General features: G+C 47.9%; 3 protein-coding genes across 13 annotated transcripts; 1 reads left to right on the top strand and 2 right to left on the bottom strand.

Moving 5' to 3' along the window:
* Positions 1-1,112: 1,112 nt before the first annotated feature.
* ZNF300 (zinc finger protein 300) lies at positions 1,113-36,578 on the bottom strand. Of its 6 annotated transcripts, XM_081136926.1 has the most exons (6): positions 10,882-10,994; positions 9,455-9,498; positions 8,841-8,871; positions 4,640-4,766; positions 4,305-4,400; positions 1,113-3,166 (listed from the first exon to the last, which is right to left on the bottom strand). In XM_081136926.1, exons 4-6 carry the CDS (start codon positions 4,671-4,673, stop codon positions 1,608-1,610), a joined length of 1,689 nt encoding a protein of 562 aa, XP_080993052.1. In that variant the 5' UTR covers positions 4,674-4,766; positions 8,841-8,871; positions 9,455-9,498; positions 10,882-10,994; the 3' UTR covers positions 1,113-1,607. The 6 variants fall into 6 exon arrangements, with proteins under 6 accessions (XP_080993052.1, XP_080993053.1, XP_080993049.1 ...); XM_081136927.1 differs by lacking the exons at positions 8,841-8,871; positions 10,882-10,994 and adding an exon at positions 36,330-36,578 and having other exon boundaries at positions 1,113-2,602; XM_081136923.1 differs by lacking the exons at positions 8,841-8,871; positions 10,882-10,994 and adding an exon at positions 36,330-36,578.
* A 6,317-nt stretch (positions 36,579-42,895) lies between these two features.
* GPX3 (glutathione peroxidase 3) lies at positions 42,896-51,099 on the top strand. The gene is made up of 5 exons (XM_081136840.1): positions 42,896-43,320; positions 47,704-47,857; positions 48,992-49,109; positions 49,557-49,656; positions 50,039-51,099. The coding sequence occupies exons 1-5, from the start codon at positions 43,234-43,236 to the stop codon at positions 50,258-50,260; spliced, it is 681 nt and encodes a 226-aa protein (XP_080992966.1). The 5' UTR covers positions 42,896-43,233; the 3' UTR covers positions 50,261-51,099.
* A 535-nt stretch (positions 51,100-51,634) lies between these two features.
* Positions 51,635-101,114, bottom strand: TNIP1 (TNFAIP3 interacting protein 1). 6 transcript variants are annotated; one of them, XM_081136835.1, is made up of 18 exons: positions 101,039-101,114; positions 79,190-79,361; positions 77,842-77,994; positions 76,494-76,579; positions 74,988-75,071; positions 72,990-73,181; positions 69,169-69,263; positions 67,254-67,374; positions 63,731-63,820; positions 61,877-61,942; positions 61,607-61,738; positions 59,139-59,267; positions 57,046-57,174; positions 55,835-55,960; positions 55,242-55,307; positions 54,588-54,779; positions 53,017-53,104; positions 51,635-52,408 (listed from the first exon to the last, which is right to left on the bottom strand). In XM_081136835.1, exons 2-18 carry the CDS (start codon positions 79,323-79,325, stop codon positions 52,374-52,376), a joined length of 1,920 nt encoding a protein of 639 aa, XP_080992961.1. In that variant the 5' UTR covers positions 79,326-79,361; positions 101,039-101,114; the 3' UTR covers positions 51,635-52,373. The 6 variants fall into 6 exon arrangements, with proteins under 6 accessions (XP_080992961.1, XP_080992963.1, XP_080992960.1 ...); XM_081136837.1 differs by having other exon boundaries at positions 51,635-52,334; positions 101,039-101,113; XM_081136834.1 differs by lacking the exon at positions 101,039-101,114 and adding an exon at positions 93,536-93,711.
* Between the last annotated feature and the right edge of the window lie 7,603 nt (positions 101,115-108,717).

Raw genomic sequence — 108,717 nt, forward strand, 5'->3', positions numbered from 1 at the left:
GTACTCAACCCCTGAATTGTGCCTCTAGGCCTTTTTTCCCAGGTCTGAAAGGTCAGTTTTATCTGATGTTAGTGTCCTCGGCTTACTTTTCATAATGAGACAGATACTGGTCCACACAAGTTCCCACATCCCTGACAGGTGTTCTCACCTAGAGGAGCTCTGTCTTTTCACAGTAGACAGTTCTCCCCTGCAGACGTTCTCAACTAGAGGAGCCCTGTCTTTTCACTTGGTTCCCTTCATCCATGCAAGAAGGGAACCAAGTGAGCAGAAAATGTGAAGGAACCAAGTGGGAACAAGGGGAACATGGGTCAACTATGCTTATCCATACAGACACTCTCATCCTTTCCAGGTATGCTTTCCTGCAGGGAACCTCCAGCACAAGTCCTCCTCTAAAGCTGCTCATGAACAAACAGGTAAAGCCACAGGAAGAAGGGCAGGAAATCATTTAGGGATACCAAATTCTCAGATCTACAGCAGACATGATCTCTCACCCCAACAGTTTTCCTCTGTAAGTACCCTTGGTTCTCAAGGAGAATGGCTGAGGCTGCAGGGCAGGGGCCCAATAGGAACTGAAGAGACGTTAGACAGGGTCCTTATGTGCGATCACCACAGCTTATGTAAGTGTATATAAAACATAATAAACGTATAATAAAATGTCACTTTAACATACCAATAATCAAGGTCACCAGGACCAAAGACAGCAAAATGAACCAGTCACAGGAACAAGATATCACAAGTGAGAGTGTCTGGAGTGCAAGTTCAGATGTGTCTTTTAACCATTAATTAGTCTTAGCTCCCTGTTGCAGCAGATAGAGAGTAAAGTTTAAAAAGGACTAATAGTAACTAAAAAATGTACTCCATGTTGCACTTTTATTTATCAGTAAGAAAAAATATTCAGATGGGTGATGCAGGCTTGCCTGAAGTCACACAATCTGTGAATAGTTGAGCCAGGACTTAAACCCAAGACCTTCTGGTTCTGTACCAAAGTTTTCCCACCATTCCAAATTCCCACTGAGGGAGAGAAAAAGGGAAGCCCTGGTCAAGAAGCATCAATGTCAAGGTCCAGGACACTCACAGAGATACAGATCAACCTATATGCTTGAAACGGGAAAACACATAAACATCACTTTTATTGAACTTGATTAACCCATCTTTCCATCTTTGTACAAGAATTTTACATGTATCTTTAGGGGTCATGCTAAGCCCCTCCTTATAATGCAATTTCTAGGGCTGCTTTTTTTTTTTTTTTTTACTCAAGCTTTCTTCATGTCCTTCATAGGGTTTGGCTGTATGGACAAAATTATGATAGGCTAAAATTAGCAATTTCACAGTGTCTGGTTATTGTTATGTGGTGTAATAAGGAAAATGTAATTTGACATTCTGTATACATAATTTCTTCTACTGACCATTTAGTTCATAAGTTTAAAAACTTTACATGCCATGTTGATTGAATTTCCCATCATCTTTACTGAAAGAATTAGGTATCATCACACTAAAGACATGAATTCTCTTGTAAAATTTTATGTATGTCTTCCACAAACTGAACAAATTGCTCAGGGTTCTAGTATCTATTAAGGCTTGAAATAATACAGAAGGCTTTTCTGTGTTCACTTCATTATGGTTTTACCACTGTTATGAATTCTCTGGTGCACAGTGAGTTGTGACTTCTGGATGAAGGCTTTTCCACATGTAGCACACCGATAGGGTCTTTCCCCAGTATGAATTCTCTGATGTAAAACAAGGTCTGACTTCTGGGAAAAGGCCTTTCCACATTCAGCACATATGTAAGGTTTCTCTCCTGTATGAATTCGCTGATGTCCTGGGAGGTGGGACTTCTGAGAGAAAGCTTTCCCACATTCAGTACATATATAAGGTTTTTCTCCTGTGTGAATTCTCTGATGTCCAATGAGATGTGATTTCTGACAGAAGGCCTTTCCACATTCACTGCATTTATAGGGTTTCTCTCCAGTGTGTGTTCTCTGATGTATGATGAGCTGTGACTTCCGGGAGAAGGTCTTCCCACATTCAGTACATTCATAAGGTTTCTCCCCAGTATGAATTAACTGATGTGTGTTGAGTTCTGTCTTCCTGCTGAAGGCTTCCACACATTGAGCACATTTATAGGGTTTCTCTCCAGTGTGAATTCTTTTATGTATAATGAGGTGGGACTTCTCACAGAAGGCTTTCCCACATTCAGTACACTCATATGGCTTCTCTCCAGTATGAGTTCTATGATGTATAATCAGTTGTGACTTTTGGGAGAAGGCCTTACCACACTCTCTACATTCATAAGGTTTTTCTCCAGTGTGAATTCTCTGATGTATAATGAGGGGTGATTTCTGGGAGAAGGCTTTCCCACAGTCACTACATTCATATGGTTTTTCCCCAGTATGAACTCTCTGATGTATAATGAGAGATGACTTTTGAGAGAAGGCTTTTCCACATTCAGAACACTCATAAGGTTTCTCCCCAGTATGAGTTCTCTGATGTACAATGAGATGAAACTTCTCACTGAAGGCTTTCCCACATGCACCACAATCATATGGTTTCTTTCCAGTATGAATTCGTTGGTGTACAATAAGCTGTAACTTCTTAGCAAAGTCTTTTCCACATGTAATACATACACAGGTTTTCTCTTTAGTTTCAACATTCTTATAATGAATAAGGGATTGTTTATTGCTGAAAATGTTTCTACACTGATTATCATCACCAGGTATTACTCCATTTTGAATTTTCTCAAGATTAGAATTAAACATATCATGACTAGATGATTTTCCACATCCAAAACTTTCATCAGGGTTTTTTCTTAAACTAGTCTTATTATCACTAGGTAGGTCAATATTAGATTTCATGTACTTTTTAACTGCATCATAGTTAGGGGGTGTTTGTCTTAAAGTATCTGGCTCTATAAACTCTCGAAACATTTTCCCCAGTGCACTATACTTATGGCCTGACTCCACAGTCACTGTTTTGTTATTGATAACTGTTACTTGACTGAAAAGTCTGTCTTGGTTTTCTGGACATCTCTGCAGTTGGCCATCACCTTGACATACTTTTAAAATAGAGTACAATGAACCATCCTTTGTGACTCCTTTCAGTGTCTTATTATGGAAGGAAAAAGACCCAAAAATGTATGATTGGGGATTGTCAAGGTTACTCTTCCTGTCTAAAGAAAAGAAAGATAAATAAAACAATAATAACAGAACACAGAGGAGTGAAACAAATAATTGATCTAACATAGTTGATGAGCTCTGAAAACAGGGATGGAGACAGGCCATCCTGTAAGACAGTACAGCATATAGTATGATCAGGTGAATAAACAGACAAGGATGTCAAAGAGAAATATTCATGGAAAAGCTAGACTTGAAGGAGACAGAAAAGTGTCTGGGTTATCACTCTAATCTTGGATTACTATTCTAGAATCTTCCCATTTACCCTGCTTTCTAAAAGAAAACACTTTTCACCTTTTTAATTCATTTATTTTATAAACCATTTGCTATATACATACTTAACTACTATTGTCCTGCAACTACCATCCAAAGAAAGAAGGTCTCTCTGGTACTCCGACTACTTTAACTCTCCTCTGTCTACGTTCCTAATTAACAACTAACACAAACAATAGAAAAATCCAAGATCCTGTTATAAATTCAATATCAGATTCACATCAAGAACCCAAGCTTGAATTCCTCATAAATATCTTTCCCACATTCAGTACATTTACCTTCTATATGTACCAAATAAAACTAGCAAAGTTCACCCAGAAGAGCCAGATTTCCCTAACTCATCTACTCCCTCACCACCACCACCACCACCACCCTCCAACAGTTTGCCTTCACTCTCCTCCTTTGACATCATCGATACTTACCATTTTTCAAAGCAGCTACTGCTGCATACTCTGAAAAATGCCTTCTCAAATTGTTGCATCTCTTTAGACTCTACTTTTCTCTGAACTTTTAAAAACAGTACCTATATTTGATATTTAATTTTGTACAGCCATGCACCTGCAAGTCTTACCTTCTGAAGCATAACCTATGTGCCTTCTATTGCGTAGTAAGCCTTTTCATAAAAGGCATTTATAATGTATATGAAAGAGTGGGGATCATAAGAAATAGCTCCCCCTATAAAGACTCACAATTATTTAATTGATTATTAGTTGAATGCCTACTAAATTCTCAGCACAGAAGCAAAGAATAAGAGATTTCACTAAGGATAGAAGCATAAGCCTCAGGCCCAATCAGTTAAACAAAGCAAAACAAACTAACTGAAATTTCACTTCCTTTGTCTCCCATCTGCCTGATTTTTACCTGGATAAATCCAATTTGATATATCTCTCTTAATGATCCATGGATCTTCTCCTTGTTCCAACTTGGAGATGACATCTGGTTTGGAAACTGGGTGCCCTATTAAATTGAAATTACAGAGAAATTGGGATACAGTACACTGAAGGAAAAAGAGCAGGTACAGTTCAAGTCTAAAATGAAGCAGTCCAGTTAGCCCTCAGCAGAGTAATGACCTCCATTTGGGAAGGTATGATGATCACAAAAGTCATTATAAATGTCAGGAACCACCTAACCACAGCAACTGATAAGGAAAGGTATTTGATTGTACAGTTCTGAGTTACACAGAAAGCCATCCTTACCCATTGAGACCAGGTGGTTGTAGTTCTCCAGCATCACATCCCTGTACAGGGTCCTCTGAGCAGGGTCCAGGTGCTGCCACTCCTCCTGAGTGAAATCCACAGCCACATCCTTGAATGATACTAACCCCTGTAACAGTATATTCCTGTTCAATCTGAAGTGATCATTCTTATATCTACTATAGCATGCACTAGTATACCTATACTTGGTTTTGTATCATGACATTTGGGAGAAACAATGTACTATCCTGTCATTAGCAGGAAGGGCCAGACAGATCAGGGAAACAGAAGAGGTAAATCATAAAATGTCTACCTAATACAAATGGTAATTTAAGACACGATAAGGGCAGCATTCAAATAACTGGGAGGAAAATGGATTATTTAATGAATAGTACTAAAAAAACTGGATAGTCAACAGGAAAGAATGCTGACTCCATGTGTTATAGGTAAAATTGTATCCCCTGAAAACTCATACGTTGAAATCCTAACCTCCCCAGTGCCTCAGGATATTACCTTATTTGGAAATAGGTCATTGCAGATGTAATTATATGAGATCATTAGGGAGGATACTAATCTGACTGATGTACATATCAACAGGAGAAATTTGGAGAAAGACAGACAGACATAGAGAGAAGATGATATGAAGAGACATGGGGAAAAGCTGGTCGTCAATAATCTAAGGACAGAGCCCTGGAGCAGATCTTCCTTCATTGCCCTTTGAAGGAGCCAATCCTCCTGACACCTTGAGCTTTGACTTCTAGCCTCCAGAACTGAGAGATAATAAATTTCTGTTGTTTAATCCACCCAGTTTGTGGTACTTGGTTATGGCAGCCCTAGCAAACTAATACACCATATCTTATGTCTTAGAAAACAGAAAAAACATATCCTAGGTGGAGTCAAAATTTAAACTATAAAAATACCCAAGGCCATAAAAGTAACAAAACAAAACATGAGAGAATTTTTATTAATAATATGGAGGAGAAAAGGCCTTTTTAGAGAATCAAAGAATGTCAGAGTTCCTGAAGATCATAATCTAATCCCCTCATTTTACAGAAAAATAATCTTAGCTTTTCAGAAATCTAACAGTTCTACTATATGCACTCAATAGCTAAAAGCATGATGAAATAGATCAATTGAAATAATAATACTGAAGAACAAACTTAAGAAATGTGCAGGAAATATTCATGAAAAACAAAAACCCCCACCAAATTATTGACATGGCATTAAAATAAGGGACTTGAGTAAGTGTAGAGTCAAAAGATGTTTCTGGAGGGAGAATTAACTATTTTAATTCTGTCATCATGTTCACAATAGTTGTCAACTAATAGAATCTGAAAGATCTGTATTATTGTAAAGCTATTTTTCAAGATGAAAACAAATTAAATAGCGTTTCAAATATCACAGTCCCCTGCTTTAAAAGCCTTCTTTGGACCCAGCCTTGAATATACAAATAGTGTCATCTCAATCTTACAGTTTCTCTCATCCCACAGCAAGTCCCATATTCAGACTATCCAGCTGCCAAGTATTTAGTTTATCCTCATAACAACTCTATTACTTTTCCCATTTTATGTGTGAGAATACTGAGGATTGCAGTGCTTAACTAAGTCCCTGCCAGAGGTTACACACTGACTGTATGATGGATTAACTGAGATTTAAAAGCCAGTGTTCTGATGCGACAGTTTGGGTTCTTGACCACTGCATCCTTGATACTGTAAACAAGACCATTTCTATTTTATGACTTTAATACCATCCTTAGTCAAAGTTTCCATGAAACACCCTCCACTTTAGTTTTCCTCAAATTCTCAGCCTTCCTAAAATCACTGTGCTCTTTCTGCTTTTGCAAATGCTGTTCCCCATCCTCACCCTACCTTCCCTCGCAGGCCCAGTTCAATACTCTTTTAATCCTATGCCCGATTTCCTCATAAAGCTAGACGCCCCCTCTCCTGCACCGCTCCTGCCCTCCCGTCCCTATGTCAGCGCTGGGTCCACACTGTTCACCTCACTCTTCTCCCTGCCAGGGAAGAACCACGCCTAAGCGTTCTTGAGGATTCCACAGTGCACACGGCATATACTGGGTACTCAAGGGATGCATGCTGCCCTGGCCGGGCGGCTCAGTTGATTGGAGCGACATCTTGTACACCAAAAGGTTGCGGGTTCCATTCCCCGTCAGGGCACATACCTCGGTTGTGAGTTCGATCCCCAGTCAGGCACATGGGGGAAGCAACCGATCAATGTTTCTCTCTCACATCAATGTTTCTCTCTCTCCCCCCCTTCCCTCCCCCCCCCCTAAAATGAATAAGCATGCCCTCAGGTGAGGATTAAAAAAAAACACAAACAAAAAACCATAAGGATTAAAAATAATGTTTGCTACAAAGGAATGAGTGAAGATTATATAGAATAAAATAAAGTTCATGTTAAGTTAAAAATATTTTTTGTGCCTTGGTCAATTATATTCTTTTGATCTGAAGAACAGCAACATGAAAAAGATGGTAAATATGGAATGTACAGGAAATCTATTCTGATGGGAAAATTAATAGATGTAATTCTAACATTCTGGTTTTGCCTTATTAATGATATTTGAAAACTTCAGTTAACTAAATATATATAAATCTTATTACTTTTGAGAAAAATATCACACTTAATCAGCGGGAAATAGTACTTTTGTCATCTGTAGAGAATTTTTACAGCATGGATGACTGGGAGAATGGGAGAGGTGGGGAGGTAAAAGCAAAATGTTAGAATTGCCAAGTTCAAAAAATGGTTTTCAGTAACACATTTACCTCAATATATGCAAAACATGATTTTAACATACAATCAATCCTTAAAAATTATTAGTGAGTTAAAATTGCATCTTCAAAATCCAGCATGATCCCAAGGTCAATACTCTTTTAATCCCACTCCCAACTTGGCTCTTATAGCGCATCTCAATTCAGACCAGCCAATTTCAAGTGCTCAGCAAGCACATGTGGCAGATGCCTCTGTATTGGGCACACTGCTCTAAAGTTACTGACGTCCAAGAAGAAAAAAAACATGGTGTTTTTTTAACTCAGTTGTTAAAACTCTATTATAAAATATGCATAAGGACTCCTAACACAAAAGCTGATTTCAGTCTTGACAATAATAATGATGATATAATAATAACAGCTAACACTTATGTATAAAACAAACCATCACCAGTTACCAGTTCTAAGCATAAGTTTTTTTTACTCAATTCTCACAACAACCCAATGAGGATTATAATCTCCATTTTACAGATGAGGAAACAATCCCAGTCAACCAGGCCACAAGGAAATAATATGCATATGCTAAAATAAGAAAGGAAGACTCTATGTACTGGCATGGGAAGCTACTAAGAATGTACACATGCCTGGCCAGGCGTGGCTCAGCGGCTGAACATCGGCCTAGAATCCAGGAACCCGCAGTTCGATTCCCGGTCAGGGCACATGTAGGAGGCAGCCGATCAATGACTCTCTCATCATTCATGTTTCTATCTCTCTCCCACTCCCTTCCTCTCTCTGAAATCAATAAAGATACATATATATATAAAAAGAATGTACACAAAAATCTTAGTTAAAAATCAAGTTGCAGAACAGAATGTTTCCTGTAACATTATTTTTCCAAAAGAAAGGCGGAAGAAAATAAGGGACATCCTCACATATTTGTACTTTCACATACACACACTTGCAGTTGTGTCATAAAAGTTTTGGAAGGTTAAAAACAAATGATTAACGCTGATAATCTCAGGAGGAGGGTAGTTTAAAGGGTAAAGGTCTCTTGGCTTTTAATTTTTATCTTTTTATACAGTTTAAAATTCCTGTACCATGTACACAGCAAATGTTGACAAGGGGGAAAATATAATAGAGACTGTTGAAAATGGAAGAGCAGAGAAGGAGCTGGCCTTGAGTTGGACATTAATCCTACAAATTCACAAAACCACAGGAAAGGATATGAAGCACTGGGGGCCCTTGCTCTCCACAGTTTTGACAGATAATTATAATTCAAGAACTGCCTTTTGAGAGGAACATTGTTTTTGGCAGATCGCTCAAAATGTTCCCATCCTATGTTATCTACATTTTACTGGCGGTTAAATTTGGATGGCAGGAAGCCTCTGCAATCGATTTGGTCCTTTAAAGCAGAGGCTGACAAACTTTTTCAGTAAAGTACATATTTCAGCGTTGTAGGCCATGTGGTCTCTTGTACTTACCCAGCTCTGCCATTGTAGCACGAACACAGACCTAGACAATACGTAAACAAAAGGCATGGCTATGCTGCCAACAAAACTCTGCTTATAAAAAGTTGGATTTGAAGAAAAAAAAAAGTTGGATTTGGCACACAGGCAATAGTTTGATGACCCTAGCTCAGAAAGATAAAGTTCAAGGAGTATGGCTCTGACACCGATACCTTCCTTCTAGAAGAGATCACTTTGTGATACAGCTACAAGACGTCTACCATTGTATTTACCATAGCAGTGTTGGTGAGAACACCGCAGCCCATCACCTAGACAAAGCCCAAAAAAGTAAGTTTTAGTCTTATATGGCAAGAAAACATTTCTTCCCATGGGAAATTCATCTGCTTTCTCTTTAGAGACTTGCAAATCATGTAACTGATGATGTCCGCAAGAAAGATCAGAAAAATTGGTACATCCATTTTCTAAAATGCTTTCAGGCCAGGTCACCTACATATTACCTAGCACCTCTTTCAGGTCTTTATTTTGGCTACCTTTTCCCTAATCCAAAGTTTAGCTCTTTTTACTTTTCTATTTAATTGCATGGGAAACCAAGGAGGAAATGTAAAAAATTAAAAAGAAAGGCAACTCACCTGGGACTTCATCATTTTCTGCTCTCTTCTAAAAGAACAGATACCTGAAAATGGAAAACTGGTGATCAGAAGGATGTTTTCACAGAGCAGACCCAACCTGAAGCTTCCATATTCACCAGTCTAGAAACAACTACCACCAGAAGTCGCGTGGATGACAGGCCAACCTGTGGGACAAGACTGTTTGGTCTTTACGGAATGCTCAGCAAGCACCGTGTGAAGGAAGTCCTCTTCTGACTATATACTATGACCACACAGAACTCAAAAGTTTTTTAACTGTATAGATGTAAAGACGTTACATGTTGATTTACTAACTTACTTTCCCCCTATGAACCAGCAATTATTTTTGTAAAATATTTTCTTAAGGGAATAAACATGGATAGATCTCCATAAAGATTTAGCTGTAGACGGAGTTCCCTGGCAATAAGAATGGTAATGACCAAATGGAAAACTAAAGAATGTATTCCTTTATTCCTGAGAAAAACTGGCAACTGAATTCCAGTACTCTATTATATCTTCCCTCAACTCAGCAAAGTCTCCTGCCAATTAATATTCATGGGCTTAAATGTTCATGTCAACATGTTTTCTGTCTAATATTTTCTTGCCTCAATACAGTCCAGTCCTGGTAAAGCTTCCTCAGTCCCAGGAGGAATCATGCCCACAGGACTGAACTGGTTCCGGGGAAGTGGGCGCTCCCAGGACAGGGAGACTTTATCAAAACAGATCTGGTAGGAAAACCAGGAGAAATAATCATACTCATCTCCGGGCATCCAGCAGGTGCTCAATAAATGTTTCTTGAATAAAATATAGAATGATTTCCATAAGCTTAGAAAGAAGTCGGTCGAAAACCACTTTTTACAGTAATCCTGTCCTTTACAATGGTCATTTCTGTGGGGAGCGCCAGATGGAGGCACAGTGATGGATTGAGAAGGGGGGTGACCTTGAAGAACTCAACAGTGGTCCACAACCTGTGCAAGTTTTAAAGGAGGTAAAACCCTTCCCAGTAAATCAGGGCTGATGACTACGGCGCCCTGATACCACCCCTACTCCCCCCGAGTCGCTGAACCCCTGGGCCTGCGATCGCTCGCCGCAGACTCCCCTCTGCCCATCACGTCACCGACCGCCACAGGGGCGCCCCGTCATTTGGTCCGCAGCCCCCCGACCCATCACCGACTCCCCAGAGTCCCCTAAACCCCCGGCCCCAGGCATCCCCACCCGTGTGTGCCCCTCGACGCACCATTTCTGATCCCACAGACAACCCCATCACCGGCACATCACTCCCCAACTGTTAACCTCATAGCTCACACCACCCTGGCTCCCAAACAAACCCAGCACCCGTCCCCCTCCTCCTGCGCTGTGACTTCTCACGCCTCCAACCGCCGACCCTCAGGACCCCTCCCTTATCACTGCCAACCCAAGACACGCCTCACCCCACGCATCTGCCGTCTGACCCGCGACTCGGTTATCCGGTCCCCAGGACGCCGGTCATCGCGGCTTAACCCGGGATGGCTGTCACAGCCACACTGACGAACTCTCTCTTCCTGCCCGAGCGAGCGGAGCGCGGGGCTTCCGAGCCTGCGCTGAGCGGTACGGGGCAGCTTTGCCCACTGAGCATCCTCGGCGGCTTTGTTCAGGAGGCAACGTGGCCGCCCCCACGCACTGTGCGTGACGGGAGCCGCCATGTTGAAGGCTCGCAGTTCCGTACGGGCAGAAATCCTCCTTCCGGCGGGGACTGGGCAGCGCCGCCGCCGCGGGGGGCGGGGCCGGAAGGAGGACTCTGCAAACCAGTGAGGCGCGGAGTTCGCACGAGGTTTTCCCGGAGCCTGGGGGAAGAAGGTTGGGTTTACGGCTTCTAGTAGAGGGCTTGCATTTAGTGAAGGAGGAAGGATTTGGAAGAGTATTTATTAGCACAAGTTGGTAAATGGTACAGCCCTAGACCAGGAGATTCTGCGTGCCGAGAGGGGTGAAAAGGTGGAATGGTACAGTCCCCTCCTGGGAGGTTCCACTGTGGGAAAGAGGGTGAAAGTGATGGAAGAGGGATGGGATGGGGTGGGGATGGGGGGGGAGATGGGGGGGTGGAAGGGGGGGGATGGAGATGGTGGGGGGGGTGGGGATGGAGGTGGGGGTGTGGTGGGGATGGAGGGGGTGGGGTGGGGTGGGGATGGAGGTGGGGGGTGGGGGTGGGGGGAGACGGAGAACCGGGATATGCGGTAATGGCAAACTTTGTGGTAAGAACGACTGTAAGGAATTCCCTAGGGAACACTACTGCAGTAGCAAGTTGCAGAGGCCGACTTAAGGAAAACAGACAAGGCAGAAGGAGAAAGAGGGATAAGTAGAGAATCAGGGACTAGGAAACAGCAGGGATAATGGCTGCAACACAGAGACAGAGAGACGAGGGCAAAAACGGGAGGCAGAGGACAGCAGTGGGAAGCTGAGGGAGGGCTGAGGAGGGTTAGAAGGAACTTTGCAGAGGTGGGAGTGTGCACGTGGCAAGATGGGGCACTGCAACAAGAAATGTTGCTGGCTGCTCAGATTCTGAGACTAGCCTGCTGGGGAGACTGTTCACAGGTACATATGCTTCAGTGTGTGTTTCAACCTGGGCACAAGCCAGAGTTTAGGGGCCTGTGGGGAGGAGAGAGGCCTGACTCATGTTTGGTCAAGACAAAGAAGAGGGTAAGAAATGGGCAGTTGTGATCACTCGCTCTAATTTAAACTTCCAGTTACATCAGGATTTATTGCATGTCCTGTACTTAAGACAGTAAAGCCAGGGCATTAGGCGCTAAGGGTACAGTAATGATTAATTCAGAATCCTCAAGGAGTGATGCCAGTCAAAAATAGATATGGGAAGGGGTCAGACTGTAGAGAGCCTTGTAGGAATTGTGAAAACTTTAGCTCTTAATTCTAAGGGTGATGAGAAGCTATCCTTATATAGTATCTCATTTAAAAAACAGTTGAAGCCCTAGCTGGTTTTGCTCAGTGGTTTTGCTTTGACCTGCAGACTGAAGGGTCCCAGGTTCGATTCTGGACAAGGGCATGTACCCGGGTTGCAGGTTGATCCCAGGCCTCCGTGGGGGCACGTGGGGGCGACAACCAATCCATGTGTCTCTTTCACATTGATGTTTCTCTCTCTTCCTCCCTCCCTCCCTTCTACTCTCTCAAAAAATCAATGGAAAAATATCCTCAGGTGAGGATTAACAAAATATAGAGTCAAGGTTAAACACTGCAGTACTATTTTTAATACCAAACATCTAACAGAGGTGTGGTTGTAATAAATTATGGTATACACACAAAGCAGTACTATTTAGCTGCAAGAGATACAGAAAGAAATACCTCTATATACTATATAAACTTCAGAATATAATGTTATGTGAAAAAAGCAAAGTGGGAAAAAAGAAAATAGTTTTTTACTTTTTTTTTTGAAATTTGAAAATGAATGAATATATACAGTCAGTTCTCATTATTCGTGGTAGTTATTATCTATAGAGCTGCTGCTAACACAGAATTAGTAAATACTGAAGCATTGCTTCTAGGGGAAAGGTGCAAACACACACTCATGTATACAAATATACACATACATACACATATATATGCATAATACATATATGTTGCAGATTATAATCTTAAATTACAACTTCATGAATTTTACTTTGTGTAATTAAGATTATAATCTTAAAATCAACCCATCCTGGTAGATTCTATTTTCTTTATTTTACAAAAAAGACAATGAGGTTCACAAGTATTACGTGACTTTCCTGAAGTCACTCCGCTAGCAGGTGCCAGAGTTGGAGTCAAACTCCACCCACTGTTCCCACAGCTGGAGTTTCTTGCACTACACTGCACTGCCCCTGCTGTCTCCATCCTCTGGCCATCTCTGTTTGAGAGCTGGGATAGAGGGAGAACATCCCCTTGTTCATCCTCAGCTGGGAACGTGTGCATGGGGCAACTCAAATATTTCACTGCTCTGTGCATGTCTGCTAATGACTGCAAAAGCACTGTGAGTATTGATTTTGGGGGATTACAAATAAATTTTAGCAAGTAAGTAATTTTGCAAATACAAAATCTGTGAATAATGAAGATCAGATGTATATTTACCTTAAAAATAAAACTCAAATAATGGAAGACCAAACCATCAAGTAAAATATCTATAAAGGGTGTGATTAATCATCTACATATTGAAATGTAACAACTTGCTCCCAAATTTAGTGGCTTAAAATAACACATTTATTGTCTCAGTTTCTGTGGGTCAGAAAGTCAGGACATGAATTATCTGGGTCCTCTGCTTCAGGGTCTCCCACAAATCTACCATCAAAGTATTAGCCCATGCTGGGATTTCACTGAAGGCTCCATTGGGGAAAGACCCAATTTCGAGCTCAATTACGTAACTATTGGCATAGTTCAATGCCTCTAGGATTGTTGGACTAAGGCATTCATGTCCTTCCTGGCTGTTGGACAGGAGCTACCCACAGGACCTTTCCATGCAGGACTGTCAAACTTGCAACTTGCTTATTTAATGAGGCAAGAAAAGAGTCTGTAAGCAAGATGGAAGTCACAATCTTTTATAATGTAATCACAGAAGTTACATTCCCTCAGTGTTGCCATATTCTAGTGGTTAGAAACTACTTACTCATGTGGAGCTTATTACCAAGAGGTAAGACTCATTGGTGGCCATTTTATTTATTTATTTATTTATTTATTTTTTATTTATTTATTTATTTATTTATTTATTTATTTATTTATTTATTTATAAAATATATCTTTCTTGATTTCAGAGAGAGGGAGAGGGAGAGAGAGGGAGAGAGAGAGAGAGAGAAACATCAATGATGAGAGAGTCGTCATTGATCGGCTGCCCCCCCGCACACTCCCAACTGGGGATGGAGCCCGCAACGCGGGCATGTGCCCTCACCGGGAATCAAACCCGGATCGCCTGGATCCCAGGTTGATGCTCAACCGTTGAGCCAGGCCCAGCCGGGCAGTGGCCATTTTAGGCACTTCCTACCACAGCTAAATATCCCTGCCCCAGTCATACTGAAATGTTACCAAAGTGGATAAACAATAAAAACAAAGTAAATTACAATATGACAAGAGTGCCATTAAAATATTGAAATAAAGCAAGGTGATTAATAACACGGAGGAGTATTGTGTTACACATGGAGATCTGCTAGTCTTAAAAGAGTCTGATCTAAACAGCCATCTAAGTACACAGAGTCATAATACAGTGATATTCTGCAGTGATAAGATATTATTTAATGACAAAGAAGAATATCTCCTCAAGGCTACCAGAAGAAAGAGAATAATAAAGATTAGAGCAGAGATAAACAAAACTGACAATAGAAATCAATAGAGTAAATTAATGAAACAAAGAGTTGGTTCTTTGAAAACATCAACAAAATTGGCACACCTTTAGCTAGTTGACTACGAAAAAAGAGAAACGTTTCAAGTAACTAAAATCAGAAATGACAGAGGAGATACTACAATTGGTTTTACAGAAAAAACACACACAAAAACAAGAGAGTACTGTGAACAACTGTACACCAACAAATTGGATAATCTAGATGAAATGAACAAATTCCTACAAACCCAAAACTTACCAAAACTGAGTCATGAAGAAATAGAAAATCTGAATAGACCTAGAACTCATGAGGAGATTGAATAAGTAATTACAAACCTCCCAACAAATAACCATGACTACAACTGCCTCTGGCAGTGTCTCTTCCACAACAGAGGTCAAGGAGAGACACAGATCATACTTCATTCCTGTTAGAGATGAAGAGGTTGAATTCCAAAGAAAAGCAAGTTCTAGATAAATAAGAGTCTAGAAGATCGAACGGGGTGCCACTGACTATCTTCAGGGAGCCCAAAAACAACAACCCAAAAACAAAAAACAGGAGGAAGAAGTCATTCTATCTGAATTAGAGAACTAGAAAATGAAGAAAAAGAGAAGAAAAGGAGTCAGAAACATCTAGAGATGAATAGAAACAAAAGTGCTCCAGAACATATGATGAGACTGATCGACGTACAGTCCAGACTCAACCTTGAGATCAACCACTCCACCATCCTCTTGAATTTCTACCGTGAGCGGTTCACTCTATGCTTCAAGTCAACTAAACAGCCAAACAGTCTTGTAGGTATAACTTCTGTTTACTCCAGAGTGTTAACAAAACAAGAAAAGAGGCAGAAAAAAAGAGAATAGGAAAAAGCAGAAGATAATCACAACCTAAAACAATCAAAGAATGATGGTGACCAAGAGAGCAAAGATCTACAGAAGTTTCATACTGGGAACGAGACAGTGATGAAAATGAACAAGAGCAACTATCATACAGGAGAGGAATCAAATCAGAAGGAAACTTAGACAGATTCCACGTCTAGGTGGGAAAACAGTTCCACATCAGCTAGTGATCAGTATGATGCCTTGCTGGGTCCCTCTGGATCACACGGTTACTTAGAATGAAGAAAACCATATAGTCACAGTCTAGAAAAGAGTGATTAAGCTGACTTTATAAAGCTTTATGAACAAATTCTAGCTGAAAATGAAAAACTGAAAATACAGCACATGATACAAATATGGAACTGACATTATAAAGCTTTATGAATGAATTGTAGCTGAAAATGAAAAACTGGAAACACAGCACTATACAAATACGGAACTGAGAGATCATAAATTACCATTGGAAATGGCCACCCAGAGATAAGAGATTTGCTGAGGGGTCACTACTGGAAATGGTAAAAAAAAGAATGAAGAGCTTTAGAAAGAAGAATACCTGAAGTGGAGGAGCTCAAATGTTACCGGACCTAAAAGGAGACAACCGGAAGCTAACAGATGAAAATGCAGCTTTCATCAGTGTTATAAGTAAACTTTCCAAATTAAGAAAAGCAGCAAATAATAAAATTGCACATATTAGTAACCCAACAGACCATCATTGACAGTCACTGGAAGCCTAGGTAGAATCCTTGGAGACTGCCATTTTCAGACATCCTGCCAAATGCCCACTTATCTAGGATTTTTGTTTCTTTTTTTTTCTTCTTCTTTTATCAATACCATTGTTTCATGTTAATGCAGCTGCTGAGAAGTTTTTGTTTTTTAATGACTGAGAAAACTTTTATAGCTCCAGTTTATGAAGGTGTTCAAAGCCAGATATACCTCAGGTATTTAACCAGTAAGCCATAGTTGTACATAAATATTTTTTGTTGACTTTAGAGAGAGAGGGAGAGACATCGATTTGTTGTTCCACTTATTTATGCATTCATTGGTTGATTTTTGTATGTGCTTGATCAGGGATCAACCTGCAACCTTGGCATTTTAGGACAATACTTTAACCAACTGATCTACTGGGTCAAGGCCTGTACATAAATATTTTTGCACCAACAAAAACTTTCAGCTCTCAAAGAAGAGTTATTCCACATTTTTTGATGTGCCATGGTTTCCAGTTTTTTATACTTAATTTTTTTGCTTTACATCTAAGTTTGGGCTAGTATTTTTTTCTTCTAACTCTTCATGTGTCAGGCTCTCTTCAATTTTCACAGCTGTCTCATTTACAGAAGAACAATTGCTCCTCTGAGATCAGTCATGTACTAGGCTAATGTATTGTCTCCCACCTGGAATTAAATTGCTTGGTGGAAATTAGCTTTCACTGCTCTATTTCTTATATGTATGGTTTAAAGTCCATTGAAATTAGATTATTTTTCATCCTATTTTCTGCCTTCATTAGTCACTTTTTTGGTTCTGTTTTTTATTACTGTAGTTTAAAATGTTAGATTTTGTAATCCTCACATTCATTTTAGCAGGTACTGAGAGATGCTGTAACATAATGTGTTGTTTTGATTTTTAGTTCACCACATAGCATGTTTTGCTATTTTCTTATTTCAGTATCTGTTCATGAAAAGTAGGCTACTCCAAAATTCTGTTAAAATCAAAACTTGTTAGCTAAAGATTTTAAAAGGTATACATTATGTGGAGCCATATCTTTACAAAAAGTTGTCTACTGTAAAGTGCTTTTACTTTTCAGTTTTCATTTGAAAGCATTCAACCATAATTAAAGTTTCATAATTGCATCATATATGTATATGTGCCTGAGTGCTAAAACTGTTATGCAGACACCATATTTAGCCACACAGGTCACTGCATATGACCTCTTCCTATCAGGGTGCTTATCTGAAGATTTTCATGGGAGAAGAGTTGGGTCCACAGCAAAGAACACAGTAGCATTTTGGAGATAGTAGGTGGTACTTTTACATCCGGACATCATATTTGCCTGTAAGATATCTCAGGTATGTCTTCCCCACTCCCTAAGGGTTTTATGAAGGCCACTTAATTCTCAGGGAAAAGTTGGTGCTTCAGGGAGAGGGTAAAGCAGAAGCTGTGGAGGTAGAACACAGGGTCTTTATGTGTAGACACAATAATTTATGTGTTTGCAAAATTAAATAAAATTAATTGAATTCTCCCTAACATCACTTGAGTTGGGCCACCAGATACAAGGGCAATGAAATGGACAGAAGCCACGATAGGAAATCTGGGAAATCAGAAGCAAAGTGTCTGGAATGCAAATCAGTTTTACATGTGTACACATTGGTGTTAGCAATCTACTGCAGGAGAATAGAAAGACAATAAGGGGGACAAATATTAGGCAAGAATATGCTCTCTGCTAGGATTTCACATACAGATGAGAGAGCAGACACTGAGGGTTAAAAAGGTTTCCCTAAAGTCACATAATCTGTGAGTAACACAATAAGGATTAAAATCCATGACCAGCCCTAGCTGGTTTTGCTCAGTGGTTAGAGTGTCAGTCCACTGACTGAAGGGTCCCGGGTTCAATTCTGGCAAAGGGCACGTACCTCAGTAGCAGGCTTGATCTCTGGCCCTGGTCGGGGCACGTGCAGAAGGCAACCAATTGATGTGTCTCTCTCACATTGATGTCCCTCTCTCTCCCTTCCACTCTCTCTGAAAAGCAATGGAAAAAATATCCTCAGTTGAGGATTTAAAAAACAAACAAACAAAAAACCATGACCATCTGACCTTAAAACCAGTATCTTTCCACCACAACATGGTCCTAGAGGTGCAAGGTAAAAGGGAGAAATGAGCAAAAACTGTCAATTCCAAGATCCTGGGCCCTCCACAGACACAGATCAACTTATATTCTTGAAAGAGAAAAACACAAAGACCATATTTATTGAACTTTATCAACCCATATTTCCTTCCTTCTACAAGAAGAATTTTACATATACACTTAGGAGTGACAGTCAAGTCCCCTCCCCCAAGAAGAGTCTCTATATCTGGCATTCTTTTAAACTCAATCTTTCTTCATATCCTCCATGGGGAATTACTGCCTGGCCATAATTATGCTAGGCTAACATTAACAATATTACCACGTCTGATTATTGTTGTATAGTATAATCAGGAACATGTAACTTCAAAATAGACTAGATATGTAATTTGTTCTGTTATACTATTCAGTTAGCAATCTTAAAAGTTTTACATGCCGTAGTGAAAATGCCCAATATTTATATAGTTAAGTTTTTTGTATTATCTTTGGTAAAATAAATAAATAAATAAATAAATAAATAAATAAATAAATAAATAAATAAATAAATAAAAATTAAATGCTGCATTAGGAACTTGCTATTACTTGTAAAATTTTATCAACAGAGATGTCCTCAAATTCATCAAACCTCTGGAGTTTGTGGTATTTATTAAGGTTGAGCTAACACTAAAGGCTCTTCTGTGCTCAGTCCATTCTTATGATTTTACCACTGTATGAATTCTCTGGTGCACAGTGAGTTGTGACTTCTGGATGAAGGCTTTCCCCCACACACAACACAATGACAGAATTTCTTCCCAGTATCAATTCTCTAATGTACAACAAGGTTAACCTCTGAAAAAGGCCTTTCCACATTCAGCACATATGTCAGGTTTCTCTCCTGTATGAATTCGCTGATGTCCTGGGAGGTGGGACTTCTGAGAGAAGGCTTTCCCACATTCAGTACATATATAAGGTTTTTCTCCTGTGTGAATTCCCTGATGTCCAAAGAGATGCAATTTCCGACAGGCCTTTCCACATTCACTGCATTTATAGGGTTTCTCTCCAGTATGTGCTCTCTGGTACATGATGAACTGTGACTTCCAGGAGAAAGTCTTCCCACATTCAGCACACTCATAAGGTTTCTCCCCAGTATGAATTATCTCATGTATAATGAGTTCTGACTTTTGCTGAAGGCTTTCACACATTGAGCATGTTTGTAGGTTTTCTCTCCAGTGTAAACTCTTTTATGTATAATGAGGTAGGACTTCTCATAGAAAGCTTTCCCACATTCAGTATACTCGTATGGCTTCTCTCCATTATGAGTTCTATCATGTATATTCAGTTGACTTTTGGGAGAAGGCCTTACCACACTCTCTACATTCATAAGGTTTTTCTCCAGTGTGAGTTCTCTGATGTATAATGAGAGTTGATTTCTGGGAGAAGGCTTTCCCACAGTCACTACATTCATATGGTTTTTTCCCCAATGTGAGCTCTCCAATGTATAATGAGGGGCTACTTTTGATAGAAGGCTTTTCTATATTCAGAACATTCACAAGGTTTCTCCCCAGTATGAGTTCTCTGATGTACAATGAGATGAAACTTCTCACTGAAGGCTATCCCACAGGTACTGCAACCATAAGGTTCTCTCCAGTATGCATTCTTTAATGTATAATGAGCTGTGACTTTTTAAGAGAAGATTTTCCACATTCAGTACATGCACAGGTCTTCTCCCTAGTTCCAACATTCACATATTGAATAAGAGATTGTTTGTTGCTGATAATCATTTCACACTGACCATCTTCGCAGCGTGTCACTTCGTTATGAATTTTTTTAAGCTTAGAATAGGAAGAACTAGGTGTTCTCCCACACCCAAGATTCTCATTAGTGTTTTTCTTGGATAGCCCCTACTACAACAGAATAGGTTTATATTAGGTTTCAAGCTCTTTTCAAATGAATCACATTTTACAGTCTCTGTCTTGAAGTACCTGGGTCTGTGCAGTCATAAAACATTTTTTCAAATGCGTTATATGTACGGCCCAACTCTTCAATAACTGTTTTGTTGTTGACTGTGACTTCCCTAATAAGTCTCTCTTGATTTTACTGCTCTCTCTCTAGTTGATCATTGCCTTGCCAGACCTTTAAAATGGAGTACAATGAATGATCCCTCATGACACTTTCCAGTGTCTCCTTATGGAAGGAAACATCTCCAAGTATATCCAATTGAGGGGTGTCAAGTCTAATCTCCCTGTCTGAAAAAAACAGAGATAAAATAAAACAGATATAAAGATTTAGTTAAGGATAAGTGGATGATTCAGGGTGGTCCATGAAGAAAGAGAACTGAGAGGTCAACAGGCCATTTTAAACACAATAAAACATGTAAGTTTGCCAGGTTTGTAATTAAAGATGGACTTTACTTCTGATAGTGGTGACATGAGATAGTCATAAAATTCCCCTCCTCAGAAAACAGGTATAAAATTTTGTAAAATGATTTTTTTAAACTACCAATTTAGGGCATTGGAAAACTACCAAAGGCAGTTCACGAGTTGAAAATTATTCACCAAAAACTTCTACTTCATTAGTTAAGAATGAGGAGCTGTGGCATTCTTTCCTAGGGTTTTCCTGTCTGCCATCCCTAGTTTATGGGGCATTGATAGATAATGCAAATCCACAGCATAGAGTTTAATACCGATAGTAACACAGCTGAAATTTTAACAAGGAGAATTTGAAAGCAAAATAATTATAGAAAGGTTGAGATAATAAACTCTCCATAATCTCTACCTAACTGCTAAAATACAAAGAGCCCAGCAATGACTGAATGTCTAGAGACTTGCAAATTTGCTATACTTTGAAAGCATTCTGACAGATGCATAACTCAGGTGGCAAAGAGTAGAAGCCATACTGGCTTCAGATGACTGATATAACTTCTGTCCAAATCCCTAACTCACTTCTATTTTGTGCAGGTGCAGGGGAGTCCCTTAGGGAGCTTGGATTTAAAAAACACACACAAAAAAACTAAGCAGTGACCTCAGTAATAGCACTCTATTGGAGAAATAGATGTCACAATTTGAGTCTAAGCAAGTTAAGTGTTTTATACCAAAAACAAAAATCCTCAGAAGGACCAGAAGAATTCAGAGACACTATATTATACATTACAGTGTCTACAATGCAGTTTTCAACCAAAAATTATAGACATATAAAGAAACAGGAAAATATAGCCCAAGGAACAAAGTCAATAGAAACTGACTTTAAGTGGGTATAAATGTTGAATTTAGCAAACAAAGTTCTCAAAGAAGGTATTATAAACATTACAAAATTAAGGGAAAAGATGATAAAAGTGAGTGAACAAATAGGCAATTTCAAAAGAAAAATAGTATGTGAAAGAATGAGTTGGACTATAAAGAGGCAGCAAGAGGAAATTTTGAGAGTGATGGAGCTTTTTTATATCATGATTGGGAGGTAATTAACCTACTTTATGTCTTTGTCAAAATTTAAAGAAAGAATAACATTTATTTTATATAAATTAAAAAAACAAAAGAACCGAATGAAAATTCTAAGGCTGAAATAAAAATTTGACCAGATGGGCTCATTAGTAGATTTGACAGAGAACAAAAAAATTAGAATAGTAAACTGGTAGCTATATCACTAGAAATTATCCAACCCAAAGAACAATACCAACAAAAAGATTATTTAAAAAAATAAAGAGAACCTCAGTGACCTGTGGAGCATTATTAGGCATTCCAGCATACGAGTAATAGGTGCGACAGAAAGAGGGGAAAGAAAGGGGCAAACAAATATTTGGAGAAATGTCTTTAAAATTACCAAATTTCATGAAAAACAATAATTTATTGTCATTAATTTACTGAACTCAGTAAACCTCAGGCAGGATGCCTAGACAGCTAGCCACATTACCTTGGGCATATTTCTTTTTTTCTTTTTTTTTAAAATATATCTTTATTGCTTTCAGAGAGAGGAAAGGAGAAGGAGAGAGAGAGACAGAAACATCAATGATGAGAGAGTCATTGATCGGCCGCGGCCCGCAACCCGGGCATGTGCCCTGACCGGGAATCGAACCCTGATCGCCTGGATCCTAGGTCGATGCTTAACCGCTGAGCCACGCCCGGCCAGGCCCCTTGGTATATTTCACAACACTGAAAGCACAAAGGATACAACGTTGGAAGCTGATCCAATCGTAGAAAAGAGTCCAGCAATTCACTAGGGCATAGGAAACAGGCTCACTCAGTATCATAAGTTATACAGTGATAAGAAGGTGATTACTGTTCAAGCTACTCAACACAGGGTTTTCAAAAAAGAAATAAAATACATTTCAGTGTTTAAAATTGCAGGGCAGTAAATCATTTTACTATCTTTTCATTTCTCTATACAGCTATAACCAGCAGTTAGATGGTGTTTAATGTTTTGACAAAAAAGGTTAAAGGTCACAATACAATTAGGGGTTAAGAGGCTACTTCCCAGGAACCTAGAAGAAAAGCCTGCCAAATCCTTTATTACACAATAGCAAATGCTGAATAGGGATTTCCTTTTGTTGTGACCCTTAAGCCACATGAAAACTATAACACCAGGAAAGGGGATTATCCAGTATTATTTTTCCCAAATAACCAGTTTCTCTAGAAGTATGGATACCTATCAGATAGGCGCTGATTAATGTGGCACTAGATCAGTTTGGAGGACTCACACCTTCATAATACTGAACTGTCCTGTGGAGGAAAGCTTTTTCAAGTTTTTCTTTTTAAATATTACTCAGATGAGTTAGCTATTGGTCTTCATATTTGCGTACTCTATATAAATTTGTGTGTGTGCTTAGGGAATATCTCACTTGGTCACAGAATACTAATTTAAAGCACTGTTAGCCTCATTTTGCGGGCATTTAAAATAAATCTCTAAGGTGTAGTTCCCCTTTTGTCAGAACGTGATCCTCGCGGGTCCACCCAGGGAAGTGGAAATGCCGACCCCAAGAAGTACGAAAGGCCTTGGGCTCAAACTCACATTCAACAGTGCAGTCCTCACGGCTTTAGTGAAACGTGATGCCACCGGCAGCAGGTCTGGTTGCTATCACTAGCCTTGTCGCCAAGTGCCTCTCTACAACTGCATCTTTTTTAAGGAGAGTTTTGGGAACTGTGGTGGGGAACACAGTGCTGGAACCTGCTGGAACTTGCCCGAGCAGCTCGTGTGCACCTGACCTCTGTCTGTGCCCCTGACCTTTGTCTGTGCCCCTGACCTTTCTCTGTGCCCCTGACCTCTGTCTGTGCCCCTGACCTTTCTCTGTGCCCCTGACCTCTGTCTGTGCCCCTGACCTTTCTCTGTGCCCCTGACCTCTGTCTGTGCCCCTGACCTTTCTCTGTGCCCCTGACCTCTGTCTGTGCCCCTGACCTCTGTCTGTGCCCCTGACCTTTCTCTGTGCCCCTGACCTTTCTCTGTGCCCCTGACCTCTGTCTGTGCCCCTGACCTCGGTCTGTGCCCCTGACCTCTGTCTGTGCCCCTGACCTTTCTCTGTGCCCCTGACCTCGGTCTGTGCCCCTGACCTTTCTCTGTGCCCCTGACCTCGGTCTGTGCCCCTGACCTCGGTCTGTGCCCCTGACCTTTCTCTGTGCCCCTGACCTCTGCACCTGCGGCACTGCAGCGCAGCATCCTGGGAGATGTAGGCTGCAGCCGGAGGGACCGGGCACCCTCTTTTGCGCAGGTGCGCTCTTCTTGCCCTCACAGCCCCCCCCACCCAGGCAGGGGTGAGTCCCAAGGGGCTAAGTCCCTCACTCGGCTGGCCTTAGTCACAACTGGAGGTGTGCTGAGCCGAGGAAGGGGGTGTGGGCAAACAACAGGGCTCAGCAGGCCTTTGGGGTAGGTGTGGCCCAGAGCGTGTCAAATGCTGCTGCGACCCTCGACCCTCCACAACCTGCCGTAGGCTGGGCGGACAGACAGGCGGCAGGGCCTAGGACTGGTTCCTGCCCCACACCCGCGCTGCAGGTGTCCACCCCGCACCCCGCAGCGCACCCAATGGGGACACTGAGGTGAGGAGTGCCTCTGGGGTTTGGAAAGAGAACCGAGCTTTACTGAAGGTCTGAAATGTTCCAGGTGACATGCTGTTTTCCATAGGTGACTGACTTTGACCCTTACAGCAACCTCATAAGTCAGTTTTTCAAACTATGGGCTGCAACCGGGTAGTGAGATGGATGGTGAAGTCTGTTCAGTGACTCAAGACGAGTATATTTATCTGCCGGTACTTTTCTTTAGTTGGTATACGATTTACATAGAATGATCTGCACATTCTTTAGAGAATAAAAGTCTAAAATTTGTTGTAACTGCTACCCCCATCAAAATACAGAACATTTTAGCCCTGCCGGCGTGGCTCAGTGGTTGAGCGTCAACCTATGAACCAGGAGGTCACAGTTCAGTTCCATGGTCAGGGCACATGCCCGAGTAAGGGGCTCAATCCCCAGTGGGGGCGTGCAGGAGGCAGCCGATCAATGATGACTCTCATCATTGATATTTCTATCTCTCTCCCCCTCTCCCTTCCTCTCTCTGAAATCAATAAAAGCATATTAAAATATATACAGAGAGAACATTTTAACCCTCTGGAAAGTTCTGCCTCTTTCCAATCAACCCCTCTCCACACCTGTCCCCAAATAACCAGTTTTCCAGTTTCTATCTCTATAGGTTAATTTTGCCATATCTGCAGTATCTCCTCTTGTATGCAAGCATTTCAAAATGTAAGTAAAATAGCATATTATATATCCCACGTGATAAGGATTCTTTATGAAAAATAGCATATTATATATCCCGTGTGATAAGGATTCTTTATGAAACTTATAGCAGCTATATGTATATTGAGCACCTATGAGCCAAACACTGTTCCTGGTGCTGGGGATACAACACTGAATCAAATAGACAAAAATCCCCACCTTCATGAAATTTTAGTCTTAGTAAGTAGAGATAATCAACAAACAATAAGCACAATAAATAATTATATAGTATATTAGAAGAAGATGTGCTGTACACAAAGAAAAGTAAATCAGGGTGAAGGAGAGTAGGGGAAGATTAAGTTTAAATCAGGTAGACAGGGAGTCCTCCTTGATGATATTTGGGCAAAGACTTGAAGAAATAGTAGAAGAGTGTGCTAAACAGAGGAAACAGCCAGCGTGCACGCACACACACACACACACACACACACACACACACTAGATTGTTTTGTAAAATACATTTGTTACATTAATTAAAAATAAAACAAAACAACGAAGCCACTGGTACAACATAGGTATCACTTCCAGTTTTACTGAGGCTTAGAAAGGTGATGTGACTTGCCCCAGGTCAAATAGACAGCAGGTAAATTCAAGCCAAAATGTTTGCACCCAAATCTCCTCGTTACATGTCTCCTAACATAAAATACACCAATTAACTTGAACTTGGAAGTTGTCACGCCCATCTTTACAACAAGAAGAAAAAAAATCTGAACAAACTGGAAATCAACAACTCTTTTTGAATCCTGTGGAGAATTGAGATCACAGGGCAAATTACTGCCCTAAAAACTATAGGGAAAGGCAGATACGGAGAAGTTCCTGGGAGCAGAAGCCCACCAGTGCAGCCAGCATTGGAAGGAACACTTACATTGTGATTGATTAATTGCTGGAGGCTTAGTGTGCACTAGCATGGGTTAAAAACTCTAGGGTTCGGTCTTAGGAGGGCCCTCACATTTTAATGAGTTTTAACTCCAGGAGCCCCACCAGGTTCTCACAGTGAAGATCAAAGAAAAGGTCCCTCTGCTTCTGGCAGCGGAGGCAGGAAAGTAAATGTTTTGAAATACACGCAGAGCATTCTGTTCTGTTAAAGAAAGGGCTTGCATCAAAAGAAACTATTTTACCAGAGCTGAACTGACGCAAGGCAAGGGAAATACTCAACTCCAGCCCCCTCTAGCCTTTGACATGGACTAAAGGAAATACCCAACTCCAGTCTCTTCCAAATTTCATGTCTCCCCTTGGATGTTGGAGAAGCTGAAGGCACTTACAGAGGTCACACCCCAGAAACACAGACTTACTGAAAGACGGAAACCTAACCATAGGATTCTAGAACGCTCCCTTCCCTCTACATTTTACCATCACATCAACCAACCTGTGTAACAGTGCGCTACAGTCAAAATAACTGCAAAGCTCAGATGCTACTTAAGCAGGAGTCTCTGGAGAAAACCAAAAATAACAGGAGACAAAAATGAGGACACTAGAGGAAATTTTAGTCTCTTACATCTACATCTACAACAAACAATAAACTCAGCCTAACACCTATCCAGGTAAACATAAAACTTCATAGGAAAGGTCTGTTTACCTAACTTCCTTTTGCCTAATATACCATGTCTAGCTTTCAATAAAAAATGACAAGGCATGTAACAGACGAGCAATATAAGCAGAGAGATGGAAACTCCGTGAAAGAAGCTAGGTAAAGCAACAATTAGAATACTATACTGTTGGGTTTTAACATATGTAGACATATATGACAATGATAGCACACAGGGGCACAGAGTGGAGCAAGTTTTTTATATATCATTGGAATTAAGTTAACATTAATCTGAAGGCGATTATGATAAATTAACATATTGTCTAAGCCCTAGAGCAACCACTGAGAAAATAGTAAGTGGTTTTAAAATCAACAGATACGCCTGGCCGGGCGTGGCTCAGTGGTTGAGCATCGACCTAGGATCCAGGCGATCAGGGTTCGATTCCCGGTCAGGGCACATGCCCGGGTTGCGGGCTCGATCAATGACTCTCTCATCATTGATGTTTTTATCTAGGTCTCTCCCTCTCCTTTCCTCTCTCTGAAATCAATAAAGATATATTTTAAAAAATAAAATAAAATAAAATCAACAGGCAGTCTGCTCTCAAGAATGAAGAGCATTAACTTCTCAGCCCTTGAGTGTGTGCTGCGCACAGTGACTCCCCCAAGGGATTTTACTGTCTATGAGGTGAACAGACAAACCCCGACGGAAGACCCAGCCCTCCAGCCCTGGGCCCTTTATTCTCCTTGGTTGCTGTTCCCACCTTCTTCCACCCAGGACTCTGCGTGGAGCAGGTCCAAGGAGCAGAGAAATAGCTGTTGAGGCTGCCTCTCAGCGAGGTCCGCGTCTCTCCGGCTGACTTCAACATTAGTTTAGTATGTACGTGCATGCACTGGACTAGAGCAGGAGATATTTCTTTCTTTTTTTTTTTAAATATCTTTTATTGATTTCAGAGAGAGGAAGGGGGAGGGAGAGAGAGAGAGAGAGAAACATCAATGATGAGAGAGTCACTGGTCGGCTGCAGCCCGCAACCCGAGCATGTGCCCTGACCGGGAATCGAACCCCAATCGCCTGGATCCTAGGTCGATGCTCAACCGCTGAGCCACGCCCGGCCGGGCAGAGCAGGAGATATTTCTTAAATATATGACTCCCTGACTCAGGTTGATTGGCCTGTCACAACAGGTAACCAATGGGGTTCTTATTTTACTACAATAAAAGGAGCTAAATGTTTCTAATAGCAATAATACGTGGTCATTGTTAAAAACTCACATATGACTGTAAAGAAGAAAGTGAAAAGCAACTGAATTTCACCTCCCAACATCAACACCATTAACCTTAGATGTTTACAAAAATGGAGCATGGTATATATGTTTATAACTAAGATTTCACTTAGCAGTACACCACAGGCATCTATTTCATTATATTCCAATGGCTCAATACTATTCCCTTGTGTGGCTGTACCATAATATGTTTAGCCAAGCTCCTATTTGGAGGCCTGGTTTGTTTTCAATTTTTCAGTTAAAAAAAAGAATAATGCTGAGATAAACCTCCAGTTCCTAGATTATTTATAATTGATTTTAATATGCGGTTTGAATTTTATCCACAAGGGGGAAGCAGGCTACTGTGAGAAGACAACCTAAGATTAAAAACCCCAAACTAGAAAGTTCTTCAGCATACATAAGCTCGCCCCGACCTTGCGAGGCGGATATTAGTATTTCCCCCTTGGCGTGGATAGAGGAGGCCGGGTGTGGGGAGAGTAAGCAAGGCGGGCAGATTCTCATCACCCACTGAGTGCCAAGGCGGAGCTCAAAGCTGGCTCTCCCCTTTTCACTGAGCCCCCAGAGTTGGCAGCAGTAAGGCCTCCTCCTTACGTTCAGTTCAGTCCTAGGAACTGTGCTGGGTCACTATTCAGAAATAAATAAGAGGATCCCTGGTCCTAAGGGGGGGAGGGGGCATTATCAAACGGGAGCACAGACGTATACATAAATAGCTGCACAACTAAATGCCCCCCAGAATACAGAGAGCCCAGGAAGGCAGGCAAGTCACTGTGACAGCGCGGCTGGGCACAGCTTGATAAAAGAGGCCGGACCACAGTACAGGCTAAGGCTTATTTCGCATTTTCTCCGTAAGAGGCAGACTCTCATTTAAAGCTCCCCGTGGGCTCAGAAGGTTAGCCCCTTTTCGCAGAGGATCCTGCAGCCCACATCCTTGATGTTTGTGCGGTAGGACCTGGAAGGGACGGTAGACCTTCAACGGGCAGAGCTCGGAGAAAGACTCGCAGAGAAGGAAACACAGGAACGAAATCCGGGGGGCAGGAAATACTGGCATGTTTGGGAATACAAGGGGATCAGTGTGCGTGGGGCGTGTAAGACGATGGATCTGAAGACAGTAAGAACTAGAGCCAGATTGGAGAAGTCTGTGAGGAGCAAGCCAAGGAGCTCCCACTATCTTTTATGTTGAGGCAGGGAACCAACCACTGACAATGCCATCACCTGACTTTATGGAGATTACTTGGGTGCATTGCAGAAGGGAACAGGACACTAGTCAGGGGTTGTTAAAATAATTCCGGCTAAAGATAAGAAGGAACGAGCGCCAAAAAAAACATTACTGAGATAAACCCACAAGATTTGACATCTCCTTATGTCCTGGGGAGAGAACTACGGTTAAGGTTTCCGTTCGGGGGCAATGGGAGAATGTGAGTGTACACCAAGGGGGCGGGGGGAGTGTGACGGTCACTTTTGTTATATGAGATGGAGGAACTGGAGGGACCTCTCGGTGGGGTTGTTCGGCGGGCAGCTAGAAGTAGGAAGCTGGTGATTTAGATGTCACCTGAGAATCAGAAGAAATGACCCGGGAGCCAGCCAGGGAGAGTCTATACCTGAGATTCAGCGGGGGGTGTTGGGACCGGGGGACCCGTTGGGAAGAGACTGCTCCAAGGCCTGGCTGCCGCCTGAGCTGCGAGCCGGACCCGGGCAGCGGGGAGACTGCTTCCTGCAGCCCCCCGGAGGCTGACCGTACCGAGGCCCGTTTGACATAAACCAGCCCCCCTCCCCTGCTTCCTGGTGCATGCTGGTTCCTGGAACAGGTCATTGTCCGATCTGGTCAAACATGTAAGATAACTCCCCACACCTGGCAGCATTCACGTGTTAGCACCCGTGAGTGTCCCCCCTTTCACTTTCTGCGTAACTCTTTGGCGCCTGTGCCAGCGGTGCGGGGGTCCATCTGCCTTGCAGCCGCCCCAGACATGTCTCCTACGTAAGGCCCCTCTATCGATGACCAGACTGAAGCCGGCAGCTTCTTTCTTCAGTCTTCCCTGCCCTCTGCTTACAGAGGTAGAGTTTCAGACCCAGGACCCTTTTCTGGGCCTGTAAGTACTTAAAATAATCTGTAATTCCACTGCCTGATTTCCATCCTAGAGAAATAAAGTCACAGGAAGGTGTACTAAGGCTAGTCACAGCAGCGCCGTTTGCAGCCGTGAAAGGCTGTGTGATGGGAGGCGTGAGCACATGAACCACAAAACACCCACATTGTGCCGTGATTAAAAATTAAGTCTAATACAAATACTAACAGGGACAGATCTCTAAAACATACAGTAGTGAGAAAAGCAAGTTGCAGCACAATTATAATGTGTAATGGTGCTTATGGAAAAAGAAGTCAAAAATGCTGCTCCCTCTGTATTTTAAATGGCGTGTGCGTGTTTGTGTGTGTGTGTGTGTAGAGAAAATTCTGGAAGAACAGGTATACTGCTAATTGTGCTAGAGAGGAGTTGCCACAAAAATGGAGAGCAGACGGGGTGAAATGGGATTTTAGCCTCAGTTGTCAAATTTTAATTTACAAGAAGGAGGTAACCATGTATTATTTGTGTGGGAAAAGCTCTCAAACTATTAAGAAATATCTAGATGCAATGGGAAGAAGAAAGAATGGAAGAGATGGGCACACACTCTGAGACTCTGGGTGGGGCGGTAACTGGGGACACTGGGAGAAGTGCCTGGCATTGCGAGGTGGAGGGGCAGCCAGGGCCCTCAAAACCCTGCGGACGCGGCCAGCCAGCTGGGTGAGCCCTGTGAGCGCTGTTAGTTTTTAACACCTTTCAATTACAGCCACAAACTCCTGTGTCCTGTAAAGGTCACCATGACCCACCACTTGCCTTGGAACGAGGCTGTTTGTTCTCGCCTGCGTTGTGAATGTCCTAGGACTTTTCATCCAGTGCTTGTGTCCACGTGGACCTGCCCTTCCCATCCCAGAAATTCCACAGTGGTTGTTCTTGGTGTTTTCATTCCAGTCCTTCAAGCTGCCTATGAAATCCACTCGCTCCCATTCCAGCCCCAGCAAATACCCACCGCATCGCTTGTCTCTCATTCAGAAATACTCCCAGTCCAGGTCACTTGTAAGAGGATTGCTGTGGGTGGCCTCTTGTGGACTTTCTCAGGGGACACTGGACTAGACGTAGCTAACACTGAGCGCAGAGAGGTGCCAGGCACTGTGCCAAACTTCATAGAAAGCATCTCATTTAAGCCTTCCAGCAACCCAGTAGGTCAATACTATTCTAGCCCTCACTGCACAGCTGAGACTTGGGTGTGTGGAGGTAAGATGGGATGGGCGAGTGTGTGGGTGTCTCACTACTCGAGTTTGTCCTAAGGGACTGAATGAAGGTGGGATGTAGGGACTGGGGAGGAGTGAGTGACTGGACTAGGGAACAACTTCTCAGGTGCTTTTCAGCCATGATTTCATCTCATTTCGCCACAGCGCTCTAATGGCGGGGGTCATTAGGGGAAATAATGAGATGAGTCAAGCTGTAATTCCCTTAAAGTGGCAACCATTGGGTCAAAGGCTTCTAGGCCCATTAACCTACTACGCAGCCCTGAACAAGTCCGCAAGGGGTAGACGCAGGATGTACGCTCTCTGTGGCCCCTTTGGGCCCAGCTCTTTAAGGGTCATCGAGTTCCTGGCAGCAGGTCCTCCCAGTCTGGAAACTCTTGGCCAGGCACCTCCTGCTCTCTCTCCATGCCCGCCCATCCCAGGAGATAAAGCTAAGTAGCAGAGGCGCCGGTCCCCTGCAGTTAACACACAGGCTGTTTATATCCTGGGGCAGTCACGGGTTAGGGGCAGACGGGCTGGGAGGTCACGCTCCTTCCCAATGTTGAGGTTGCTCATAAACATTTGCCCAGTGCGCCCTCTGGGATGGATGCAAGGTCAGCTCTGGGCCCATCAACCTTGCTGGGCAGAGCGCCAGGGCCTCCACACCTCGCCTCCCTCTCCTCCCTTGCCCCTCTGTGCTTCACCCCTCCTCCCTAATCCTGGCCCCTACCCTTTGCCTTCCTATTTCCCTGCTCCGGTCCTGCCCCCACCTCCATCCCCAGCACTCACATCCCCTCTTACTGTGCCTATCTGCATGTGCCTATCTGGATGTGAGAGGGGAGACCAGGCTTAGCTCTAAAGAGGGCTGACATGTGCTCGCTTCGGCAGCACATATACACACACAAAAAAGTAAGAGGGCTGACCACTGTGGTGCCAGCCAAGCCAGGGCAGCCTTGGCACTGACCCACAAGGCCACACCCTAGAACTCTCTGCTTTTGCCTCATAAGATCTAGGGGTGGAGGGAGAATGTAGAATGGGCGAGACCAGGATATTTTAACCTTTGGTTTATTTTTGCCTTCGATATGACTCATCCGGTGGCTTAATGGTCAGAGATCATTGCATAAATTGCTGTGTGATTTTGGGCAAGTCTCCTTCACTGTCTGGGCTTCAGTGCAGTGTGGGAAAGAAGTGAAGAGTGCAGGCCCTGGAGCCAGATTGTCTGAAATGGAAACCCATCTGCACCACTTAGCAGCTTGGGTTATTAACCTCCCTATGCCCCAGTTTCCTCAATTTTAAAATGGAATTTATATTATACACACTTTACAGAGTTGTTATGGGATTACATAGTTTGTTTAAAACACGTAGACTAGCCCGGCCGGGCGTGGCTCAGTGGTTGAGCATTGACCTAGGATCCAGACAATTGGGGTTCGATTCCCGGTCAGGGCACATACCCAGGTTGCGGTTTCGATCAATGACTCTCATCATTGATGTTTCTGTCTCTCCCTCTCCTTTCCTCTCCTTGAAATCAATAAAGATATATTTAAAAAATAAAAAAAAAACAAAAAACAAAAAACAAAAACCACGTAGACCAGAGCCTAACCCGTAGTAGGCACTTGCTCAGTGAATCTTAGCTATTACAGGTGCAGGGCAGGTTGAACAGAGGGTGTGTGCATGTGGGAGAGAAGGGTATTCTCTCAGGGTATTCTGAAGTCCTGAAATCTCACAGTCCTCCTCTTTGTTGGCCTCCGGATAAGAACAGCTCAGAATCTTGTACACAAAGTACTTGACTGTCCCAGGGAGGCCATAGGAAACTAGTCGAAGACTTTCCAAACCAGATGGAGCCCTTGGAGGCCATGTGATCCATGGTGCAGAAAGGGCAGGAGGACCAGAGTGATGACAGGACAAAGCCACGATGAGCTGTAGACTTGCAGATGGCTCTATGCAGAGCGTGAAGGGTTGGGAGGGGCAGTGGGACGGTAGGATGCTGAGGGCTCAGGCACAGGCTCTGGTCCTTCTAAGATGCTAAGTTTAGGCACCCACTCCAAGGCTAAGATACGTGGGGCCATCACTGACATCTTTAATAGTAATAAGGAGGACGGAATATATCCCAAGACTGCACCAAATGTTTTTATACATTCCACCTCAGTCCATACAAAATCCCCTTTCACGGATGAGGCAAGATGCCTTCCGCAGGGTGGAACAACCGGAAAGAGGCAGTGCTGGGATTCAAATGCAGGTTTTTCTGATGCCAAAGCCAGAGTTCTCATGTGACACACTTTGAATGCTTCCCAGTGCCAAACTTGGGGCCTGAGCCACAACGCAGAAAAGTAAGGACCTTCCATTTCTGTCCAGCTGAGCTGGCCAAGCAGATAACACAGTGGATGAGCCTGGGCTCCAGGTCATCTTCACCCTGGCCCACAAGCCCTGATGGCAGAGTAGCTCCTGTGAAGGAGGGTAGGTCCTTTCCTTCAGGGGCCCTGCCGTGATGCTCTCTAAACCCACCGTCAGGGGGAGAAGCAGTGGCTGTTTTTTGCCGGAGGCAGGGAAGGAGGGCTTAGAGCCTGGGCTTATGGGCCTAACTGGCCCAAACTTCAGCCAGGGCCTTCACTGACTTGGACGGGAGGATCGGGAACAAATGGAAAGTGGGAGAAGCAAGAAAGGGGGTAACCTGAAAAAGAACTTCCTCTCAAAACATGTAAAGTTGAAAGATGATATGAATTTGTCATTTTAATGTAGTGTAAGAGACACATGATATATATTATACAGTCTGCCTTCCCACATGTGCGGCAACCCATCTGTTATTTTCACTACAGTAAGCTCACTGCCCAACCCAGGACCTGACTATAGTCAGTGCTCAATAAACATATGAAAAGTGAATGAAAATATGGACGGAGAGAATGAAAGCTGGGTCAGAAAACCCGCATTTTAGTATTTAGCTCCGTGGCTCCCTATCACCCTTGGGCAAATCACTCTGACTCTATACACCTCCGTATCTGTAAAATAGATACCATGGTAGTTCCTACTTCAAAGGCTTTAAAATTATACAGTTCAGGGTGGGTAACTGTGGCTCAAACACTGAGTGTCAAGCTGACAATTGTTTTTCTTCAGAGCTCAACAGATTGCTGGGTTTAGCAATCTATTCAAAGAGCTGCGCCAAACCAGGGCCAGGGCCAGGCCAGAGTGTGGCTCTAGGAATGGCAATTAAACAGGAAAAGACTGCAAAGCTGCTTGGAGAAATACACCATCCAGGGGGCTACAATAAAGCAGGCATGAGAAAGAGATTCTTTCTCCCCAAGGGGTCCTTTAGCCTTGCCCACTCAGGGGATTGGTTAGCATTATCTGGAACGCAGATAGGCTTCAATCTGAAGAGGTTATAGGTCATCTAGTCCACATACCTCCCCCCTCCCCTTCTACAGGTAAGGAGATAATAGCCCAGTGAGGGGGTCGAAGGGCTGAGTGGCAAGGACCAGGTGTTCTAGTCTCAGCTCAGTGCTGTTCCCACCCTACCAGTTCAAGGGGAAGGCTATGCAAGGGTGGATTTTAAGAGAAACCAGTTAGGACAGGGAAAGAATGCCTCCACGGAGCAATTTCAAATGGGCTTAAAAAGGGCTTAAAGAAGAGGAGGAACAGAGGGAGGGAAAGGTTGAGAAGAATCTCTTACACCCATGTGGGTTATGTTTCAAAGCCATTTCATGTGGAATAGCCTGTTAAATGTGCGGATTTAAGGTGGAGCGTTACTGCTGGGGCATCAGAAAGGCCCTTTCAGCGTCCAGCTCTGCCATGTACGAGCCCTGGGACCTTGGGCAAATCCTCTCTGTGAGCTTGAAAATTATCATTGGAAGCGTGAGGATAACAGCACCCACCCTGCAGAGCTGGTCCTCAGGGACCCGTTGGGTAATGGATGTGGGGGGGTGCTAATTAAAACATAACAAAGCCAGAACTAGATCCCAAATGCCCCGTTACACTAGACGGGAAAAGATAAAGGGCAGGGCAGGCAGCTTTGGGAATGTCTGTCAGTGGAGTCCAAGGACCACATTTTTGAGTAAAAAGGAACTTGGTCATCTCTAAGGACCCTTCTGGCCTGAGAATAAAAGATGTTGGAGTTCAGCGGGAGGGCCAGGTTATTTATTTCCCATGGACCACAGGGCCCTCAGGTTATTTATTTCCCATGAGCCACAGTCCCCTTATGAAAAAGGAACTTTATGTCCAGAGCTCAGGCAGGCTTTCAGCCTTGGGGTCAGCTTGCCCAGACTCTCCTCCCTAGTCCATTTCTTAGCCTCACCCACATTTTACTACCTGAAAGCAAGAGATGGAACTTTCTGAGCCACACCCCCTCCCCTATGGAGGCTTGTCCCTAAATAAAGTCAAAGGACAAAGGAGGAATGAGATACACTCGAAGATCTATGTGCCTGCACTTCCTTTCTCTCGTTCATTCATTCTTTATAAAAAACCTATTTATTGACTAAACTGCCTTCTGCTAGGGGCTGGACTTACAACACAGAATAAAAGATACGGCCTTAGGCCTCATGCTGCTTATATCCCAGTTGGGAGGAGAATGGGGTAGACTATAAATAGGTACATAAATAAATGAATGAGATTATTTAGAATTGTGAAAAGTAATGAAAGGATAACAAAAACAAAACAAGGTGGTGGGGCTCTTGTTCTGTCCACTGTCCTCGAGGTAAAGTCCAAGGCCATCTGACCTGATAACTGCTCCAGCCTTATCTCTGGTCACTTTTTACCATCAGCCACAAAGAACATGGAGGGATGAAAGTTGGAAAGGGCCAAGCAGCCTTTGGTCACACAGCTCCTTCCACCCCAAACACTCTTTCCCTCTTTCTCTACAGCTTTCCTGTCTCTCACACAGCTGACTCCTTGTGCTCCTTCCCAGCTTACTAGGTGGGAGCCAGCCCTGCTCCCACCGATCTGGCTCAGCTGTCCATCTCTGCTGTCCCTTTCCCCACGAGCACAGCCATCCCCCTGTGCAGCCAGCTGACTTTCACCAACTCACCCGCTGTGAGCTCCTTGAGGTCAGGAATCATGTCTTGTTTGCTCTGAATGGTTGAATCCTCAGCAGTTGGCACAGTGAACTTAATAAACACCTGGTAAATTAATTAACAGTAAGTTTAAGAGCTCAGTAATATGAGGAGAAGTATTGACAAGATATGGTTTTGGAGACCAAGAGTGAGTTGGAAGGGAAAAACCAATTCCTCAGTCCTTGCTGGAGTTCATATTGCAGCGTCTTTCAGCCCCGACTCTCTGTTTGAGCCTCTTTAACGGCTTATTGAGTGGGCAGGGCAGAAATTATTAACTTCATCTAACAGCTGGGGAAGGTCACCCCCAGATGGGAGATATCGCTGGGCCCAACCCCTTCATCTTGCAGGGCATGTGGAAGGGGTGGTAATATGCAGACTCTGAACTAAATGTCCTTGCTCATTTAAAATCAAAATAACCGCCTGGTCGGCATGGCTCAGTGGTTGAGCTTTGACCTAGGATCCAGGAGATCATGGTTCGATTCCCGGTCAGGGCACATGCCTGGGTTGCGGGCTGGATCCCCAGTTGGGGGCGTGTAGGAGGCAGCTGATCGATGACTCTCTCATCATTGATGTTTCTATCTCTCTCCCTCTCCCTTCCTCTCTCTGAAATCAACAAAGGCATTTTTTATATACATACAGATATATATAAAGTCAAAATAACCATTTGAGTGTGACAATAACCACAAAGGAGGAGACATGGTTTACCCATAGTCCACCCTCACCCTGTAACCCAACCCCAACTGGGCAAACACTCAAGGACATCACCCCATTTGTCCTCGGGAATTCCTCCCCTGGGGTCAGTTCATGAGAAACTGTATAATTATAGACCAGTGAGCATGGGCAAAATCTCAGAATTCTAATTTCCTCATTTCAGAGTTGGAGGGAGTCCAAGGCTCAGAGAGAAAGAATTAGGCTAAGGCACATCCTAAGATAGGATCAGGACTCCAGACTCTTAGTCCACAACTTTCTCAAGTATACCTCCCAAGTTCCCTTGACATGAACCTTCTGAGTTGAGGAAGGGGTAAGAATGATGTGGACCTGGCGTGGCCATTTGTTAGCTGTGGTCCTGTTGGGAGAAGAGTGGTAGGAGGGCTGATAAACTACCCATCCATCTGGTTGTTCTACTCTCGAGTTTATTGGTTCCTTCTGTACCTCGTTGTTGTTGGGTTTTTTAGTGGTTTGTTTGTTTTTTTTTAATGTTTCTTTTATTGATTTAGGGGGAGAGAGAGGAAGGGAGAGAGGGAGAGAGAGAAAAACATCAACCGGCTGCCTCCTGCACAACCACTACTGGGGATCAAGCCCGCAACCCGGGCATGTGCCCCGACAGTGAAACTGGCAACCTTTCCACGCATGGGACGACCCTCAACCAGCTGAGCCACACCGGCCTGGGCTAGACCTCATTCGTTTTGTGCGTTGTTAGTTAACCCACAAGAAGTAGAATGTGGGTTGTTCACTGTTTGGTGACTACTTTATGAAGGCTGTTATTGCTACTCCAGCACCGCTGTCTCCCAGTTAACAATAACCTAGAGAGGCTGGAGCGAGGCTAGCAGAGGCATAGGTAGGGCTCCCTACTAAGAAATGGAGGAAAGGGCACATGTTTTGGGTTTCAGCAACATATAAGGACCTCAAGAGAAGGGAAGGGACATGTTGACTGAAAGCTTGGAACTGTATCCAGCCTAGGTCTGACTCTTGTAGACACCTGTATTTGCTGTGGGACCCTGGACAAACCACTCAGCCTCTCTGAGCCTCAACCTCTCAGGTGAGAGGATTGAATGTGATAGTTTCAAGGGACTCTTACCCTTTTTATAACTCTCCCTCCAACACAGCAGACTTTGGAGGGAGTGGGAGTTATTAAGTCCATTTCAGCATGTGCCAAGGCCTACATTTGCCAGGCTAAGTCCTGTTGAAATTAAACCAGGAGACTGAAGAAAAGAGTTAACAAAGCAGGCCTGAAACTGCTATCCTTAGAAAGATCTGCTTGCACTGTTTGTCCTTGTTTGGCATGAAGGGACTTTGATTTCAGGAGGCTTTCTATTTTTCCCAGAACTGATAAATGTGACTGAACTGTTTGTACAAGCAATGTGATTTGTGCTGAACACTTGATTTGCCCCTGGGAGTCTGGAATTACATGCTAGGCAGAGGATGCCTACGTGGCTAGCCCCCGGCAGAAGCCCTGGGTGTTAAGTCTCTAATGAGCTTTCCTGAGACAACACTTGACAAGTGTTGTCACGGTTTGTTGCTAGAGGAATTAAGGCCCACCCTGTGGGACTCAGCTGGGAGAGGACTCTTGGAAGCTTGTGCCTGGTTCCCTCCAGACTTTGTCCTGTGTACCTTTTACCCTCTGCTGATTTTGCTTTGTATCCTTTCGCTGGAATAAGTCATCCAGTGAGTATGGTCACATGCTGAGTTCTGTGAGTCCTCCAGGTGAACCACTAAACCTGGAGGTGGTCTTGGGGGCCCTCAGACAGGAGATAAGCCTAGGTTTCACAGAGACCACAATCCTATACCAATCTCTTATGAATATATAGCTTTAGCCAGTGCTGTCCAATAGAAATATAACATCAGTTGCATATTTAATTTAAAAATTTCCAGCAGTCACATTTTAAAACTTTAAAAAAGTGAAATTAATTTCAAGAAAAAATAGCTTCTTTAACCCAATATATAAAAATATTAACATTTCAATGTGTAATGGTATAAAGATTTATCGAGATACTTTTCCGTTCTTTTTTTCATACTAAGTCTTGAAAAGTCACAGCGTATTTTACAGTGACAGCACATCTCACACGGACCAGCCACATTCCAAGGGCTCACCGGTGACACCCATCTAGTGGCTGTTATGTTGATGGCACAGGCTCAGAGATTAATGACAAGGGCTCTGGAGACAGGGCTTCCGGGTCAGGATCCTGGTTCTGCCACCTACCAACTGCACGGCTTTAAGCAAATTGACTTCTCTATCTAGTCATTTGCCCGTCTGTGGAATGTCAGCTGCTTCAGCTAGCTAATAATGTCAGCTGCTTCACGAGGTTGCACAGGCTTTTCAAAGAGCTCGCAACTCTAAGGCAGCACCTGGGATACAGGATGTTGGGGGAACACTGGCCGTCACTCATCCAAACGCTGGGCCCTCGAGGTCGCCTCGCCAGATTCCTTGTTCCATAGGTGAGCAAACAGGCTCAGAGTTTGGAAGGCGCTGGTTTCCAAAGCAAAGGCTCCGGCCACCTCTCCTCCTGACTGACTCCCTCTCTCCTGGCTGGCTCTGAGATAGGATCTGCCACTTACTCACCAAACCAGCCTCTGATCCTACCTGGGTTCTGCAATCCTGTTTGGATTGCAAAACAGGGCCACTATTTCAAGTTGGCAGCGAAGTGATGGGGGCTGGGCCTCCTGCTGCGGCCTCCAGCCAGACCCATTACCTGGGCGGGCTGACCCCCGTGCCTAGCCCAGCGCTTACTCAGCAATGACAGGGCTGGCTTCCACTGTTTTGGCTTTTACAGCTTTTATTGTTTATTAACTCGTGTTCTATCTTCTTTGAAGACACAGAACATCAGCACTTTTAAAAATCTTCACCGGAGGATATGTTTAGAGAGAGGAAGAGACGGGGGGGGGGGTAGAGAGAGAAATCGGTGTGAGAGAGAAACATTGATCAGTTGCCTACCATATGGGCCCTGACTGGGGATCGAACTCGCAACCTAGGTATGTGCTCTGATCCGGAATCAAACCCGAAAGCTTTTGGTGCACAGGACGACACTCCAACTGAGCCACCCAGCCAGGGCCATCAGCACTTTTTTTTTTTTAACCTCCTTCTGTCATCTGCAGTCCCCATTCACCCACCAAGCAAATATTCTGGGTAGGCAGTGAGCTCCCTGTGTATGTCTCAAAAAAGGAGGGAGAAGAGGGGCTGGGTGCCCATTTGTCTGGGATGTAGTAGAGCACTTTCTCGGGTTGGAAGCAAAACTGGCCTATGATTTGCCTGCAGCATCTATCTCCACCCTTCCTTTCCCAAAACCCAATGCAAATCACCTCCCCTCCCCTGAGAAGCTCACTCAGCATAACTCCCATGGCTTGAGCCTTGCTACCAGCTGGACTCAGACCAATTTTGTGTGCTCAAATTTGTCAGCATATGTTGACCTGAAGCTCTGCTTATTCTTTATGCCTAATAGTGTTTCATTTATTTAATAAATTTTTATTGAGCACCTACTATGTATTAAGCCCTGTGCAAAGTGCTGGGAATGAAGCTTTCGTGGTCCTTATGATTTAGTGTAGAAAACAGACAAATAAGAAATGATGATGAAGTACCACAAAGGGTTGATGTAGAAAGTGTCAAATGCTCTAGAAACTATACGGGGTACTAAACTATAATAAGGGGACTACATAAGAGGACCTGAACAAAACTCTTTTCTTAAGAAGTGACATTGAAGTTGAGACCTGAACACGGTAGGAGAGAAGCAGTTAAAGAGACTGTGGAGTGCTCCAGGCAGAGGAGCAGCATGGACAAAACATGGGGGTGAGGGCGAACAGCATGCTGGAAGAATCGATTAAAGTCCAGCACAGCCGGGCTAGAGAGTAAGGGGACTGTGGCAAAGGATGAGGAGGTGCCTGGGCTCTGAGGACAGTGTCTGAGTGCTGAGGAATTTGGACTTTAACCTGAGGGTAAGGAGTGAACCGCGTGGTGAATGACATCTTTCAAAACATAGGGTGTTTGGGGAAAAGTCACCAAAATGTGCTTTAAAAGCTGGTGGAAGGAAGACCGGGAAGTGCCGTTTTCCTTTTTGCCTTCACGCTCTTTGTACTGAGGCTCAGACCTCCTTTGAAAGTCGCCTGTCGCCTGAAGGCCTCCTAGGTGCCAGGCCATGCTCTCCAGCCTCTCACCCCGCTGTCCATGGAACTGGGACCCCTGAGTCTGGTGCAGCACAGGCCTTCCTTAGACCCCTGGAAATGTAGGGCCACAGAGAACACCACTGAGAGGCTGTCAGAAAAGGAAGGTAACGTGTCTGTGGTCCCAGAGCATGCCTCGGGCTTCTGAAGCCTTCTCGTTTCCCCCAAAGAAACTGAACAGCAGGGCTGGGACTAGGGTGAGGCAAGTCAGGTACATAGGGTGCAAAATTTAGGGAGGCGCTCACTGTCAGGTGCCAGCTCCGCACTTGCATGACCCGAGGTGCTCAACTTGCCCCATCCTAGGTGCCACTTGCCCCATCCTAGTCCTCACTCTGTTGGACACACCTCGAGGGCAGGGATAACAGTTTCCAGAAAACTCTTTGAAATGTCTCATGGTGTTAACATGGTGCTAAGCACACATTTTGAGGGTCACTAGATGCCTACTGATGCTAATGAGCAATGGGTTTCTGACCAACGGAGAGGCACACAGCTGCTCGTATCTTTGGGTATATATGACTGTCAAAAGGCAACAGAACAAACTGAAGAGGGCCTGAGACTAGAGCCTAGAGACCTGGATTCTGGTCTCCTCTCTGCCGCCTATCTGTTATGGGAACTTGGGTAAATCGTTCCCCACCTCCGGGCTTCAGTGAAATGAGGTGATTGAATAAATCACATTTATTAAGCACATCCTCTGTGTCAGCCGCTGTTCAAATGTGTCAGTGCTTTAACTCATTTCACGACTTCCTGGCATTCAAGGGTCCCTTCATTTCAACAGGCTGTGGCTGGAGGTAAGGAAGGCTTCATGGACAATGTGGGACTTGAGACAGACCTTCCAAGTTCCCATGGGAACATATCTTAAATCATAATAAAAACATGGTATCTCAAGGTACTTCTCCATCAGAAGATGGAGAGTCACCTGCCTCAGAATCCCCTTTGGATCATGTCTGAAGGGGATTCTCAGCCTCTGTCCCCGAGATTCTTTTTTTAAAAAAACACATATCTTTATTGATTTCAGAGAAAGGAAGAGAGGGGGAGCGAGATAGAAACATCAGTGATGAGTCATTGATTGGCTGCTCCTGCACACCCCCTACTGGGGATCTAGCCCCCAACCTGGGCCTGGGCCCTGACAAGGAATCGATCTTCTGGATCATAGGTGGATGCTTAATGTCTGAGCCACGCCAGCCGGGCTGCCCCTGCGATTCTAATGATGCACTGATTGGGAAGTGGGGCCCTGGAGTCTGTATTACAAGCTTCCCAGGTAGTCAGATGGATTTGGGAAGCACTGATCTCAACGCACTGCCCTACCTGTGGACAGAATCACGCCTAGACAGCCCAGACCTAGAGCGGCCTAATCTGAGCATCAGTATCTCCAAGCACAGAAATCAATTCATTGGTTGAGCAAGGTAACAAATATTTAAACACCTTTTAGTGTTCTAGGCCCTGTGCCAAGTTGTGATGACGGTCCCTACTCTAGAGGGACTCCTGGTCTGTCATCTAGAAGCAAGTCATCTAGCCAGAACCAGCAGGGCCTTACAGATCACCAACCGATCCCATTAAACAGATGGGGGAACGGAGGCCCAGAGAGGGAAAGCAACTTGTTCAAGGCTGCACAGGAGGGTAGCGGGTACATCATGGGGTATTTTAAAGCCCAAGAGTAAGAAACGCTCCCGAGCACTGAGCCTCTAAAGCCCGTTCCCCGGCCGCGCTGGAGGCCCCCGGGCCTGCCCCTCCCACTCCTCAGAACCGAAAAAGAGGGGGCGCCTCCCGGGTTCGCCACGACCCGGCTCCCACGTGTCCGCCCAGCCTTGCTTACGTCACTGTCGCCCCGGGCCCGGGGCGGCAGAAAAGCGGGTAAACCGACCCCGCCCCTGAAGGGCCAGGCGCCCCGCCATTGGCTCCAAGGACTCGGGGCCGGCCGAGGATTGGCCCTCGCCGAGCGCTTGAAAGGGGGCCGAGGGCACCGGCCGCCGCAGACGAGCGCGGCCGGAGACGCGCCCTGAGCCCGCCATGGCCCGGCTGCTGCCGGCCTCCTGCCTGCTCTCCCTGCTCCTGGCCGGCCTCGCCCCGCCGAGCCGGGGGCAGGAGAGGTCAAAGGTGAGTGCGCCTCCGGGCCGGGGCGCGCACAGCCCCAGGGGCCCGAGTCCCTTCCCGGGCTCCCCTCCGGGAGGGCGACACCGAGGCGACGGGGGCGCCCTTCCCTCCCGCTGCCTCCCTCTCTGGCGCCGGGACCCCCCCCCGCAGACCCCCCGCCTCCGCGCGGGTCCACCTGTTGGAGACGCTGGGTGCCCAGGGCGGGCCGAGTGGATAGGGCAGGCAAGTGCCTCTCCCCGAGTTCACGAGTTCCCCCTGGCCACCTCGGGGTCTCCTTGCGACACCCATGCCGCCCGGGACCCGGGCTGCTCCCCTCCGGGCAGGCCTGACCACCGTGACGGCCATGCAGTCGCAGGAAAAGGCCGAGAGACTTGGCATCTGGTTGTGGAGGTTCCCAGGGAGAGTGACAGGCCAGGAGGAGGGGCGGGGTGGCGGGTGGGGGTCCCCTTGCCTTGGAGGCTCTTCTAGCCCAGGAGTAAACGCAGGTAGAAATGTCCTTGGATTTGGGGCATTGGAGATCGGGGGGCAGAAAGCGCTCTGGACGGGCGGTGCACAGCACCCAGGGCCCTGCCCCTTCTGGGCCTGTTCCTCCATCTGCTGGAGGTGTGTGTGGGCACCCACTGCCCATCCTGGCCTGAGCATACTGGGTGGTGGCGCAGGCTGGGGGCTGCCAGCTCAGTTGGAGAGGCAGACTTCTCCTGAGCCCCCGTCTATCCCCGGCAGGCTGTGTGACCCTTCGCTAGCTAGAGTGGGGATGCTGAGGCCAGGATGACCTGGCATACCTGTCTCCTTAGATTGTGTATGCCAAGGTGGGCCCTGCAGACTTTTCCCCTTCCCCAGGAAAAGGAACTAGGAAGGCAGAAGCCAGGCATAGGGCTAGACCCAGAAAAAGAGATTTCTGTCTCCAACCTGCCAACACACACACACACACACACACACACACACACACACACACCCCATGCTTGTGTAAACTCAAGAGAACCTTTGAGCTTCTGTGTTTCTAAAATCTTATGGGTCTTTATCCTAAGATCTTAAGAGCCTATGATTCTGTTTCCAAAATTCCATCCACTGCTCAGGAAGCCCATTCCAAGCACAGGGTTCCTTCTCTCTGTTTCTGTCCCCTGTCTTGTCCTCGGCCTAAATCTCATTCCGTGTGTCCCTCCTTGGAGTCAGCTTAGAGACTAGATGGCTATCAAGCCACTTCCTCCAAGCCTCCTCCAGCCCTGTTCATAATCCCCAACTCAAAAGGCATTTTCCAGGGCAGGGATGGGACTGATTTCAAGATTAGGGTGTGGAGGGGAGGTGGGGGCAGACATGGGCAGGCCAGCACCATGGAGTCAGTCCTGTACCCTCAGTGTGGGGAGAGCCAGAGAAGGGCAGATTGGGCCCTGCCTCAGGAAGGCTGGAGGTAAGAACGTGGACCCCATGAATAACTCATCATAGTTGTGTGTTCTCTGCAGAACTCTGGGGAGGAATAGATGGATTTACAGATAACAGGATGGGTATGGTCTAGAAAAGTCTTAGGGTGAGGTATGATCATATCAGATGCTACCAGCTAGGACTTGCTGGCTAATAACAGTTTGGGCATGGCCATCTTTCCTCTAAGTACCTTAGGGAGTTGAGATGTCATAACCCTGGTTCTAGGACTCAACCACTTAACTTACACTCACTCCAGGGCCAAAAGGTGGGGCAGGAGGCATGTGGAGAATGGGACGGACCAAAGGTAACAGACCCAGAGAGATGTTTGCCTTGTCCCAGTTGAGAGAAGTGGGCTAGAAAACAAAGGGAATCCTCCTTTCCTTGCTGTGTCACCTCTCCAGTCTAGCTTAAGGCTGCCCAGGCTCCCTATGCTTGCTCTACAAAAGGACTGTGCAGAAGCTGGAGAGAGAAACAACTGCTGACGTGCACAGGATCCTAGTAACCGCTGGTTTCTAGGTGACTAAATCAGGCAGAGAGAACCATGGAACCACAGGCTGACGGAGCTGAAGGGCCCTTACGACAGCAATGAGTCTGACCCCATCTCACGGAGGGGGAGCTGGAAAAGGAGTCCTCACAGAGTCAGAGGCACAGCCAGGCCCAGAGCCCAGGTCTCCTGTCCCCAGGCCAGTTCTCCTTTCACAGCATCACACTGATGGGAGTGGTAAGACCAGAGAGGAGAAAGACACAAGAGCAGCAGCCCCAGCCAGCCTGCAGAGTCCCTCTCCTCCTCCCACTCTCCAGCCATCAGAACTCTCCTGTCTTGTCCAACTGGGAGGTCCGAGGCACTCTCGTTGCCTCTCCACTCGGTCTTCTCTGTTGAAGGCTCTGGGATTCCACAGGCCCAGAGGAGGGAAGGGGGCTCATGTAAGAACTGGGCTGCACTGCCCAGTGGTGAGTGCAAGCCATGGCTTCCCCGACCCTGGCCACCTTCTGACCCCCACTGGTCTGAACCCACAGCACTGACCTCACTGTCCCCAGTAGAAAGCGTGGAAGCTCTGTCACTGGTCCCTCCTGGAGACACCCTGCCAGTATATCAGCTTCATAGTGGCTGGGGAACATCAAAGGTCTCTTCACAATAATGTAGGAACAGCACGCCCTTTACCCTGGCTGCAGGCAGAATAATCGCTATCCCTTGATGCGGGGATTTTTTTCCGAGAGGCTTTCAAGGCAGTTTGACCTGTCATCAGATTATCACGGTCATTCTAGGAGGTTCAGAGTATGAGAGTGACTTGCCTAGAGCTGCACAGCCAGCAAAGACTAAAACCCAAAAGAGGAGATTCCCTTTGCCCCATCCCCACCCTGAAACTGCGCAGAAGTTGATCCTCCTGTTGTTTACAAGCTTCCATTATTTGGACAACCTCTTGGCTTTTTTTTTCTGGAAGGGGAGGAGTGGAGGAGGTTGAGAGGTGCACATGGGGGCTTTGCCTCCTGGCTGTAGACCTCTGCGCCCCGCTGGGGTGTGTGTTTGTTGTGCCCTCAGTTGTTTGCATTTTCAAGTGGAACTGATCCCAGCTGGGGCCAAGGAGGCTCAGGGGCTGGAGGAACCAGCCCTTAGCACCACCAAGTCATGGGGCATGGAATATTAGATTCATGCAAAGCAGGGAATTTGCACCGAAGCCAAGAGAGCTTGTGGCTGTCAGGGAATGGAGGGACCCAGCCTCACCTGGCTCAGCAGGCCTGTGGCATCTTCAAGACAGAGGTGGCTTTTCTTCACCTGGAGCCACGTCCTGCCAGCCCAGATGGCTCCCTTCACACAGTTGGGCCCAGGTACCTCACCTCAACAGCAAGTCTTCCAGGATTGATGGGAAGAGAGGGCGTGGACTTGCTCCAATCACCTGTCTCCATCTCTCCTCGTCTACAATGCTAGTTTATCTTTCCACTTCTCATAGGTAGTCAGGGCCAGAAAGCACCATAGAGACTACCTGATACAATAGCAGCAAGCTCTTTTCTTTCTCGTCATGACCAGCACACCTGCTGGTTGTTATTGATGCCATGACATCCTTTCAAGAGTAGACCCAGATTTTTGTAATCGGAGCCAGAGATGAAGGAGGGGCAGTGGAGTCAATGTGATCTCCTGCTTGCTAGCAGTATTCCCACTGATAGGATGCTGTCCAGCCATCATGATGAACAGCTGATCCAGTTCAAGGTTCTCATTTTATAGAAGAGGAAACTGAGGCCCAGAGAAGAGAAAGGGCCAGTCCAGGACCACACAGGGAGTTAGTGGCAGAGCTGGACATGAAACCCAGGCCCCCCGACTCACAGTCCATTGTACCCTGTCCCTACTTGTCCTGGAGGTTGACTGTGAGCAGAGGTTGGGCAGAGAGGAAGGCACAAGGGTCAGCGTCACAAATGCTCACTTACAGGGACATCTAGTATATGTGAGGCGCTGTTCTTTACCCTTCATCCTCACAGCAGGCCTCTCCCCATTCCTGGCTCCTACTCCTCCATCCCTATTTACATCAGCCTCAGCTTTCCAGTCCCCCAGGTATGGAGCCTCTGAATCACCACTCTGCGCCCTGCCATATCCTTCTTTCTGCTCAGTTCTTCCTTTACAGTGGTCTAGTTCAGCCCTCACCATCACCTGCCTGGATTATGGCAACAGCCACCCAACCAGTCTCCATCAGCCCATCCAGTAATGACACCGCCGGCATCAGTGTCGTCTCCTTCAGGGCCTGGTAAACATTTATAAATCGACTTGTGCTGTGAGCTAATGATGACAGGAAGTAATTCTCCACATTTCCATAGCACTTACCAGCGTATTAAGTGCTTTCAAAATCATTGTCTTGTACAAGAAATTAGGAGACCTCGGTTCTAGTCTAGTTCCAGAGCTTGGCATGGTCTTGAAAGTGCTGATATCTGAGTTCCCTCCCAGCTCTAACCGCCGCTGGCACTGGTCTTCTGTTGCAGACGGACTGCCATTCCCAAGTGAGTGGCACCATCTACGAGTATGGAGCCCTCACCCTCAACGGGGAGGAGTACATCCCCTTCAAGCAGTATGCTGGCAAATACGTCCTCTTTGTCAACGTGGCCAGCTACTGAGGCCTGACGGGCCAGTACGTTGGTAAGAGCCCACCCCTCCTCCCCTGCTTTATTTGGGGCTGTTTCTGCCAGTTGGGGATATTTCAGTCACAGGCGTTTTCCTGGTACAGCGGGGAGGGGGTGACAGCGATGGTGAGATTCCAAATCGTGTATCCCAATTCTGTGTTCCATGGTTTGGTGAAGATAACTATCTAAGCCTGAGATCCATTTGCCTTGGACATGTTCTAGAAGATTCCCTACTATCTTTTTTCATCCCCGGGCACCTCAGCTTCCCTGAGTGCAGAGGGATGGAGGAGATTGTGTTTGTGCCTAACGTGTTCTTTCACTGGAGAAAGAAATGGTAGCTTTCTCTTGCTGAGAATTTCTCCTCTGCCCCTAGCCACATTACCCTTAGGACTTCTCTTGGCCCCTATCTGGAAAGCAGGCAGTGGGCTTGAGGCGTTTCACCCAGGTTTTACAATCTCTAGTGTCCCCACTCCTTTCCTTTTAGCTGAACAGAGAGGGACCATGCAGGCCACAGGCAGCTGACAGCACCCCCAGGAAAATGCTCTGGGCTGAGCAGTTAGCTGGAGGGGCTGGAAGGAGGCAGGGCAACCTGAATGCTCTGCCTGGCAAGGACGGGAAATTCCTACAAGTGGAGTGACAGTGGGCTGTATGTGCAGTGGGTAGGCGCTCTGTCTGGAGTGCTTCTGCCAGGCCCTTGGAATAGAGCGGTGCATTTGTGCGGGAGTAGGGTTGGGTATGGCCTTGTACTGAGGGAGCTGGGCCAGACCTCTGAATTCCCAGAGTACAGGAGGGTTGTGAGGGCCCTACCCCAGCCCAGGGAAATCCTCTGCCTTCCTTCTGGAGTGGATAGTTATGGTTCCAGGAAACTCAGTCCTGAGAATCCTGAAGGAACTTGGCTCAGGTGGTGGACCTTGGCAGTGGGAGGGTGACTGACTACTGATTTGAGAAAGGGTGTTACTTTCTTTTCCTGCCAAACTTCCAACCCAACCAGCTTAGAGCCAGGAAGATGGGACTTGAATCCCAGCATTGACACATTCACCGAGTGATCCTGGCAAGCCCCCACTGTTGGGCCTCAGTGATTGCAGTTGTACGACAGGCAGGCAGGGCTCCTCACCAGGCTACTGCTCTTTGCTCTCTCCTCCTGGCCTAGAACTGAATGCACTACAGGAAGAGCTGGAACCATTTGGTCTGGTCATTCTGGGCTTCCCCTGCAACCAATTCGGAAAACAGGAGCCAGGACAGAACTCGGAGATCCTACCTTCCCTCAAGTGAGTGCTCACTCAGCGCCCAGAGAAAGCTCCTCCAGCACCACCACCCTATGGGTGTGTCCCAGCCCAGGCTCCAGTCATCTCTTGCATTGGCTCCTACTCATGATGGACATTTATCAGCTCCCAAGAACTCCTCTCCCTCTCCAGGAACCCCATTTAGTGGAATGAGGGGAAGAGGGGACAAGAAGGACAGGGAGGACTGGTTGTGAGTGCCCGACGGGATGGGAGGCTGCATGTGGGGGGCAGGGGTTACTGAGAAGGTACCAAACTGGAAAGGGAAGGCTGCAGACACACATTATGCCTATGACCAGTCAATATTCACTGGCTCCCACTGCCCACTATGGAATAACATCCAGATTCCCAACACCTGCTGCCTTGTTCTGCCCCTTCCCCTCATTTCTGTGCCCATCCATATCCTTGGCACCCACCTAAGAACATCTCTCGTAGGTATGTACGACCGGGGGGGGGCTTCGTCCCCAATTTCCAGCTCTTTGAGAAAGGAGATGTGAATGGGGAGAATGAACAAAAGGTCTACACGTTCCTGAAGGTGAGTGAGCAGCCTCTGCAGGCGTGGCTCTGCCCTGTGCTGCTGGCTCGGGACGGGGCTGTGGCCACTTGGCTCCAGCCCTCACAGACAAGGCCCATGCTGCCCTGCCCTGCTCTTGGGGAATTTTTTGGCATCTGACTATTGTTCCAACTAGAGGGCTTTGCACACCCTAGAGCTCATCAGCCCATCTTACAAATAAGGCCCAGGCAGGGCCCCAGAAGGGACAGTTAAGGGTCTCACGATTTGCTACAAAGATGGTTCTGAGATCCAGTCTTTGACCTCCCAAACTGCTGCTCCTTTCTCAGTGGCAGGCTGTTCTCAGCCCGGGTAAGAGGGTGGGAGGGGACCCAAGCAGCGTTAACATTACTCATCCCTGTTCCAGAACTCCTGTCCTCCCACCTCGGAGCTCCTGGGCTCGCCTAACCGCCTCTTCTGGGAACCTATGAAGGTCCATGACATCCGCTGGAACTTTGAGAAGTTCCTGGTGGGGCCAGATGGCAAACCCATCATGCGCTGGTACCACCGGACCACGGTCAGCAACGTCAAGATGGACATCCTGGCCTACATGAGGCAGCAGGAAGCCCTGGCGGCCGCCAGGAAGTAAATGAGGCCTGCCCCACCCCACATCCACCATGCAGGGCTGGAAGGGACTCTGTTCAGGAAGGAATCCATTTCTCCGGCCACACCACTCCCACCATAGACCCCTTCCTATTATACAAGGCCCCAGCCTGACCCAGAAGTGTGCATACAAGCATGTATCTACTGCTGTGCATGTGGGTGTCTGCCCACATGTCTAAAGATGTGTGACGTGTGTGAATGCACGAGTGTGCAGCCACATGTCTACCTGTGTGAATTCCAAGGAATGTGTACCAGTATGTGTGCCCACACCTGTGTGCTGTGCAGAGTGCTAGAGAACACCACCCCCTTCTCTCTATTTCTTTGCTCCAGTGATAACAATTCACTTTTAGCTGAACCCAAAGGAAACCAACCCTAGATCCAATTATTCTGCTTTACCTAAACCCCAGCTTTGGGGCCAGCATCTCCCACTGCCTCCAAATACCACCACTAAAGTACCCAGAAGTTTCTGGGTTTACCACACTGTCCAACCTCCCTCCTCTGCAACGTACAGCCTCTCTCCTTCCTGAAGGGCCCTCCCAAGCCCCCGACCCCACCCCATAGTGCTCTCTGAGCAGCCAAGACAGACGTGAGAGCAAGGGCCACATTCCGTGTGTCAGGAGTGGCGTCTCCATGAAGGAGGGGCCCGAAGCCCTAGTGGGCGGACCTCCCCTGAGCCTGTCTGAAGGGCCAGCCCTTAGTGCATTCAGGCTGACACCCCAGGCAGGGATGCCACCCCCGCTACTCCAGAGGATGTGTCCTCACCCCTCACCCTGGCCTGTTGGCATCAGATGCACCCGTCTGCCTAGTAAAGGCCTTTCTGCAGCAGCTGAGCCTTCTGTGGTGCTTTTTCAATGGGGCCACCCGGCCAGGACAAAGATGGGGGGGGGGGCAGGTTGGAGGAAGAGAAAAGACATGAAAGGAATGCTTCAGGCTCTTGCTTCTTGGTTTCTACCTAGGCCCACTCTGTTTCTCTCACTCAGCATCTGGAGTTTATAAAACATCTACTTGTTCTCATTCCCTCCCACAATTCTCCAAGGCAGCTAGGGCTGAGATGAGGTGCCCCATTTGACGGGTGAGAAAAATGAGGTTCACAGAAGGCCCAGGCCCTGCCCAGTGTCTCCTGATGAGAGAGGTGCAGAAATTTAGACCAGGAATTTAGATTCCTACCCCAGGCTCCTTCCACCTCCCCTGGGTGCCCCACTCTCATGGAGGTTCTGGGCAGGACACCAAGGGATATCAGCCAAGAGTAATGGTGATGCTCCTGGGAGACGGGGAACGGGGCACAGGGGGCAGGGGACCAAGAAAGCAGCACTCTGACTGACAGAGAGGGGAACATTAGCCGTGACATGAAAACACCAGGTACAGAATCTTCTACTTGGATTTATGTCCAAGATTCGTGCAAAGAGCTGCCCAGGTGCAGACAGCCACCCTATTCCGGGCTTCCAGCACCACAAGCCTTTGGCCGGGAGGGCCTGGCAGCTGCAGGCTGGGACCTCTCGGTGGATGTGGCTGCCACAGCCTTCATCCCAGGCTGAAGATGGTGTTAGCAGGGCTGCCTTGGGCAGAGGTGGAGGGCCCCGCAGCAGAACATCCTGTGGTTCTCTTCTGCTCCCAGAAGCAAACCTCCTCTTCCCACAGCTCCTCACAGAGGGGAAGGGATGGGTATAGTCTAGGTCCTGCTACTACAGAGCTTGAAGCAAAAAATTAAACACATGTGAATTGAATATGATCCCCAGAGGGGCTAGAACCAATTCTGGGGAAGTTTTGAAAGAAAGGAGTCTCAGCTGCACCCCACTCTTGAGAATGACGCCCCCTGGTGTATTCCACAAACAATGGCAGGTCTTCTCTCTGCTGGGTGGCAGGATAGTGAGTCTTTTCCCATCTCACCAAAAGAAGGGCCCAGATGGAGGCCTTCCGGGCAGACATCCTTCAGTCTGTAAACAATTCAGGTTGGGGCCGGGCACAAGCTGGTGGCCCATCTCAGCTTCCTGTCTGGCTCAGACTCTGGCCACAGAGAGCATGTGGCCTCTAGTTTTTCAGAAATCTGAGGTCAGCTGGCTCTGCAAGACGAAGGTGGAGCCAAGTGATGTAATCTGGTCTCACTGAGGCCCCTTGCGGTCATTTTTTGCAGAGTCTAAATAAACAAAAAATTTTGAGGGCTTAAAGATGAGGTGGCACAGTAGGTTTCAAAGTCTGGTGGAAACCAATACAGTAACAGTAAAAGTAACAGCTGGAGTTATTGAGTGTTACCAAGTCCCAGGCCCTGGGCGAAGTACCTTAGGTATATTCATCATTCAATCCACTCTGTTCAGCCCTATGAAGCAGACAGATAACTATCCCTTTATGGAGGAGGGAGCTGGGGCACAGAGAGGTTTTTAAAATGCCTGCCCACAAAGTCCCAGATCTAGGAAGTGTGGGAGCCTAGTCAGTCTGGCTTGATCCCAGAAGTGGGGCAGTTCAGGAAGAGGAGACAGCCCTGACCATTTGGTCACCCTCTGCCCCTCATCAGAGCAGCCTCTGGAGGCTCCACAGAACTTCCAAGACTCTGTGAGGACCATGAGAAAATGACTGAGCAGCCCAGTCCCTCCTCCTGACCACTAATTCCTCCAACCACACTCCCTCCAAGCCGCCTAAAACCTCGGCTCGCACACCTTCGTCCCACTACCTCCTGGCAGAGCTCACTCCGTTCTGGCACAGCTGAGACCCTTCCCAAACTGCTCTGTCCTAGGGGATCATGCTTACCTGGTTCTGCAGGCCTAGCCGTGGGTGAGTCCATCTGAGAGGTCTGATTGCGCATCCCTCCACAGGGTGGCCGCCAGTTGTAGTCCGGCTGCAACAACACTGGTTCTTAGTAATCAACAACCACACTTGAGAATTACAATAGCAGCTACCACATCAAAACAGTACTAAATACATATTAATCCAGTATGCAGTTGTCCCTTGGTATCCTTGGGCATAGGTTCCAGGACCCTCACTGCCAAAGATACCAAAATCCAAGGACATTCAAGTCACTTGTATGAAATGTAGTATTTGCATATAACCTGTGTACATCATCCCATATACTTTCAGTCATCTCTGCGTTACTTATACTACACAACTCAGTGTAAATGCTAGGTAAATAGTTGTTATACTGTATCGTTTAGGAAATAATGACAAGAAAAAAAGCCTGCACACGTTCAGTACAGACAACCATTCAGTCAACAACAACGTAACATTTTTTTCTGAATGTTTTCAATCCACCCGATTGAATCCATGAATGTGGAACCAGTGGATACAGAGTCAACTGTAATCTAATCCTTACAACAATCCAGGTTGCCATCCCTATTTTATAGGTAAGGACACTGAGGCACGGGGGGGGGGGGGGGGGGGGGTTTAAGTAACTTTAAAAAAAAGAAGTTTTTAATGATTTCACAGAGAGGGAGGGAGAGAAAGAGATAGAAACATCAGTGATGAGAGAGAATCATTGATCGGCTGCCTCCTGCACGTCCCCCAACTGGGGATGGAACCCGGAACCCAGGCATGTGCTCTCACCAGGAATTGAACTGTGCCCTCCTGGTTCATAGGAGGTCAGTGGTCAACACTCAACCACTGAGCTGTGCCAGCTGGGCTAAGTAACTTTTTAAAGGTCATCCATCTAGGAAAGTGGCCAAACTAGAACCCAGGTCTCTATAATCCCAAAGACAATCTCAAGCCCAGGCTATATTCCAGCGCTTAAAGATGTGCGTAAAGAATGGTCATAGGGAGAGAAGCTGGGAGAGAGGCCAGACAGGAGGCTGTTGTCACTGTCCAGGTGAGAGTGGGATGCCTGAGGGGAGCTGGGGCAGGATGGGATAGGTGGTGGCAGCTCTTTGGAGAAATAATGGTAAGCAAGGAAAAGAGAAGAAAGCAAAAAAAAAGACCGAGAGGAGAGAGAAAAGGAAACTCAAAAAGAGGAGGGAGAGCAAAAGGGAAGGGGGAGAATGCACGCTGAGGACCGGTGGTCCCTGGCCACGTGGGGAAGTTAGAAGAAAAAGTCAGACCCAAACTCTGACACCCATGGCCTGGTTGGCTGGAGGGAGCCCTCCTTGCCGCCCAGCCCTCTTCCTCAGCCTTTTCTGTCCTACATCAGTGACCCTGAGCAGCTCCGGGCTGGAGAGTCCTGCCCTGGGACAGCAGGCCAGAGCTGGGCACTGGACGTCTGCCCGCACCCCACAGTGCTGTTAGGAAGGAGACAGGGATGAAGTTTCTGACACCCTCACTTGACCTTGCCCTCTGGAAAGTGTCTGGGGCAGCCTGTGTGTGTGTCCTGGGGTGAAGGAGGGACACAGACTCACCAGATGGTAGAGGCGTGAGTTGGGGAGTGGAGGCGGGTGTTCCATGGCCATGGGGGGCGGGGGGTAGCGGATCTGGGACCAGTCCTCAAAGCCGTGATGTGGCACCATAGGTGGCATGGGCGGGTAGGCATAGGGGTAGGCCCCGCAGAGGTGCTCCGGGTGGGGCTCCATGTGGTAGCGCTCTGCCGAGGCCTGCAAGAAAGGCTGATGTCTGGCTCTGGCCTGTGGCAGGCTGCACCGGCCATCCCCAGTGATACCCATCTCGTCTCTCATCCTCTAGAATTTTACTTCTCTGAAAGCTGGTACATGGGCACAGAAGGCTGGCACATGGGCACAGAAGGGCTGGTACATGGGCACAGAAGGCTGATACATGGATAGAGAATGCTGTACATGGGCACAGATGGCTGGCACATGGGCATGGAATGCTGGTACATGGGTACAGAATGCTGGTACATGGGCAAAGAATATTAACAATGATGACAGCTAATGTGACCTGAGCACTTACTCTGTCCCAAATACTGTTTTAAGTGCTCTACCTGCATTACCTCATTAGTTAGTTGGACACCTGAGCACACACTGCCTCTCCCATCAGACTATAGCTCCCTGAAGAAAGTCAGCAAGGTAAGTGCTGCTTCCTCCCTCGAGCCCCCTCACCTTTGCTTTCCTCTTCTGCTGTTTGAGAGCTTCTTTCACCTTTTCTTCATCTTTGAATGCTTTTAGCTAAGAGAGGAAAGGACGGAGAGAAGACTGTTGGCCCAGGTATTTCCTGGCCAAACCTGGACCTGGGCTTAAGCAGCCCCAGGGTTGACTCACTGATGTACCAGTGTGGGCTGTCCTGCCTGGCCCAGCCCTGGGGAAGGGCCCTGTGGGGCAGAGCACAACCCATGCCAGTGGCTACAGGTAAGGCCTGCTCATTGTGGGATGTCTGAACACAGGTCAGAAGGGTTCCAGTGAGCTCACTGTCTCTGTGCTTCCATATTGACATTTTTCAGTTGCATCTACAGGAGAATGAGGGGCTCAGGGCCAATCCCTGAATTTGCTCTTTAAAGGCATCCAGACTGACTGTGAAAAGTCAGCTAGAGATCAAGGGGGCAGAGGTCTCGCTGAGGACCACAGAAACTTGGTAGCAAAGCTGAAAGGACAAGCAGTGTATCCCAACATCCAGGCTCACCAGGAACCCTCCAATCCCTGCCCCCATCCACACGAGGATAGGCCAGTGGTCCCTCCCTTGGGCCAGCTCTTCTCACCTGGGCGTTCGACAGGGTGACCTGGGCCTGCAGTTTCTCCACCTGCTTCTTCAGCTCCTCCTTCTCCTCATTCATGCGCTCCCGATCGCTGCGCTCCCTCTGGAAGTCCTCCTCAAAGATCTTCACCTGGAGGGGCGAGGAGTGGAGAGGAGGGCAAGCATGAGCGAGGAGGGGCAGCTCTGAGGGGTGGCTCAGGCCTGCTGGGGCCCAGAACCCTGGGAGTCACAGACATCAGAGCTGGTGTCACTCCATCTCAACAGCCCCTGTGGGGTGGGGAACGGATACACCTCCAGCCCCACCACTGACTTCAGACAGAGTAGTTCTGGATCCCTCTCTTTTATATTCTGGGCTTCAACATAGGGCTTCATTTAAACAAGGGATGTGTGGCTTTAAAAAAGGAGAAAAAAAAGGTCGACAGCTATCAGCCAGTCCAATCATTTCACTCTGCTTTGGACCCAGAGGCAGAGGCCACAGCCAGAGTGTGGATGAAAGATCCTCCAAGAGCAGAAGGCATGCAAAGCTCTCCCGAGGCTCGGGGTGCCGGGCAGCGAAGGGGCTGGGTTCAAATCCTTACCACAGGTAAGACGCTCATTGGTTCGAGATGACAGGAGCATCTAAAGTATGGCTTCACATAGAAACACATGGGACAGCTGTGACCTTTCCAATCCCCTTTCAAAGCCCCTGCGTCACTCGAGGAGAAAGTCTCTTTTATGCTAATATGTCTTTAATGCCTTTCTAGTACGTGTTAGTTTCCCTTAAATAAAGGAAATGTGGACTCAAGTTCAGAGTCTTCATCAGACAAGAGTATCCGTCTCAAGTCTAATAACACAGTTGTGCTTTTACTGTATTTCTTGCTTACAGTTACTTTTTTATTTACAAACAGGTTTTTCTATTTATAGTAGTGATATAAAGCTCCCTTTTAATTACACTTACTGAAAGCAATTTACTTAAAATTTACTCTTAAATACTAGGTGGGTAATGGTACAGGTGGGGTAGAGATGGCTAAATCACAGAGGGGGCAGAGGAACGACCCAGTTAAGGACACACTACAGGAAAGGATAAACCTATAACCAGGCTGGGGTCCTGGCCAATGGCCAGAAAGTGGGCTACTAATTACAGCGTCCACATGACTCCAAGCCCATCCTGGGCACTCAGGAATGCTCCAGCTCCCACTGAGCACCTCCTACCTGGCCACCTCCCCTAGGGCTCACCTGCTGTTTCAGCAATTCATTCTGCGTGACCAGTTCCTGTTTTCTGAGAAGGCCCCCAGATCCTTCTGGGTTCCCAAAGGCTGTTGGAGAGGATGGCGAGGCCTGGATGCTCAGTGCTTCCTCTAGGGCCTGAGATCAGGAAGAGAGAAGATGGGCCCATCAGCAGAAGTCCTGAAAGTCAGGCCCCATTGGCAGGGCCATCTTCAGGGACTCCTTTCCTGAAAACAATAATGATAATAACCACTGCCACCAGTACTATTTGATAAGTGCTACCTTATTTATTAACACTACACACACATCATTTCATTGAATCCTCTCCACAATCCTGGAAGAAAAGGTTATCATCCCCATTTTACAGATGTGAAAACTGAGGTTCAGAGACCTGAAGTGATTTGTCCAGTCATACAGCTAGGAAGCAGCAAAGTAGAGATTCAAAGCCAGTATGTGCTGTTAACCACCAGTCTAGACTGAGGTCTTCATGAAGAAGGGAGAATTTCCCTTTCCCTGGGCCGGTGTGGTTCAAGCCCAGCACCCAGACCTGGAAGGAATATTCATCCTTTGGGAGAATCTTCAGTCTCCTGGACAATTGTCCTACCCTGAGATTCTTCAGCTTCTACAACCCATTCCCACCAAGCCAACCCTTCCATCCTCAACTCTTCTGAAGTTAAATTAGACTGGATTTTCATTTCAACTTGCTCATATTTTAAAAGGTTTCCACTAACTGTTTTTCTTCTTCAACCCTGTTAACATGTTACTCAAGAACTTTGGAACACCTTTCAGGACTGGCCACCCTCATCCCCACCTGAACTTCAGCCCCTGGACAGCAGGGCCTCTGCCAGCCACATGTCAGCATTGCCCATGGTGCCTCCCTGGACAGCACAAAGATAAAGGAAACCTTCCCCAACTTGGACTGGGGCCCCCATTTGGTCTCCTTGACTCCCCAACAAACACAAGGAAACAGCTGAGCCAAGAGTCAATCCAGGATGCTGCAAGGGGAGGCTGAAGCTCCCTTTCACCCTTCTACTCCATCTGCCCCATTTTTCAAGTGGGAAGATTGAAGTCCAGGGACAGGGAGAGCCTCACATCAGTCATCCACACCCGTGTCTCTGTCCCCAGCTATGCCAGGGAAACCTGGGGGGCAGTGATCCTGCCTGGGCGACCTCTGTGACCAGCACCACGTACATACAGTATCCTGCTTGGATTTCAACCCCAAACTCCCCACCTTGGGACAAGTCATTATTTTCTCTAAGATCAAGTCCCAAGGACCCCAGACTCAGCATAATCAATGCTTTTCAAAAACCAAAACCAAACAGAAAGAAAGAGCTGGCCCAAACTCAACAACTCCTCCAGGCCTTCAGAAAAGTTTACTCTCAAAGCTCTCTCTGTCAGTATGTTCCTCTAACCTTGCACTGGAAGGTAGGCAGGGCTAGAATGAGTCTAACCAGGATTCAGATGGCAGCATGTAGGCCCAGAAGGTCCAGCCACTGCTACTTGCCTTGGCTCAGAGGAGAGGGTTTCTGCTTTACCTAGCCCACCCTAGGTGCCTTGTCTCCTTGGATCCCATTTCACAAGGGCGGGAACCCTTGGGCCTGTGCTCATTCACTCCTGTCAGCAAGTATTCCCTGAACACATGCTTGGTGCCAGGCACTGTGCCAGGCGCTGGGGGTACATGCCCCACCACTGCATGAGGAGACAGGATGTTAAATAAGTAATCACAAGAAAATGCACGAAGGGGTGTGAAAGAAGTCGCTGGTACTCTAGGTATATAGAACAGTGACCTAAACGAGACTAGGGGAAGGCCTCACTGAACCGCAACAATGAGCATGGTGGCACTGAGTGAGGAAACAGCACGTCCAAGGGCATGGAGGGGAAGCAAGCACAGGCTCGTTCCAGGGCTGGCCACTCAGTGTGAGAGGAGGAAAAGGCAGCGGGGGAACCTCAGGGCGGGCGGCACCGAGGCCCTCAGCGCCAGCACGCTGACCCAGACTGGCCCCTCCTGAGCTGAGGGTCGGGGGCACTGGTGACGGGGTGGGTGTTGCAGCTGGGCTCAGGGAAGCTCTGCTTGCCCAAGAGACTAGGGCCAAGGTACTCACCTTGTTCAGCCGCTGGATCTCCTTTTCCTGGTAATCCCGCTGCCGGGTCAGTGGGCTCAGCTGGTCCTGCAGGTGCTTGACCTTCTGGCGCAGGTCCTTGGCCTCTGCTGATAGCTGCTCCTTGTCGGTCTGCAGGGAGCACAGGGCTGGTAAGCAGGAAGCCTCCCCAGGAGGCTGGGACTCCCTGCGCTGCCTGCCCCACCTCACGCAGGCATGCCTCCTCTCTTGTTCTCACTAAGCAGCCCTCCCGGGCTCACACACAATGCACCATGCGAGGCACCTGGGGTCAGGGCAGTAATGCCCATGTGGTCTTGTCCTCAAAGAGGTGTCTGGTTGAGTGAAAGACCCTGGGTTCTCTACCAGCTCCTCTACCAGCAAGCTGAGACCTGGGGCACTGTCACAGCCCTCTCTGGTCTAAGCTTACCTATCTGCTCTAGGTAAGGAATTCTTTTGTTGTTGTTGTTAATCCTCACCTGAGGATATTGTTTTCCACTGATTTTTAGAGAGAGTAGAAGGGGAGGGGGAAGAGACAAACATCGATGTGAGAGAGACACACTGATTGGTTGCCTCTTGCAGCACCCTGACCGGAGCCAGGGATCAAACCTGCAACCCAGGCACGTGGCCTTGACTGGGAATCAAATCTGAGACCTTTTGGTGCGTGGGCCGATGTTCTAATCACTGAGTCACACTGGCCAGGGCAAGGAGTTCTTAACGTGAGTCACACATGGGCTCCAGGAGATCCGTGAGGCCCAAAACTGAATGCAAAATTTTGTCTGTGCAATTTTCTAGGGAGAAAAGCCACAGTTTCTGCCAGATTTGCATAGGGATCTTCTGTGACACACAGAAAGTAAGAAACCACCAGTCTCTGAACTTAGAGGAGAGATGACACTCAAATAAATAAATGCAGCAGAAGGCAGAAAGTGTTCCTCCACAGAGAAACAGGAATGTGAGATTAAGAGAGAGCACTACAGCTAAGAAAGCAGGGAAGGCTTCAAGGTGGAAGCACGGCTCCCACACCCACAATGGAACAGTCACGGCTTCTTCACTGCAGAGGGCCCAGCTGGATTGGCCCTTAGAGAGCATAAAGTCCTAGCACCTTTATATGATGGGAAATGACTGTGCAGAGAGGGGAGGTGACTTCTCCCAGGCTACACAGTGAGCTAGGGCTAGAGCTCAGGTCTCTCAATTCCAGAGCTCTCTCTACCCTGAAAGTCACAGAAAGTGTTTAAAATTGGGGTGGGCAGCCAGAGATTGCTGAGGGCAGCCGTGGTCAGCACTGGTGGGAGCTGTTCTGGACTCCTGCTAAAGAGGCTCCAGGATTAGCATGGCTTCTACTGCCATGTGTCCTTATCTACAGGGCCACCCTTTGTCTTGAAACATCCCACCTTCCCCCAGCTGAGAGGGAGGTGCTGTCAGATCCAGGGACTTGTCCACCTATTGTGATGTGAGCCAAGGGAAGGGCCGAAAGACCCAGGGATCTGGCTGATAGTCACAAGATGTGACTGCACTCAAGAGAAAAGGCAGGCAGTGTCCTCCCTAATGCTCATCTTCAAGGGAAGGCGCCATCACTGAGACAGGATGACAGCTCAGATAAGGCCCCTGGGTGTTACATGCTGATGAGAGGGAACTCTGAAATGCAATATGTGTTGAATATGTCCACTTTGAAGCTAAGCAATAACAGCCTGGGCCCAGTTCCCATGAAAGGGAAGACATTGCGACATAAATAAAATCTCCCAGGAGCCTGGGGGGGTCAAACGGCCTTTCCTCTTTAGGCTGTAACAGGATCCTGAAGGGCCTTGGCTGGGATCAGTCACACACATGACAGATCAGATGCTACTTCTTCAGGGGACGTATTCCTGGCCCCACAGACTGAATCTGGTTCCTCTCTCTGCCCCTTCCCTGGTCCTGGTAACTTCTCCTGTGTGGTACTTAACACACTTCTGCTTATTTGCTTCTGTAATCAGTAATTTAGCGTCTCTTCCCCATCAAAGGTGGGACTGGACTGTTCACCTCTGAGTCTCTGCGCCCAGTACAGTGCCAAGTGTATGCTCTGCTGAGCAATGACTAGATGAGTGAATAAAGAAGCTGTGTCCCCAACCAACAGCCATCACAACTCTAAACATGCAACAGCTCCGCACCCCCATCAAGAGCACCAGAGCTGGCCGGCTTCTCTCTTTTATATTCTGTGCTTCCCTAGTCCATAAGATTCTAACTGAACAAAAAGTTCTTCTGCTGGAAAATAAGAAAATATGAAAAGCAATAGTGAATCCACTCTTCCCAATTTTCAGATGGGAAACTGGGGCAAGGGGAAGGAAAGTGCTTTTGCCTATGGCCACATAACCCTTTAGCACCAGAGCCGGAGCTGGAATCCCCAGGTCTCCCAACTCCTGCCCCAGCTTGTTTACTCCACTGGGGAGGGAGAAGCAGACCTCGGAGCTGAACCAGCAGGGCCCAGCAGTCACACTTGCCTCCTCCATTTCAATCTTGGACTTGGCCAGGAGAAGCTTGCGGTCAAAGTCTCGCTGCTTCTGCTCCCGCTCAGCTTCCAGGTCAGTCACCTGCTTCTGTAGGTCTGCCAGCTTCTGGCGCAGCTCAGTGATCTGGGTTCAGAGGCAGAGAGAGGGGGTGCTTGAGCATGACCAGCCAAAGTTCAAAGCTCCTCAGCAGGACAGTGGGGATGTGCTGACAGCAGCCCAGAGCCTGGGCTCGGCCTTGACTTCCCATAACTCCCACACTACCTTCTGCTCGTACTGCTGCTTCATGGACCGGAAATGCTGGTCCCATTGCTTGTTCACGTCAAGCAGCTGTGGGGAGAGATGGGGGTTAGCGGGGGATAAGCACAGGAGGACCACAGAGCCAACTCCATGCACACCAGCTTCCCAAGGATGCGCGCAGTGTGTGCAAACGCTGGCCACAGACGCCACCTCAGTCCCTTACTTCTCAGTAACTCAACGCTCATCAAAGAGATTCCCCTTTAGCACATGTCACATTTTATCCTTGTTAGGGCAGTGAGACTAACACAAAGACACAAAAACAGTATATAAGTCTGGTGTAGAATTATGTAACACACACCCATTTAGAGGGCAGTTTGGGACTATGTATAAAAATTCTAAGTTCTCATTCTCTCTAACCCAATAATTCCACTCTTAAAAAAATAGCCAAAAGAAACACTTGCACATAAAAATATATTTATATCACTGATCATCTCAACAATGTTTGTATTACAAAAAAAAAATCTAGAGGCCAACCTAGACATAGGAGATGGGTTACAGAAATTACAGAATAATCAGAACTCGAGCACCATTCAGCAAACCTAAAACACTGCCTCAGTTTAAGACGACACTGCTTATTTGTCATACTCTCAATATAACAATTCCTCAGGGACAAAAAACAACCTTACATCATTAAATAAATAAAATAATAGGAAAGGGTATCCCAATTTCAGAAACAGAATAACAAGTACTCGGAATTAAAGGAATATACTATATATAGCCTTGAAGATATAGTTTATTTTAAAGAAAAAATGGAAAAAGAAATTTGCAGTGCACTATGTATATTTTTTTTCTGCTAATTTAAGAAACAGATTATACATTAGTAAGTACATAGAAAAAAAAAACAAAGAATACGTAATAAATTGTTACTAACTGTGGTTATCTCTAGGAGGTGAGAGTCTCAATCTTTTTATAATGAACATTGTATTAATTTTATAATCAGAAAAAAATACCCTACCGCAATGCAAACAGAAAACTAAAATAAATGTAAGCAAAAGGCTAATGGAACCTGACTTCCAAATGTGCTGGAGGCCAGGGAGGCAGACAGGGTAGAGGAGGGGCTAAGAAAACAAAGAGGACTGGGCTCTACCTGGAAATACTGGCCTCGGGGTGGGAGATGGGAGAGGAGCAAGCATGAGACACAAGGAAATAACCTCAACTTCTGAGGACTCTCAGCTGGTTAGAAGCAGTGCACAAGAAGACACCTTATCTCTCCTTCTATGATAGTCCCTCCCTAAACCAGCTGTGAGGTGACAGATGAACCCCAGGCTCCCCATTCCTGAGGCTGAAACTCACCCAACCTTATCGCAACCTCTTTCCATCATTCAGGGTTTAGCCTTCCTAAACTACCCCTCCCCCGCCAGCAATTTTAGGCTGTGCTCCAAATGCCACCTCCTCAGAGTGACCCTTGTGGGCTAGGGAACTGACTAAGAGACAAGAGTCCAGGACAGCCCTGCCTGGGCGGCTCAGTTGGTTGGAGCATCATCCTGTACACCAAAAGGTTGCAGGTTCAATTCCTGGTCAGGGCATATATCTAGGTGGTGGGTTTGATCCCCAGTTGGGGCGTGTATGGGTGGCAACCTACAGATATCTCTCTCTCACACTGATGTTTCCCTCGCTCTCCCTCCCTTCTTCTCTTTCTAAAAATCAATGAAAACATATCCTTGGGTGAAGATTAATAAAAAAAGAGTCCAGTAGGTTTCTCCAATGGGCAGATAGTTCAGTGATCACCGTGGCCACTCACCACGGTGACCAAGGACTAGCCAGAGCCAAGGGGGCCACAGAGGGCCTTTGTCCTGTGGGTTCCAGGAGGCCACCTACCTCTGTGCGCTGCTGCTCCAGGATCTTCACTTTCTTCTCAGCTGCACCCAAGGCTCCCACCTCTGGGACCTTACCTGCTGTCGCACTAGCCTGGGGAGAAACACAGAAGGACCTTTAGCAAATCCTCAAATAACAATTCTCTCATCGCTCAGAGCTCCTCTAAGGCCCCTCACCCAGACATCTGTCTCCTACTGCTCTACCCTCCTACCGAACCAGGACACTGCTATGCATCCCGGCCATGACTAAACCCCTTCTGGAAGTCTACTGAGACCATTACTGCCCCTCCCTGACCCACAGTGGCCACTTCTTTCCCAGCTCAGGCTCTATCTCTAAGGTACTGCCAACTGTTTCTCCGCCATGTCAGCCCAAAATCCTCTGGCCTGGAAGGCAAAAGATATATTTTTTAGTGTTTTATAAAATGATTATTTTTAAATGTTTTTAAGAAGATACAAAAATAAAGATGTGTGTGTATGTGTGATTAGTACATGTATACATATTTCCTAGGCTAGCTCTGTCCTCTGAAAAAGCCTAAAGCAGTGACACTCCAATAGCAATGAGCATACCTAGGGCCCAGATCTTGGTTTCTAAATACCATTCTCCAACAAAAAGGAACAGGACCCTTAGACAAGTAATTCCAGCACTGGGGCCAGGATTGAGTCTGGAGCATCTCATGGTGCCAGAAAGTAAGGAAGTGCTCAAAAATAATAATGATAATAATAATAATGGCATGTCAAATGGGCATAAGAGACAACTTGAAAGAGCTTCCTATGGCCAAGCTGGAACAAGGTGAACAAGAAAATAAATCTTGATAGTGTTGGATTATAACCCAAAGAATAAATAAATATCCTTGAGTCCATACTGGTAGAAAAAAATAGCTGAATAACTAAATAAATGGGGAGAAGGGACAACTCTTCCTTATACAAGAATTCCAATTAGTGACTATAGAAGGAATGAGGGAAAATACAAAGTTGTCATTATAATACTACAGCTTTCATAATCACTGCAGTGTGATTCACCAATGGATACCTAAATCAGTGAGCGAACGTGTGAGGAGAAACAGGACATTTGCACAGCCTCCAAATTTCTCCTCAAAAATCAGTATTTATTAATTACAAAGAAAAATTAGTCACTTTATATGGAGAATGCTGACAGACACCCCATTAGCCATGTGATCAAGGTTGACAGTAATAAGACACACTGACATCGTATACCCTTGACGTGATGCAATAAGAGCATGACGTCATTCCTGCGGTGTTCTTGCCCAAATCCATAACCTCAATCCAATCGTGAGAAAACATCCAATAAACCCAAACTGAGGGACATACTACACAATAACTGGCCAGTATAACCCCAAAGTGTCAGACAAGGAACCACTGGGACCCATCACAGATTAGAGGAGGCAAAAGAGTTGTGACAACTAAATACAATGTGGCATCTAGAATTGATCACAGTACAGATGAAGAACATGAGTGAAAAACTGGTGAAATCTGTAAAGTCTGAATTTAGTTCATAGTTCATTTTCTAGTTTTGATCACTGAACTATGGTTTTATAGGACTTACAGGCTTGGGTGAGCCCTGAGAGCAGAACTTGGAAGGCTCAAGTGCCCCCTGCAGGCTAAGGTCTGTAAGCACACCATAGAACCTGGAGAAAAGGGAGCAGGCTGGGGAAGCCCTCCAGGGACCCCCACCTCCTCTGAGAAAGATGAGATGAGCCTGACTCTAGAAGGGGTACCAGGCTTGCAGAGGGTACACTCTTAACCTCCACAAAGAAGAGAGGAGTCAGACTACCTAGCTGCTGGCACCAAATCTGCCATTAAAAGCAACAGCTAACATTCACTGTTGACCACGTGCCAATCACTAAACCTACTCTATAGGTATCACATCACCGAGCCCTCCAACTGCCCTCTGAGATAGGTGTTAATATCTCCATTATGCAGAGGAGGAAACTGAGGCCAGAGAATATATGTAACTTGTCCAAGGTGGCACCAGCTTTCAACTCACACAGGAATCCAGGACACAGGCTTCCCCACTGCCCATACATATGCCTCCCACAGGGCCTTCCTCTGGGCAGGCAGCAAGAACATCTGGCCTTCTGGGGAGTCAACTGAGATGAGCTGGTATTAAAGGGCTTTGGAAAAGTAGAGAGGCCTGCACAGAGAATCCCGAGAACCCAGAGGAGATCAGGAGAGTCCCCAAAGCACTTCCATGAAAGGACAGACAAGGCAGGCTCAGACAGAAGGGGTAAATGGAAGTGAGATGGCCACTTCTCAGCATGGCTCCCTGCCCCACCCCAGATCTGCCTGACAGCTAGTGGTGTAGGAAGCTTGATTAGTGATGACACATGGCCTCTGGAAGGTCACCCTTTCCAGCTTCCAGGGAGGGCTGGGTAATGGAGTAATAGTCCTGACCCTGCCTACCTTACAGGGGCAGAAGAGGTCCAAATAGGACAACAGATTTGTGAGTCTTGAGTAAACTCTACAGTAAGAAGTAATTAAGTTATTAGGATAATTACTATTACATAGGTGTGGGGCTTGCGGTGTAGCCATTAATCCCATTAAACGGGGAAAAGTGTGTTAGTAAGAAGCTAAGACTCAGTGCTGGGGAGGGTGGGGCACAGGCCGGGCAAGGGAGGAGAGAGCCAGGTCCTGCTTGGAGACTGGATGTGATGGATGTGAACCAGTGCTAGAGCAGCAGTGGGAAGGGAGCAAGTGAAGTGGGCTGGCCTGGTGGCATTACCAGGCCATGCCCTCCTCTCTCCTTGTCAGAGGCTCCAGGGTGCTATCACAGGAGCTTAGCAGAGTCCCCTGAGAAGCTTGCAGGGGGCTAACACCCTGATTCTGCCAGGAATATCTGAGATGTTAAATTGACGTTTAGGAGCCACCCTGTAAGAGAGACCTTGACACCTGGCCGGCGTGGCTCAGCAGTTGAGCATTGACCTAGGATCCAGGAGGTCTCGGTTAGATTCCTGGTCAGGGCACATGCCCAGGTTGTAGGCTCGATCCCTAGTAGGGGGTGTGCAGGAGGCAGGCGATCAATGACTCCTCTCATCATTGATGTTTCTATTGCTCTCTCTTCCTCTCCTTTCTCTCTCTGAAATCAATAAAGACGTATTTTTTTAAAAAAAGAGAGAGCTTGACAAACTGGGATGTTTTTAGGGAATGCGCTCACACTGAGCCAAGGACTCGAGACCACCTTCTATGAGCAATGGCTGGAGGAACTGGAGCTATGCAGCCTGGAGAAGAGAGGGTTTGTGGGGGCCACAGAGCCAGTCATGGCCTGCAGCCTGAGTGTGTTGCAGGGAATGGATGCTCCATGTGGCTGAAGACAGAACAAGCATTGAGCGGTGGAAGCTCCACGGAGGTGGATTGTCAGGCCAAGCTAAAGAAAACTATCTAACAATTAGAACCTTTGAAGAGTGGAACTGGCTGCAGCAGGAGGCAGTGAGCTCACTGCCATTGGAGGTGGCAACAGAGGGTGGGCACCGGCAATCAGGATGCTGTGGAAGGAGTTTCTGACCACATACCTGCAGCTGTCCAGCCACTCCCTTCTTGCCTGTGCCTTCCATCTTTGGCGAGCCGGGCAGCCCACAGACACCCTCTTTGCTGCTGCTCATCAACAACTTCTTGAGCTCCATGTTTTCCTCCCTGGGTCGGAGGCAAACACAGAAGTCACATTGCTGGCCCTGGGTTAAGGAGGCTGGGGGCCTCAGACCTATTTCTCATCTGAGTTTCAGCTGACTCCTGGGCTGTAAGGCATGACTCTGAAACCTGTCCTTGGGTGGAACCAAAAGGACATCCTTAAGCTACTGTGGCAATCTGTGGGCTTCCCTAGAAGTCGCAAATCATCAATAGCAGGGTTTCCCCAACTGTTGGATGCCTGTAGTCATGGGATCTTCAGGATGCATTCAAACCTGCATTAAATAACCCTGGACCACACCCTAGTGACAAAGGTACATTCTTTCCTATTATGTTCAAACTTGCTGTGTAAAGCATGGAAAAAGTCTCAGTCTGATGTTAATACATCTTGAGCACCTTTCCAGTACTTGCCAGGCTCCCTTGTTCTAAGAGAGAGCAGGCTTCAGGCTCAGAGCCTTCAGTGGGCAATGGTACTTAGCCAGAATCAATGAACATCCTCCAATTTTCATTGCATTTATTGTTAGAGTTATCTTCTATTTATTAGAAATAATGCTGTCTTCCACTTACCCTAGTGAAAGCTTTCTTTATAATAATTTTAAGTCAAAACATCAGTAAATAATAAGGTAGATGATACAGGACATAATGAAAGCAGAGATGCAGATTCAGGTGTGACTGAAATATGGGAAATATTTATGTTCTGTTTGCCAGCTGAGTTTCCACATAATGATAGAAAAACAAAGTGGCTTTTCCAAGGTCACACAGCCGGGACTTGTACTTTTGCCTTCTAGTCCTGAGTTTTTCCCCCAGCCTGGATTTTTGGATCCATGGATGGAGTTATTATAGCTATAAAACTCTAACTGCTGCCAGCCAGTGTGGCTCAGTGGCTGAGCATCAACCCATGAATCAAGAGGTCATTGGTTCGATTCCTGGTCAGGGCACACAACCAGGTTGTGGGCTCAATCCCTAGTAGGGAGCACGCAGAAGGCAGTCAATCGGTGTTTCTCTCTCATCGATACTTCTATCTCTCTACCCCTCTCCCTCCCCCCTCAAAGAAATAAAAACATACTTTTTAGAAAAACAAAAAACTCCAATTGCTTGGAAGTAAATAAATATATGCAGATTCAAAATGGCACAGTGGCTCAGTGGTTACACATTACTCTATCTGGACCTCAATGCCTCTCGCTGGGCCTCAGCCTCCCTCTGCATGAAGAGGTAAAGGTTTAGCCCTTGTGATATCAAAGGGCCCTTCGAGTTCTGACAGTCAAGATCAGTGTTTCTCAAATGAGATCCTGAGCTAACCTACATCATAATCACAGGGCCCTTTGGAAAACACAGATGCCTAGGTCTTGCCTCAGACCCACGGACTCAGAATCTTGGCAGAGGGAGGGAGGGGTGGGAGTGTAAACTTGTATGCCTTGCCTGTCCCTCAGTGATCCTGATGCATAATTAAATCCGTGACCCAGTAGCCCAGATGAGGGAGCCCTGACTGTTCTCAGGAAAACAGAGCCGAACACACTGATGACCAGCAGGCGGCAGCACAGTCCTGAGCCCTCTCTCTACATCCAGCCAGCAGCTAACAGGCAAAGCTTAGGGACAAGTTCCCAAGATAGAAGTGCAATTTGTACAGACCTTCTTTTGAAGTTCTCAAGGCATTTTATAAACAGACACTCCCCAAGGTACCCAAGAAGAACCAAGCGACATCCAAAGCCTCAGAGCCCTCAGCCCAGAAATCAGCGCCATTCACCAACCCCCTCCTCCTGGCCATCCAACTCCTCACCCCTGCTCTGAGGAGCCTGGACTTACCGTAGCCTCTCAGCAGCCTGATCTCGCTGTTCCAGGCCCTTGTCCAGTTTGGCCTTTAGGGTCTCATTCTCCTTCCGAAGCTGCTCACACAGGGTCTGCAGGGCAGAGAAGTAGATGAGGGCAAGGGAAGGGGAGGGGTGCATTTCTAATGCAGGTTGATGTTGGAAGACAGGACAGGGGCTACAGCTACCAGGTCTCTACACACTATCCCTTTGCATGGCCTGAGCCAACCCCTCCCAGCACAGCTGACGGCCAAGCCACTAAGCCCATCCAGGCTCCTTTATGCATCCTCCAGAGCCCACCATGAAGATGCCCAACCAAGAATCAGCCAAAGGGCCTTCTGGTTCTCCAAAGCAGAGAGCTCCATTCCCCCTCCTTCACTGCTGCTCCCACATCCTAGAACACTCTAGAAAGCTCTTCTCCACAGGCCTTCCCCTGATTTCTACTCCTGCTTCAAGTCAGCCAGACTTCTATATCTCAGTGAGTTAGATCATCTCCATTATCCTCACTCAGAGCCCCCACTCTCAGTAACGTGTGACAATTAGAACTAAAGAACCATTTGTGTCCTTATTTTCTTAATATCCAATTTCTACTCCCCCTCCACTAGTCTGTGAGCAACCAGAGGGCTGGGACCCGCTCCCCATTCTCTTGTCCACTGCCAGATCCCCAGCCCCAGCTCAGCACCTAGCACAGGCTGACACTTAACTCTGTTCAAGGAACACAGGACTGAATGGCCAACTGAATGAATGAACGAACAAGTGAAGAACTGAGACCTAGGAGCCCCATGAGCTTAGTTGATTTGGAAAGAGGGCAAGGCTTCCAGTGTGGTCAACTGGCAGGTCAGGAAGACGGAGTATTTGGTCAAGACCTCACTGATCCCTCAGGTGTGGCTCAGGCTTCCTTCGCCTCTGAGACACAGTTCCCTCCCCTATAAAATGTGGGAAATGGTTCCTTGTCTGCCTCCTTTGTAGGATTGCTATGAGGACAAACAAGACCAAGAGAGGGCAAGCACCTTGTGAACTGTAAATCAGTTGATGATACCTGAGGACTTGTGTTCTGAGCACTGAGAGGTGGGGGCACGTAAGATGAACAGCCAGACTCAAGGCATCACAGATGGGAGGGGAAGAAGGTGTCGAATAGCAACGGTGACGAGCTGTGTCAGTATTAAGTACTCAATCATTCAACAAATACTTAGTGAGCACCTAACTGCCCCAAGTACATGGCTGGGTGCTCTTCCACTCACTGCCTCATCGGAGCCCCAGTGTCCCCAAAGCTACATAATTCATGTCTATTTTAAAAGTAGAATAACACAGGTGAATTAATTTGCATGAGGTTGTACAGCTGTTAAGAACCATGAGGGGGATTAAACTCCACCTGGCAGGCCCTAACCTGATCTCTCCCCCACCAACCTCCCCCAAGCCTGATGAAAGAGCAGAGAAGGGAGATAATAATGGCTGTGAGCTGGGCTAAGGGCAGAGACTCTGGAATTTAGCAGACATTCCACCCACCCCCTTCCATTTCCATTTCCCCCAGACTTGCTGCGATTATGTGACTAGTTCTGGCCAAGGAAAGATGAGTGGAAGTGCTAAGTGTCCGTCCTGGACTGGCCCATGCACACTCTCTGGTCTCTTTTTCCCTGTGTCTGCCTCATGTTCCAAAGGGCAAGAGATAAAGGGGCCACTAAGTTACTGTGGAGCAGAAACAAGTCCCTGCCACACGGAATGAGGGAAAAGTTTTGTTATCTTGAGGGATTTCAGTGTTGTTTGTTTCACAGGAGAGACTTGGGAAGGCATCAAAGCTTGGAACTGAGGGATGGTCAGACACGAGGGGTCTGAGGCAGAGAGAACAGAAAACTACTGTTATTGGTTCCAATGCCTAGCAGAGGCCTTGCGTCATACCTGACCTTGAAAATGTTTGTCCAGTGAACCAAGAAACAAATCAATGAATGAATGAAGAGGAACCGGATTAATGTGCCTATACCCGCAGGCGGGGAAAAGATCCAGGATGCCACGGCCCTGGGTGGGGCCTCCAGGGAACAGAACGTCCTGCTCCTGGCCACTAAGGGAAGGCAAGGACGTGCTGTCTACCCTTCTAGGCTAGAGAGTGGTTTCCTCTAAGTTTTTGGGAAAATGACCTGGGCACAAAGCAGCTAATGAAGAAAGGTCATCACGTTCCACCAAAGGGGCTAACAGAGCTCACCTCTGAGTTCGTTAGTCAGTTCACTCGCTCATACATTCGTTATTTTGTTCACCAAATGTGCATTAAGCACCTATTAAGTGTCAGTCACTGGGATACAGTGATGAATATGACAGGCAGGGTACCGCCCCTCTTGTGAGGCTTATATTCTAGCGGAAAGTGCAAGGGAAAGAACTGCAAAGTAAATAAACCACCTAATAAAATTATTATAAACTATGATAAGAGCTAAGAAGGAAACAAACAGGGGCCTGATATAAAAAATAGCCGAGGTTGACAGGACCTCCTTTTATGAGGCCCAGTATCGATCCCCATTTCAAAGCCGAAAAGTTGACACTGAAAATCATCTCACTCATGTGATGCACCGGGTTCTCCTCCCCAGTGCCCTGCTTTGACACCTCTCAGCCTTGCTGACATCTGAGAATCTCTCCCTCAGCCTGACTCTCGGGCTCCAATCACTTCTCCAGCTTTGCCTCCCAGCGTACTCCTTGAGGTAAAATGGGGATCCTGAGCTCTTCCTGAGGTCCTCTGCTCCCCACACTGTGTCTCTAGCCTGGATACCCCTCCTGCTCTTGTCAACCTAGGCTCTTCTTGAGGTCACACACGGTAGTCCTTTCCCCCATTAACTGGGCACGTGAATGTTTGCTGCCACAAATGAGCCCACAGATCAGTGACTGGTATAGTAGGGCCTGGGAGGGAGGAAGGAGACTTAAAGTAACAGCTCTGTCACTAAGAGGACAGGTGCTCAGGTCCTGAGGAGGTCCCTTAGGAGCCTCAGTTTCACCATCTGTGAATCCTTCCCTACCCTCAAACCCTCAAGGCTAAGATCCTCTGCCCAGAACGGATGTCTGGTCATCATCACATCCTAACAGTGAGCCCTTTTCGAGCACTTACTATGTTCTAGACTGTACCAGGGGCTTCATTTAATACAGCCATCCCATGAGGTAGGCACTCCCAGCACCATTTCACTGACACGGACAGTGAAGGACACAGAGGATAAATGACTTGTCCAAGGTCATTCTGCAATAGAGTCCCTACTGGAATCAAGGACCATATGATTTCAAGGCCTGGGGCTGGCCTAGGAAGTAAATCTGGCTTCATTCCCATGGCACAAGGAGGGTTATGAAAGGAAGCCTCCTCTATTGGGGGGGCCAAGCTGGGATGGTGGTTGAGAGCATGGGCTTTGGAATATGACAGATTGAGGTTCAAATCCCAAGGGCACCATCTACCAGCTGGGTAAACTTACACAAAAATAAATAAATAACCTCTCAAGGGCTGTGTCCCCACCTATGAAGTGGGGATAATGATGGTCCTCCTGCTTTTGTCCCCTCCCTTTCCCCACCTGTCTGTGAAGAACAGGGCAGGGCTGCTGCCAACCTGCCCGCACCCAAGGCCCGAGGATACCCCAACCATGAAATCTGCATTGCCGATCCCGTATTTCCTAATTTCCTTCCTCTTCCTCATGCCTTCCCACAACTTCCTTACCCTGCTCACCACCCTAAAGAAGCCCAAGGTCAGCCCCTAATGTCAACGTCATTCTCAGAAGTCCTCAGAGTACCCTCGATTCCCAAGAAGAGCTGGAGGGGGCGGAGCTGCCCACCCCAGGTGACCGTCCCGGCCAGCCTCACCTGCAGGATGGAGGTGCGCTGCTCATTCTTGTGCACCTTGGACGCCAGCCGGTTGAACTCGAGGGCCATGCGGCCCAGGTGGGTGAAGAGCTGGCTGTGGTCCGGCTCCTCGGCGCACACGCTCAGGGTAGTCTCCAGGCGCTGCAGGTGCAGCATCAGGTTGCCGTCTTCGTGAGGCAGGGGGCCCAGCTCCTAGCAAGGGGGAGGGGACAAGGACCATTCTTTACCAGGGTCTGAGTAGGTGCTGCCAGCCATTCTCCCTCTGCTTCCCCATTCTTCATGACTCAGTTTCCCCCTCAGATCCCAGCTCAGCCCAGGGAAATTCTCCAGTTACGCAGGTTCCCTCTCTGGGGCTGACTCACAGGGCAGGACCCGGGACTCCCAGGCCACCCGCTGGCTTACCAGCAGTGGAGCCACTTTCCTCCCACACTCGGCCTCGCCAAGTGCCTCAGGGCGGATCACTCATGTGCTGAGCCCCAGAATCCTCATCTACCACATGTACACACACCCCTTCCCTCCATCTCACAAAGTTCTCAGGAGGGTGAATTGACAACGTGAAAGAAGCAAGCCCAGGAAAAGGGCCTCACTCTACAGTACTGCTTCTTTGGCTCAGGGAGTTTTGACCAGGGAGCCATGCAGAGATCATAATTGCCTGACTTTTATGTCTATACGTATGTCTTTTGGGGAATGGCCCCAGCATTCATCAGCTCCTCAGAGGACCCAAGACTCAAAACAGGTTAAGAATCATAGCTCTAGATATTTAAAGAATCCCAATCCAGTAGAGTACATAAGAAAGGAAGCATACTGTGGGCAAGACAGTCCAATTTCAATAATCAAACTCTCTCTCTCCATCTCTCCTGTGCCTACAACATTCCTTCCAAAGACAGTGCCTTAGTTACGCCAACACTGTGCCCGAGGATCAATAGTGGCACCTTATGGCTGCTACCCTGCCAGGCATCTGAGACCCCACCTTCCCCTAGCTGAGCCCCTACACCTCCTTGAGCTCCATTCCCACAGTGTCCCCTCTGCTCATTGTTCCTGGCCCTGCCTACAATTTCAGCTCCTCTAACAGGCCTCCCCTAAACATTTATGAAAGTCTCAGGACATCAGAGCTATGGGGAGCCTCGGGGTTCAAGCTGGGAAACTAAGGTAGGGGGAGCAGGAACTTGCCCAGAGTCGCCCAGCGGGCCAGTGGCAGAGCCAGGACTGGAACTTAGGCTTCCTGATGTTCAGTGAGTGCCCATGTAATACTGTTATACCTTATTCTAACAGGAGATAATGCTGTTTCTTCAACTCTGCATTCACACACACGCCCCTGCCCCGACTGCCTCTCTTCACAAAGGATTTGAGGTGGCGAATGCTCATCTACTTAAGGGCCATGAATTGCTTCCATCCTCTGATTTCTCCAACTAGCCTACCAGCTCCCAGAGGGCAGGGAGGCATCTTGTCTTTGCTCAGCACAGACTAGGCACATGGTGGAGCTAAGGAGGAACTTATAAATGATATGAAGTTACTGGTTCAAGGTCATAAGGCAAATACTTTCTGAGCTGGGGGTTCAGAGCCCTCAGGGACAGAACAGGACAAGGGGACAGAAATTCCCAGGAGACAAAACACGGCACCTTTCTAATACTCAGCCTGCAAAAAACGGTAAATTGCCTGCCACAAGCTGCTCTATTCCACCCAGGCAGAAGCCCACCAGCCCAGAGGCTGAGTCAGAGTGTGTGGAGGTGCCCGGCACTCAGCGGAGACCAGCAGGCTGATGATGTGCCCAGGCTTTCACAATGAGCAGGCCCCTGTGTGACCCAAGTAGGGGAAGTCACCAGCAAGGGATTTGCATGTGTGAGTGAGAAGCATCCCCTGCTCTGGTCCCCCATGGATCCCCAAGTGACTCCAGGGTGCCCAAGGGACCTGGGTAGGTCCTGTGCCTCTCACCCAGGCCCAGGTGACTGAAACAGAGAGGAGACATGGGATGTGCACAGGGACCTGCCATCCACTCACCATCACGTTTCTGGTGCAGCCACTGCTCTCTGGTGGAGAATTCTGCTCCTCAGTGGGGACCACTTCAAATTCAGAGGAGGTGCCCTGTGCAGAAAGGGAGTTAGTGGCTGAGAGAAAAACTCCATGCTCCTCCTGTGGAACCCACAGCTGAGAGCACCAGGGAGGGGTAGGGAATGGATGGACAAAATCTTTTCACACATCCTATTCATCCCAGCAGCCCCTCTGTGCAGAGCTGAGCTCCCCAGGCAGTCAGTTCATGTGAGACCATGAAGCAGGATACAACAAGTCTGCCCACAACCCACTCACTGTGAGATCTGAGCTCACAGGCCCTCTGTGACCAGTTTCCTCATCTGTAAAACAGGGATACTGGACTAGCTGATCTTGAACCACGAAAACTTCAGGATCTTTTTTTTTAAACTTGCACTTTTAAAATCTTTTCCTGAACTCCGCCATGGTGAGAGGGTTATATCCCCTTTGGACAGATGGAGAAACTGAGGGCATTTCATTAGTTAATGCAAAAGTTGGAACTCAACCCGAGGCCTACAAAACCAATGTTCCTGCTACGGCACCAGAGCTGTCTCCCAGGTGTCCCCGGCTGATCACCTGGAGAACACAGACAGCAGTGTGGCCACCACCAAGGCAGTCCTGTGCCAGCCTTGCCAAACCAGCCTCAGAAAGCCCAGATCTGGGATAAATCACAAAGATAAGTGAACCAATTTTGATTTTTTCAGGATTCACCCAGATCCAGGCTGGTCGAGGACTCTGTCTTTTTCTGATTTCAGCCACTCCAAGTAGAATGTACAGGTTGTGCAACCAACAGATAGGCCGATGGTCCCTCTGAACTAGCAACTGGCTCTGGGATTGCTATTAACCCTGGTCTACAGAGATGATCTCAGCCTTCCCTCGGAAAGGGCAGATGGAGGGACATGAATGAGAGGATCTCCACTTGCAGCTTCTGCTGAGCCTCAGTGCCACCAGCAAGCCAGCTCTGAATCTTGACCCTGCCCTAAAAAATCTCCCTTTCACCTCTACCTTTCCCCCTCTGTCTACGTGACCTTGGAAAATGCTCTTCTCACTCCAGACCTGATCTGTAGGATGAAGATGCTAAATGATACAATTACTTGAGTCCCTTCCAGTCCTAGGATACCAAGCGAAATTTCTGGAGGCAAATCCTCAGCCCCTCTGAGAATGTGAGTTCCATGTCACTTCCATCTGTCTTCCTAGCACTGTGCACAGTGTACACATGCTTCACACTGCGTAACTTAGTACATGGGAGGAACTCCTTGTGCATATCAGGGTCTTCCTGGTTAAGTCTCAACTGTGACATTCATTTAAAAATGCAGAAACCGAGACCCTACAAAGACTGAGATCAGCTTGCCCAACATCACCTGGCAAGTCAGAACCTCGGCTTCTAGAACCCCAACCCTCTCTCTTCATGTCCTTGTATCTACCAAAAGGACCTGGAAGTCCAGGCAACTTTCAGCCAGGATTCCAAATGCAACTTACACTGGATGGAGGTTTTTGGACTGGCTCTGGCTTGTCACTGGGGAGTGCAGGGTCGGCAGAGGGTGCTGGGACATTTGCATTCTTTCCTGAAGAATTGAAAAAACATGGATGAGCAGCAGGAAAGGAGAAAAGCGCAGATACCAGCCCCTTGAGGACAACCTTGGCCAGAAGAGTTCTCTGAGTTCCCTCCATGAGTCTGGGGAAATGGGAGGTAGTCCCACCAGGGCCAGGGAGCCTGGGGAAATGACCGGCCCTGAAATGGCAGGGACAGAACCTGGGCAGAGAGAATCTTCGCTGGACTTGCTGGTCACTGCTGTTTGCTACCCTGGACCTACCTCAATGATGACAAGGATGACAATTTACAATTAACAAAGTATTTTTTATATTTATTATCTCAGCCAATTCTCATGGCAGCTTTGAATTCTCATTTTAAAGGTAAGGAAACTGAGGCATAGAAAAGTCACCAACTGGCCCACAGTCACATAGCCAGCAAGAGAAAAACCAAAACTCAAACCTGGCTCTCCCTCCCTGACCTCCTGGCGCTACTGCCACAGGGAGTCCCTTGAGGGTAGCTGACATCTCACTCTGGGGATGGACCTGGCACCAATCTGGGACTCAGAGAACATTGCTGAGGGGAAAAGTGGAGGCTGGAATCACCCACTGAACACAGCGCAGTGGACTCTGAGATCATTACTTTCCTCCATTTGTCCATTCAGCCACATGGAAGGCTGGCAGGCTGGCCTGGGCTAACACTGTAGGTGGGGCTGCAGCAGGAGGCCTCTAAGCTCCACGTGTGGAGACCTTTTCTCCCCTGGCCCCAGATCTTGCCCTGGACATGGAGACATGCCAGAGGAATGCACGGTGACCACACACAGGACTTTAACCCTTAGTCACAGTCAGCACTCTCCAATAACAGGTAGCACATGCAACCTCAATCTGAAATACACTGCAGTAGGCTAACAGGCAAGTCCAGGTTCTTCCATGGGCGTCAGCTTCCCCAGGAGGAGGGCCAGACCAGAGAGCTACTGACTCATATGCCGACTCTGAGTGACCTGAAATAGATGCCTGGAGTGTTCTGCCTGGCACACAGTAGCTGCTCATTAAATATTTGCTGAATAAATGTGCTGATAAAGATCTTGAGGCCACATCTTAGATGCAGTGGATTACTGTGATCAATAACTAATGTCTGCCAGGGCCTCGGAAGGGCTGAGTCACCAGCCTTTTGGGGATATTATTTTGCAGTCCTATCCAAAACACGACTGAGAGCATGGCCTGTGGCCCAAGGGTAAATGTTCAGGGAGCTGGGAGTACAAGGAAAGGCAGAAGACAACCCGGGGTCCCCTTGGACCTGCGAGCTCAGGGAGGTGATCGAAGGAGGCCAAAGTGGGAGACGGTGGTGGGAGCAGCTTCCTGTCCTTGACCAGCTCACTGTCTTTGACTAGCTCTTCTGCCTTCTGCCGCAGCCTGGATGCTTCCATCTGGGACTCTTCCAAAAGCTCCCCTGGAAAGAACAGGGAAAGGAGGAGTGAAAGAATTACTTAGCTCTGTGCGCGGGTTCTCCCTACCCTGTGCCCCTAAGCCTGGCTTCTGACACTCCAGGCCCTGGACACTTTCATCATTGCCCTGTGGGTTGAGTGGAACACAGATCATTCCAGCCCACAGCCATAAATAGGCCACTAAGGAAGAAGGAGTGGAGGGGAATAGGCCCTGAAATCAGGGAAGAAGGAGTGGAGGGGAATCGAGGACAAACTCCTGGCCCCTGGCACCCTCTTCCTGCCCCACTCCTGCCATAGCTGGCTAGGACTCCACAGAAAGCCAGGGCTCTCTTAAACCTACCGTCATGGCACCCGGGGGCCACCCACAGCCTGCGTCCACAGTGAAGGGCAGTCTAAAGGGACAAGACCCTGGATAGTACTAACCACCCTCCAGGCCTCTGTTTTCCTCCTCCCACCAGTGGGACCCCACTCCCTGTTCCCCAATCTGCCATTCTGAGCAGCGGTCTGCAAAGCAAGGAGAAAGCATTTGGAAAATTGGGGAACTGAGCTGGCCCCCAAAGTCCAAGACCAGAGAAGGTGGCAGCAAGGCAAAGGAAGAGTTTTAGGAGTTTAGAGGAAAGAAAGTCCCCTCTGCATGGGGAAATCAATGAATGTCTCTCGTGGAGGAGGAGATGACATCTGAGCTGGGTGCTGATGGATAGGGACAACTCAGTTATACGGAGGTAGGTGGGGCTCCTCTTGGCAGTAGGGACAGCTTGAGAAAAGCCAGGAAAAGGGAAATCAAGGGACCTACTCCCATCTGCCTCAAGCCAAGCTTGGCTCCCTGCTCCAACACTTGGAGGACATACCCTGATTGACCCGGTGATGTCAGCTCTCCCTCTCTCTGGTGTTCTGGAAGACAAGGCCACTCAGTTTCCACATCCACAAAATGGGCCTTCCAGCTCCCTCTCCCTGACCCCACACTTCTTTCTCAGTCCCTCGAGATGTTCTGAGTCCTGTCATTGTGGTTCTGGGGTGCTGGGGACTCAGGGCTGGGAATGCTGCCACCATGCTATGGAAGTACATAAAGACACAGCTGTGGGGCAGGAGCCAGCGCAGGGCCAGGAAGGACAGAGGGATGATGTGGGTGGAGGCATATGCCAGCTGGCATTGCAGGCTACAGGGAGGAGGCTTGCAAGGAAAGTGCGGCATCTGTTTTACCTAACATCTTTATCCCTTGCATTTTTTCCTTTAGTCGGGAATTCTCCTCCACTAGGCGCTCAAAAGCTGTGGACGCCTCTCCAGGAGGCACGCTGCCCCCAGGGTCGTAGATCCGGTACGGTCCTCTCCCTTCCATGAGGGTGGCTCAGCCCCTGCCGTGGTACCCGCCTGGCTGTAAGGACAACAGCAGGAAATCAGGGGGCTGGCCAGGCCACTGAGGTGCCCCAGAAGGCAGTCCCCATAACCCAGAAGAGAACACAGCACTTCAGGCTGGTCTGGCCACAGTACAGCAGATCAAGACAGTGACATCTCCTTTGATCTGGACGCTCTGCCTCTATTAATGCAACCTAAGAATGGCATCAGTTTCTTCCAGTAGCCTCACTGCACTGCTGGTTCATTTGGAACAGCAAACAACTATAAAGTGCAATGTGGATGGAATATAAGAAAGCACTGGATTTGGAGTCAAAAAGCTTGAGTTTATGTCCTATTGGTGAGGTCCAGAAGGACAGGGACCCTGCATCACAGCATCCCCAGCACACAGCACAGTATTAGCTATGAAATGAATGCCCAATGGACACTTACTGAGTAAATAAGTGGTCTAACCATTAACTCACTGTGAAATCATGGGCAGTCCCTTCCCTCCCTGTGGAGGGGAAATGAAAGTCTTACACTAAATCAGTGATCTTTACAGCAAAATGCTTATGCCCTAAGGGATATGCAAGTCAATCCAACCCAAAGTTCCATTTATATGTATACCATCCTTTTTTAAAAGAAGAAAAAACCCTGACTAATATTTAATATACTAATTGACACTGTCGCCCTCCTCCTTCAGTTTCATATCATGTATGGCATGTCCCTTCCAGTTCTAATGAACAGATGAATTTTCCACTAAACCACTATCTACTTGCACAAATGTTTTTGCATTAATCTGTTCAATTTCACCTGCTTTCTTTCATTTGAAACCACTCTGCGAAGCGATTTCAGAATCAAACTTATTTCTTGCATTCGTTCATTCATTCAGCAGTTATTTATTGAGCACCTGCTCTGTGCCAGGTACCAGTTTGGGTGCTGGGAAATTATCAGCCAACAAAACAGACAAAAATCCCTCATGGAGCTTACATTCTAGTGGTGGAGGTGATGACAGATGATAGATGATAGATAGATAGATAGATAGATAGATAGATAGATAGATAGATAGATAGATGATAGATAGATAGATGATAGATAGATAGATAGATAAACAGACATAGTATTAGGGGTGATGAAAAATCTATGGACAAAATTAAACAGGGATGCATAAGGCAGGGACTTTAATTGTATGTGGAACCATCAGGTAAGGCCTCACAGAGAAGGAGTTATTTTAGCAAAGATCTGAAGGAAGTGAAGGAACTAGCCATTAGATATTTGGGAGAAGAATATTTCAGGCAGACAGAACAGTAAGTGCAAAGGCTCTGAGGCTGAAAAACTCATCCAGCCTCCAGCCCTACAAAGAGCTTCCCCAACACAAAAAGGTTCCAAAGGCCTCCACCGGGACCTCAGAAGGACTTGGGGCACCAAAACCTCCCTCGCAAGATCACCATCCCCACAGGCCCTGTGAGCACCCACACAGTGCTCTCTGAAAAAACAGTGAAAAGGGACTAATAATAACAGCCACCATTCATGAATCCCCTATGTGCCAGCCACTGCATTAAAAGCCTCAGGTATACTATCTCAGGTAAGCTGCAGGACAACCCTAAGACACATACTAAATTATCCTCACGTGATGTGGAAAGCTCAGTGAAGTTAAGTCACTGGGCCGGGATTGCATGGCCAGCAGGTGACAGCTGAGATGCAAATCCAGCTCGGCCTAAGAAAACTGTCACCCCTGCTACACTCCCCCAACAAGACGCAGGACAGAGGAGTTTAAGCCAGTCTGTAGGGTAACAGGGAGATCTTAGGTACCCTCTGGATTGTGTCCCCTGCCTTGAAGCACAAGAAATAACAAGGATTTTGCCCACAGGGTCCATATTATCATGGGCCAGAAAGAAAAATAAAGTTCTGGTGAGCGGGACCCCTCCCCCAAAGCCTGACAAACAGAGAAGATGAGTACACAAAGAGAGAGGCACCCACGCCCTGCTGGGCCCCACGGAGGCAAAGGACAGCTGCCTGCCCGCCCCACGTAAAAGTCATCACTCAGCTGGGGGGGTGGGGGCTTGTTTTCAATTCGAAAGGTCAGTGCTACACAGTAGAACAAGAAAGCCCTGAAATGTTCACTGAATTAAGTAATAGACAGTGTGCGTAAAGCACTACTGCAATGACTGGAGCGGAGCAAGGTATTCAGAAATGTTGGTAGATGTTGTTGGGAGGGGGTCCTTCCTCCATGCTCCCCTTTCCCCTTGTGTGCTGCTCCAGCAACACGCTCACTGACCAGTAAGGACTGTATCTGAGTGCCGTAAGCATTTGTGCATTTGATGGAGAACTTTCTGTTTATACAGGTGTGACACTTGGAAGGTGAGCTGGTGATTGACAGCTGAATGGAGTTCACCAAGGGAGAGACTGAGAGCTGGAAGGGGCTTGTAGCCACCTTTGGCGATAAGTGGCGCAGGAGTCCCGGTTCCTGCTCACCACTCTGCACCCACCCACAATGGAATTGACAGATGATAGATGCTAAGTGATAAGTTGGGCATGCTTTTTGCGTCACATCTGGTTTGCCCAATAGATTAGAAGCTCCACAAGGGCAGGGGCTGTTGTGGATCTTATCTACCAGGGTATCTTCAGAGTGGTCCAGAAGAAAGCCTCAATAAATCTCTAATCAGAGCAGAAAGAGAGAGGACCAGAGGAGCCACTGCCCCTGGCTCCTGAGAGGCCACGTGCAAACATTCCAAGAGCCTGACTATGACCTGCTGATCAGAGGCACTCTGAGCAACCACACACTTCTAGAATCAGGGCTGGCACAGCCATGCTCCCTCAGAGATGCCCAGATATAAGGCTAGGAGACACAGCAGGATGCAGGATAGAGGAACCAAAAGCCTACCTCCACATTCTCCAAACCACACAGCGCTCAGGCTCTCCCTCAGCGCTGGGGAGACCAGCGGGGGTTCAGGGGAAGCAGAAGAGGGGGCACGCAGTGCCATTCTCCTCAACTACAGCCTCAGTGGGGAGCAGATCATGCTGCCAGGCAGTGGGCAGATGAAGAAAGATGAAAGAGCCTACTGTGAGAAAACCAGCTCTGGAGATCAGAGGAGCCACCCAAGGGAGGGTCTGGACTTCTGGAGAAAAGACAGACAAAGAGAGAAAAAGGGAATTTCCACATTCTATGACCTCACACCCAGATGGTCGTCAGCAGTTCCAGGATGACTGCTGGGCAGACAGGAACTCTCCTCCAGACCAGGGTGGTTTTTATAACCTTTCCTGGAGAGAGGATCATTCCCAGGATGACAGAGCTGCACAGGAATCTTCAAGGGCAACGAGGCCAAGACTATAACCCGGCAACCAGCGTCCACGGGCTCTCCAGATGAGGGGCCGCATTATACTCTCCTGCCCCCTAGGCTGACAGTGAGCTGGGTCACAGATCCCACCCCTCACCTGGGGCAGTGCAGGAACTCAGCACCTAGGGTCCTGGAGCCCTCTAACTCTCCCTCATGATATGAAGGCCACCAGTCAGGGCCAGAGCATGAAGACCAAAGTCACCAAAAGTCAGGATGGAGCTGGAACCAGAAGGTCCCTGCTCTCTCTCCAGCCTGCCCATGCCCCACCCCTCCATTTCTGCTCCTGCACTGGAATCTCACTGGAAAGGACAGTCCCCACCCTAGATTATTTTGGGGTCTGTGCTGGACCCTATCACCTGGCCTTGTTCCAGCAGCTACAGATCAACAGATGCCCTTCCAGCAGTGGAACACCAACCTGTCTTCCAAAATCAGAAACAGCCAGCGGTGAAGAGGCAGCCAGCTCAGACCTCCTTCCAAAACAAAACCTCAGCTAGGGGCAGGGGGTGGGGTGGGGATGTCCCCACAGCCTGCTCCGAGTGGCCTGGGGTGCCCACTGTAACCAGAAAGCCCCAGTTTGGAGGCAGAAAGGGGCCCAGACAGGCCAGGCAGTGATCACACAGTGAAGATGGAAGTGATGCTGTTGAAACTGAAGGAGCTACCAGCCCAAAAAAGAGGAGGAGGCAGCAGTGTGATAGGGTGACAGGCAGCAGCTAAGGGGGTGTGAGAGGGTGGGAGTGTGGGCCCAAATTGCAGCCTCCAACCAAGAAGAGGGTTGAAAAAGGTGAGATTCAGAATTAAATTTATATCCCGGCTTCTGCCCTGAAATGCTTCAGCCCATCTGAGCCTGTCATATGCTATCACTAGGAGGGGGGCTCCTGGGCCCCCCAAATGATAGAAATTTGCATAACCAGTAACATTTGCAAAACACTTAGTATTTTCCCCAGCATTGTTTTTCCATCTGACTGTCACACAGCCTTGGGAGGAAGGCAGGACTGATGCCTGCTTGACAGATGAGGAAACCGAGGCCCACTTCGGAACTGAATCAGCAGGATCTAATGCTGCTGGGAACTGGCTATCCCCGTACCCTGCAACCCTGGGGGGAACTGAAGCTCTCCCTGCCCCAGAGGGAAAAGCCCAGGCAGATCTCTGGTATTGTGAGTTGAAAGGTCACAAAGGCCAATGATCAATGCCTCAGGCAGAGGTAGGGGCTTCCGGGGATGCTGGTGGAGCAAAGGGAGTGACAGAGAGGTGAAGCAAAGGGGTCTCCAGGAAGGCAGGCACAGGACAGAAAGTCAGAGGGTCCTAGTGTCTACCCTGCTGCTCAGGGCCATGAGTGAGCCTGTCTACTCTCGGCACCTTAGTTCCCTCGTGTGCACAGGGAGGCACCTGGACTAGAGAAAAGCTGGGGAATGTCTTAAAGCTGACCTGAGGGCTGACTGACACCTCAGGAGCCAGCAGCAAGTCAAGGAAAGAGAGGGGACCCAGCACACTGGAGATAATGCAGCCTGGGAGTCAGGAAGAACGGGTCCAAACAGGGCAGGATCTAGGGTGAAGCAGTGAGGCATGCAGGGTGCAACATTGAAGGGGGCACTCACGTGCAAGCATGTGACCCTGAGCGAGTGTGCCTCAGGTGCTGCACCTGGGGCCACACCTGTGCTTGCCTCACCCTAGTCCCAGCTCTGTCTACCCCTGCAGACTGTGTGATACTGAACCAGTCCCTCACCTCTTCTGAGCCTCAGCTGCCTCATCTGCAAAACAGGAATATTAACAGAATCTACGTGGTATCAAATTAAAGAAATTATATGAAACAACATACGTAGAGTTGGAAGGAAGTTCTCATTTCATACTTCTTCATTATTTGGTTTATGTAACAGGAAATGTATTCATTTTATAATTAAAATTTCCAAAATAATAATAATGTGTGTACAGTACTTAGCTAAGTACCTAGCACATAGTAGGTTCTTAGTAAAAGGATGAGGCAGCCCCATAACTGTTCCCAGCTCATTTAAGGGAAGTCTCCCCTACCCCATTTATTCCTTCTTTTAACAAGTTTTTGGGTTCCTTTGTAGGCTCAGTAAACTGGGTCGTGGCATCCACCCAATGTATGGTGACCACAAATAACTGTTAAGCAGGGACACTGACATAATACCATAGCCAGTGAAGATGTAGGTACAAGAAGTCCATGGACCACGGTACCACACTCATGCAAGACTGAGAATCATCTGAGCCTCATTTCCTCAACTGTAAATGGAAATATCCTTCATTTCTCCCCAGGGATGAGAGGAAGTAAGGCATCATGAAAGCACCTTGCAAACTAAAGCAAAAATCTGGCCCCACCCATTTCACAGCCAGGGAAACTGTGGTCCAGGCCCATCCAACAAAGAGCAGATTGTGCCCTCTTGATGACTGTCAGCAAAGAGAGCACCTACTTTAGACAATGTGTACTCAGAGAGCCCATCCTGGCATCCTCACCAGTGAGGAGCCAAGGACTTACTAAGTCTTTGCAACCAGTTCAGCAATTAAGAGGCTGCAGGCATCATCAGATGAAGTATGAGGAGCTGGGGCTCAGAAATCATGGGATCTAGTCAAGGTACACCAGGGCAAGCATCTTCCTCTGATTGGACCTCAGTTTCCTAAAAGGAGGAGTTTGCAACAATAGCCATAATATAACATAATGGAGAGGCTAGTTTAAGGCCCCTTCTAGTTCTAACATTCCAGAACTTGCAGTTTATTACCACCCCTCTGTATGACCTTAAGAAGGCTACTCTCTGCAGCTCCAGTTCTCCTAAGACCCAAGTGGATTTCCCTGACCCATAAGCCCTCCCACAAGTGCTATCGTGGGTGCTGTCGACTCCCCAAGAGCAGTCAGAAACTCCCAGATAGTGTCTGTAGCCCTTCACTGGGTCCTCCTCCCTTTCCGTATGTCCTTCCTCCCCTCCCGACTCACCCACGAGGGAGCCCCACTGCCTCCACTCAGCCTGTAAGACCTAGGCTCCACACCACCAGCCTGGGGACAAGGGGGTGGACCAGGGCCATAGCCAGCTGGAATCACTGCACAAGAAGACCAAGGAGCACCTGACTAAAGCTGGGAGAGGGCCTGACAGTTGTGAAGTGCTCCCATATGCCAAACCCTGGGCTGCGTCAAGATGTATATTGGGTAAATTTTCTCTCACCACACAGAGATAAAAATTATGATCCCTGTTTCCAGCAAGGAAACCAATTCTCTAGGCTAGATAGCTTTATCTCTGTTTTTCACATAGAAAGCAAACTCAGAGAGATTAAGTCACTTGCCTAAGGACACACAGCTGGTTAGTGGCAGAACAAAGAATCCAGTCTCTATCTATCAGACTCCAATACTGGTGCCTTGTCCACTGGCCAGCACTGCCTAAGGCAATGGACTAAAGCTCAGGGGGAGGAAACCAGTCTTGCTGTTGGCTGCCCTTAATCATCAGCAGTCACCAGGGCTAAGAATCTCAGGCTGGAAGGAAGCTCTGGGAAATTCAGCCCTCTGCTTGTCCAGTCCCTAGGGGAGGAGCCAAGGGACAGCGGTTGATCACCTTTAGTGACCCAGACTTCCTTCCCAAAGAGCCTCCCCTGGGAGGCCAGCACTGGTTGTGGTAAGGCTACTCCCAGTTCTGCTTCCACCAGCCCTCGCTCTGCCTCTGGGGTCCCCTGGAAAAAGGAATAAGATGCCTCTCTTCTCCATTCCATTCCTGAAAAGATCTGGACTCTGCTGCATTCTCTACAAGCTGATCAGCCCCTGTTCCCTCCATCGTTTCTCACAGGGATTGGCTTCCAGACCCCTCCCCACTCACTGCCCCCCTCAACCCTCCACCTCCTCTATCCTATCTGTAGCTGGTCCTGAAACTGAACACAATATTCCAGGTGTGGTGTGCCTGACCAAACAGAGAAACTTTCACCTCCACCCTTTAATATATTGTTTCTACTGATCTCATCTAATATGCATGTATTTTTCTTACAGCTGGATCACCTGCAGTAAAGAATGCTCTTTCTCAATTATGTCAACAACCTGCTTGTATGCCTGCTTGGCTGAGAACAAAGTTCTCTTATAGAAAAGTATGCTTGAGGTTTCAATTATCTAGAGACTCAGAGGTAACTGATTGAGTAATCCCCTATCTAAGAATTTAGAAATCTTTGCATCACTGTGTACAGGGGCTGGACAAAGTGTTGTCACATGCTTTGTAACAGCAAAAATGTCCTGAATGTCCATCCAGAAGGGATTGGTTTAATAAAGTATGGTGCACTTATTCAATGGAATACTATACAGCATAAAAAAGAACGGGGAAGGCTGCTTTACAATGACACAGAAAGGTGCCCATAAAATATTGTTAAGGAAAAAAAGTAACGTACAAATTTACATGTATAACAGGAATATTTTTTTAAAACAACAACATACAACTATGTGTGTATGTGTGTGTGTATAAAATCTCAAATGTGTATAGAAGAAGGTCTGGACAGATAAACATCAAACTGCTACTAGTAGACAGCTCTAGAGGAGAAATTGGGATAGGGGACTAGAATGAAAAGAAGCTTTTATTTTACCTATAGCTCTTTACATGGGAAACCTAGTCCTGTTCTATTTTTTTTAATTAATTTTAAAATACAGCAGGGACAGGGCAGGGAAGAGAAAGAAGAAAGAAGACAACTTCACTTTTTACTTTATACCTTTGTATTGGTTGGGTTTTGGGTCTTTTTTTCTCTCCAATGAGCCTATGTTAGTTTGTAACTTTTTAAGGGGAGATTTTTAAATAATTTTTTTTTTTTTAATTTAAGTATCTTGACAATAATGTCAGAACAATAAGGAAAGCCTATTGTTTTGGCACCAAATAAGGTTGAAGGGCTGTGGGCAGGGGTGAGGGCCTCCTGGCCATGTATCTGCTTCACGTGGACAGACAAGGCTATAGGGATATGATCACAAATCAGAAGGAAAAGTCCAGGAGCAAGTTTCCTAGTAGAGGAATTTGGTGGATGGAGAGTTGGCAACTACAGAGGAGAGGTTCAGACTGGAACCTACCAGGAAGGATCTGGCTTCAGGAAGGTCAGGGCTGGCCTTGAGGTGGCAAAGATGGAAAGAGAAGCACCAGACTTTGTGGGAACAGGTGCAAAGCTCCCTGCCCACTGCCTGTGAGTCCTCACACCCAGCCTGACACATGCTTTGCTGGAGAGGAAGGTGGGTTGAGAGAGGTGCAGAGCTTGGTTCAAAGCCACACAATTCCCAAGGGACAAAGTGGAACCATCACCAGTCCCCACCCTGTGCACCCCACAGCCAACAGCCCCTTAAGGAGGGCTAAGAAGACAGCACAAGCAAGCCCAGCCCACTTTCCTTCCCCACATGTATGCCTCCTCTCAGCTCCTGGAACCTACAGTGCACACACTCCATGATTAGAAGCCTATTTCCCTCCCAGCAGCTGGGACCTCACCCAATCCAGAAGGACCTCAACTATCAGCTACAGGACAAAGGACACTAGCCCAACCTTGGGACAAAAGGGATGGGGAACTTAACTGACCTTCTGTCTCCTAGTCCCCAGGATGCCCAGAGCTGGTGTATCCGATGAAGGGTTTCTCCAACCCTGTAACTGCCCCCTCTAAAAGGGAAGATGACAGTTTTGAGAATTCCTTTATACCAAATATGATGGAAAGAGGGTTGAACGGGTTTAAATCCTGACTCTGCTCCTTTACCAGGTGACGCTGAGTGATCTCACTTTCCTTACTTCTCCCTATGGAAATGCTGGGATGACCAACTAGAAACCGTAGAGCTCTTTGTAGATTTTTAAAGTTCTATCCCAACAGGAGCCTTAATGGCTAGGAAGGGGACAGCTGGACAGGGGTAAGACCACTCAGATAAAAGCCAAATATGTCTTGTTTTAACAGCAAGAGCTGGAAACTACCTAATGAAAAAGAAAATAAGTAAATATAATGGGGCAATTTCTTATCATGGAATACTACACAGCCATAAAAAATGAAATGAACCTTAGTGACCCAGAGCTAGAGATATCAACATGGATGAATCTCACAAATATATTAAGCAAAACAAGCCAGTCTCAGAAGAATACAGACAATATGATAGCACTTAAGTAACATTTTAAAACATACAAAACTACTACATATTGCTTAGGGAGGCATATACTTATTAAAAAACATAGAGGAAAGCAAGAGAATCAACTCTAAATTTGGAAGGGAAGGGGAGAAATTTCAGGTGCACAGAAATGTGTCCTAGTGGATGCCCGGGTATCTGCATATTACCCTCTATGTCTGAAAGAGTCCTTCATATTTTCTAAAAGTTCATGTTGCTACCCGCAAACTCTCTTCCCAGGGGCTGGAATGGGAGGGGGCAGCACTTGCAGAGGCAGAAGTGGGGTGTAGAGGGAACAAGGTTCCCAGCCCTCTGACGAGGCTGGCCATGATAAAGGCGGAGGGCAATGGCTAGCTTAGTGAGCACTCTTCAGTGTGGGTGGAGACCAAACCAAAGGCCCCTGACTCATGGGCCACCCCCCACGCCTGCCCTAAAAATATCAGCTCTGGCCTCTGAGTATGACTCCTTGGTGACATGACTCCCACAGCACCCCTCCCACTGCCCTCCCCCTGCGCACACAGCCATCTGCCTGGGCCACCCTGTACGCCCGCCCCGTAGGTGCTCAAGGACACCGGGAACAGCCTCTGGGAGAGGGCCTCAGGAAGAGGAAAGCTCCACGAGGGGGGCAGTCCTCAGACAAAGACCCAGCTGCTCCTCAGGCCAGTCATCCGTTCCCATCGGAAGAGTGACTGTCCTGGGCCAGTCATGGGGAAAAACAGTGGCTGCCAAGTCTGTCTCTAGAGTTGGGGATCTTCTCCCTGCTTTCCTGTGCCTTCTTTTTGGTTAACTCTCCAGAGGACCCCAGACATCCTCCCGTCAAAGAAGGACAGGGAAAGGAGGGGCAGTGGTGCAGCCTTTACAAGCAGGGAGGGTGGGCACAAAAGGCCTGGCCAACCAGGAAAAGCTCAGAAACTGCTGGAGGCCCAATTGCTGGGCTACAGAATTTTTAGAGCTGGAAGAGGACACCCTGAGGCACCAGCCAGTGTAATCCCTTCATTTTGCAGCTGGGACACCAGAGCCAGCAAAGAGAAGAGACCTGCCCAAGGCTGCATGGGATGGCAGCGATGCAGAGGGGAGGCGACCTGGGTCTTCTGGTGGCCAGCTGTGCCCTCTTTGCCACACCACATTACTACCCTGCCTCTTTCCTTCCCTCTGTCCCCCAAAGTGGTCAGGTGAGCAATAAGGGAACGAAGAGGAAGTGAGAAAGGAAGAACCTGCACCAAGCCCCTCCCCCTCCTGTAAAAGCAAGCCATCAGTAACAACACTGGGAGGCAGAGCGCTCCCTGGCCCTGAGGGTGGAGGCCAAGTGGAAACTGGATGATCACCAGCTCAGGTGCTGGGTGCTGTTAAGGAAATTTGGGCGAGGTGTCCTCTGCACCCCTCGCACAGACAAACTTCCACGATTCCAATCAGGGATGGAAAGACATCTGGGACAAAGCAAAGGACGACACAGCATAGGTGGCAGAGGGTCAGAGGCAAGTTCTCCTGAAGCACAGAAATATGGACCATCCTCACCTTCTCCTACTGAAATCCCTTCAATATCCTTATGATTATCATCGTTAACAAGGTCAGCAGTGGGCATTTACTGACGGCTCACCGTGCACCAGCCCTGTGCTAAGCGCTCGACACGCACTGTCTCATTCATTCCCACCACTCTAGAAGGTAGCACTGATGTAACAGAATCTCACAGATGAGGAAGGAAGGGCAGTACCCACCCAGGTGTGCCCAACTCTGAAGCATGCACTCCACACCAGGGGTTCTCAAAGAGCCACTCAGACCAGCAGCCGCCTCACCAGTACCCACTGGATCAAATGTCAGGGGACATTGTCCAGCGATCTAACAAGCCACTCAGGTGGTTCTGATGCCTGCTTAAGTTTGCCAGTCAAATGCTCTAATCACTTCCCAATGCTGCCCACAGGGAAAAACTGACACATCTCTGCCTGGTAGTCAAGACCTTAGGGTTTTTCCTAGACTGGCTGGTCAGCTTCCTCAACCCAGCAGAGCCTTACCCCAAATCCACTGCCCAACTACCAAGTTCCAGATGGGGTTTAAGCCCCGCTCTGCACCTCATTATCTTTCTAGGGCCTGGCCTTGGAGTCACCTCCCTCCAGAAGCCCCCTGCCCACCTGGCACCCCCAAACTGCTCCACACTCCAGACTTACTGCCAGGCACTTGCTGCCACACAAGGGCTTCTAGACAGTGCTCAGAGCAATTCTTCCCCGTTCCACTACAAGTTCCTAGAGGGCAGAGCCAATTCCTTATGCACCTGAGCACCATGCCAAATTCAGAGCACTGGGCAGGAGGGTCCTCACAAAATTTTTGCTGACTATCAGAAGGAAAAAAAAATGCCTGGGGAAGCAAGTTCTGGTTCTCATCCCAACTCTGCCACCACCTCTTCAGGACAAGTGCCTTTCCATCTCTAGGCCTCAGTCTTCTCACCTGGGAAATGCACCATTATTCTAGTTTCTTCAATTCTACTCACCCATTGAACAAAGCCGGCAGCGTCTTACCCTAGACACTCTTATCTAGTGTCACGGATGCAACACGTGAAACTAAAGAGGTCCCTGCTCTCACCCTTCTCTTCTAGGAAAAGAGAAAAACAACAAACAAGTAAACACTGAAATAACTATATGCCAGACACTAAGTTCTACACATAAACTTTCTCATTCACAAATAAGCAAGATTATTTCAGAGGATGACAAAAGTATTTTTTAAAAAAATACAACAGTTTTATGACAGAAAGTGAAAAAAGGGTTACTTTGCATAGAAAGGTCAGGGAAGGCCCCTCCGAGGAGGTGACATTTGAGCTGAGACTTGACAGATAAGGAAGAACCAGCCATAGAAAGAGCTGGAGAAAGGTGTTCCAGGCAGAAAGAACAGCACATACAAAGACCTCAAGAAAAGACCAAGTTTGGCAGGGAAGAAAAGCAGGTGCCATGGCTAAACCACAGTGAGTGCAGAAATAAGGTAGTACCCAGTGGCAACCAGAGAGGGAGGCAGACAACCTTTTACAATTCTAAGGTGCTCAAATCAGGTCGGCCTGACCCAACCCAGGACATCCGGGCCCGAGTGACAAGCAGCACTGGGGGTAAGGGTATGAGTCAGACCCCATGGCTTCCTGGGGCCCCAAAGGACTGGTGTGGGCATAGGGGCAGGCACCAACCCTCAGCATGAGTGCCACGCCATATCCACAGGACACCCACAGGTGGGGGAAAACAGGGTCACATAAGTATGTAGAACACAGGACTCTCATGGCTGCTGCTTCCAGAGGGACATGATCAAGTGCTTCCATGAAGTGCCAGTCCCTGATCACATTATTTTCCCAGAACACAGCCAGGACAACAGCCTTGGCCAGTGGAAAGGGAACAGGATCCATGGTTCAAAGTTTACTAGTTTGGGGGGTAAGTCTTACCCTTTGGGACTCAGTTTCCTCACCTGAAAATTGAAGCTACTTATAGTGATGATCTCCTAGGGTTGTTGAAAAAATTAAATGAGAGACTGAATGTAAAGCACCATGCCTGGCACATGGTAAGTGTTCATAAATGTAAGCTGTTATTACTACCATTACTAGTTTTTCACTGCCTCAGGTTCCCTCTGCTGTAAAATAGGAATACTGATACATCACAGGATCGCTATGAGTTTGTACTAATAAATATCCCAGCTTCCTAGTGCAATATCCATTGTCAGGAATTAAAAAAAAACTTGTGAGTCCCCTTTCCTGACTTCTCATCAGATGCCGAATTCCCCTCTACCATACCCCACTGTTTGGAAAGTGAGTAAGTGCTGCTTAAATTCCATTTTGACTATACTGTGAAATAAAAATGATGCATTAGGAATCCACAGCTTCCCCTGCACTGTCATTCTGCAAAGGGGTGGGGATGAATGTTGCTGATTCTTCTGGGTAATCCACAAAAGTCCCGCCCTCCCCAACCAAAACACAATCGGTGGCCCAGTCACACAAAATTCCCACCCGCTCCCATACACAAAATTAATGAATGTACAATGCCATCGCTTCCATACACATCATCGTATGCACACAAATGTTCTACAGTAGAAAAGTCACCCATATGTAGAATCTCCACACCCAAAATCACTCCCAGAAACTCACTACAGCTACCCTGCACATGCACACAAATGTAGTCTCCTACACTGTGCAAATATGTTCAACAGGAACAGTAGAGCAGGGGTTCTGGCAGCAAACGCCAGCTTTCAAATCCTGACTTTGCAACCCCCTATCTGTGTGACCCCAGTCTCCAAATGCCTCGGTTGGAAGCAAAATGGGGGTAATAATACTACTCATTTTGAAGAGGAATGTGACAATTAAGTGAGTTTAATGCGTGTTAAGGGTTTAGATCAGCGCTCGGAAAGTGCCCCACGACAGGTGTTACTTTCCTTTCCATTCCTTGCGCACACCGTTTCCCAAGCGGGTCTCCCGCACTGTAAACAGACTCACGCTCGCACCTCCCTCCTCCCGCCGGCCGGCACCCGCCGCCCGCGAGCCCTGCACTCGCCGGCGCACCGTTTCCAGAAGCGCTCGGCTACGCAGTGCGCACGCGCACCCACCCTCCGCGAGGGGCAGGGATTCCCCACACAGCCGGACCCCCCAGCCGCCCCAGGAGGCGCCCCGAAACCGGGGACCTCACGGGCCAGAGCCCAGGAGCCGAGGAGGCCAGGCCACCTGGCCGGGCCTGCCCTCCCACTCGACGCTAAGTCACCGCTGAGGCTCTGACCCGCCGGGTCGCAGGCTCCCTTCCTCTCCCTCCACCCTTGCTCCGGCCGGCTTACCTGAGGGGGAGGGCCTTGAGGGACAGCGCCCCTCTCTCCGCGTCCAGCCCCGCGTCCAGTGACCGGGTAGCGGCCCAGGCCAGGCTCCAGCCGCGCAGCACTCCGCCAGCTCCTGGGAAGGGGCTGGGACGAGGAAGTGCCGGGGGCCGGGCTGCCCCACCCCTGGGAAAGTCCCCGGAGATTGACAGGCCAGTCGTCCAATCGCGCCGTGTTCTCCGGCGGGACCGCAGCCGCGGGGTAGGGCCCAGCGAGGTAAACAGCCGCAGAGCCCGCGGAGCGGCGGCGGGTGGCGCGTCCCACGGGCCCGCCGCTACCCCGGTCTCACCAGCCCCTGCCAGTCCTCCCCGCCTCGTGGTCGGGGATGAGGCTACGGCCACTTTGAAAGCCCAAGTTTCAGAGCCGAGACGAGCCGCAGAGACCACCCCACAACTTCCTCTGGCCGAGGGGCACCGGGCCAGAGCCAGGAAGGAACTTGCCGAAAGGCACGTAAGCATTTGGGGCTCGGCCGGAGTAAAGCTCAGGCCCCAGAGCTCCGTCCGGGGCGCTCCCGGACCGCGTAGCAGAGCCCAGAAACTCCGAGCTGGGGGGGCCCTTCAGGAATCCTCCTGTTACTGCTAACATTGACTGCCCCGGACATTGTAAGCACTTTGCATGCACGGCCACCCTAGTGAGACAGGTTTTGTACACCACCACCACCTGCCTTTTTTTTTTTTTTTACCATAAATATACGAAGCACAGAGAGGTTAGATGGCTTTAGTAAGTGGCTGAACCAAGATTCAAACCCAGGTGGACAAATCCAGAGCTGGCCACCTGCCCTGCCTACGTAGTACATCTTAGGTGGGCCAGATCACCCCAACAGATATGGGATTTCCCAGATCCATAAGGAACAGTAATTTGGTTAGGGAGACTTTTTTTTTCTCTTTTTAATATCATCATTTTATTTTAAAGAGGGTAAGTTTTAATTTCCGAAAGGATTTGAGGAGCTATTTCACACAGGCCCTCATTTTACAAATTGGGAAATCTGTCAATCAACTGTGATTGTGCCCACGGGCACACACACACACACACACACACACACAAGCACTCTCAGGCTCTGTGATATCCTGGGATCCCTTCAGTTACTTCAAAGGTGTTATCGAATTCTCAAAACAATATTAATTCAAGTTCATTTTAATTATGAAAATAAGCACACATATACCCAGATTTTGAAGAAAGGGAGGGAGCTGAGGAATGCAAACGCCAAAGCACGACTGAGTGTCACCCAGGGGAAGGGTGCAGGGAGATGAGAATCTACATGGCAGCCCTCAGGCATCAACTCTACCCATTGGGTCCACCCCCCCAACTGGTTTTCTTCCTGTTCTTCATTTGTACATCCCAAATGGCCTCTTCCTAGAATGCTGTCTTCTTAATCCCAGCCCAGGTCTTCTCACGAATACTGAAATTTACTTTTTTTAAAAAGTGAAGTCTCCAACTATTTGCATTTTGTTTCCAAACTATTTCGGCTGTTTTTGTAAAATGTCTAATGGAACTTAGAGAGTTCGGAAAATAATTTCATTCCCCAAAATGCCAGATGACTCCTAGGTGGGTTTTTTGGACAATGCCCTAGTATAACATAAAAATGTTACATATTCACCTTTTTGCCTATATTCCTACTTTGGGATAATTTTTCTTAACAATTACAATGTTCTAGAAAACTCATCTCTTCAAAGGCATGACCGCACCCACCTCTTCCAACCTTTTTTAAAAATTTTTTTTTAAAAATGTATTTTTATTGTTGAAAATATTACAAATGTCCCCTTTCCCCCCATTGATCCCCTCTACCCTGCACCCCTCCCCCCAGGGCTTCACCACACTACTGTGTCCATGAGTTATGCATATAAATTCTTAGGTTAATCTCTCCCCACCCACCCACCCCTTTTTAAGTCTTGGTTTGACTTCAGGACACCCCACCATGTTAGAGGCCATGGAGACTACTCTACTGATCATAATCCCTTATTTGACAGGTAGGTAAACCAAGGCCTCAATGTAGTAAAGGACTTGTTCAAGGTCACACACGTTGAATGATGCAACCATTGTTGGAACTCAGGACCTGGGCTCCCCGGCATATGTACACTTTTCACTGCACCATGTTGCCTTTACAATGTCATGATTTTTCTTACTGTCTTACAGAAACTCAGCACTCTTATGAATGTAGGCTATGAATTTAATTAATGGGGTCCTAACCCCTACTCAACCACTACCTGGGTGGCCTCTCTAAGCCTCAGTTCCTCTCTGAATATAGAGATGATAACTGTACCTACCCTTCAGGTGATCCTAAGGATAAATGAGATAATCCAAGTAAAGCCCAAAGCTTGGCACACAGAAGGCATTTGAGAAATGATAGTGGGTATAGGCATGGATTGCACGCATTGGATAGAACATCACAGTTAAACCCAGGAACACAGCCTCCCCATCCACACCCACTATGGGACCCTAGACTGGGGACCTGGCAGGGTGGGAAACAGGTTCCCTAGCCTCCCATATCTGGAAGAAGATTTCTCCCTTCTCCCCCCTTCTCCCCCCAGATCTGGAAGAAGATTTCCAAGCCAGGAAGCCGGGCCTGACAATGGGAGCTGAGTGACTCAGGCACCTGGGAACCTCTTGTTTTTCCAGAGTGACAACAAACACCTGTGCAAAGCCCCACCTGGGAGGACAATCAAAAGGCCACTGTTTTATTTTGCTTTGTTTTAAACCACACAGCTTCCCAATCTCCTTTCTGCCACTCCCTCCGCCACCTCCACCAATGCTGTTCCAAAGTCAGACCTAAATCCACACCTGAATAACATATCCCAAAGAAGAACAAAGTTGGAGGGTCACAATACCAGATATCAAACTATACTGCAAAGCCATTTTAATCGAAACAGCCTGGTATTGGCACAAGAACAGGCATATAGATCAATGGAACAGAACAGAGACCCCAGAAATCAACCCATGCCATCATGGTCAATTAATATTTGACAAGGAAGGCAAGAGCGTACAATGGAGTAAAGACAGTCTCTTCAATAAATGGTGCTGGGAAATTGGACAGGTACATGCAAAAAAAATTAAACTAGAACACCAACTTACTCCATACACAAGAATAAACTCAAAATGGATAAAAGTCTTAAATGTAAGTCACAAAACCAAAAAATTCTAGAAGAAAACATAGGCAGTAAAATCTGAGACATCTCACGTAGTAGTATTTTCACTGATATATCTCCTCGGGCAAGAGAAACAAAGGAAAAAATAAACAAAGAGGAGTACATCAAAATAAAAATCTGCACAGCAAAAGAAACCATCATCAAAGTGAAAAGGGAGCCCACTGTGTGGGAGAACATGTTTGCCAATGATACATCTGATAAGGGGTTGATTTCCAAAATATATAAAGAATGTATACAACTCAACACCAGGAAGACAAACAATCAAATAAAAAAATGGACAAAGGACCTGAATAGAGACTTCTTCAAAGAGGACATACAGATGGCCAAGAGACATATGAAAAAATGCTCAATGTCACTAATCAGAAAGATGTAAATTAAAACTACAATGAGGTATCACCTCACACCTTCCAGAACTATGATCAGTAAGTGAGCAAACAAGTGCTGGCGAGGGTGTGGAGAAAAGGGAGCCCTAATACACTGCTGATGGGAATGCAGACTGGTGCAGCCACTATGGAAAGCAGTTTGGAGGTTCCTCAAAAAATTAAAAATGGAACTGCCGTTTGACCCGCAATCCCATTTCTGGGAATATATCCTAAGAATCCTAAAACACCCATCAGAAAGAATATATGTACCCCTATGTTCATAGCAGCATTATTTACAGTCACTAAGATCTGGAAACAGCCCAAGTGCCCATCAGTAGATGAGTGGATAAAAAAGCTGTGGGACATTTACACCATGGAATACTACGCAGCTGTAAAAAAAAAAAAAGGATCTCTTACCTTTTGCAACAACATGGATGGACCTGGAGATTATTATGCTAAGCAAAGTAAGCTAGTCAGAGAAAGACAAACATCACATGATCTCACCTATATATGGAATCTAATGAACAAGATAAACTGACGAACAAAACAAACAGGCATGGATGCATGGAACAGACTGACGGATCTCAAAGGGGAGATTGGGGGGATGGGAAGAGATTAACCAAAGAACATCATATATGCATATACGCATAACCCATGGACACAGACAATAGTCTAGTGAAGGCCTGGGGTGTGGCGGGGGCTTGGGTGGAAGGGGCCAAAGTGGGGGGGAATGGGAGACATCTGTAATACTGTCAATAATAAAAAAATAACTTTAAAATATCGTATACTTCTACAAAAAAAAATACCCCAATATAACTGATTGAGCTCTAAATCAAGCACCTAAAGAGAAGTAGAAGCTGCATATTTAAAACACTAAAAGGTAACGTTTGTGGAGTATTTGCTATGTGCTAGGCCTGCACTTTTACAGAATGTGTCTTCCAACCACCCCAGAGGTTAGGACCACTATCATCCGCATTTCTCAGATGAAACTAGGGCTTGGAGCTGTTAGATGACTTGGACAAGGTCGTATACAGCAACAGGTAACTGGAGCAGGAAGATCCAGGCTCTTAAATTCTTAACAGTCTCAAGCATTATATTATGGAGCCTTGCCAGCTATCAAGACATAGAACTCAAAATGCCAGTCCTTTTAAAGGGCTGTTAGAAAGGATCAAATCCAGCCTTTTTCCTGTAGGGATGAAGCCACTAAGGACTGAGAAGCAGGGATGTGCCAGAGATCTTACAACAAGTTTGTGATTAGTACTTGGGATTAGAGCCTAAGTCTCCTGCTTCCAGATCAGTGCTATTTCCACACACCTCACTGACGGGAAATGGGGCTTCCAAAGCAAACAAGCACGCGTATCATGCCATTTCGTGAACTAGTGAGCCAGGGCCTTGGCTAGGGGGTCAGTCAAACTCAGGGCAAGCTGCCAATGAACAAGAAAAAGAGCAATTGTGGGTCTGAGTCCTGTCCTTAGATCCAGTCTCACGTGTCCATAGCCTGAGGCCATCTCAGGAATGTAAAAACCCTCCCCTGGATTCTAGGTGCTTTTTGCTGTTGGGTGTGTGTGTATGTAAGAGAGATTTCAGTGATAGTTAAATGAGAAATGTGTGTCAAGCACGTGACGTTGACTAAAGTTGTACTAGGTAATTGTGTCTTTTGGTAACAAGTAAATAAGTGAGCAGAGTCTGAGGTCCCTGCTTCCCACCCTCAGTCTGAGAAGACTTTTTTTTAAATATATCTTTATAGATTTCAGAGAGAGGAAGGGAGAGGGAGAGAAACATCAATGATGACAGAGAGTCATTGATCAGCTGCTTCCTGTGTGCCCCTTACTGGGGATCAACCCTGCATGTGCCCTGACCAGGAATCAAACTGCGATCTCCTGGATCTCAACAGCTGAGCCACACACGCCCAGCCAGGCAAGAAGACATTTTTAATTCTCTCTACCTACATTCCAAATAACTGAATGAGGGCATAGATAAAACCAGTAAGAGAGCCTTCACTGTGCACGTTCATATGGCACCCATAGTTCCTGGAAGCCCCAGGCCTCCCCTGCTCCAGCTGCTCTCCCTCTGGGCTCCCTGTCTCCAGGTCAGGGTATCATATACCCACACTTGCCCTTCCCTCCAAGAGGCAAGTCCTGTGAGGGTTAGAGCATGAGCTCTGGAGGCAGACAGACCTGGGCCTAGATTACAGCCCTGCCACAGCGATTACCCCTCCTGACCGTTCTCCGTCTGTTTCCTCACCCATAACATGAGGGTCAGAACAGTGCCCAGCCCACAAGGTGGAGCAAGTGAAATGCCACAGGGCCTGGCATCAGCGAAAAGCAGCAGCGATAATTGTGATGACCAACCCTACAGAGCGGGCAGGGACTGTTTAGCTCCTCTTTCCGGTGAGGACCCCATGGCCTAGAGGAACCTGCCCCAGACATCACAAAGTGTGTTCTCGGAACTGCCAGGCCTAGAAGGTCTTTCCTGTTTTTCTCTTTGTCCAGCCCAACTATTTCCCCCGAATCCCTGGACCTAGGGTTTCTAGGGCACCACTGGAGGAGAGGAAAGAGCAAAGTGACACTGGGGGACATTCCTAGCCTATGTGGCCTTGCCAGGCCCCTCCCATAGTTCCTAGGAGCCCCAGGCCTCCCCTGCTCCAGCTGCTCTCCCTCTGGCCTCCCTGTCTCCAGGTCAGGGTGTCAAGCAGATCTGGGTTTAGATCCAAACTTGCCCCTTGTCATCCTCCTGGAAGTGGGAAGCAGTCAGCCAGGCCCAGCCCAGCCCCTGAGAGAGGCAGACCCATGGGAACCAGGGCATTTTCTAATCCTGGGAAGCCCTGGCAGGGCCCTGAGAGCAATCAATCTGCCTTCAGCCTCACCCCATGTCATCTCATGCTCCCTCTTCCAGGGCCCCTCCTGCTTCTCCCACCCAGAAGCCATTGTCAGTGACTTGGCCTCCACTCCTTGCCACTCCTAGCCAGGGACTTCCCTGGGCTGGGCCTCTGACCAGCTTTGGAAAATCTGGACTGTTTGCGATCAAAGAGGAGCCGCATCACCACTGTCTGTCATGCCTTCACCCACTCCTGGTGCCTCGGGCTCTCTGTTAAAGGTTCAAACAGAAAGGTCCAGCTGGCCCAGGAGGAAAGCAGGTTGGGAAGTGCTCCAGAGATCCACTTGCTCCAGTGTTAGAGGGTGCCAGCCTCCCATCGTGTCCCCAAGGAAGGTGGGGGTGGACTCCTACCTGGTCACTTCCTGTCTAGCTTTAGATCACTAAAGTTCCCAACACATCCACACACACCCCTCACACACAGACACACACTCACATAATGACCCAAACATCCCTACATACCTATACACTCCCCTCACATACAACCACACACATAATGACCCATACCCCCACAGACACACACCTATACACTCCCCTCACACACACACACACATGACCCAGACACCCACAGACACATACATACAAACACAAAACATGCCTACACACTCACACAGACGTACACATATACACCTCAATAGATCGGACACACATACTCGCAAACATAGACACACGTACTCACACACACACACACATCTGTGTTCACACTTATGAACCTACTCCCCTTTCTTGGGGGAAGAATAGGCTGAAGAGAAACCTTTCTTTTCCTTCCCTTTGGAAAAACTAGTTATGGACTAGAAAAAAGGACTGTCTGAGAAGGCCTGGCTAGAAGAAGAGGGCAGAAAGAGGAAATAAAAGGGGGGAGAGAAGCAAGAGAGTGGGGCCCGGCAAGCAGGTAGAGAGGCCCAGAGCCCAAGCCCTGAGTCGGGGGAGAGGGAGTGGAGCCGGGCAGCCAACCCCAGCTGGCAGGAAAGTGGGAGGCCGGTGGCTCGTGGCCCAGAGGTGGGAGGGTCTGGTGGGCCCAGCACCCCTGTGCAGTGAGCCCTTTGCCCTGTCCTGCCTGGCTCACCGCCCCCAGGCTGGTCACTCACCTGGAGAAGGCTGGAGAAGACCGGGTGTGTGCGGCGGGGGCTGCTGGCCTGTGACGGCTGCTCCGCTCGCTGTGCTTCTGCAGGAAGGAGGGCTGGGCTGGGCTGACTTTTAGGCAGGAGGGGAATTCCCCGCGATGGAGGAGCCAGGCAGCCACACAAGGCCCAGCAGAGGCCCCTTCCCACCCCCTGGCAGAGCACAGGCCCCTTCGTTATCAGTCCCCACCTGTCACTTCCCAGCCTGGCTGCCGCTCGCTGTGAATTCCAGGGAGAGGAGAAGGTTCTGGGGAAGGGCTAAAAGCCTGCTAATTCTGTGGCTGGTCTGACAGCTGGCACAGGACAGGGGCCACCTGGCCTCCCCACCCCCCCACCCCCCACCTCCCACCCCCAGGTTCTCCCAAGGACCTCTATTTCCTCCTTTGCCTAAGGTGGGGGATTCCAGTGCTCAGGACCCTGAGGAAATCACCAGATGCCCAGCCCACATCCTCCTGCCCCCAATCCTATCCCATCTGTTTCCACTTAGTCTCTGTGGATTCTCCACAGGGAAGGAAGAGCTTGCTCCTTCCCTCTGTGCCAGGTCTCGTTCCGATGTCCAGTGGGGTCTTAAAGACCTACCCACCAAGGAGCAGCCCAGCTCTGCACCAACCAGCTAGTGCTCTGCCTCCCCATCCTGAGCCTCATTGATCCCTGCTGTAAAATGGGGATGAGGAGTCCTGCTTTGCCTGCCTCCTGTGATGGCAGTTAATGTAGAACAATGGTTCGCAGACATCCTTTGTAAACTGTTGACTGCTTTACACACAAGCTCTGAGTTCATTTCATTATCTGCTGGTGCCTGGGGAGTGTGTGGGAGGGGGCCCTCTGGACAGCTGGCCTTTCTCCATCATCCCTGGTTCTGGAGTTTCTTCATTTTTACAGTTCCTTCAAGACCACTTGCAGTCTTACAGACCGCTGAGGATACAGGAATGGACAAGTCAGACCTGTTTCCTACCCACTCAGAACTCACAGATTCGGGGACTGCCCTGTCTAGTACAGTAGCCATTAGCCACACATGGCTATTTAAACATAAACTAGTTAACATTAAATAAAATCAGTAATTCAGTTCCTCAGTAGCACTAGCCACATTTCAAGTGCTCAGTAGCCACCTGCGGCTCCCACATTAGCCTGCACATGTATAGGACATTTCCATCATTGCAGAAAGTTCTATTGGATAGCATTGCTCTGGGGGCTGTAGGTAAATTAATAGCTAATGACAACAAAGCATAGTAGAGATGTGTTTTGGCAGAAGAAATACAGGAAGCTACAGCAGCCTGGACGAAGGAGCATCCGATCAGGATTTGGGGACCTGGGAAATCCTCCTGGAAGAAGTGACACCTTCGCTGAGACCTGAAAGTAACCAAGCAAGAGCATAAGGAAGAGTGTTCTCAGCGAAAGGAAGAGACTATGCAAAGACAAGAGGGCATTCAGGGAACTTAAACTGTGCACTCTGAGTGGAGCGTGGAGTTTGAAGCAGGCAATGGGGAAGTGACATAGGCAGGTAGGGCCTGGAGAAACAGGCAGGCCAGTTCGTAAGGGGCCACATTCAGCCCTGGGTGGGGGGTAAGAGGTGAGGGAGGGGGAGAGTTCACTGACTCCAATCCTTAACTGCTCCTGTGCCCTTCAGACTGGGATTCCACGGGAATGGTAGAGACACCCCTGGCTCAATGGCCTCACTTTACAGATGAGGAAGTGAAGGGCAGACAAGGGAAGTGACTGTCCAAGTGAGTAAATGGGGGGACTTCCTGGCTCCTAGCCCAGTGCTCCATCCCACACCACACAGTCCCTTCGTGGCAAATGCCACTTTTTTTTTTTTTTAAATATATCTTTATTGCTTTCATAGAGAGGAAAGGAGAGGGAGAGAGAGAGATAGAAACATCCATGATGAGAGAGTCATGGATCGGCTGTCTCCCACACGCCCCTGACTGGGGATCGAACCCGCAACCCGGGCATGTGCCCCTGACCGGGAATCGAACCCCAATCGCCAGGATCCTAGGTCGACGCTCACCAGCTGAGCCACGCCCGGCTGGGCCAAATGCCATCTTTTAAATGTTCAATAGCCACATGTGGCAAGTGGCTACCATACCAGACTATGCAGACATTTCCCTCATCACAGAAAGTTCTATAGGACTAAAGGCACCAGTTCTTGAGTTAGACCAGGTGCAAAGGATGGTACCATTCCCTCCATGTAGACCTTTTCCCCTGCAGGGAGTAAAATACACCTTCCCACACCCACACTGTCAGATGCTCCCCTCTTTGCCCTCTGATACCAAACCCAAAGTCGTCCCTCACAGCTCAGCAGCAGGCATTTGGGCTGGTGGCAGGACTCAGCATCAGGGAGAGATCTTATCCCTGGTTCGCATTATGAAATCTCCTGGTGATCTGGGATGAGTCCCCTCGGTCAGCCAGAGCCTTCCATGAAATTGACAAATGACCCTAACTTGAGGAAATAGAGTTTTAGATTCTTTGTCAGTAAAATGTGTCATTCAGTCCTGATGTTTCTGGATCACCACATTCCCCGCAAACAAGATGTTTTCTCTCCCAAGGCCATGAGAATGTGAGTCCTCTGTGAGTTCACGAAGCCCAGCTTAGACGGATTCAGCTCATGGAGTCTTCAATGGCAGGCGGACCCTGAAAGACTAAGGAGGCTGAAGAGGCTGGATCCGCATGAGCTAGAATCCCCGGTTAGGAATACTTGGCTTGCACATTCTAGAGGAAATGAGCACTGGGTTTCTTTCCCTGCCAAAATGACGACAGCAATTAGCTTCTCACATCTCCTTTCTCACCTCTTCCTTCTTCTAGCCAGGAATTCCCTGAGATTGTCTTTCCTGTCCAGGCAGTGGGATAGACATCAAAGAAGCAGAGGCCCTTGAACTGAATCCTGGTTTTGCTGTGGGGTCATGGGCAAGTCCTTTCCCTCCTCTGAATTCCCCCTTCTAGAATGTAAAGGAATCAGACTAGATAATTTCTAAGGGACCTTCCATTCTGACACTGTAAAGAAGACCAAAAGTTCAGAAGACGGAGAAATCAGGGAAGGCCAAGGTGGTCAGGAAATAATAACACTAAGAGCTAATATTTAAGATTAACATGTACCAGGCGTGGTACTAAGTGCTCTTAAGTGATCTGTTGCATGCATTCCTCATCAGAGCCCTAGGAGATTGGTGCTGCTATTTTACAGATGAGGAAACGGAGGCTCACAGTGGTTTAAGCCAATAGCTAATAAGTGGCACAGCTGGAGTTCAAACTCAGGTAATTTCTCCAGAGCTCACCTGGAGAGATGAGTCCTCTCTGTTGGACCTCAAAAGAGGGGTGAAATTTGGGTATGCAAGGGAATCTCTCACAGGACCACTTCTTTCATGCTTAGTTATTTAGCCCCACCTCTCCCACCCTGACATCTCTGGTCTTGCTGATGTGTGGGAACAGCACTGAGCTAGTCTCCTAATAGTCAGTCAATCAATATTTATTTAGAGAGTGAATGAATTTGCCCCCGGGGGTTTCCTGACTCACCATTTCTATTGAAAGCTCCCCAAGGATGTGAAAAGAAAACTTAAAACTCAAACTAAGTCACTATGAGGACAGCAGGTACATGTAACTCTGTCAGCATCTGAAAGGTGGGATTCGGGAATGCATTTTGCAAAATTGTGCTTTCCAAGGAAAAAAATACAGGGCAGTATGTTGCAAGACTTTTGTCAAAGAGGATGATCCAAGGACAAATGTTGCAAGACTGTGCTGCTAAAGGAAGTGGCTTCTTAGCCCATCAGATCTGGAACAAAGCTTAGAGATTATCTTAACCACCCCCCTGGCTGGGGATAGGGAGGCCCGTGCCCAGGGTCAGGCAGGGAGTTGTTGATGAGCTAGCATCACAATCCAGGCTTCTCAAACCCCTCACTCCTGCTGCCCTTTCCTCTATTCTCCTTTCATGCACACTGTCTGAGACAGCGCCCAAGGTCAAAGCATGGGACTAAATCCGTGAGCTTGGATGTACACCTGCCAGATGACAGGGACCAAAGCCCGTGGCAGGCTGGGGCGCGCTAGAGAGGAAGGAGTAGTCTGATGATGTGGCCTGACCTCAGAAAGGAAGCCTGGTCACCAGGGGGAATTTCCCCGGGTGAGGTCTCATGTCTATGCAAATATGGCACTCCAAGTAACCTGGACCCCAGATAGGAGAGGGGAGAGAGGGCTCTGGGAGAGACAGGGAACGGGGAGGAAAGGGACAGGGCCTGCACCTCCCAGGGTCCCTGCCCTGTGCCAGGCTCCCTCTGTGTCTTCTCATTCTGTCCCTGAGACATCCTCCTAAGCTGGAAAGTTGGCAGCCGGAGGCCAGTGCAGGGAGGGTGCATTTGCCCAAGAGAATGCAGTGCATTCCAACCCCAAAGGGAGACCAGGCCTCAGGGAGCAGCCACGGTGATGAGGGAGCAGCAGGAGCAAGTAACGCTCGAGTCCGAGAAGTCTGACAAAGTTTCATTTTAGGTTTCCATCTCACTCACTGGGGAGTTTTATCCTGGGAACAGACCGCTTAGGGAGGTAGTGAGCCCTACTTCCTTTGGGCAAATCCCAGAGCCCAGACTCCTGGGGAGTACGGCAGCTGGCCCCGTTAACCCCTTTCCCGCCAGCTTGCAGAACATTCCTGGAAATGTAAACCCAATGGGAGCAATGTTTTTGCATTGTTCTCTCCTGCCTCTTTACATTTCACTCACCTTGAGCCTCACTACCCCCAGAAACCTTCCCCAGGGCTCCGGCTCCCTTCCATGGCTGACCCATTACTGCCTGGTTCTCCGGGGAGCTGTTTTTCGTGTCCGCCCCCCCCCCCCCCCCCCCAGCAGGGCAGTTAGGCCCCACCTCTGCCCTCCACGGAGCCTGGCTGTTTCTCCTCTCCTCGAAGAACACACACAAGGACATACACAAGGCTGTGTGCCAAGAAGAGCGAGTGCATGAAAAGCAAGTTTGGGTATTTGTGCGAGGTGTTTCCTGTGGGGTCAGTAATCCACATGTGGACCACAAGATCTGTCTTTCTGTTTGTTAGCAGCAGTGTATTTGTGGACCTGATCATTTTATTTTTCTTTGTGTGGCCACCAATGTGTGTTTCTGATTCTGGGTGTACACAGTGTGTGTCCTTGTGGGTATGACAGGCAGTGATTTGGAATCCCGTGTGTTTGGTAAGTAGCAGTTACAGGCTTTGAGTGGATAGCAGCTATGTGGCAAAGTGGGAATGGAAATCGCTGGCCTAGCACAGGCTTAGGATCTCTATGTCCATCCCCTTCCCGCCCTGCTCAACTATCAGGCCCTCCCATCCCTGCCCATGGATATCACCATCCAAGTCAAGGCCATCTCGTTGGGGTAGCCACTAGGGGGTTGTGACTGCAGCTGGTGGCACAATAGGCACATGGTGGTAGCTGGGAGGAAGGAGCGAAACCCTCCCACAGAAGGAAATATAAGTTCTGGAAACTGCTACAACAGCCGGGCCTGGGGGAAGGGCTTATTCCTACACGGCTCTGATTTAGGGCTTCCTCTGTCCTTGCTTGGCTGAGAGGGCAGTGGGCTGGCCTGCGCCCCAGGCCTTGGCCTCACATCTTGCCTTTAAAAGCACTTCCTGCCTCTGGGTTCCCAGGTAATGACTCCTGGCTTCACCTCCGCCTCCCTCTCTTGTTCTCTATAGCAGGTGGGACAGTTTCCTTGGTTTCTTGCTCCCCCATGCCTTTCTTTTTTTTCTCCATCTCTGCTTTGACACTCTGGCTCAGATCCGCATGCTTCCATACCCAGGGAATAACTGCAAGCCTGTCCAGTGGTCTCCCAGCCGCTGGGCCCATCTCCTTCTCTAATCATAGCACTCTCGTCCTTAGCACATTTGGGGGCTGGCCGGAGCCTGAAGGATGAAGACCACACTCTAGCCTGGACTCTCTGTGACCTTTCAGATGATGTTCCCACACTGCCGTGGGGCTCAAGGCCCAAGGGGCACTTCCCATTGCCTCTACTTCCCACCTCTGTGCCCTTGCTCAAGCTGTTGCTTCTGCCTGGAACTCCCTCCCACCTTCGGTATCTTTCACTGTTGAAAGCATATCTACCCATCTTTCCAGGTGCCTGGCACATGCCCCTTTCCAGGGAGCTGTTCTCAGTTCTCTGTGGTTAATCTGTGGCCTCTGCACTTGGTACCACCTACTACCGTGTGCTTGGTTGGATTTTTCTAATTATCTTCTTTCCCCACTTAGCTAAGGGTTAGCGACTCAGTGTAGGGACTCAGTACTCCTCAGAGGCTGTTGAAAGAGACTTCCCTGCTCTTTCTCCTCATGACATGGAATCCAGCCTATTTATCAATAACAAAGAGCTGATATTTACTGAGTCCTTACTATGTCTTAAACAGTGTGGTGAGATACACATGCATTGCCTTATTTAATCTTCACAACAGTGTGAGATAAAAACCTTTGTGATTCCCATTTTACAGATGAGGAAATCAAGGCACCAAGAGGTCAAGTGACTTACCTACATCTACGCAGTTGACTGGGATTTGAGGCCGGCCGGCCTGCCTCAGATCTAACCACTGAGCAGAGGGCTCAGTTTTACAAGTAGAAGTTCCCACTTGCCTAACTCCAACCGTAAAGTGGGGAAAGTCTGCCTTGGGGAACCTGAGGTCTGAGGGGAGTGGAGAGGCCTGTTGGAGCGCCGATTTCCCGCTCTGGGTTCTGAAATTCGGGTTGAGCAACTGGACACTTCTCTCTCCCAATGTCAGCTCAGTCTGGCTTCTGCATCAGGAGGAAGAGGAGAGGTCGCGTAGGCAGAGAGCAGAGCAGGAATCAGGAAGCCAGGTGCTAGCCCCAGATCTAGCCCTTACCAAGCCAGGATCACAATCCTGCTCTCTGGGCCTTTATTTTCAAACTTATGAAACAAGAGGGGGGTTGCTTTGGATGATCTCCAAGACCACTTCCAGCTCAGTCCATTCATGATGTCAATCTTCAGGCATTTTGCTTCCTCACTTGGACCTTCAGTGTCTCCTTAAATGGGGCAATCGCCCCCCACTACCGCCAAGGAAGGAGTGGGCATGGAAAAGCTTCTCCCACGGGATGACTAGCAGCTCTCAGCAAAACTGGGGCACAGTGAATATGGGGGGGGGGCGGGTAAATAGCCAGCAATTCCCACGCTGCTCTCTCAAGGCAGGAAATGCAACAGTGCGATTCCCAAACAGCTGCTCTGTGCTCCGGCTCAAAGGGCAGCCCCCTCCCAACCAGCCACTTCCTTCAGACATTTCCTTGTGGCCCCAAGACCAAGGTTGGCACACCCGGTCTAGAGCTTCTGAAAAGGGTTTGCCCTGAAGGGAAAAATGCATGGCTCAGGGCTGGAGGGGAGCAGGGAGGAGCTCGAGAGAGGATGGCTCTGAGCTGAACACCCCCTCCTCACCAGGAGGGGAAGAATGAAGACAGCGAGAAGTCAGGGTGTTTCTGAAAGCACTGAACCTGGGCCGGGACTGCAGGGTCCCAGTTCTGTCTGCCGCTAAACTGCAGTGACCCCGGGCCCGTTGCTTCCTCTCTGTGGAAGTGACAGTTGTCTTTCTGTAACTGAGAGCGGGAGGTGAGAATTTCTGAGGGCCCCTTCCACATTCAGAACATTCACAGCCAGGGTCCTCTTCTCCCACTTTGAGACAGCGCGGTTTGGGCTTC

The sequence above is a fragment of the Miniopterus schreibersii genome (assembly GCF_964146895.1).
Source record: "Miniopterus schreibersii genome assembly, chromosome: 4".
Taxonomy (NCBI): domain Eukaryota; kingdom Metazoa; phylum Chordata; class Mammalia; order Chiroptera; family Miniopteridae; genus Miniopterus; species Miniopterus schreibersii.

Bases quoted from the DNA above. Each gene is read 5' to 3' on its own strand.
- TNIP1 (XM_081136835.1), bottom strand. From the start codon at position 79,325: ATGGAAGGGAGAGGACCGTACCGGATCTACGACCCTGGGGGCAGCGTG. The intron at 69,264-72,989 runs GTGAGGCTGGCC...TCTGCCCTGCAG, and splicing joins AGCGCACCTCCATCCTGCAG to ACCCTGTGTGAGCAGCTTCG. The intron at 61,943-63,730 runs GTAGGTGGCCTC...CTCTCCCCACAG, and splicing joins TGGAGCAGCAGCGCACAGAG to CTGCTTGACGTGAACAAGCA.
- ZNF300 (XM_081136923.1), bottom strand. From the start codon at position 36,360: ATGATTCCTGACCTCAAGGAGCTCACAGCGG. The intron at 9,499-36,329 runs GTGAGTTGGTGA...TTCCATTTTCAG, and splicing joins CCTCAAGGAGCTCACAGCGG to GTATCTGTTCTTTTAGAAGA. The intron at 3,167-4,304 runs GTAAAAATCAGG...TCTTTTCTTTAG, and splicing joins ATCAAATTGGATTTATCCAG to ACAGGAAGAGTAACCTTGAC.